Raw genomic sequence first — 144,179 nt, 5'->3', positions numbered from 1 at the left:
AATTAACACATTTTTCTCCAAAACTATAACACATGCAAGCTTGTCCTGTTTGGTGGAGATGATATTTAATAAAATAAGTAGAAATCCACTAAAAGTTTTGTTTGGTTATCTTGCAATCCCGAGATAATCGTCTCCATGCTCCAAATCCATTTTAAAGCCATTTTTAAGGCATTTCGCGCATACATGAAATGAACACATTTTTCTCCAAAACTATAACAGATGCAAGCTTGTCCTGTTTGGTGGAGATGATATTTAATAAAATAAGTAGAAATCCACTAAAAGTTTTGTTTGGTTATCTTGCAATCCCGAGATAATCGTCTCCTTGCTCCAAATCCATTTTAAAGCCATTTTTAAGGCATTTCGCGCATACATGAAATGAACACATTTTTCTCCAAAACTATAACAGATGCAAGCTTGTCCTGTTTGGTGGAGATGATATTTAATAAAATAAGTAGAAATCCACTAAAAGTTTTGTTTGGTTATCTTGCAATCCCGAGATAATCGTCTCCATGCTCCAAATCCATTTTAAAGCCATTTTTAAGGCATTTCGCGCATACATGAAATGAACACATTTTTCTCCAAAACTATAACAGATGCAAGCTTGTCCTGTTTGGTGGAGATGATATTTAATAAAATAAGTAGAAATCCACTAAAAGTTTTGTTTGGTTATCTTGCAATCCCGAGATAATCGTCTCCATGCTCCAAATCCATTTTAAAGCCATTTTTAAGGCATTTCGCGCATACATGAAATGAACACATTTTTCTCCAAAACTATAACAGATGCAAGCTTGTCCTGTTTGGTGGAGATGATATTTAATAAAATAAGTAGAAATCCACTAAAAGTTTTGTTTGGTTATCTTGCAATCCCGAGATAATCGTCTCCATGCTCCAAATCCATTTTAAAGCCATTTTTAAGGCATTTCGCGCATACATGAAATGAACACATTTTTCTCCAAAACTATAACAGATGCAAGCTTGTCCTGTTTGGTGGAGATAATATTTAATAAAATAAGTAGAAATCTACTAAAAGTTTCGTTTGTTTATATTGCCATCCTGAGATAATCGTCTCCATGCTCCAAATCCATTTTAAAGCCATTTTTAAGGCATTTTGCGCATACATGAAATGAACACATTTTTCTCCAAAACTATAACAGATGCAAGCTTGTCCTGTTTGGTGGAGATGATATTTAATAAAATAAGTAGAAATCCACTAAAAGTTTTGTTTGGTTATCTTGCAATCCCGAGATAATCGTCTCCATGCTCCAAATCCATTTTAAAGCCATTTTTAAGTCATTTCGCGCATACATGAAATGAACACATTTTTCTCCAAAACTATAACAGATGCAAGCTTGTCCTGTTTGGTGGAGATGATATTTAATAAAATAAGTAGAAATCCACTAAAAGTTTTGTTTGGTTATCTTGCAATCCCGAGATAATCGTCTCCATGCTCCAAATCCATTTTAAAGCCATTTTTAAGGCATTTCGCGCATACATGAAATGAACACATTTTTCTCCAAAACTATAACAGATGCAAGCTTGTCCTGTTTGGTGGAGATGATATTTAATAAAATAAGTAGAAATCCACTAAAAGTTTTGTTTGGTTATCTTGCAATCCCGAGATAATCGTCTCCATGCTCCAAATCCATTTTAAAGCCATTTTTAAGGCATTTCGCGCATACATGAAATGAACACATTTTTCTCCAAAACTATAACAGATGCAAGCTTGTCCTGTTTGGTGGAGATGATATTTAATAAAATAAGTAGAAATCCACTAAAAGTTTTGTTTGGTTATATTGCAATCCCGAGATAATCGTCTCCATGCTCCAAATCCATTTTAAAGCCATTTTTAAGGCATTTCGCGCATACATGAAATGAACACATTTTTCTCCAAAACTATAACAGATGCAAGCTTGTCCTGTTTGGTGGAGATGATATTTAATAAAATAAGTAGAAATCCACTAAAAGTTTTGTTTGGTTATCTTGCAATCCCGAGATAATCGTCTCCATGCTCCAAATCCATTTTAAAGCCATTTTTAAGGCATTTCGCGCATACATGAAATGAACACATTTTTCTCCAAAACTATAACAGATGCAAGCTTGTCCTGTTTGGTGGAGATGATATTTAATAAAATAAGTAGAAATCCACTAAAAGTTTTGTTTGGTTATCTTGCAATCCCGAGATAATCGTCTCCTTGCTCCAAATCCATTTTAAAGCCATTTTTAAGGCATTTCGCGCATACATGAAATGAACACATTTTTCTCCAAAACTATAACAGATGCAAGCTTGTCCTGTTTGGTGGAGATGATATTTAATAAAATAAGTAGAAATCCACTAAAAGTTTTGTTTGGTTATCTTGCAATCCCGAGATAATCGTCTCCATGCTCCAAATCCATTTAAAGCCATTTTTAAGGCATTTCGCGCATACATGAAATGAACACATTTTTCTCCAAAACTATAACAGATGCAAGCTTGTCCTGTTTGGTGGAGATGATATTTAATAAAATAAGTAGAAATCCACTAAAAGTTTTGTTTGGTTATCTTGCAATCCCGAGATAATCGTCTCCATGCTCCAAATCCATTTTAAAGCCATTTTTAAGGCATTTCGCGCATACATGAAATGAACACATTTTTCTCCAAAACTATAACAGATGCAAGCTTGTCCTGTTTGGTGGAGATGATATTTAATAAAATAAGTAGAAATCCACTAAAAGTTTTGTTTGGTTATCTTGCAATCCCGAGATAATCGTCTCCATGCTCCAAATCCATTTTAAAGCCATTTTTAAGGCATTTCGCGCATACATGAAATGAACACATTTTTCTCCAAAACTATAACAGATGCAAGCTTGTCCTGTTTGGTGGAGATGATATTTAATAAAATAAGTAGAAATCCACTAAAAGTTTTGTTTGGTTATCTTGCAATCCCGAGATAATCGTCTCCATGCTCCAAATCCATTTTAAAGCCATTTTTAAGGCATTTCGCGCATACATGAAATGAACACATTTTTCTCCAAAACTATAACAGATGCAAGCTTGTCCTGTTTGGTGGAGATGATATTTAATAAAATAAGTAGAAATCCACTAAAAGTTTTGTTTGGTTATCTTGCAATCCCGAGATAATCGTCTCCATGCTCCAAATCCATTTTAAAGCCATTTTTAAGGCATTTCGCGCATACATGAAATGAACACATTTTTCTCCAAAACTATAACAGATGCAAGCTTGTCCTGTTTGGTGGAGATATATTTAATAAAATAAGTAGAAATCTACTAAAAGTTTTCGTTTGGTTATATTGCAATCCCGAGATAATCGTCTCCATGCTCCAAATCCATTTTAAAGCCATTTTTAAGGCATTTCGCGCATACATGAAATGAACACATTTTTCTCCAAAACTATAACAGATGCAAGCTTGTCCTGTTTGGTGGAGATGATATTTAATAAAATAAGTAGAAATCCACTAAAAGTTTTGTTTGGTTATCTTGCAATCCCGAGATAATCGTCTCCATGCTCCAAATCCATTTTAAAGCCATTTTTAAGGCATTTCGCGCATACATGAAATGAACACATTTTTCTCCAAAACTATAACAGATGCAAGCTTGTCCTGTTTGGTGGAGATGATATTTAATAAAATAAGTAGAAATCCACTAAAAGTTTTGTTTGGTTATCTTGCAATCCCGAGATAATCGTCTCCATGCTCCAAATCCATTTTAAAGCCATTTTTAAGGCATTTCGCGCATACATGAAATGAACACATTTTTCTCCAAAACTATAACAGATGCAAGCTTGTCCTGTTTGGTGGAGATGATATTTAATAAAATAAGTAGAAATCCACTAAAAGTTTTGTTTGGTTATCTTGCAATCCCGAGATAATCGTCTCCATGCTCCAAATCCATTTTAAAGCCATTTTTAAGGCATTTCGCGCATACATGAAATGAACACATTTTTCTCCAAAACTATAAACAGATGCAAGCTTGTCCTGTTTGGTGGAGATGATATTTAATAAAATAAGTAGAAATCCACTAAAAGTTTTGTTTGGTTATCTTGCAATCCCGAGATAATCGTCTCCATGCTCCAAATCCATTTTAAAGCCATTTTTAAGGCATTTCGCGCATACATGAAATGAACACATTTTTCTCCAAAACTATAACAGATGCAAGCTTGTCCTGTTTGGTGGAGATGATATTTAATAAAATAAGTAGAAATCCACTAAAAGTTTTGTTTGGTTATCTTGCAATCCCGAGATAATCGTCTCCATGCTCCAAATCCATTTTAAAGCCATTTTTAAGGCATTTCGCGCATACATGAAATGAACACATTTTTCTCCAAAACTATAACAGATGCAAGCTTGTCCTGTTTGGTGGAGATGATATTTAATAAAATAAGTAGAAATCCACTAAAAGTTTTGTTTGGTTATCTTGCAATCCCGAGATAATCGTCTCCATGCTCCAAATCCATTTTAAAGCCATTTTTAAGGCATTTCGCGCATACATGAAATGAACACATTTTTCTCCAAAACTATAACAGATGCAAGCTTGTCCTGTTTGGTGGAGATGATATTTAATAAAATAAGTAGAAATCCACTAAAAGTTTTGTTTGGTTATCTTGCAATCCCGAGATAATCGTCTCCATGCTCCAAATCCATTTTAAAGCCATTTTAAGGCATTTCGCGCATACATGAAATGAACACATTTTTCTCCAAAACTATAACAGATGCAAGCTTGTCCTGTTTGGTGGAGATGATATTTAATAAAATAAGTAGAAATTCACTAAAAGTTTTGTTTGGTTATCTTGCAATCCCGAGATAATCGTCTCCATGCTCCAAATCCATTTTAAAGCCATTTTTAAGGCATTTCGCGCATACATGAAATGAACACATTTTTCTCCAAAACTATAACAGATGCAAGCTTGTCCTGTTTGGTGGAGATGATATTTAATAAAATAAGTAGAAATCCACTAAAAGTTTTGTTTGGTTATCTTGCAATCCCGAGATAATCGTCTCCATGCTCCAAATCCATTTTAAAGCCATTTTTAAGGCATTTCGCGCATACATGAAATGAACACATTTTTCTCCAAAACTATAACAGATGCAAGCTTGTCCTGTTTGGTGGAGATGATATTTAATAAAATAAGTAGAAATCCACTAAAAGTTTTGTTTGGTTATCTTGCAATCCCGAGATAATCGTCTCCATGCTCCAAATCCATTTTAAAGCCATTTTTAAGGCATTTCGCGCATACATGAAATGAACACATTTTTCACCAAAACTATAACAGATGCAAGCTTGTCCTGTTTGGTGGAGATGATATTTAATAAAATAAGTAGAAATCCACTAAAAGTTTTGTTTGGTTATCTTGCAATCCCGAGATAATCGTCTCCATGCTCCAAATCCATTTTAAAGCCATTTTTAAGGCATTTTGCGCATACATGAAATGAACACATTTTTCTCCAAAACTATAACAGATGCAAGCTTGTCCTGTTTGGTGGAGATGATATTTAATAAAATAAGTAGAAATCCACTAAAAGTTTTGTTTGGTTATCTTGCAATCCCGAGATAATCGTCTCCATGCTCCAAATCCATTTTAAAGCCATTTTTAAGGCATTTCGCGCATACATGAAATGAACACATTTTTCTCCAAAACTATAACAGATGCAAGCTTGTCCTGTTTGGTGGAGATGATATTTAATAAAATAAGTAGAAATCCACTAAAAGTTTTGTTTGGTTATCTTGCAATCCCGAGATAATCGTCTCCATGCTCCAAATCCATTTTAAAGCCATTTTTAAGGCATTTCGCGCATACATGAAATGAACACATTTTTCTCCAAAACTATAACAGATGCAAGCTTGTCCTGTTTGGTGGAGATGATATTTAATAAAATAAGTAGAAATCCACTAAAAGTTTTGTTTGGTTATCTTGCAATCCCGAGATAATCGTCTCCATGCTCCAAATCCATTTTAAAGCCATTTTTAAGGCATTTCGCGCATACATGAAATGAACACATTTTTCTCCAAAACTATAACAGATGCAAGCTTGTCCTGTTTGGTGGAGATGATATTTAATAAAATAAGTAGAAATCCACTAAAAGTTTTGTTTGGTTATATTGCAATCCCGAGATAATCGTCTCCATGCTCCAAATCCATTTTAAAGCCATTTTTAAGGCATTTCGCGCATACATGAAATGAACACATTTTTCTCCAAAACTATAACAGATGCAAGCTTGTCCTGTTTGGTGGAGATGATATTTAATAAAATAAGTAGAAATCCACTAAAAGTTTTGTTTGGTTATCTTGCAATCCCGAGATAATCGTCTCCATGCTCCAAATCCATTTTAAAGCCATTTTTAAGGCATTTCGCGCATACATGAAATGAACACATTTTTCTCCAAAACTATAACAGATGCAAGCTTGTCCTGTTTGGTGGAGATGATATTTAATAAAATAAGTAGAAATCCACTAAAAGTTTTGTTTGGTTATCTTGCAATCCCGAGATAATCGTCTCCATGCTCCAAATCCATTTTAAAGCCATTTTTAAGGCATTTCGCGCATACATGAAATGAACACATTTTTCTCCAAAACTATAACAGATGCAAGCTTGTCCTGTTTGGTGGAGATGATATTTAATAAAATAAGTAGAAATCCACTAAAAGTTTTGTTTGGTTATCTTGCAATCCCGAGATAATCGTCTCCATGCTCCAAATCCATTTTAAAGCCATTTTTAAGGCATTTCGCGCATACATGAAATGAACACATTTTTCTCCAAAACTATAACAGATGCAAGCTTGTCCTGTTTGGTGGAGATGATATTTAATAAAATAAGTAGAAATCCACTAAAAGTTTTGTTTGGTTATCTTGCAATCCCGAGATAATCGTCTCCATGCTCCAAATCCATTTTAAAGCCATTTTTAAGGCATTTCGCGCATACATGAAATGAACACATTTTTCTCCAAAACTATAACAGATGCAAGCTTGTCCTGTTTGGTGGAGATGATATTTAATAAAATAAGTAGAAATCCACTAAAAGTTTTGTTTGGTTATCTTGCAATCCCGAGATAATCGTCTCCATGCTCCAAATCCATTTTAAAGCCATTTTTAAGGCATTTCGCGCATACATGAAATGAACACATTTTTCTCCAAAACTATAACAGATGCAAGCTTGTCCTGTTTGGTGGAGATGATATTTAATAAAATAAGTAGAAATCCACTAAAAGTTTTGTTTGGTTATCTTGCAATCCCGAGATAATCGTCTCCATGCTCCAAATCCATTTTAAAGCCATTTTTAAGGCATTTCGCGCATACATGAAATGAACACATTTTTCTCCAAAACTATAACAGATGCAAGCTTGTCCTGTTTGGTGGAGATGATATTTAATAAAATAAGTAGAAATCCACTAAAAGTTTTGTTTGGTTATATTGCAATCCCGAGATAATCGTCTCCATGCTCCAAATCCATTTTAAAGCCATTTTTAAGGCATTTCGCGCATACATGAAATGAACACATTTTTCTCCAAAACTATAACAGATGCAAGCTTGTCCTGTTTGGTGGAGATGATATTTAATAAAATAAGTAGAAATCCACTAAAAGTTTTGTTTGGTTATCTTGCAATCCCGAGATAATCGTCTCCATGCTCCAAATCCATTTTAAAGCCATTTTTAAGGCATTTCGCGCATACATGAAATGAACACATTTTTCTCCAAAACTATAACAGATGCAAGCTTGTCCTGTTTGGTGGAGATGATATTTAATAAAATAAGTAGAAATCCACTAAAAGTTTTGTTTGGTTATCTTGCAATCCCGAGATAATCGTCTCCATGCTCCAAATCCATTTTAAAGCCATTTTTAAGGCATTTCGCGCATACATGAAATGAACACATTTTTCTCCAAAACTATAACAGATGCAAGCTTGTCCTGTTTGGTGGAGATGATATTTAATAAAATAAGTAGAAATCCACTAAAAGTTTTGTTTGGTTATCTTGCAATCCCGAGATAATCGTCTCCATGCTCCAAATCCATTTTAAAGCCATTTTTAAGGCATTTCGCGCATACATGAAATGAACACATTTTTCTCCAAAACTATAACAGATGCAAGCTTGTCCTGTTTGGTGGAGATGATATTTAATAAAATAAGTAGAAATCCACTAAAAGTTTTGTTTGGTTATCTTGCAATCCCGAGATAATCGTCTCCATGCTCCAAATCCATTTTAAAGCCATTTTTAAGGCATTTCGCGCATACATGAAATGAACACATTTTTCTCCAAAACTATAACAGATGCAAGCTTGTCCTGTTTGGTGGAGATAATATTTAATAAAATAAGTAGAAATCTACTAAAAGTTTCGTTTGTTTATATTGCCATCCTGAGATAATCGTCTCCATGCTCCAAATCCATTTTAAAGCCATTTTTAAGGCATTTTGCGCATACATGAAATGAACACATTTTTCTCCAAAACTATAACAGATGCAAGCTTGTCCTGTTTGGTGGAGATGATATTTAATAAAATAAGTAGAAATCCACTAAAAGTTTTGTTTGGTTATCTTGCAATCCCGAGATAATCGTCTCCATGCTCCAAATCCATTTTAAAGCCATTTTTAAGGCATTTCGCGCATACATGAAATGAACACATTTTTCTCCAAAACTATAACAGATGCAAGCTTGTCCTGTTTGGTGGAGATGATATTTAATAAAATAAGTAGAAATCCACTAAAAGTTTTGTTTGGTTATCTTGCAATCCCGAGATAATCGTCTCCATGCTCCAAATCCATTTTAAAGCCATTTTTAAGGCATTTCGCGCATACATGAAATGAACACATTTTTCTCCAAAACTATAACAGATGCAAGCTTGTCCTGTTTGGTGGAGATGATATTTAATAAAATAAGTAGAAATCCACTAAAAGTTTTGTTTGGTTATCTTGCAATCCCGAGATAATCGTCTCCATGCTCCAAATCCATTTTAAAGCCATTTTTAAGGCATTTCGCGCATACATGAAATGAACACATTTTTCTCCAAAACTATAACAGATGCAAGCTTGTCCTGTTTGGTGGAGATGATATTTAATAAAATAAGTAGAAATCCACTAAAAGTTTTGTTTGGTTATATTGCAATCCCGAGATAATCGTCTCCATGCTCCAAATCCATTTTAAAGCCATTTTTAAGGCATTTCGCGCATACATGAAATGAACACATTTTTCTCCAAAACTATAACAGATGCAAGCTTGTCCTGTTTGGTGGAGATGATATTTAATAAAATAAGTAGAAATCCACTAAAAGTTTTGTTTGGTTATCTGGCAATCCCGAGATAATCGTCTCCATGCTCCAAATCCATTTTAAAGCCATTTTTAAGGCATTTCGCGCATACATGAAATGAACACATTTTTCTCCAAAACTATAACAGATGCAAGCTTGTCCTGTTTGGTGGAGATGATATTTAATAAAATAAGTAGAAATCCACTAAAAGTTTTGTTTGGTTATCTTGCAATCCCGAGATAATCGTCTCCATGCTCCAAATCCATTTTAAAGCCATTTTTAAGGCATTTCGCGCATACATGAAATGAACACATTTTTCTCCAAAACTATAACAGATGCAAGCTTGTCCTGTTTGGTGGAGATGATATTTAATAAAATAAGTAGAAATCCACTAAAAGTTTTGTTTGGTTATCTTGCAATCCCGAGATAATCGTCTCCATGCTCCAAATCCATTTTAAAGCCATTTTTAAGGCATTTCGCGCATACATGAAATGAACACATTTTTCTCCAAAACTATAACAGATGCAAGCTTGTCCTGTTTGGTGGAGATGATATTTAATAAAATAAGTAGAAATCCACTAAAAGTTTTGTTTGGTTATCTTGCAATCCCGAGATAATCGTCTCCATGCTCCAAATCCATTTTAAAGCCATGTTTAAGGCATTTCGCGCATACATGAAATGAACACATTTTTCTCCAAAACTATAACAGATGCAAGCTTGTCCTGTTTGGTGGAGATGATATTTAATAAAATAAGTAGAAATCCACTAAAAGTTTTGTTTGGTTATCTTGCAATCCCGAGATAATCGTCTCCATGCTCCAAATCCATTTTAAAGCCATTTCAAAGGCATTTTGCGCATACATGAAATTAACACATTTTTCTCCAAAACTATAACACATGCAAGCTTGTCCTGTTTGGTGGAGATGATATTTAATAAAATAAGTAGAAATCCACTAAAAGTTTTGTTTGGTTATCTTGCAATCCCGAGATAATCGTCTCCATGCTCCAAATCCATTTTAAAGCCATTTTTAAGGCATTTCGCGCATACATGAAATGAACACATTTTTCTCCAAAACTATAACAGATGCAAGCTTGTCCTGTTTGGTGGAGATGATATTTAATAAAATAAGTAGAAATCCACTAAAAGTTTTGTTTGGTTATCTTGCAATCCCGAGATAATCGTCTCCATGCTCCAAATCCATTTTAAAGCCATTTTTAAGGCATTTCGCGCATACATGAAATGAACACATTTTTCTCCAAAACTATAACAGATGCAAGCTTGTCCTGTTTGGTGGAGATGATATTTAATAAAATAAGTAGAAATCCACTAAAAGTTTTGTTTGGTTATCTTGCAATCCCGAGATAATCGTCTCCATGCTCCAAATCCATTTTAAAGCCATTTTTAAGGCATTTCGCGCATACATGAAATGAACACATTTTTCTCCAAAACTATAACAGATGCAAGCTTGTCCTGTTTGGTGGAGATGATATTTAATAAAATAAGTAGAAATCCACTAAAAGTTTTGTTTGGTTATCTTGCAATCCCGAGATAATCGTCTCCATGCTCCAAATCCATTTTAAAGCCATTTCAAAGGCATTTTGCGCATACATGAAATGAACACATTTTTCTCCAAAACTATAAGACATGCAAGCTTGTCCTGTTTGGTGGAGATGATATTTAATAAAATAAGTAGAAATCCACTAAAAGTTTTGTTTGGTTATCTTGCAATCCCGAGATAATCGTCTCCATGCTCCAAATCCATTTTAAAGCCATTTTTAAGGCATTTCGCGCATACATGAAATGAACACATTTTTCTCCAAAACTATAACAGATGCAAGCTTGTCCTGTTTGGTGGAGATAATATTTAATAAAATAAGTAGAAATCTACTAAAAGTTTCGTTTGTTTATATTGCCATCCTGAGATAATCGTCTCCATGCTCCAAATCCATTTTAAAGCCATTTCAAAGGCATTTTGCGCATACATGAAATGAACACATTTTTCTCCAAAACTATAACACATGCAAGCTTGTCCTGTTTGGTGGAGATGATATTTAATAAAATAAGTAGAAATCCACTAAAAGTTTTGTTTGGTTATCTTGCAATCCCGAGATAATCGTCTCCATGCTCCAAATCCATTTTAAAGCCATTTTTAAGGCATTTCGCGCATACATGAAATGAACACATTTTTCTCCAAAACTATAACAGATGCAAGCTTGTCCTGTTTGGTGGAGATGATATTTAATAAAATAAGTAGAAATCCACTAAAAGTTTTGTTTGGTTATCTTGCAATCCCGAGATAATCGTCTCCATGCTCCAAATCCATTTTAAAGCCATTTTTAAGGCATTTCGCGCATACATGAAATGAACACATTTTTCTCCAAAACTATAACAGATGCAAGCTTGTCCTGTTTGGTGGAGATGATATTTAATAAAATAAGTAGAAATCCACTAAAAGTTTTGTTTGGTTATCTTGCAATCCTGAGATAATCGTCTCCATGCTCCAAATCCATTTTAAAGCCATTTTTAAGGGATTTCGCGCATACATGAAATGAACACATTTTTCTCCAAAACTATAACAGATGCAAGCTTGTCCTGTTTGGTGGAGATGATATTTAATAAAATAAGTAGAAATCCACTAAAAGTTTTGTTTGGTTATCTTGCAATCCCGAGATAATCGTCTCCATGCTCCAAATCCATTTTAAAGTCATTTTTAAGGCATTTCGCGCATACATGAAATGAACACATTTTTCCCCAAAACTATAACAGATGCAAGCTTGTCCTGTTTGGTGGAGATGATATTTAATAAAATAAGTAGAAATCCACTAAAAGTTTTGTTTGGTTATCTTGCAATCCCGAGATAATCGTCTCCATGCTCCAAATCCATTTTAAAGCCATTTCAAAGGCATTTTGCGCATACATGAAATGAACACATTTTTCTCCAAAACTATAACACATGCAAGCTTGTCCTGTTTGGTGGAGATGATATTTAATAAAATAAGTAGAAATCCACTAAAAGTTTTGTTTGGTTATCTTGCAATCCCGAGATAATCGTCTCCATGCTCCAAATCCATTTTTAAGCCATTTTTAAGGCATTTCGCGCATACATGAAATGAACACATTTTTCTCCAAAACTATAACAGATGCAAGCTTGTCCTGTTTGGTGGAGATGATATTTAATAAAATAAGTAGAAATCCACTAAAAGTTTTGTTTGGTTATCTTGCAATCCCGAGATAATCGTCTCCATGCTCCAAATCCATTTTAAAGCCATTTTTAAGGCATTTCGCGCATACATGAAATGAACACATTTTTCTCCAAAACTATAACAGATGCAAGCTTGTCCTGTTTGGTGGAGATGATATTTAATAAAATAAGTAGAAATCCACTAAAAGTTTTGTTTGGTTATCTTGCAATCCCGAGATAATCGTCTCCATGCTCCAAATCCATTTTAAAGCCATTTTTAAGGCATTTCGCGCATACATGAAATGAACACATTTTTCTCCAAAACTATAACAGATGCAAGCTTGTCCTGTTTGGTGGAGATGATATTTAATAAAATAAGTAGAAATCCACTAAAAGTTTTGTTTGGTTATATTGCAATCCCGAGACAATCGTCTCCATGCTCCAAATCCATTTTAAAGCCATTTTTAAGGCATTTCGCGCATACATGAAATGAACACATTTTTCTCCAAAACTATAACAGATGCAAGCTTGTCCTGTTTGGTGGAGATGATATTTAATAAAATAAGTAGAAATCCACTAAAAGTTTTGTTTGGTTATCTTGCAATCCCGAGATAATCGTCTCCATGCTCCAAATCCATTTTAAAGCCATTTTTAAGGCATTTCGCGCATACATGAAATGAACACATTTTTCTCCAAAACTATAACAGATGCAAGCTTGTCCTGTTTGGTGGAGATGATATTTAATAAAATAAGTAGAAATCCACTAAAAGTTTTGTTTGGTTATCTTGCAATCCCGAGATAATCGTCTCCATGCTCCAAATCCATTTTAAAGCCATTTTTAAGGCATTTCGCGCATACATGAAATGAACACATTTTTCTCCAAAACTATAACAGATGCAAGCTTGTCCTGTTTGGTGGAGATAATATTTAATAAAATAAGTAGAAATCTACTAAAAGTTTCGTTTGTTTATATTGCCATCCTGAGATAATCGTCTCCATGCTCCAAATCCATTTTAAAGCCATTTCAAAGGCATTTTGCGCATACATGAAATGAACACATTTTTCTCCAAAACTATAACACATGCAAGCTTGTCCTGTTTGGTGGAGATGATATTTAATAAAATAAGTAGAAATCCACTAAAAGTTTTGTTTGGTTATCTTGCAATCCCGAGATAATCGTCTCCATGCTCCAAATCCATTTTAAAGCCATTTTTAAGGCATTTCGCGCATACATGAAATGAACACATTTTTCTCCAAAACTATAACAGATGCAAGCTTGTCCTGTTTGGTGGAGATGATATTTAATAAAATAAGTAGAAATCCACTAAAAGTTTTGTTTGGTTATCTTGCAATCCCGAGATAATCGTCTCCATGCTCCAAATCCATTTTAAAGCCATTTTTAAGGCATTTCGCGCATACATGAAATGAACACATTTTTCTCCAAAACTATAACAGATGCAAGCTTGTCCTGTTTGGTGGAGATAATATTTAATAAAATAAGTAGAAATCTACTAAAAGTTTCGTTTGTTTATATTGCCATCCTGAGATAATCGTCTCCATGCTCCAAATCCATTTTAAAGCCATTTCAAAGGCATTTTGCGCATACATGAAATGAACACATTTTTCTCCAAAACTATAACACATGCAAGCTTGTCCTGTTTGGTGGAGATGATATTTAATAAAATAAGTAGAAATCCACTAAAAGTTTTGTTTGGTTATCTTGCAATCCCGAGATAATCGTCTCCATGCTCCAAATCCATTTTAAAGCCATTTTTAAGGCATTTCGCGCATAGATGAAATGAACACATTTTTCTCCAAAACTATAACAGATGCAAGCTTGTCCTGTTTGGTGGAGATGATATTTAATAAAATAAGTAGAAATCCACTAAAAGTTTTGTTTGGTTATCTTGCAATCCCGAGATAATCGTCTCCATGCTCCAAATCCATTTTAAAGCCATTTTTAAGGCATTTCGCGCATACATAAAATGAACACATTTTTCTCCAAAACTATAACAGATGCAAGCTTGTCCTGTTTGGTGGAGATGATATTTAATAAAATAAGTAGAAATCCACTAAAAGTTTTGTTTGGTTATCTTGCAATCCCGAGATAATCGTCTCCATGCTCCAAATCCATTTTAAAGCCATTTTTAAGGCATTTCGCGCATACATGAAATGAACACATTTTTCTCCAAAACTATAACAGATGCAAGCTTGTCCTGTTTGGTGGAGATGATATTTAATAAAATAAGTAGAAATCCACTAAAAGTTTTGTTTGGTTATCTTGCAATCCCGAGATAATCGTCTCCATGCTCCAAATCCATTTTAAAGCCATTTTAAGGCATTTCGCGCATACATGAAATGAACACATTTTTCTCCAAAACTATAACAGATGCAAGCTTGTCCTGTTTGGTGGAGATGATATTTAATAAAATAAGTAGAAATCCACTAAAAGTTTTGTTTGGTTATATTGCAATCCCGAGATAATCGTCTCCATGCTCCAAATCCATTTTAAAGCCATTTTTAAGGCATTTCGCGCATACATGAAATGAACACATTTTTCTCCAAAACTATAACAGATACAAGCTTGTCCTGTTTGGTGGAGATGATATTTAATAAAATAAGTAGAAATCCACTAAAAGTTTTGTTTGGTTATCTTGCAATCCCGAGATAATCGTCTCCATGCTCCAAATCCATTTTAAAGCCATTTTTAAGGCATTTCGCGCATACATGAAATGAACACATTTTTCTCCAAAACTATAACAGATGCAAGCTTGTCCTGTTTGGTGGAGATGATATTTAATAAAATAAGTAGAAATCCACTAAAAGTTTTGTTTGGTTATCTTGCAATCCCGAGATAATCGTCTCCATGCTCCAAATCCATTTTAAAGCCATTTTTAAGGCATTTCGCGCATACATGAAATGAACACATTTTTCTCCAAAACTATAACAGATGCAAGCTTGTCCTGTTTGGTGGAGATGATATTTAATAAAATAAGTAGAAATCCACTAAAAGTTTTGTTTGGTTATCTTGCAATCCCGAGATAATCGTCTCCATGCTCCAAATCCATTTTAAAGCCATTTTTAAGGCATTTCGCGCATACATGAAATGAACACATTTTTCTCCAAAACTATAACAGATGCAAGCTTTTCCTGTTTGGTGGAGATAATATTTAATAAAATAAGTAGAAATCTACTAAAAGTTTCGTTTGTTTATATTGCCATCCTGAGATAATCGTCTCCATGCTCCAAATCCATTTTAAAGCCATTTCAAAGGCATTTTGCGCATACATGAAATGAACACATTTTTCTCCAAAACTATAACACATGCAAGCTTGTCCTGTTTGGTGGAGATGATATTTAATAAAATAAGTAGAAATCCACTAAAAGTTTTGTTTGGTTATCTTGCAATCCCGAGATAATCGTCTCCATGCTCCAAATCCATTTTAAAGCCATTTTTAAGGCATTTCGCGCATAGATGAAATGAACACATTTTTCTCCAAAACTATAACAGATGCAAGCTTGTCCTGTTTGGTGGAGATGATATTTAATAAAATAAGTAGAAATCCACTAAAAGTTTTGTTTGGTTATCTTGCAATCCCGAGATAATCGTCTCCATGCTCCAAATCCATTTTAAAGCCATTTTTAAGGCATTTCGCGCATACATGAAATGAACACATTTTTCTCCAAAACTATAACAGATGCAAGCTTGTCCTGTTTGGTGGAGATAATATTTAATAAAATAAGTAGAAATCTACTAAAAGTTTCGTTTGTTTATATTGCCATCCTGAGATAATCGTCTCCATGCTCCAAATCCATTTTAAAGCCATTTCAAAGGCATTTTGCGCATACATGAAATGAACACATTTTTCTCCAAAACTATAACACATGCAAGCTTGTCCTGTTTGGTGGAGATGATATTTAATAAAATAAGTAGAAATCCACTAAAAGTTTTGTTTGGTTATCTTGCAATCCCGAGATAATCGTCTCCATGCTCCAAATCCATTTTAAAGCCATTTTTAAGGCATTTCGCGCATACATAAAATGAACACATTTTTCTCCAAAACTATAACAGATGCAAGCTTGTCCTGTTTGGTGGAGATGATATTTAATAAAATAAGTAGAAATCCACTAAAAGTTTTGTTTGGTTATCTTGCAATCCCGAGATAATCGTCTCCATGCTCCAAATCCATTTTAAAGCCATTTTTAAGGCATTTCGCGCATACATGAAATGAACACATTTTTCTCCAAAACTATAACAGATGCAAGCTTGTCCTGTTTGGTGGAGATGATATTTAATAAAATAAGTAGAAATCCACTAAAAGTTTTGTTTGGTTATCTTGCAATCCCGAGATAATCGTCTCCATGCTCCAAATCCATTTTAAAGCCATTTTAAGGCATTTCGCGCATACATGAAATGAACACATTTTTCTCCAAAACTATAACAGATGCAAGCTTGTCCTGTTTGGTGGAGATGATATTTAATAAAATAAGTAGAAATCCACTAAAAGTTTTGTTTGGTTATATTGCAATCCCGAGATAATCGTCTCCATGCTCCAAATCCATTTTAAAGCCATTTTTAAGGCATTTCGCGCATACATGAAATGAACACATTTTTCTCCAAAACTATAACAGATACAAGCTTGTCCTGTTTGGTGGAGATGATATTTAATAAAATAAGTAGAAATCCACTAAAAGTTTTGTTTGGTTATCTTGCAATCCCGAGATAATCGTCTCCATGCTCCAAATCCATTTTAAAGCCATTTTTAAGGCATTTCGCGCATACATGAAATGAACACATTTTTCTCCAAAACTATAACAGATGCAAGCTTGTCCTGTTTGGTGGAGATAATATTTAATAAAATAAGTAGAAATCTACTAAAAGTTTCGTTTGTTTATATTGCCATCCTGAGATAATCGTCTCCATGCTCCAAATCCATTTTAAAGCCATTTCAAAGGCATTTTGCGCATACATGAAATGAACACATTTTTCTCCAAAACTATAACACATGCAAGCTTGTCCTGTTTGGTGGAGATGATATTTAATAAAATAAGTAGAAATCCACTAAAAGTTTTGTTTGGTTATCTTGCAATCCCGAGATAATCGTCTCCATGCTCCAAATCCATTCTAAAGCCATTTTTAAGGCATTTCGCGCATACATGAAATGAACACATTTTTCTCCAAAACTATAACAGATGCAAGCTTGTCCTGTTTGGTGGAGATGATATTTAATAAAATAAGTAGAAATCCACTAAAAGTTTTGTTTGGTTATCTTGCAATCCCGAGATAATCGTCTCCATGCTCCAAATCCATTTTAAAGCCATTTTTAAGGCATTTCGCGCATACATGAAATGAACACATTTTTCTCCAAAACTATAACAGATGCAAGCTTGTCCTGTTTGGTGGAGATGATATTTAATAAAATAAGTAGAAATCCACTAAAAGTTTTGTTTGGTTATCTTGCAATCCCGAGATAATCGTCTCCATGCTCCAAATCCATTTTAAAGCCATTTTTAAGGCATTTCGCGCATACATGAAATGAACACATTTTTCTCCAAAACTATAACAGATGCAAGCTTGTCCTGTTTGGTGGAGATGATATTTAATAAAATAAGTAGAAATCCACTAAAAGTTTTGTTTGGTTATCTTGCAATCCCGAGATAATCGTCTCCATGCTCCAAATCCATTTTAAAGCCATTTTTAAGGCATTTCGCGCATACATGAAATGAACACATTTTTCTCCAAAACTATAACAGATGCAAGCTTGTCCTGTTTGGTGGAGATGATATTTAATAAAATAAGTAGAAATCCACTAAAAGTTTTGTTTGGTTATCTTGCAATCCCGAGATAATCGTCTCCATGCTCCAAATCCATTTTAAAGCCATTTTTAAGGCATTTCGCGCATACATGAAATGAACACATTTTTCTCCAAAACTATAACAGATACAAGCTTGTCCTGTTTGGTGGAGATGATATTTAATAAAATAAGTAGAAATCCACTAAAAGTTTTGTTTGGTTATCTTGCAATCCCGAGATAATCGTCTCCATGCTCCAAATCCATTTTAAAGCCATTTTTAAGGCATTTCGCGCATACATGAAATGAACACATTTTTCTCCAAAACTATAACAGATGCAAGCTTGTGCTGTTTGGTGGAGATGATATTTAATAAAATAAGTAGAAATCCACTAAAAGTTTTGTTTGGTTATATTGCAATCCCGAGATAATCGTCTCCATGCTCCAAATCCATTTTAAAGCCATTTTTAAGGCATTTCGCGCATACATGAAATGAACACATTTTTCTCCAAAACTATAACAGATACAAGCTTGTCCTGTTTGGTGGAGATGATATTTAATAAAATAAGTAGAAATCCACTAAAAGTTTTGTTTGGTTATCTTGCAATCCCGAGATAATCGTCTCCATGCTCCAAATCCATTTTAAAGCCATTTTTAAGGCATTTCGCGCATACATGAAATGAACACATTTTTCTCCAAAACTATAACAGATGCAAGCTTGTCCTGTTTGGTGGAGATAATATTTAATAAAATAAGTAGAAATCTACTAAAAGTTTCGTTTGTTTATATTGCCATTCTGAGATAATCGTCTCCATGCTCCAAATCCATTTTAAAGCCATTTCAAAGGCATTTTGCGCATACATGAAATGAACACATTTTTCTCCAAAACTATAACACATGCAAGCTTGTCCTGTTTGGTGGAGATGATATTTAATAAAATAAGTAGAAATCCACTAAAAGTTTTGTTTGGTTATCTTGCAATCCCGAGATAATCGTCTCCATGCTCCAAATCCATTTTAAAGCCATTTTTAAGGCATTTCGCGCATACATGAAATGAACACATTTTTCTCCAAAACTATAACAGATGCAAGCTTGTTCTGTTTGGTGGAGATGATATTTAATAAAATAAGTAGAAATCCACTAAACGTTTTGTTTGGTTATCTTGCAATCCCGAGATAATCGTCTCCATGCTCCAAATCCATTTTAAAGCCATTTTTAAGGCATTTCGCGCATACATGAAATGAACACATTTTTCTCCAAAACTATAACAGATGCAAGCTTGTCCTGTTTGGTGGAGATGATATTTAATAAAATAAGTAGAAATCCACTAAAAGTTTTGTTTGGTTATCTTGCAATCCCGAGATAATCGTCTCCATGCTCCAAATCCATTTTAAAGCCATTTTTAAGGCATTTCGTGCATACATGAAATGAACACATTTTTCTCCAAAACTATAACAGATGCAAGCTTGTCCTGTTTGGTGGAGATGATATTTAATAAAATAAGTAGAAATCCACTAAAAGTTTTGTTTGGTTATCTTGCAATCCCGAGATAATCGTCTCCATGCTCCAAATCCATTTTAAAGCCATTTTTAAGGCATTTCGCGCATACATGAAATGAACACATTTTTCTCCAAAACTATAACAGATGCAAGCTTGTCCTGTTTGGTGGAGATGATATTTAATAAAATAAGTAGAAATCCACTAAAATTTTGTTTGGTTATCTTGCAATCCCGAGATAATCGTCTCCATGCTCCAAATCCATTTTAAAGCCATTTTTAAGGCATTTCGCGCATACATGAAATGAACACATTTTTCTCCAAAACTATAACAGATGCAAGCTTGTCCTGTTTGGTGGAGATGATATTTAATAAAATAAGTAGAAATCCACTAAACGTTTTGTTTGGTTATCTTGCAATCCCGAGATAATCGTCTCCATGCTCCAAATCCATTTTAAAGCCATTTTTAAGGCATTTCGCGCATACATGAAATGAACACATTTTTCTCCAAAACTATAACAGATGCAAGCTTGTCCTGTTTGGTGGAGATGATATTTAATAAAATAAGTAGAAATCCACTAAAAGTTTCGTTTGTTTATATTGCAATCCCGAGATAATCGTCTCCATGCTCCAAATCCATTTTAAAGCCATTTTTAAGGCATTTCGCGCATACATGAAATGAACACATTTTTCTCCAAAACTATAACAGATGCAAGCTTGTCCTGTTTGGTGGAGATGATATTTAATAAAATAAGTAGAAATCCACTAAAAGTTTTGTTTGGTTATCTTGCAATCCCGAGATAATCGTCTCCATGCTCCAAATCCATTTTAAAGCCATTTTTAAGGCATTTCGCGCATACATGAAATGAACACATTTTTCTCCAAAACTATAACAGATGCAAGCTTGTCCTGTTTGGTGGAGATGATATTTAATAAAATAAGTAGAAATCCACTAAAAGTTTTGTTTGGTTATCTTGCAATCCCGAGATAATCGTCTCCATGCTCCAAATCCATTTTAAAGCCATTTTTAAGGCATTTCGCGCATACATGAAATGAACACATTTTTCTCCAAAACTATAACAGATGCAAGCTTGTCCTGTTTGGTGGAGATGATATTTAATAAAATAAGTAGAAATCCACTAAAAGTTTTGTTTGGTTATCTTGCAATCCCGAGATAATCGTCTCCATGCTCCAAATCCATTTTAAAGCCATTTTTAAGGCATTTCGCGCATACATGAAATGAACACATTTTTCTCCAAAACTATAACAGATGCAAGCTTGTGCTGTTTGGTGGAGATGATATTTAATAAAATAAGTAGAAATCCACTAAAAGTTTTGTTTGGTTATATTGCAATCCCGAGATAATCGTCTCCATGCTCCAAATCCATTTTAAAGCCATTTTTAAGGCATTTCGCGCATACATGAAATGAACACATTTTTCTCCAAAACTATAACAGATACAAGCTTGTCCTGTTTGGTGGAGATGATATTTAATAAAATAAGTAGAAATCCACTAAAAGTTTTGTTTGGTTATCTTGCAATCCCGAGATAATCGTCTCCATGCTCCAAATCCATTTTAAAGCCATTTTTAAGGCATTTCGCGCATACATGAAATGAACACATTTTTCTCCAAAACTATAACAGATGCAAGCTTGTCCTGTTTGGTGGAGATAATATTTAATAAAATAAGTAGAAATCTACTAAAAGTTTCGTTTGTTTATATTGCCATCCTGAGATAATCGTCTCCATGCTCCAAATCCATTTTAAAGCCATTTCAAAGGCATTTTGCGCATACATGAAATGAACACATTTTTCTCCAAAACTATAACACATGCAAGCTTGTCCTGTTTGGTGGAGATGATATTTAATAAAATAAGTAGAAATCCACTAAAAGTTTTGTTTGGTTATCTTGCAATCCCGAGATAATCGTCTCCATGCTCCAAATCCATTTTAAAGCCATTTTTAAGGCATTTCGCGCATACATGAAATGAACACATTTTTCTCCAAAACTATAACAGATGCAAGCTTGTTCTGTTTGGTGGAGATGATATTTAATAAAATAAGTAGAAATCCACTAAACGTTTTGTTTGGTTATCTTGCAATCCCGAGATAATCGTCTCCATGCTCCAAATCCATTTTAAAGCCATTTTTAAGGCATTTCGCGCATACATGAAATGAACACATTTTTCTCCAAAACTATAACAGATGCAAGCTTGTCCTGTTTGGTGGAGATGATATTTAATAAAATAAGTAGAAATCCACTAAAAGTTTTGTTTGGTTATCTTGCAATCCCGAGATAATCGTCTCCATGCTCCAAATCCATTTTAAAGCCATTTTTAAGGCATTTCGTGCATACATGAAATGAACACATTTTTCTCCAAAACTATAACAGATGCAAGCTTGTCCTGTTTGGTGGAGATGATATTTAATAAAATAAGTAGAAATCCACTAAAAGTTTTGTTTGGTTATCTTGCAATCCCGAGATAATCGTCTCCATGCTCCAAATCCATTTTAAAGCCATTTTTAAGGCATTTCGCGCATACATGAAATGAACACATTTTTCTCCAAAACTATAACAGATGCAAGCTTGTCCTGTTTGGTGGAGATGATATTTAATAAAATAAGTAGAAATCCACTAAAATTTTGTTTGGTTATCTTGCAATCCCGAGATAATCGTCTCCATGCTCCAAATCCATTTTAAAGCCATTTTTAAGGCATTTCGCGCATACATGAAATGAACACATTTTTCTCCAAAACTATAACAGATGCAAGCTTGTCCTGTTTGGTGGAGATGATATTTAATAAAATAAGTAGAAATCCACTAAACGTTTTGTTTGGTTATCTTGCAATCCCGAGATAATCGTCTCCATGCTCCAAATCCATTTTAAAGCCATTTTTAAGGCATTTCGCGCATACATGAAATGAACACATTTTTCTCCAAAACTATAACAGATGCAAGCTTGTCCTGTTTGGTGGAGATGATATTTAATAAAATAAGTAGAAATCCACTAAAAGTTTCGTTTGTTTATATTGCAATCCCGAGATAATCGTCTCCATGCTCCAAATCCATTTTAAAGCCATTTTTAAGGCATTTCGCGCATACATGAAATGAACACATTTTTCTCCAAAACTATAACAGATGCAAGCTTGTCCTGTTTGGTGGAGATGATATTTAATAAAATAAGTAGAAATCCACTAAAAGTTTCGTTTGTTTATATTGCCATCCTGAGATAATCGTCTCCATGCTCCAAATCCATTTTAAAGCCATTTCAAAGGCATTTTGCGCATACATGAAATGAACACATTTTTCTCCAAAACTATAACACATGCAAGCTTGTCCTGTTTGGTGGAGATGATATTTAATAAAATAAGTAGAAATCCACTAAAAGTTTTGTTTGGTTATCTTGCAATCCCGAGATAATCGTCTCCATGCTCCAAATCCATTTTAAAGCCATTTAATGTTATAGTTTTGGAGAAAATTGTGGTCATTTCATTTTTGCGCGAATGTGTTCAGATTCCTTTTATATTGCATTTGGCACATGGTGACGATTATCTCGAGAGTGCAAAGTAGCCAAATAAAACTTTTACTGGATTTCCACTTACTTTATCAAATCTCATCTCCACCACACAGGACAAGTTTGAATCTGTTATAGTTTTGGAGAAAATTGTGGTCATTTCATTTTTGCGCGAATGTGTTCAGATTCCTTTTATATTGCATTTGGCACATGGTGACGATTATCTCGAGAGTGCAAAGTAGTCAAATGAAACTTTTACTGGATTTCCACTTACTTTATAAAATCTCATCTCCACCACACAGGACAAGTTTGCGTCTGTTATAGTTTTGGAGAAAATTGTGGTCATTTCATTTTTGCGCGAATGTGTTCAGATTCCTTTTATATTGCATTCGGCACATGGTGACGATTATCTCGAGAGTGCAAAGTAGCCAAATGAAACTTTTACTGGATTTCCACTTACTTTATCAAATCTCATCTCCACCACACAGGACAAGTTTGAATCTGTTATAGTTTTGGAGAAAATTGTGGTCATTTCACTTTTGCGCGAATGTGTTCAGATTCCTTTTATATTGCATTTGGCACATGGTGACGATTATCTCGAGAGTGCAAAGTAGCCAAATGAAACTTTTACTGGATTTCCACTTACTTTATCAAATCTCATCTCCACCACACAGGACAAGTTTGCATCTTTTATAGTTTTGGAGAAAATTGTGGTCATTTCATTTTTGCGCGAATGTGTTCAGATTCCTTTTATATTGCATTTGGCACATGGTAACGATTATCTCGAGAGTGCAAAGTAGCCAAATGAAACTTTTACTGGATTTCCACTTACTTTATCAAATCTCATCTCCACCACACAGGACAAGTTTGCATCTGTTATAGTTTTGGAGAAAATTGTGGTCATTTCATTTTTGCGCGAATGTGTTCAGATTCCTTTTATATTGCATTTGGCACATGGTGACGATTATCTCGAGAGTGCAAAGTAGCCAAATTAAACTTTTACTGGATTTCCACTTACTTTATCAAATCTCATCTCCACCACACAGGACAAGTTTGCATCTGTTATAGTTTTGGAGAAAATTGTGGTCATTTCATTTTTGCGCGAATGTGTTCAGATTCCTTTTATATTGCATTTGGCACATGGTGACGATTATCTCAAGAGTGCAAAGTAGCCAAATTAAACTTTTACTGGATTTCCACTTACTTTGTCAAATCTCATCTCCACCACACAGGACAAGTTTGCATCTGTTATAGTTTTGGAGAAAATTGTGGTCATTTCATTTTTGCGCGAATGTGTTCAGATTCCTTTTATATTGCATTTGGCACATGGTGACGATTTTCTCGAGAGTGCAAAGTAGCCAAATGAAACTTTTACTGGATTTCCACTTACTTTATCAAATCTCATCTCCACCACACAGGACAAGTTTGCATCTGTTATAGTTTTGGAGAAAATTGTGGTCATTTCATTTTTGCGCGAATGTGTTCAGATTCCTTTTATATTGTATTTGGCACATGGTGACGATTATCTCGAGAGTGCAAAGTAGCCAAATGAAACTTTTACTGGATTTCCACTTACTTTATCAAATCTCATCTCCACCACACAGGACAAGTTTGCATCTGTTATAGTTTTGGAGAAAATTGTGGTCATTTCATTTTTGCGCGAATGTGTTCAGATTCCTTTTATATTGCATTTGGCACATGGTGACGATTATCTCGAGAGTGCAAAGTAGCCAAATTAAACTTTTACTGGATTTCCACTTACTTTGTCAAATCTCATCTCCACCACACAGGACAAGTTTGCATCTGTTATAGTTTTGGAGAAAATTGTGGTCATTTCATTTTTGCGCGAATGTGTTCAGATTCCTTTTATATTGCATTTGGCACATGGTGACAATTATCTCGAGAGTGCAAAGTAGCCAAATGAAACTTTTACTGGATTTCCACTTATTTTATCAAATCTCATCTCCACCACACAGGATAAGTTTGCATCTGTTATCGTTTTGGAGAAAATTGTGGTCATTTCATTTTTGCGCGAATGTGTTCAGATTCCTTTTATATTGCATTTGGCACATGGTGACGATTATCTCGAGAGTGCAAAGTAGCCAAATGAAACTTTTACTGGATTTCCACTTTATCAAATCTCATCTCCACCACACAGGACAAGTTTGCATCTGTTATAGTTTTGGAGAAAATTGTGGTCATTTCATTTTTGCGCGAATGTGTTCAGATTCCTTTTATATTGCATTTGGCACATGGTGACGATTATCTCGAGAGTGCAAAGTAGCCAAATAAAACTTTTACTGGATTTCCACTTACTTTATCAAATCTCATCTCCACCACACAGGACAAGTTTGAATCTGTTATAGTTTTGGAGAAAATTGTGGTCATTTCATTTTTGCGCGAATGTGTTCAGATTCCTTTTATATTGCATTTGGCACATGGTGACGATTATCTCGAGAGTGCAAAGTAGTCAAATGAAACTTTTACTGGATTTCCACTTACTTTATAAAATCTCATCTCCACCACACAGGACAAGTTTGCGTCTGTTATAGTTTTGGAGAAAATTGTGGTCATTTCATTTTTGCGCGAATGTGTTCAGATTCCTTTTATATTGCATTCGGCACATGGTGACGATTATCTCGAGAGTGCAAAGTAGCCAAATGAAACTTTTACTGGATTTCCACTTACTTTATCAAATCTCATCTCCACCACACAGGACAAGTTTGAATCTGTTATAGTTTTGGAGAAAATTGTGGTCATTTCACTTTTGCGCGAATGTGTTCAGATTCCTTTTATATTGCATTTGGCACATGGTGACGATTATCTCGAGAGTGCAAAGTAGCCAAATGAAACTTTTACTGGATTTCCACTTACTTTATCAAATCTCATCTCCACCACACAGGACAAGTTTGCATCTTTTATAGTTTTGGAGAAAATTGTGGTCATTTCATTTTTGCGCGAAGGTGTTCAGATTCCTTTTATATTGCATTTGGCACATGGTAACGATTATCTCGAGAGTGCAAAGTAGCCAAATGAAACTTTTACTGGATTTCCACTTACTTTATCAAATCTCATCTCCACCACACAGGACAAGTTTGCATCTGTTATAGTTTTGGAGAAAATTGTGGTCATTTCATTTTTGCGCGAATGTGTTCAGATTCCTTTTATATTGCATTTGGCACATGGTGACGATTATCTCGAGAGTGCAAAGTAGCCAAATTAAACTTTTACTGGATTTCCACTTACTTTATCAAATCTCATCTCCACCACACAGGACAAGTTTGCATCTGTTATAGTTTTGGAGAAAATTGTGGTCATTTCATTTTTGCGCGAATGTGTTCAGATTCCTTTTATATTGCATTTGGCACATGGTGACGATTATCTCGAGAGTGCAAAGTAGCCAAATGAAACTTTTACTGGATTTCCACTTTATCAAATCTCATCTCCACCACACAGGACAAGTTTGCATCTGTTATAGTTTTGGAGAAAATTGTGGTCATTTCATTTTTGCGCGAATGTGTTCAGATTCCTTTTATATTGCATTTGGCACATGGTGACGATTATCTCGAGAGTGCAAAGTAGCCAAATAAAACTTTTACTGGATTTCCACTTACTTTATCAAATCTCATCTCCACCACACAGGACAAGTTTGAATCTGTTATAGTTTTGGAGAAAATTGTGGTCATTTCATTTTTGCGCGAATGTGTTCAGATTCCTTTTATATTGCATTTGGCACATGGTGACGATTATCTCGAGAGTGCAAAGTAGCCAAATGAAACTTTTACTGGATTTCCACTTACTTTATCAAATCTCATCTCCACCACACAGGACAAGTTTGCATCTGTTATAGTTTTGGAGAAAATTGTGGTCATTTCATTTTTGCGCGAATGTGTTCAGATTCCTTTTATATTGCATTTGGCACATGGTGACGATTATCTCGAGAGTGCAAAGTAGCCAAATGAAACTTTTACTGGATTTCCACTTACTTTATCAAATCTCATCTCCACCACACAGGACAAGTTTGCATCTGTTATAGTTTTGGAGAAAATTGTGGTCATTTCATTTTTGCGCAAATGTGTTCAGATTCCTTTTATATTGCATTTGGCACATGGTGACGATTTTCTCGAGAGTACAAAGTAGCCAAATGAAACTTTTACTGGATTTCCACTTACTTTATCAAATCTCATCTCCACCACACAGGACAAGTTTGCATCTGTTATAGTTTTGGAGAAAATTGTGGTCATTTCATTTTTGCGCGAATGTGTTCAGATTCCTTTTATATTGTATTTGGCACATGGTGACGATTATCTCGAGAGTGCAAAGTAGCCAAATGAAACTTTTACTGGATTTCCACTTACTTTATCAAATCTCATCTCCACCACACAGGACAAGTTTGCATCTGTTATAGTTTTGGAGAAAATTGTGGTCATTTCATTTTTGCGCGAATGTGTTCAGATTCCTTTTATATTGCATTTGGCACATGGTGACGATTATCTCGAGAGTGCAAAGTAGCCAAATTAAACTTTTACTGGATTTCCACTTACTTTATCAAATCTCATCTCCACCACACAGGACAAGTTTGCATCTGTTATAGTTTTGGAGAAAATTGTGGTCATTTCATTTTTGCGCGAATGTGTTCAGATTCCTTTTATATTGCATTTGGCACATGGTGACGATTATCTCAAGAGTGCAAAGTAGCCAAATTAAACTTTTACTGGATTTCCACTTACTTTGTCAAATCTCATCTCCACCACACAGGACAAGTTTGCATCTGTTATAGTTTTGGAGAAAATTGTAGTCATTTCATTTTTGCGCGAATGTGTTCAGATTCCTTTTATATTGCATTTGGCACATGGTGACAATTATCTCGAGAGTGCAAAGTAGCCAAATGAAACTTTTACTGGATTTCCACTTATTTTATCAAATCTCATCTCCACCACACAGGATAAGTTTGCATCTGTTATCGTTTTGGAGAAAATTGTGGTCATTTCATTTTTGCGCGAATGTGTTCAGATTCCTTTTATATTGCATTTGGCACATGGTGACGATTATCTCGAGAGTGCAAAGTAGCCAAATGAAACTTTTACTGGATTTCCACTTTATCAAATCTCATCTCCACCACACAGGACAAGTTTGCATCTGTTATAGTTTTGGAGAAAATTGTGGTCATTTCATTTTTGCGCGAATGTGTTCAGATTCCTTTTATATTGCTTTTGGCACATGATGACGATTATCTCGAGAGTGCAAAGTAGCCAAATCAAACTTTTACTGGATTTCCACTTACTTTATCAAATCTCATCTCCACCACACAGGACAAGTTTGAATCTGTTATAGTTTTGGAGAAAATTGTGGTCATTTCATTTTTGCGCGAATGTGTTCAGATTCCTTTTATATTGCATTTGGCACATGGTGACGATTATCTCGAGAGTGCAAAGTAGCCAAATGAAACTTTTACTGGATTTCCACTTACTTTATCAAATCTCATCTCCACCACACAGGACAAGTTTGCATCTGTTATAGTTTTGGAGAAAATTGTGGTCATTTCATTTTTGCGCGAATGTGTTCAGATTCCTTTTATATTGTATTTGGCACATGGTGACGATTATCTCGAGAGTGCAAAGTAGCCAAATGAAACTTTTACTGGATTTCCACTTACTTTATCAAATCTCATCTCCACCACACAAGACAAGTTTGCATCTGTTATAGTTTTGGAGAAAATTGTGGTCATTTCATTTTTGCGCGAATGTGTTCAGATTCCTTTTATATTGCATTTGGCACATGGTGACGATTTTCTCGAGAGTGCAAAGTAGCCAAATGAAACTTTTACTGGATTTCCACTTACTTTGTCAAATCTCATCTCCACCACACAGGACAAGTTTGCATCTGTTATAGTTTTGGAGAAAATTGTGGTCATTTCATTTTTGCGCGAATGTGTTCAGATTCCTTTTATATTGCATTTGGCACATGGTGACGATTTTCTCGAGAGTGCAAAGTAGCCAAATGAAACTTTTACACGATTTCCACTTACTTTATCAAATCTCATTTCCACCACACAGGACAAGTTTGCATCTGTTATAGTTTTGGAGAAAATTGTGGTCATTTCATTTTTGCGCGAATGTGTTAAGATTCCTTTTATATTGCATTTGGCACATGGTGACGATTATCTCGAGAGTGCAATGTAGCCAAATGAAACTTTTACTGGATTTCCACTTACTTTATCAAATCTCATCCCCACCACACAGGACAAGTTTGCATCTGTTATAGTTTTGGAGAAAATTGTGGTCATTTCATTTTTGCGCGAATGTGTTCAGATTCCTTTTATATTGCATTTGGCACATGGTGACGAATATCTCATCTCCACCACACAGGACAAGTTTGCATCTGTTATAGTTTTGGAGAAAATTGTGGTCATTTCATTTTTGCGCGAATGTGTTCAGATTCCTTTTATATTGCATTTGGCACATGGTGACAATTATCTCGAGAGTGCAAAGTAGCCAAATGAAACTTTTACTGGATTTCCACTTATTTTATCAAATCTCATCTCCACCACACAGGATAAGTTTGCATCTGTTATAGTTTTGGAGAAAATTGTGGTCATTTCATTTTTGCGCGAATTTGTTCAGATTCCTTTTATATTGCATTTGGCACATGGTGACGATTTTCTCGAGAGTGCAAAGTAGCCAAATGAAACTTTTACTGGATTTCCACTTACTTTATCAAATCTCATCTCCACCACACAGGACAAGTTTGCATCTGTTATAGTTTTGGAGAAAATTGTGGTCATTTCATTTTTGCGCGAATGTGTTCAGATTCCTTTTATATTGCATTTGGCACATGGTGACGATTATCTCGAGTGTGCAAAGTAGCCAAATGAAACTTTTACTGGATTTCCACTTACTTTATCAAATCTCATCTCCACCACACAGGACAAGTTTGCATCTGTTATAGTTTTGGAGAAAATTGTGGTCATTTCATTTTTGCGCGAATGTGTTCAGATTCTGTTACGGGGGGCTGTCTGATAATAACCGAAAGGAGTATCAGACAGTCAGGGTCCACCGTGCAAAGACTTTGCTGCAGACTATGGCAGAGTGCAATACCTCTGTTAACTCACAGAAGGATATAATAAGTAAAGCAATTCCTCCCTTACTTGGAGGGTGTGTGGAATGATCTCTGTTAATAATCACAGAGACAAAGGCAATGTGTGCGAAATGGCACCTACCTAGGTCCGCTCTTCTAGTGATGCAAAAGAGACGAACAGCAGCGTAAGCCGCACAAAGCTCCTACCTGCGTTCGCTCCACTAGTGTGCGAGGACACGAACCCCTAGATATGGCACCTGCCTAGGTCCGCTCTTCTAGTGGTGCAAAAGAGACGAACAGCAGCGTAAGCCGCACAAAGCTCCTACCTCTGTTCGCTCCCCTAGTGTGCGAGGATACGAACAACTGCCAGACGCAGTATAAGGAACGTTACCCTAGCGGCAACGTCCACCTACGAGTAGAATCACAAGGCCCAGCCAGACCATGTGCCTCAGGCACCTGCCTATGTCCGCTCCCCTAAGAGGTAAGGATACGGACAGCAGCCGAAGCTATAAGGTATAAGAACGCTACCCTGCCGGTAGCGCTCACCTAGCATAGACAGAGGAATGCCTAGAGGAACGCGCACAGAGCGTCTACTCATATGCATGAACCAAGAGGACTGAGCACCATGCGGCGTGTGTCAGGGTCTTATATAGACTCTGTGCCTCATCCAAGATGGAGGACACCAGAGCCAATCCGCTGCCAGAACGACAGGAGTGACGTCATGCTGGCCTATCACCGAGCAAGATGTCACAAGCACATGACCAGCGACCAATCGGCATAGAAGGTGTCAGAGACATGTGACCTCGTGTCAGCGATGATGTCACCCGCACATGTGCAATGGCTCCAAGATTGGACTTAGTCTCCGGCGCTCGCACATGTGCAGTAGCAAGAAATCTGGACTTAGTCTCCAGCGCTCGCACATGTGCAGTAGCAAGAAATCTGGACTTAGTCTCCAGCGCTCGCACATGTGCAGTAGCAAGAAATCTGGACTTAGTCTCCAGCGCTCGCACATGTGCAGTAGCAAGAAATCTGGACATAGTCTCTAGTGCTCGCAGCAACCGTAACAGTACCTCCCCCTCAAGGGCCCCCCTCCCGGCGACGCAGGTAATCGGCAACTAAGTCGGGAGCATGGACAGCCTCCTCAGGCTCCCAAGAGCGATGTTCCGGGCCATAGCCCTCCCAATCTATCAAGAAGAACCTGCGCCCTCTAACCATCTTAGAACCAACTATGGCTCGTACCTCATAGCTAGAGCGAGAGGAATCAGAGGCAGGAGAGTGCACTTCACGAGCGTGAGGTAAAATAGCCGGCTTTAGCAGTGAGACATGGAATTTGTCATGAATCCTAAGATGGACAGGTAACTTCAATTGATAGACTACAGGATTTACCTGTCGAAGAACCTCATAAGGACCAAGGAAGCGAGGAGCAAATTTGACAGAGCTCACTCTAAGTCTCACGTGTTTTGCAGAGAGCCACACAAAGTCCCCTGGAGAAAAGACAGGAGCCGGGCGACGAAACCGATCGGACACCGTCTTCATACGGTCCTTAGCTGCTTGGATCGACTCTTGAGTCCGATCCCAAACCTCTCTGGCATTAGTTGCCCAGTCGGCCACAAGAGGAGGAGGTGCAGCAGCGGGAAACGGTACCGGTACCCTAGGGTGTTGCCCATTATTGAGTACGAACGGTGTCTGCCCAGTGGCCTCAGCCAGCGAATTGTTAAGGGCAAATTCTGCCCAGGGTAGGAGGGAGGACCAGTTATCGTGGTTCTCAGCAACAAAGTGTCGAAGGTATATAATCATAGATTGATTGGTACGTTCAACCAAACCATTAGTCTCCGGATGGTATGCCGAAGAGAGATTCAACTCAATTTGCAGAAGGCTACAAAGATCTCGCCAGAAACGGGAAGTAAATTGCGGGCCTCTATCACAAATGATACGATCTGGCATCCCGTGAAGCCTAAAGACATGCTTGAGGAATAGTTTGGCTAGTACCCTGGAAGATGGGATTCTCGATAACGGTACGAAATGAACCATCCGGGAGAAATGGTCCGTAATGACCCACACAAATCTATGTCCCTGTGAACATGGAAGATCACCCACAAAGTCCATGCCTACCACCTCCCATGGTCTATCTGGCACTGGTAAAGGATGCAAGAGCCCAGCCGGTCTCTGCCGTAATGGACGGTTGCGAGCACACGAGTAGCAGGAACCGACATATCTCTTGACATGGCTGGCTAAGTGTGGCCACCAATACCACCTCTCCAGTAACTCTCGTGTCCGCCTAATACCAAAATGCCCACCCACCTTTGAGGTGTGGGCCCATGACAGTATATCATTCTGTCGATCAGGCGGAACAAAGGTCTTGCCCGGTGGGATTTGGTCTAACGTCACAGGGGAGAGCGTATGAAAAACCCTGGAGGGAAGGATAAGACGAGGTTCGTCAATCTCTTCCTGGGTAGAAAGCATAGAGCGAGACAGGGCGTCTGCCTTGTTATTCTTACTCCCAGACAAATAGTTGATGGAGAAATGAAAGCGGGAGAAAAACAAGGACCAGCGGGCTTGGCGAGGATTCAGACGCTGAGCGGTTTGTAAGTACGTCAGATTCTTATGGTCTGTATAGACCTGGAAAGGATGTTTCGCTCCTTCCAGCAAGTGACGCCACTCCTCCAAGGCTAATCTCAAGGCGAGCAGTTCCCTATCCCCAATGGTATAGTTTCTCTCTGCCGGTGAAAAGGTTTTAGCAAAGAAGAAACACGGCCTTTTTCTACCTGCACCGTTCTTTTGATACAAGACCGCACCAGCACCCACTGAAGAGGCATCAACCTCTAAGAGGAAGGGCTTACTCTCATCGGGTCTTTGAAGAACGGGAGCAGTTGAAAAGTGTCTTTTTACTGCCTCAAAAGCCTGAGATGTCTCAGTAGACCAGGCTTTGGGATTAGCACCTTTCTTAGTCAAGGCCACCAAAGGGGCCACCAAAGTAGAAAAATGGGGTATGAACTGCCTGTAATAATTTATGAATCCCAAGAAGCGTTGCACCGCCTTCAAGGAATGAGGTTCGGACCATTGCAGGACAGCAGAGAGCTTCGCAGGATCCATAGCCAGACCCTCTTGTGAGATAATGTAACCCAAAAAAGGCAATGAGGACTGCTCGAATACACATTTCTCGAGTTTAGCAAACAATGAGTGCTCCCTTAAACGGGAAAGGACACGAACGACATCCTGACGATGAGTCTCCAGATCAGGAGAAAAAATCAGGATGTCGTCCAGATACACCACTACTGAGGATAACAGTAAATCCCTGAACACATCGTTTACGAAGTCCTGAAATACTGCGGGTGCATTACATAACCCAAAAGGCATGACGAGGTATTCATAGTGACCGTCTCGGGTGTTAAAAGCGGTCTTCCATTCGTCACCCTTTCGAATTCGTACCAAGTTATACGCACCCCGCAGATCCAACTTCGTAAAAACTTGAGCTCCTCTCAGTCTGTCAAAGAGCTCCGAAATTAAAGGTAATGGGTATTTGTTCTTTATTGTGATTGCGTTGAGACCCCTGTAATCTATGCAGGGACACAAATCACCCTCTTTCTTCCGAACAAAGAAAAACCCAGCTCCCGCGGGAGAGACAGACTTACGAATGAACCCCTTCTCTAAGCTCTCTCTTATATAGGTCGACATGGCCTCCGACTCAGGTATCGACAGGGGGTAAACCCTGCCTTTAGGTGGAACCGAACCTGGGATAAGGTCTATGGCACAGTCATACGGCCTATGGGGTGGAAGAACCTCAGCACCCTGTTTGGAGAACACGTCAGCGAAATCCAAATAGGGTGTAGGTATGGGAGAGAGATCAGTTGATGCAACCGCAACGACCTTAGGTGGTAAGGGAAGACATCGGGACTGACATTTCGAACCCCAACTAATAATGCTGTCAGACTCCCAGTCAATGTGAGGAGCATGAGTACGAAGCCATGGAAGACCCAGAAGGACGTCGTCTATACCCTCAGGCAAAACAAGAAAAGAAATCTCCTCTATGTGACCCTGAGACAGGGAAAGGCGCAAGGGAACTGTCCTCAATGTAATGGAGTCAGACAACATAGTTCCATTAACAACACGGACAGGAATAGGCGCCTCTAACATGATAGAGGGAATATTGTGTCCCTTTACAAATCCTGAGGACACAAAAATCCCGTCAGCTCCGGAATCCACAAAAGCCATAATAGGCCATGTATTCTCAGATAACGAGAGCTGACCTGGGATACAACACTTAGAGGGTGCAGAAGACGTCTCTAGTAACCCCCCTCTAATGGTTACTAGGCCAGGGAGTTTCCCTGACGACTAGGACACTTGTTGGCATAGTGCCCAGCCTGACGACATACGTAACATATAGGAGGACCAGACTTGCGTAGTCTGGAGAACGTATGACCTAACTCCATAGGAGTGGGAGATGTTTCAGATGCTGAGGAAGATGGTAGTGGACCCTCAACAACTGGAATAGCCCGATGCTTAGGGCGTGAGGAAGAGACCTCGAGTCTACGTTCCTTATGGCGTACATCGATCCTCGTTGCTACTGTGATCAAGTCCTCCAGAGAAGCAGGGACCTCACGAGTAGCAAGGGCATCCTTGACATAGCCTGCCAACCCTCTCCAGAAGATAGGAATCAACACCTTCTCTGGCCAATCTAGTTCTGCCACCAGAGTTCTAAAAGCAATGGCATAAGAACTAGTGGATAACGAACCCTGAGATAGATCTAACAGTCTCAGAGCCGCATCATGGGTAACCTGCGGACCCATGAATACCGCCTTAAGAGCATCAAGAAAGTCTTGATGTCTCAGAGTAACCACATCAGAGCGCTCCCATAGGGGAGTCGCCCATTCTAAGGCTTTGTCCTGAAGTAAGGAGATGATAAAGCCTACTCTGGACCTCTCCGTAGAGAAGCGAGAAGAGTTGACCTCTAGGTGTATCTGACACTGACTAATGAAACCACGACATGATCTGGCATCGCCAGAATATCTGTTTGGCAGAGCAAGTCGAGGATCATGTGCAGATGTCACCATGGTCTGAGGTTTATCCTCTATACTCTTGAGCCGTGATTCAAGTACTTGTATGTAACGGTGTAACTGCTGATATTCTGCCATAACTGCCAGACCCTTGGCTCAGCCCTAATGTTACGGGGGGCTGTCTGATAATAACCGAAAGGAGTATCAGACAGTCAGGGTCCACCGTGCAAAGACTTTGCTGCAGACTATGGCAGAGTGCAATACCTCTGTTAACTCACAGAAGGATATAATAAGTAAAGCAATTCCTCCCTTACTTGGAGGGTGTGTGGAATGATCTCTGTTAATAATCACAGAGACAAAGGCAATGTGTGCGAAATGGCACCTACCTAGGTCCGCTCTTCTAGTGATGCAAAAGAGACGAACAGCAGCGTAAGCCGCACAAAGCTCCTACCTGCGTTCGCTCCACTAGTGTGCGAGGACACGAACCCCTAGATATGGCACCTGCCTAGGTCCGCTCTTCTAGTGGTGCAAAAGAGACGAACAGCAGCGTAAGCCGCACAAAGCTCCTACCTCTGTTCGCTCCCCTAGTGTGCGAGGATACGAACAACTGCCAGACGCAGTATAAGGAACGTTACCCTAGCGGCAACGTCCACCTACGAGTAGAATCACAAGGCCCAGCCAGACCATGTGCCTCAGGCACCTGCCTATGTCCGCTCCCCTAAGAGGTAAGGATACGGACAGCAGCCGAAGCTATAAGGTATAAGAACGCTACCCTGCCGGTAGCGCTCACCTAGCATAGACAGAGGAATGCCTAGAGGAACGCGCACAGAGCGTCTACTCATATGCATGAACCAAGAGGACTGAGCACCATGCGGCGTGTGTCAGGGTCTTATATAGACTCTGTGCCTCATCCAAGATGGAGGACACCAGAGCCAATCCGCTGCCAGAACGACAGGAGTGACGTCATGCTGGCCTATCACCGAGCAAGATGTCACAAGCACATGACCAGCGACCAATCGGCATAGAAGGTGTCAGAGACATGTGACCTCGTGTCAGCGATGATGTCACCCGCACATGTGCAATGGCTCCAAGATTGGACTTAGTCTCCGGCGCTCGCACATGTGCAGTAGCAAGAAATCTGGACTTAGTCTCCAGCGCTCGCACATGTGCAGTAGCAAGAAATCTGGACTTAGTCTCCAGCGCTCGCACATGTGCAGTAGCAAGAAATCTGGACTTAGTCTCCAGCGCTCGCACATGTGCAGTAGCAAGAAATCTGGACATAGTCTCTAGTGCTCGCAGCAACCGTAACAGATTCCTTTTATATTGCATTTGGCACATGGTGACGATTATCTCGAGAGTGCAAAGTAGCCAAATGAAACTTTTACTGGATTTCCATTTACTTTATCAAATCTCATCTCCACCACACAGGACAAGTTTGCATCTGTTATAGTTTTGGAGAAAATTGTGGTCATTTCATTTTTGCGCGAATGTGTTCAGATTCCTTTTATATTGCATTTGGCACATGGTGACGATTATCTCGATTGTGCAAAGTAGCCAAATGAAACTGTTACTGGATTTCCACTTACTTTATCAAATCTCATCTCCACCACACAGGACAAGTTTGCATCTGTTATAGTTTTGGAGAAAATTGTGGTCATTTCATTTTTGCGCGAATGTGTTCAGATTCCTTTTATATTGCATTTGGCACATGGTGACGATTATCTCGAGAGTGCAAAGTAGCCAAATGAAACTTTTACTGGATTTCCACTTACTTTATCAAATCTCATCTCCACCACACAGGACAAGTTTGCATCTGTTATAGTTTTGGAGAAAATTGTGGTCATTTCATTTTTGCGCGAATGTGTTCAGATTCCTTTTATATTGCATTTTGCACATGGTGACGATTATCTCGAGAGTGCAAAGTAGCCAAATGAAACTTTTACTGTATTTCCACTTACTTTATCAAATCTCATCTCCACCACACAGAACAAGTTTGCATCTGTTATAGTTTTGGAGAAAATTGTGGTCATTTCATTTTTGCGCGAATGTGTTCAGATTCCTTTTATATTGCATTTGGCACATGGTGACGATTATCTCGAGAGTGCAAAGTAGCCAAATGAAACTTTTACTGGATTTCCACTTACTTTATCAAATCTCATCTCCACCACACAGGACAAGTTTGCATCTGTTATAGTTTTGGAGAAAATTGTGGTCATTTCATTTTTGCGCGAATGTGTTCAGATTCCTTTTATATTGCATTTGGCACATGGTGACGATTATCTCGAGAGTGCAAAGTAGCCAAATGAAACTTTTACTGGATTTCCACTTACTTTATCAAATCTCATCTCCACCACACAGGACAAGTTTCCATCTGTTATAGTTTTGGAGAAAATGGTGGTAATTTCATTTTTGCGCGAATGTGTTCAGATTCCTTTTATATTGCATTTTGCACATGGTGACGATTATCTCGAGAGTGCAAAGTAGCCAAATAAAACTTTTACTGGATTTCCACTTACTTTATCAAATCTCATCTCCACCACACAGAACAAGTTTGCATCTGTTATAGTTTTGGAGAAAATTGTGGTCATTTCATTTTTGCGCGAATGTGTTCAGATTCCTTTTATATTGCATTTGGCACATGGTGACGATTATCTCGAGAGTGCAAAGTAGCCAAATGAAACTTTTACTGGATTTCCACTTACTTTATCAAATCTCATCTCCACCACACAGGACAAGTTTGCATCTGTTATAGTTTTGGAGAAAATTGTGGTCATTTCATTTTTGCGCGAATGTGTTCAGATTCCTTTTATATTGCATTTGGCACATGGTGACGATTATCTCGAGAGTGCAAAGTAGCCAAATGAAACTTTTACTGGATTTCCACTTACTTTATCAAATCTCATCTCCACCACACAGGACAAGTTTGCATCTGTTATAGTTTTGGAGAAAATTGTGGTCATTTCATTTTTGCGCGAATGTGTTCAGATTCCTTTTATATTGCATTTGGCACATGGTGACGATTATCTCGAGAGTGCAAAGTAGCCAAATGAAACTTTTACTGGATTTCCACTTACTTTATCAAATCTCATTTCCACCACACAGGACAAGTTTGCATCTGTTATAGTTTTGGAGACAATTGTGGTCATTTCATTTTTGCGCGAATGTGTTCAGGTTCCTTTTTTATTGCATTTGGCACATGGTGACGATTATCTCGAGAGTGCAAAGTAGCCAAATGACACTTTTACTGGATTTCCACTTACTTTATCAAATCTCATCTCCACCACACAGGACAAGTTTGCATCTGTTATAGTTTTGGAGAAAATTGTGGTCATTTCATTTTTGCGCGAATGTGTTCAGATTCCTTTTATATTGCATTTGGCACATGGTGACGATTATCTCGAGAGTGCAAAGTAGCCAAATGAAACTTTTACTGGATTTCCACTTACTTTATCAAATCTCATTTCCACCACACAGGACAAGTTTGCATCTGTTATAGTTTTGGAGAAAATTGTGGTCATTTCATTTTTGCGCGAATATGTTCAGATTCCTTTTATATTGCATTTGGCACATGGTGACGATTATCTCGAGAGTGCAAAGTAGCCAAATGAAACTTTTACTGGATTTCCACTTACTTTATCAAATCTCATCTCCACCACACAGAACAAGTTTGCATCTGTTATAGTTTTGGAGAAAATTGTGGTCATTTCATTTTTGCGCGAATGTGTTCAGATTCCCTTTATATTGCATTTGGCACATGGTGACGATTATCTCGAGAGTGCAAAGTAGCCAAATGAAACTTTTACTGGATTTCCACTTACTTTATCAAATCTCATCTCCACCACACAGGACAAGTTTGCATCTGTTATAGTTTTGGAGAAAATGGTGGTAATTTCATTTTTGCGCGAATGTGTTCAGATTCCTTTTATAATGCATTTTGCACATGGTGACGATTATCTCGAGAGTGCAAAGTAGCCAAATGAAACTTTTACTGGATTTCCACTTACTTTATCAAATCTCATCTCCACCACACAGAACAAGTTTGCATCTGTTATAGTTTTGGAGAAAATTGTGGTCATTTCATTTTTGCGCGAATGTGTTCAGATTCCTTTTATATTGCATTTGGCACATGGTGACGATTATCTCGAGAGTGCAAAGTAGCCAAATGAAACTTTTACTGGATTTCCACTTACTTTATCAAATCTCATCTCCACCACACAGAACAAGTTTGCATCTGTTATAGTTTTGGAGAAAATTGTGGTCATTTCATTTTTGCGCGAATGTGTTCAGATTCCTTTTATATTGCATTTGGCACATGGTGACGATTATCTCGAGAGTGCAAGGTAGCCAAATGAAACTTTTACTGGATTTCCACTTACTTTATCAAATCTCATCTCCACCACACAGGACAAGTTTGCATCTATTATAGTTTTGGAGAAAATTGTGGTCATTTCATTTATGCGCGAATGTGTTCAGATTGCTATTATATTGCATTTGGCACATGGTGACGATTATCTCGAGAGTGCAAAGTAGCCAAATGAAACTTTTACTGGATTTCCACTTACTTTATCAAATCTCATCTCCACCACACAGGACAAGTTTGCATCTGTTATAGTTTTGGAGATAATTGTGGTCATTTCATTTATGCGCGAATGTGTTCAGATTGCTATTATATTGCATTTGGCACATGGTGACGATTATCTCGAGAGTGCAAAGTAGCCAAATGAAACTTTTACTGGATTTCCACTTACTTTATCAAATCTCATCTCCACCACACAGAACAAGTTTGCATCTGTTATAGTTTTGGAGAAAATTGTGGTCATTTCATTTTTGCGCGAATGTGTTCAGATTCCTTTTATATTGCATTTGGCACATGGTGACGATTATCTCGAGAGTGCAAAGTAGCCAAATGAAACTTTTACTGGATTTCCACTTACTTTATCAAATCTCATCTCCACCACACAGGACAAGTTTGCATCTGTTATAGTTTTGGAGAAAATTGTGGTCATTTCATTTTTGCGCGAATGTGTTCAGATTCCTTTTATATTGCATTTGGCACATGGTGACGATTATCTCGAGAGTGCAAAGTAGCCAAATGAAACTTTTACTGGATTTCCACTTACTTTATCAAATCTCATCTCCACCACACAGGACAAGTTTGCATCTGTTATAGTTTTGGAGAAAATTGTGGTCATTTCATTTTTGCGCGAATGTGTTCAGATTCCTTTTATATTGCATTTGGCACATGGTGACGATTATCTCGAGAGTGCAAAGTAGCCAAATAAAAATTTTACTGGATTTCCACTTACTTTATCAAATCTCATCTCCACCACACAGGACAAGTTTGCATCTGTTATAGTTTTGGAGAAAATTGTGGTCATTTCATTTTTGCGCGAATGTGTTCAGATTCCTTTTATATTGCATTTGGCACATGGTGACGATTATCTCGAGAGTGCAAAGTAGCCAAATGAAACTTTTACTGGATTTCCACTTACTTTATCAAATCTCATCTCCACCACACAGGACAAGTTTGCATCTATTATAGTTTTGGAGAAAATTGTGGTCATTTCATTTATGCGCGAATGTGTTCAGATTGCTATTATATTGCATTTGGCACATGGTGACGATTATCTCGAGAGTGCAAAGTAGCCAAATGAAACTTTTACTGGATTTCCACTTACTTTATCAAATCTCATCTCCACCACACAGGACAAGTTTGCATCTGTTATAGTTTTGGAGATAATTGTGGTCATTTCATTTATGCGCGAATGTGTTCAGATTGCTATTATATTGCATTTGGCACATGGTGACGATTATCTCGAGAGTGCAAAGTAGCCAAATGAAACTTTTACTGGATTTCCACTTACTTTATCAAATCTCATCTCCACCACACAGAACAAGTTTGCATCTGTTATAGTTTTGGAGAAAATTGTGGTCATTTCATTTTTGCGCGAATGTGTTCAGATTCCTTTTATATTGCATTTGGCACATGGTGACGATTATCTCGAGAGTGCAAAGTAGCCAAATGAAACTTTTACTGGATTTCCACTTACTTTATCAAATCTCATCTCCACCACACAGGACAAGTTTGCATCTGTTATAGTTTTGGAGAAAATTGTGGTCATTTCATTTTTGCGCGAATGTGTTCAGATTCCTTTTATATTGCATTTGGCACATGGTGACGATTATCTCGAGAGTGCAAAGTAGCCAAATGAAACTTTTACTGGATTTCCACTTACTTTATCAAATCTCATCTCCACCACACAGGACAAGTTTGCATCTGTTATAGTTTTGGAGAAAATTGTGGTCATTTCATTTTTGCGCGAATGTGTTCAGATTCCTTTTATATTGCATTTGGCACATGGTGACGATTATCTCGAGAGTGCAAAGTAGCCAAATAAAAATTTTACTGGATTTCCACTTACTTTATCAAATCTCATCTCCACCACACAGGACAAGTTTGCATCTGTTATAGTTTTGGAGAAAATTGTGGTCATTTCATTTTTGCGCGAATGTGTTCAGATTCCTTTTATATTGCATTTGGCACATGGTGACGATTATCTCGAGAGTGCAAAGTAGTTAAATGAAACTTTTACTGGATTTCCACTTACTTTATCAAATCTCATCTCCACCTCACAGGATAAGTTTGCATCTGTTATAGTTTTGGAGAAAATTGTGGTCATTTCATTTTTGCGCGAATGTGTTCAGATTCCTTTTATATTGCATTTGGCACATGGTGACGATTATCTCGAGAGTGCAAAGTAGCCAAATGAAACTTTTACTGGATTTCCACTTACTTTATCAAATCTCATTTCCACCACACAGGACAAGTTTGCATCTGTTATAGTTTTGGAGAAAATTGTGGTCATTTCATTTTTGCGCGAATGTGTTCAGATTCCTTTTATATTGCATTTTGCACATGGTGACGATTATCTCGAGAGTGCAAAGTAGCCAAATGAAACTTTTACTGGATTTCCACTTACTTTATCAAATCTCATCTCCACCACACAGAACAAGTTTGCATCTGTTATAGTTTTGGAGAAAATTGTGGTCATTTCATTTTTGCGCGAATGTGTTCAGATTCCTTTTATATTGCATTTGGCACATGGTGACGATTATCTCGAGAGTGCAAAGTAGCCAAATGAAACTTTTACTGGATTTCCACTTACTTTATCAAATCTCATCTCCACCACACAGGACAAGTTTGCATCTGTTATTGTTTTGGAGAAAATTGTGGTCATTTCATTTATGCGCGAATGTGTTCAGATTGCTATTATATTGCATTTGGCACATGGTGACGATTATCTCGAGAGTGCAAAGTAGCCAAATGAAACTTTTACTGGATTTCCACTTACTTTATCAAATCTCATCTCCACCACACAGGACAAGTTTGCATCTGTTATAGTTTTGGAGATAATTGTGGTCATTTCATTTATGCGCAAATGTGTTCAGATTGCTATTATATTGCATTTGGCACATGGTGACGATTATCTCGAGAGTGCAAAGTAGCCAAATGAAACTTTTACTGGATTTCCACTTTATCAAATCTCATCTCCACCACACAGAACAAGTTTGCATCTGTTATAGTTTTGGAGATAATTGTGGTCATTTCATTTATGCGCGAATGTGTTCAGATTGCTATTATATTGCATTTGGCACATGGTGACGATTATCTCGAGAGTGCAAAGTAGCCAAATGAAACTTTTACTGGATTTCCACTTACTTTATCAAATCTCATCTCCACCACACAGGACAAGTTTGCATCTGTTATAGTTTTGGAGAAAATTGTGGTCATTTCATTTTTGCGCGAATGTGTTCAGATTCCTTTTATATTGCATTTGGCACATGGTGACGATTATCTCGAGAGTGCAAAGTAGCCAAATGAAACTTTTACTGGATTTCCACTTACTTTATCAAATCTCATCTCCACCACACAGGACAAGTTTGCATCTGTTATAGTTTTGGAGAAAATTGTGGTCATTTCATTTTTGCGCGAATGTGTTCAGATTCCTTTTATATTGCATTTGGCACATGGTGACGATTATCTCGAGAGTGCAAAGTAGCCAAATGAAACTTTTACTGGATTTCCACTTACTTTATCAAATCTCATCTCCACCACACAGGACAAGTTTGCATCTGTTATAGTTTTGGAGAAAATTGTGGTCATTTCATTTTTGCGCGAATGTGTTCAGATTCCTTTTATATTGCATTTGGCACATGGTGACGATTATCTCGAGAGTGCAAAGTAGCCAAATCAAACTTTTACTGGATTTCCACTTACTTTATCAAATCTCATCTCCACCACACAGGACAAGTTTGCATCTGTTATAGTTTTGGAGAAAATTGTGGTCATTTCATTTTTGCGCGAATGTGTTCAGATTCCTTTTATATTGCATTTGGCACATGGTGACGATTATCTCGAGAGTGCAAAGTAGCCAAATGAAACTTTTACTGGATTTCCACTTACTTTATCAAATCTCATCTCCACCACACAGGACAAGTTTGCATCTGTTATAGTTTTGGAGAAAATTGTGGTCATTTCATTTTTGCGCGAATGTGTTCAGATTCCTTTTATATTGCATTTGGCACATGGTGACGATTATCTCGAGAGTGCAAAGTAGCCAAATGAAACTTTTACTGGATTTCCACTTACTTTATCAAATCTCATCTCCACCACACAGGACAAGTTTGCATCTGTTATAGTTTTGGAGAAAATTGTGGTCATTTCATTTTTGCGCGAATGTGTTCAGATTCCTTTTATATTGCATTTGGCACATGGTGACGATTATCTCGAGAGTGCAAAGTAGCCAAATGAAACTTTTACTGGATTTCCACTTACTTTATCAAATCTCATCTCCACCACACAGGACAAGTTTGCATCTGTTATAGTTTTGGAGAAAAGTGTGGTCATTTCATTTTTGCGCGAATGTGTTCAGATTCCTTTTATATTGCATTTGGCACATGGTGACGATTATCTCGAGAGTGCAAAGTAGCCAAATGAAACTTTTACTGGATTTCCACTTACTTTATCAAATCTCATCTCCACCACACAGGACAAGTTTGCATCTGTTATAGTTTTGGAGAAAATTGTGGTCATTTCATTTTTGCGCGAATGTGTTCAGATTCCTTTTATATTGCATTTGGCACATGGTGACGATTATCTCGAGAGTGCAAAGTAGCCAAATGAAACTTTTACTGGATTTCCACTTACTTTATCAAATCTCATCTCCACCACACAGGACAAGTTTGCATCTGTTATAGTTTTGGAGAAAATTGTGGTCTTTTCATTTTTGCGCGAATGTGTTCAGATTCCTTTTATATTGCATTTGGCACATGGTGACGATTATCTCGAGAGTGCAAAGTAGCCAAATGAAACTTTTACTGGATTTTCACTTACTTTATCAAATCTCATCTCCACCACACAGGACAAGTGTGCATCTGTTATAGTTTTGGAGAAAATTGTGGTCATTTCATTTTTGCGCGAATGTGTTCAGATTCCTTTTATATTGCATTTGGCACATGGTGACGATTATCTCGAGAGTGCAAAGTAGCCAAATAAAACTTTTACTGGATTTCCACTTACTTTATCAAATCTCATCTCCACCACACAGGACAAGTTTGCATCTGTTATAGTTTTGGAGTAAATTGTGGTCATTTCATTTTTGCGCGAATGTGTTCAGATTCCTTTTATATTGCATTTGGCACATGGTGACGATTATCTCGAGAGTGCAAAGTAGCCAAACGAAACTTTTACTGGATTTCCACTTACTTTATCAAATCTCATCTCCACCACACAGGACAAGTTTGCATCTGTTATAGTTTTGGAGAAAATTGTGGTCATTTCATTTTTGCGCGAATGTGTTCAGATTCCTTTTATATTGCATTTGGCACATGGTGACGATTATCTCGAGAGTGCAAAGTAGCCAAACGAAACTTTTACTGGATTTCCACTTACTTTATCAAATCTCATCTCCACCACACAGGACAAGTTTGCATCTGTTATAGTTTTGGAGAAAATTGTGGTCATTTCATTTTTGCGCGAATGTGTTCAGATTCCTTTTATATTGCATTTGGCACATGGTGACGATTATCTCGAGAGTGCAAAGTAGCCAAATGAAACTTTTACTGGATTTCCACTTACTTTATCAAATCTCATCTCCACCACACAGGACAAGTTTGCATCTGTTATAGTTTTGGAGAAAATTGTGGTCTTTTCATTTTTGCGCGAATGTGTTCAGATTCCTTTTATATTGCATTTGGCACATGGTGACGATTATCTCGAGAGTGCAAAGTAGCCAAATGAAACTTTTACTGGATTTCCACTTACTTTATCAAATCTCATCTCCACCACACAGGACAAGTGTGCATCTGTTATAGTTTTGGAGAAAATTGTGGTCATTTTATTTTTGCGCGAATGTGTTCAGATTCCTTTTATATTGCATTTGGCACATGGTGACGATTATCTCGAGAGTGCAAAGTAGCCAAATGAAACTTTTACTGGATTTCCACTTACTTTATCAAATCTCATCTCCACCACACAGGACAAGTTTGCATCTGTTATAGTTTTGGAGTAAATTGTGGTCATTTCATTTTTGCGCGAATGTGTTCAGATTCCTTTTATATTGCATTTGGCACATGGTGATGATTATCTCGAGAGTGCAAAGTAGCCAAATGAAACTTTTACTGGATTTCCACTTACTTTATCAAATCTCATCTCCACCACACAGGACAAGTTTGCATCTGTTATAGTTTTGGAGAAAATTGTGGTCATTTCATTTTTGCGCGAATGTGTTCAGATTCCTTTTATATTGCATTTGGCACATGGTGACGTTTATCTCGAGAGTGCAAAGTAGCCAAATGAAACTTTTACTGGATTTCCACTTACTTTATCAAATCTCATCTCCACCACACAGGACAAGTTTGCATCTGTTATAGTTTTGGAGAAAATTGTGGTCATTTCATTTTTGCGCGAATGTGTTCAGATTCCTTTTATATTGCATTTGGCACATGGTGACGATTATCTCGAGAGTGCAAAGTAGCCAAATGAAACTTTTACTGGATTTCCACTTACTTTATCAAATCTCATCTCCACCACACAGGACAAGTTTGCATCTGTTATAGTTTTGGAGAAAATTGTGGTCATTTCATTTTTGCGCGAATGTGTTCAGATTCCTTTTATATTGCATTTGGCACATGGTGACGTTTATCTCGAGAGTGCAAAGTAGCCAAATGAAACTTTTACTGGATTTCCACTTACTTTATCAAATCTCATCTCCACCACACAGGACAAGTTTGCATCTGTTATAGTTTTGGAGAAAATTGTGGTCATTTCATTTTTGCGCGAATGTGTTCAGATTCCTTTTATATTGCATTTGGCACATGGTGACGATTATCTCGAGAGTGCAAAGTAGCCAAATGAAACTTTTACTGGATTTCTACTTACTTTATTAAATCTCATCTCCACCACACAGGACAAGTTTGCATCTGTTATAGTTTTGGAGAAAATTGTGGTCATTTCATTTTTGCGCGAATGTGTTCAGATTCCTTTTATATTGCATTTGGCACATGGTGACGATTTTCTCGAGAGTGCAAAGTAGCCAAATGAAACTTTTACTGGATTTCCACTTACTTTATCAAATCTCATCTCCACCACACAGGACAAGTTTGCATCTGTTATAGTTTTGGAGAAAATTGTGGTAATTTCATTTTTGCGCGAATGTGTTCAGATTCCTTTTATATTGCATTTGGCACATGGTGACGATTATATCGAGAGTGCAAAGTAGCCAAATGAAACTTTTACTGGATTTCCACTTACTTTATCAAATCTCATCTCCACCACACAGGACAAGTTTGCATCTGTTATAGTTTTGGAGAAAATTGTGGTCATTTCATTTTTGCGCGAATGTGTTCAGATTCCTTTTATATTGCATTTGGCACATGGTGACGATTATCTCGAGAGTGCAAAGTAGCCAAATGAAACTTTTACTGGATTTCCACTTACTTTTTCAAATCTCATCTCCACCACACAGGACAAGTTTGCATCTGTTATAGTTTTGGAGAAAATTGTGGTCATTTCATTTTTGCACGAATGTGTTCATATTCCTTTTATATTGCATTTGGCACATGGTGACGATTATCTCGAGAGTGCAAAGTAGCCAAATGAAACTTTTACTGGATTTCCATTTACTTTATCAAATCTCATCTCCACCACACAGGACAAGTTTGCATCTGTTATAGTTTTGGAGAAAATTGTGGTCATTTCATTTTTGCGCGAATGTGTTCAGATTCCTTTTATATTGCATTTGGCACATGGTGACGATTATCTCGATTGTGCAAAGTAGCCAAATGAAACTGTTACTGGATTTCCACTTACTTTATCAAATCTCATCTCCACCACACAGGACAAGTTTGCATCTGTTATAGTTTTGGAGAAAATTGTGGTCATTTCATTTTTGCGCGAATGTGTTCAGATTCCTTTTATATTGCATTTGGCACATGGTGACGATTATCTCGAGAGTGCAAAGTAGCCAAATGAAACTTTTACTGGATTTCCACTTACTTTATCAAATCTCATCTCCACCACACAGGACAAGTTTGCATCTGTTATAGTTTTGGAGAAAATTGTGGTCATTTCATTTTTGCGCGAATGTGTTCAGATTCCTTTTATATTGCATTTGGCACATGGTGACGATTATCTCGAGAGTGCAAAGTAGCCAAATGAAACTTTTACTGGATTTCCACTTACTTTATCAAATCTCATCTCCACCACACAGGACAAGTTTGCATCTGTTATAGTTTTGGAGAAAATGGTGGTAATTTCATTTTTGCGCGAATGTGTTCAGATTCCTTTTATATTGCATTTTGCACATGGTGACGATTATCTCGAGAGTGCAAAGTAGCCAAATGAAACTTTTACTGGATTTCCACTTACTTTATCAAATCTCATCTCCACCACACAGAACAAGTTTGCATCTGTTATAGTTTTGGAGAAAATTGTGGTCATTTCATTTTTGCGCGAATGTGTTCAGATTCCTTTTATATAGCATTTGGCACATGGTGACGATTATCTCTAGAGTGCAAAGTAGCCAAATGAAACATTTACTGGATTTCCACTTACTTTATCAAATCTCATCTCCACCACACAGGACAAGTTTGCATCTGTTATAGTTTTGGAGAAAATTGTGGTCATTTCATTTTGCGCGAATGTGTTCAGATTCCTTTTATATTGCATTTGGCACATGGTGACGATTATCTCTAGAGTGCAAAGTAGCCAAATGAAACTTTTACTGGATTTCCACTTACTTTATCAAATCTCATCTCCACCACACAGGACAAGTTTGCATCTGTTATAGTTTTGGAGAAAATTGTGGTCATTTCATTTTTGCGCGAATGTGTTCAGATTCCTTTTATATTGCATTTGGCACATGGTGACGATTATCTCTAGAGTGCAAAGTAGCCAAATGAAACTTTTACTGGATTTCCACTTACTTTATCAAATCTCATCTCCACCACACAGGACAAGTTTGCATCTGTTATAGTTTTGGAGAAAATTGTGGTCATTTCATTTTTGCGCGAATGTGTTCAGAATCCTTTTATATTGCATTTGGCACATGGTGACGATTATCTCGAGAGTGCAAAGTAGCCAAATGAAACTTTTACTGGATTTCCACTTACTTTATCAAATCTCATCTCCACCACACAGAACAAGTTCGCATCTGTTATAGTTTTGGAGAAAATTGTGGTCATTTCATTTTTGCGCGAATGTGTTCAGATTCCTTTTATATTGCATTTGCCACATGGTGACGATTATCTCGAGAGTGCAAAGTAGCCAAATGAAACTTTTACTGGATTTCCACTTACTTTATCAAATCTCATCTCCACCACACAGGACAAGTTTGCATCTGTTATAGTTTTGGAGAAAATGGTGGTAATTTCATTTTTGCGCGAATGTGTTCAGATTCCTTTTATATTGCATTTTGCACATGGTGACGATTATCTCGAGAGTGCAAAGTAGCCAAATGAAACTTTTACTGGATTTCCACTTACTTTATCAAATCTCATCTCCACCACACAGAACAAGTTTGCATCTGTTATAGTTTTGGAGAAAATTGTGGTCATTTCATTTTTGCGCGAATGTGTTCAGATTCCTTTTATATTGCATTTGGCACATGGTGACGATTTTCTCGAGAGTGCAAAGTAGCCAAATGAAACTGTTACTAGATTTCAACTTACTTTATCAAATCTCATCTCCACCACACAGGACAAGTTTGCATCTGTTATAGTTTTGGAGAAAATTGTGGTCATTTCATTTTTGCGCGAATGTGTTCAGATTCCTTTTATATTGCATTTGGCACATGGTGACGATTATCTCGAGAGTGCAAAGTAGCCAAATGAAACTTTTACTGGATTTCCACTTACTTTATCAAATCTCATCTCCACCACACAGGACAAGTTTGCATCTGTTATAGTTTTGGAGAAAATTGTGGTCATTTCATTTTTGCGCGAATGTGTTCAGATTCCTTTTATATTGCATTTGGCACATGGTGACGATTATCTCGAGAGTGCAAAGTAGCCAAATGAAACTTTTACTGGATTTCTACTTACTTTATTAAATCTCATCTCCACCACACAGGACAAGTTTGCATCTGTTATAGTTTTGGAGAAAATTGTGGTCATTTCATTTTTGCGCGAATGTGTTCATATTCCTTTTATATTGCATTTGGCACATGGTGACGATTTTCTCCAGAGTGCAAAGTAGCCAAATGAAACTTTTACTGGATTTCCACTTACTTTATCAAATCTCATCTCCACCACACAGGACAAGTTTGCATCTGTTATAGTTTTGGAGAAAATTGTGGTAATTTCATTTTTGCGCGAATGTGTTCAGATTCCTTTTATATTGCATTTGGCACATGGTGACGATTATCTCGAGAGTGCAAAGTAGCCAAACGAAACTTTTACTGGATTTCCACTTACTTTATCAAATCTCATCTCCACCACACAGGACAAGTTTGCATCTGTTATAGTTTTGGAGAAAATTGTGGTCATTTCATTTTTGCGCGAATGTGTTCAGATTCCTTTTATATTGCATTTGGCACATGGTGACGATTATCTCGAGAGTGCAAAGTAGCCAAATGAAACTTTTACTGGATTTCCACTTACTTTATCAAATCTCATCTCCACCACACAGGACAAGTTTGCATCTGTTATAGTTTTGGAGAAAATTGTGGTCTTTTCATTTTTGCGCGAATGTGTTCAGATTCCTTTTATATTGCATTTGGCACATGGTGACGATTATCTCGAGAGTGCAAAGTAGCCAAATGAAACTTTTACTGGATTTCCACTTACTTTATCAAATCTCATCTCCACCACACAGGACAAGTGTGCATCTGTTATAGTTTTGGAGAAAATTGTGGTCATTTCATTTTTGCGCGAATGTGTTCAGATTCCTTTTATATTGCATTTGGCACATGGTGACGATTATCTCGAGAGTGCAAAGTAGCCAAATGAAACTTTTACTGGATTTCCACTTACTTTATCAAATCTCATCTCCACCACGCAGGACAAGTTTGCATCTGTTATAGTTTTGGAGTAAATTGTGGTCATTTCATTTTTGCGCGAATGTGTTCAGATTCCTTTTATATTGCATTTGGCACATGGTGATGATTATCTCGAGAGTGCAAAGTAGCCAAATGAAACTTTTACTGGATTTCCACTTACTTTATCAAATCTCATCTCCACCACACAGGACAAGTTTGCATCTGTTATAGTTTTGGAGAAAATTGTGGTCATTTCATTTTTGCGCGAATGTGTTCAGATTCCTTTTATATTGCATTTGGCACATGGTGACGTTTATCTCGAGAGTGCAAAGTAGCCAAATGAAACTTTTACTGGATTTCCACTTACTTTATCAAATCTCATCTCCACCACACAGGACAAGTTTGCATCTGTTATAGTTTTGGAGAAAATTGTGGTCATTTCATTTTTGCGCGAATGTGTTCAGATTCCTTTTATATTGCATTTGGCACATGGTGACGATTATCTCGAGAGTGCAAAGTAGCCAAATGAAACTTTTACTGGATTTCTACTTACTTTATTAAATCTCATCTCCACCACACAGGACAAGTTTGCATCTGTTATAGTTTTGGAGAAAATTGTGGTCATTTCATTTTTGCGCGAATGTGTTCAGATTCCTTTTATATTGCATTTGGCACATGGTGACGATTTTCTCGAGAGTGCAAAGTAGCCAAATGAAACTTTTACTGGATTTCCACTTACTTTATCAAATCTCATCTCCACCACACAGGACAAGTTTGCATCTGTTATAGTTTTGGAGAAAATTGTGGTAATTTCATTTTTGCGCGAATGTGTTCAGATTCCTTTTATATTGCATTTGGCACATGGTGACGATTATATCGAGAGTGCAAAGTAGCCAAATGAAACTTTTACTGGATTTCCACTTACTTTATCAAATCTCATCTCCACCACACAGGACAAGTTTGCATCTGTTATAGTTTTGGAGAAAATTGTGGTCATTTCATTTTTGCGCGAATGTGTTCAGATTCCTTTTATATTGCATTTGGCACATGGTGACGATTATCTCGAGAGTGCAAAGTAGCCAAATGAAACTTTTACTGGATTTCCACTTACTTTTTCAAATCTCATCTCCACCACACAGGACAAGTTTGCATCTGTTATAGTTTTGGAGAAAATTGTGGTCATTTCATTTTTGCACGAATGTGTTCATATTCCTTTTATATTGCATTTGGCACATGGTGACGATTATCTCGAGAGTGCAAAGTAGCCAAATGAAACTTTTACTGGATTTCCATTTACTTTATCAAATCTCATCTCCACCACACAGGACAAGTTTGCATCTGTTATAGTTTTGGAGAAAATTGTGGTCATTTCATTTTTGCGCGAATGTGTTCAGATTCCTTTTATATTGCATTTGGCACATGGTGACGATTATCTCGATTGTGCAAAGTAGCCAAATGAAACTGTTACTGGATTTCCACTTACTTTATCAAATCTCATCTCCACCACACAGGACAAGTTTGCATCTGTTATAGTTTTGGAGAAAATTGTGGTCATTTCATTTTTGCGCGAATGTGTTCAGATTCCTTTTATATTGCATTTGGCACATGGTGACGATTATCTCGAGAGTGCAAAGTAGCCAAATGAAACTTTTACTGGATTTCCACTTACTTTATCAAATCTCATCTCCACCACACAGGACAAGTTTGCATCTGTTATAGTTTTGGAGAAAATTGTGGTCATTTCATTTTTGCGCGAATGTGTTCAGATTCCTTTTATATTGCATTTGGCACATGGTGACGATTATCTCGAGAGTGCAAAGTAGCCAAATGAAACTTTTACTGGATTTCCACTTACTTTATCAAATCTCATCTCCACCACACAGGACAAGTTTGCATCTGTTATAGTTTTGGAGAAAATGGTGGTAATTTCATTTTTGCGCGAATGTGTTCAGATTCCTTTTATATTGCATTTTGCACATGGTGACGATTATCTCGAGAGTGCAAAGTAGCCAAATGAAACTTTTACTGGATTTCCACTTACTTTATCAAATCTCATCTCCACCACACAGAACAAGTTTGCATCTGTTATAGTTTTGGAGAAAATTGTGGTCATTTCATTTTTGCGCGAATGTGTTCAGATTCCTTTTATATAGCATTTGGCACATGGTGACGATTATCTCTAGAGTGCAAAGTAGCCAAATGAAACATTTACTGGATTTCCACTTACTTTATCAAATCTCATCTCCACCACACAGGACAAGTTTGCATCTGTTATAGTTTTGGAGAAAATTGTGGTCATTTCATTTTGCGCGAATGTGTTCAGATTCCTTTTATATTGCATTTGGCACATGGTGACGATTATCTCTAGAGTGCAAAGTAGCCAAATGAAACTTTTACTGGATTTCCACTTACTTTATCAAATCTCATCTCCACCACACAGGACAAGTTTGCATCTGTTATAGTTTTGGAGAAAATTGTGGTCATTTCATTTTTGCGCGAATGTGTTCAGATTCCTTTTATATTGCATTTGGCACATGGTGACGATTATCTCTAGAGTGCAAAGTAGCCAAATGAAACTTTTACTGGATTTCCACTTACTTTATCAAATCTCATCTCCACCACACAGGACAAGTTTGCATCTGTTATAGTTTTGGAGAAAATTGTGGTCATTTCATTTTTGCGCGAATGTGTTCAGAATCCTTTTATATTGCATTTGGCACATGGTGACGATTATCTCGAGAGTGCAAAGTAGCCAAATGAAACTTTTACTGGATTTCCACTTACTTTATCAAATCTCATCTCCACCACACAGAACAAGTTCGCATCTGTTATAGTTTTGGAGAAAATTGTGGTCATTTCATTTTTGCGCGAATGTGTTCAGATTCCTTTTATATTGCATTTGGCACATGGTGACGATTATCTCGAGAGTGCAAAGTAGCCAAATGAAACTTTTACTGGATTTCCACTTACTTTATCAAATCTCATCTCCACCACACAGGACAAGTTTGCATCTGTTATAGTTTTGGAGAAAATGGTGGTAATTTCATTTTTGCGCGAATGTGTTCAGATTCCTTTTATATTGCATTTTGCACATGGTGACGATTATCTCGAGAGTGCAAAGTAGCCAAATGAAACTTTTACTGGATTTCCACTTACTTTATCAAATCTCATCTCCACCACACAGAACAAGTTTGCATCTGTTATAGTTTTGGAGAAAATTGTGGTCATTTCATTTTTGCGCGAATGTGTTCAGATTCCTTTTATATTGCATTTGGCACATGGTGACGATTTTCTCGAGAGTGCAAAGTAGGCAAATGAAACTGTTACTAGATTTCAACTTACTTTATCAAATCTCATCTCCACCACACAGGACAAGTTTGCATCTGTTATAGTTTTGGAGAAAATTGTGGTCATTTCATTTTTGCGCGAATGTGTTCAGATTCCTTTTATATTGCATTTGGCACATGGTGACGATTATCTCGAGAGTGCAAAGTAGCCAAATGAAACTTTTACTGGATTTCCACTTACTTTATCAAATCTCATCTCCACCACACAGGACAAGTTTGCATCTGTTATAGTTTTGGAGAAAATTGTGGTCATTTCATTTTTGCGCGAATGTGTTCAGATTCCTTTTATATTGCATTTGGCACATGGTGACGATTATCTCGAGAGTGCAAAGTAGCCAAATGAAACTTTTACTGGATTTCTACTTACTTTATTAAATCTCATCTCCACCACACAGGACAAGTTTGCATCTGTTATAGTTTTGGAGAAAATTGTGGTCATTTCATTTTTGCGCGAATGTGTTCATATTCCTTTTATATTGCATTTGGCACATGGTGACGATTTTCTCGAGAGTGCAAAGTAGCCAAATGAAACTTTTACTGGATTTCCACTTACTTTATCAAATCTCATCTCCACCACACAGGACAAGTTTGCATCTGTTATAGTTTTGGAGAAAATTGTGGTAATTTCATTTTTGCGCGAATGTGTTCAGATTCCTTTTATATTGCATTTGGCACATGGTGACGATTATATCGAGAGTGCAAAGTAGCCAAATGAAACTTTTACTGGATTTCCACTTACTTTATCAAATCTCATCTCCACCACACAGGACAAGTTTGCATCTGTTATAGTTTTGGAGAAAATTGTGGTCATTTCATTTTTGCGCGAATGTGTTCAGATTCCTTTTATATTGCATTTGGCACATGGTGACGATTATCTCGAGAGTGCAAAGTAGCCAAATGAAACTTTTACTGGATTTCCACTTACTTTTTCAAATCTCATCTCCACCACACAGGACAAGTTTGCATCTGTTATAGTTTTGGAGAAAATTGTGGTCATTTCATTTTTGCGCGAATGTGTTCATATTCCTTTTATATTGCATTTGGCACATGGTGACGATTATCTCGAGAGTGCAAAGTAGCCAAATGAAACTTTTACTGGATTTCCATTTACTTTATCAAATCTCATCTCCACCACACAGGACAAGTTTGCATCTGTTATAGTTTTGGAGAAAATTGTGGTCATTTCATTTTTGCGCGAATGTGTTCAGATTCCTTTTATATTGCATTTGGCACATGGTGACGATTATCTCGATTGTGCAAAGTAGCCAAATGAAACTGTTACTGGATTTCCACTTACTTTATCAAATCTCATCTCCACCACACAGGACAAGTTTGCATCTGTTATAGTTTTGGAGAAAATTGTGGTCATTTCATTTTTGCGCGAATGTGTTCAGATTCCTTTTATATTGCATTTGGCACATGGTGACGATTATCTCGAGAGTGCAAAGTAGCCAAATGAAACTTTTACTGGATTTCCACTTACTTTATCAAATCTCATCTCCACCACACAGGACAAGTTTGCATCTGTTATAGTTTTGGAGAAAATTGTGGTCATTTCATTTTTGCGCGAATGTGTTCAGATTCCTTTTATATTGCATTTGGCACATGGTGACGATTATCTCGAGAGTGCAAAGTAGCCAAATGAAACTTTTACTGGATTTCCACTTACTTTATCAAATCTCATCTCCACCACACAGGACAAGTTTGCATCTGTTATAGTTTTGGAGAAAATGGTGGTAATTTCATTTTTGCGCGAATGTGTTCAAATTCCTTTTATATTGCATTTTGCACATGGTGACGATTATCTCGAGAGTGCAAAGTAGCCAAATGAAACTTTTACTGGATTTCCACTTACTTTATCAAATCTCATCTCCACCACACAGAACAAGTTTGCATCTGTTATAGTTTTGGAGAAAATTGTGGTCATTTCATTTTTGCGCTAATGTGTTCAGATTCCTTTTATATAGCATTTGGCACATGGTGACGATTATCTCTAGAGTGCAAAGTAGCCAAATGAAACATTTACTGGATTTCCACTTACTTTATCAAATCTCATCTCCACCACACAGGACAAGTTTGCATCTGTTATAGTTTTGGAGAAAATTGTGGTCATTTCATTTTGCGCGAATGTGTTCAGATTCCTTTTATATTGCATTTGGCACATGGTGACGATTATCTCTAGAGTGCAAAGTAGCCAAATGAAACTTTTACTGGATTTCCACTTACTTTATCAAATCTCATCTCCACCACACAGGACAAGTTTGCATCTGTTATAGTTTTGGAGAAAATTGTGGTCATTTCATTTTTGCGCGAATGTGTTCAGATTCCTTTTATATTGCATTTGGCACATGGTGACGATTATCTCGAGAGTGCAAAGTAGCCAAATGAAACTTTTACTGGATTTCCACTTACTTTATCAAATCTCATCTCCACCATACAGGACAAGTTTGCATCTGTTATAGTTTTGGAGAAAATGGTGGTAATTTCATTTTTGCGCGAATGTGTTCAGATTCCTTTTATATTGCATTTTGCACATGGTGACGATTATCTCGAGAGTGCAAAGTAGCCAAATGAAACTTTTACTGGATTTCCACTTACTTTATCAAATCTCATCTCCACCACACAGAACAAGTTTGCATCTGTTATAGTTTTGGAGAAAATTGTGGTCATTTCATTTTTGCGCGAATGTGCTCAGATTCCTTTTATATTGCATTTGGCACATGGTGACGATTATCTCGAGAGTGCAAAGTAGCCAAATGAAACTTTTACTGGATTTCCACTTACTTTATCAAATCTCATCTCCACCACACAGGACAAGTTTGCATCTGTTATAGTTTTGGAGAAAATTGTGGTCATTTCATTTTTGCGCGAATGTGTTCAGATTCCTTTTATATTGCATTTGGCACATGGTGATGATTATCTCGAGAGTGCAAAGTAGCCAAATGAAACTTTTACTGGATTTCCACTTACTTTATCAAATCTCATCTCCACCACACAGGACAAGTTTGCATCTGTTATAGTTTTGGAGAAAATTGTGGTCATTTAATTTTTGCGCGAATGTATTCAGATTCCTTTTATATTGCATTTGGCACATGGTGACGATTATCTCGAGAGTGCAAAGTAGCCAAATGAAACTTTTACTGGATTTCCACTTACTTTATCAAATCTCATTTCCACCACACAGGACAAGTTTGCATCTGTTATAGTTTTGGAGAAAATTGTGGTCATTTCATTTTTGCGCAAATGTGTTCAGATTCCTTTTATATTGCATTTGGCACATGGTGACGATTATCTCGAGAGTGCAAAGTAGCCAAATGAAACTTTTACTGGATTTCCACTTACTTTATCAAATCTCATCTCCACCACACAGGACAAGTTTGCATCTGTTTTAGTTTTGGAGAAAATTGTGGTCATTTCATTTTTGCGCGAATGTGTTCAGATTCCTTTAATAAGGCATTTGGCACATGGTGACGATTATCTCGAGAGTGCAAAGTAGCCAAATGAAACTTTTACTGGATTTCCACTTACTTTATCAAATCTCATCTCCACCACACAGGACAAGTTTGCATCTGTTATAGTTTTGGAGAAAATTGTGGTCATTTCATTTATGCGCGAATGTGTTCAGATTGCTATTATATTGCATTTGGCACATGGTGACGATTATCTCGAGAGTGCAAAGTAGCCAAATGAAACTTTTACTGGATTTCCACTTACTTTATCAAATCTCATCTCCACCACACAGGACAAGTTTGCATCTGTTATAGTTTTGGAGAAAATTGTGGTCATTTCATTTTGCGCGAATGTGTTCAGATTCCTTTTATATTGCATTTGGCACATGGTGACGATTATCTCTAGAGTGCAAAGTAGCCAAATGAAACTTTTACTGGATTTCCACTTACTTTATCAAATCTCATTTCCACCACACAGGACAAGTTTGCATCTGTTATAGTTTTGGAGAAAATTGTGGTCATTTCATTTTTGCGCGAATGTGTTCAGATTCCTTTTATATTGCATTTGGCACATGGTGACGATTATCTCTAGAGTGCAAAGTAGCCAAATGAAACATTTACTGGGTTTCCACTTACTTTATCAAATCTCATCTCCACCACACAGGACAAGTTTGCATCTGTTATAGTTTTGGAGAAAATTGTGGTCATTTCATTTTTGCGCGAATGTGTTCAGATTCCTTTTATATTGCATTTGGCACATGGTGACGATTATCTCGAGAGTGCAAAGTAGCCATATGAAACTTTTACTGGATTTCCACTTACTTTATCAAATCTCATCTCCACCACACAGGACAAGTTTGCATCTGTTATAGTTTTGGAGAAAATTGTGGTCATTTCATTTTTGCGCGAATGTGTTCAGATTCCTTTTATATTGCATTTGGCACATGGTGACGATTATCTCGAGAGTGCAAAGTAGCCAAATGAAACTTTTACTGGATTTCCACTTACTTTATCAAATCTCATCTCCACCACACAGGACAAGTTTGCATCTGTTATAGTTTTGGAGAAAATTGTGGTCATTTCATTTTTGCGCGAATGTGTTCAGATTCCTTTTATATTGCATTTGGCACATGGTGACGATTATCTCGAGAGTGCAAAGTAGCCAAATGAAACTGTTACTGGATTTCCACTTACTTTATCAAATCTCATCTCCACCACACAGGACAAGTTTGCATCTGTTATAGTTTTGGAGAAAATTGTGGTCATTTCATTTTTGCGCGAATGTGTTCAGATTCCTTTTATATTGCATTTGGCACATGGTGACGATTATCTCGAGAGTGCAAAGTAGCCAAATGAAACTTTTACTGGATTTTCACTTACTTTATCAAATCTCATCTCCACCACACAGGACAAGTTTGCATCTGTTATAGTTTTGGAGAAAATTGTGGTCATTTCATTTTTGCGCGAATGTGTTCAGATTCCTTTTATATTGCATTTGGCACATGGTGACGATTATCTCTAGAGTGCAAAGTAGCCAAATGAAACATTTACTGGGTTTCCACTTACTTTATCAAATCTCATCTCCACCACACAGGACAAGTTTGCATCTGTTATAGTTTTGGAGAAAATTGTGGTCATTTCATTTTGCGCGAATGTGTTCAGATTCCTTTTATATTGCATTTGGCACATGGTGACGATTATCTCTAGAGTGCAAAGTAGCCAAATGAAACTTTTACTGGATTTCCACTTACTTTATCAAATCTCATCTCCACCACACAGGACAAGTTTGCATCTGTTATAGTTTTGGAGAAAATTGTGGTCATTTCATTTTTGCGCGAATGTGTTCAGATTCCTTTTATATTGCATTTGGCACATGGTGACGATTATCTCGAGAGTGCAAAGTAGCCAAATGAAACTTTTACTGGATTTCCACTTACTTTATTAAATCTCATCTCCACCACACAGGACAAGTTTGCATCTGTTATAGTTTTGGAGAAAATTGTGGTCATTTCATTTTTGCGCGAATGTGTTCAGATTCCTTTTATATTGCATTTGGCACATGGTGACGATTATCTCGAGAGTGCAAAGTAGCCAAATGAAACTTTTACTGGATTTCCACTTACTTTATCAAATCTCATCTCCACCACACAGGACAAGTTTGCATCTGTTATAGTTTTGGAGAAAAGTGTGGTCATTTCATTTATGCGCGAATGTGTTCAGATTGCTATTATATTGCATTTGGCACATAATGACGATTATCTCGAGAGTGCAAAGTAGCCAAATGAAACTTTTACTGGATTTCCACTTACTTTATCAAATCTCATCTCCACCACACAGGACAAGTTTGCATCTGTTATAGTTTTGGAGAAAAGTGTGGTCATTTCATTTATGCGCGAATGTGTTCAGATTGCTATTATATTGCATTTGGCACATAATGACGATTATCTCGAGAGTGCAAAGTAGCCAAATGAAACTTTTACTGGATTTCCACTTACTTTATCAAATCTCATCTCCACCACACAGGACAAGTTTGCATCTGTTATAGTTTTGGAGATAATTGTGGTCATTTCAATTATGCGCGAATGTGTTCAGATTGCTATTATATTGCATTTGGTACATGGTGACGATTATCTCAAGAGTGCAAAGTAGCCAAATGAAACTTTTACTGGATTTCCACTTACTTTATCAAATCTCATCTCCACCACACATGACAAGTTTGCATCTGTTATAGTTTTGGAGAAAAGTGTGGTCATTTCATTTATGCGCGAATGTGTTCAGATTGCTATTATATTGCATTTGGCACATGGTGACGATTATCTCGAGAGTGCAAAGTAGCCAAATAAAACTTTTACTGGATTTTAACTTACTTTATCAAATCTCATCTTCACCACACAGGACAAGTTTGCATCTGTTATAGTTTTGGAGATAATTGTGGTCATTTCATTTATGCGCGAATGTGTTCAGATTGCTATTATATTGCATTTGGCACATGGTGACGATTATCTCGAGAGTGCAAAGTAGCCAAATGAAACTTTTACTGGATTTCCACTTACTTTATCAAATCTCATCTCCACCACACAGGACAAGTTTGCATCTGTTATAGTTTTGGAGAAAAGTGTGGTCATTTCATTTATGCGCGAATGTGTTCAGATTGCTATTATATTGCATTTGGCACATAATGACGATTATCTCGAGAGTGCAAAGTAGCCAAATGAAACTTTTACTGGATTTCCACTTTATCAAATCTCATCTCCACCACACAGGACAAGTTTGCATCTGTTATAGTTTTGGAGAAAAGTGTGGTCATTTCATTTATGCGCGAATGTGTTCAGATTGCTATTATATTGCATTTGGCACATAATGACGATTATCTCGAGAGTGCAAAGTAGCCAAATGAAACTTTTACTGGATTTCCACTTACTTTATCAAATCTCATCTCCACCACACAGGACAAGTTTGCATCTGTTATAGTTTTGGAGATAATTGTGGTCATTTCAATTATGCGCGAATGTGTTCAGATTGCTATTATATTGCATTTGGTACATGGTGACGATTATCTCAAGAGTGCAAAGTAGCCAAATGAAACTTTTACTGGATTTCCACTTACTTTATCAAATCTCATCTCCACCACACATGACAAGTTTGCATCTGTTATAGTTTTGGAGAAAAGTGTGGTCATTTCATTTATGCGCGAATGTGTTCAGATTGCTATTATATTGCATTTGGCACATGGTGACGATTATCTCGAGAGTGCAAAGTAGCCAAATAAAACTTTTACTGGATTTTAACTTACTTTATCAAATCTCATCTTCACCACACAGGACAAGTTTGCATCTGTTATAGTTTTGGAGAAAATTGTGGTCATTTCATTTATGCGCGAATGTGTTCAGATTGCTATTATATTGCATTTGGCACATGGTGACGATTATCTCGAGAGTGCAAAGTAGCCAAATGAAACTTTTACTGGATTTCCACTTACTTTATCAAATCTCATCGCCACCACACAGGACAAGTTTGCATCTGTTATAGTTTTGGAGAAAATTGTGGTCATTTCATTTATGCGCGAATGTGTTCAGATTGCTATTATATTGCATTTGGCACATGGTGATGATTATCTCGAGAGTGCAAAGTAGCCAAATGAAACTTTTACTGGATTTCCACTTACTTTATCAAATCTCATCTCCACCACACAGGACAAGTTTGCATCTGTTATAGTTTTGGAGAAAATTGTGGTCATTTCATTTTTGCGCGAATGTGTTCAGATTCCTTTAATAAGGCATTTGGCACATGGTGACGATTATCTCGAGAGTGCAAAGTAGCCAAATGAAACTTTTACTGGATTTCCACTTACTTTATCAAATCTCATCTCCACCACACAGGACAAGTTTGCATCTGTTATAGTTTTGGAGAAAATTGTGGTCATTTCATTTTTGCGCGAATGTGTTCAGATTCCTTTTATATTGCATTTGGCACATGGTGACGATTATCTCGAGAGTGCAAAGTAGCCAAATGAAACTTTTACTGGATTTCCACTTAATTTATCAAATCTCATCTCCACCACACAGGACAAGTTTGCATCTGTTATAGTTTTGGAGAAAATTGTGGTCATTTCATTTTTGCGTGAATGTGTTCAGATTCCTTTTATATTGCATTTGGCACATGGTGACGATTATCTCTAGAGTGCAAAGTAGCCAAATGAAACTTTTACTGGATTTCCACTTACTTTATCAAATCTCATCTCCACCACACAGGACAAGTTTGCATCTGTTATAGTTTTGGAGAAAATTGTGGTCATTTCATTTTTGCGCGAATGTGTTCAGATTCCTTTTATATTGCATTTGGCACATGGTGACGATTATCTCGAGAGTGCAAAGTAGCCAAATGAAACTGTTACTCGATTTTTACTTACTTTATCAAATCTCATCTCCACCACACAGGACAAGTTTGCATCTGTTATAGTTTTAGAGAAAATTGTGGTCATTTCATTTTTGCGCGAATGTGTTCATATTCCTTTTATATTGCATTTGGCACATGGTGACGATTATCTCGAGAGTGCAAAGTAGCCAAATGAAACTTTTACTGGATTTCCACTTACTTTATCAAATCTCATCTCCACCACACAGGACAAGTTTGCATCTGTTATAGTTTTGGAGAAAATTGTGGTCATTTCATTTTTGCGCGAATGTGTTCAGATTCCTTTTATATTGCATTTGGCACATGGTGACGATTATCTCGAGAGTGCAAAGTAGCCAAATGAAACTTTTACTGGATTTCCACTTACTTTATCAAATCTCATCTCCACCACACAGGACAAGTTTGCATCTGTTATAGTTTTGGAGAAAATTGTGGTCATTTCATTTTTGCGCGAATGTGTTCAGATTCCTTTTATATTGCATTTGGCACATGGTGACGATTATCTCGAGAGTGCAAAGTAGCCAAATGAAACTGTTACTCGATTTTTACTTACTTTATCAAATCTCATCTCCACCACACAGGACAAGTTTGCGTCTGTTATAGTTTTGGAGAAAATTGTGGTCATTTCATTTTTGCGCGAATGTGTTCAGATTCCTTTCTTATTGCATTTGGCACATGGTGACGATTATCTCGAGAGTGCAAAGTAGCCAAATAAAACTTTTACTGGATTTCCACTTACTTTATCAAATCTCATCTCCACCACACAGGACAAGTTTGCATCTGTTATAGTTTTGGAGAAAATTGTGGTCATTTCATTTTTGCGCGAATGTGTTCAGATTCCTTTTATATTGCATTTGGCACATGGTGACGATTATCTCGAGAGTGCAAAGTAGCCAAATGAAACTTTTACTAAATTTCCACTTACTTTATCAAATCTCATCTCCACCACACAGGACAAGTTTGCATCTGTTATAGTTTTGGAGAAAATTGTGGTCATTTCATTTTTGCGCGAATGTGTTCAGATTCCTTTTATATTGCATTTGGCACATGGTGACGATTATCTCGAGAGTGCAAAGTAGCCAAATGAAACTTTTACTGGATTTCCACTTACTTTATCAAATCTCATCTCCACCACACAGGACAAGTTTGCATCTGTTATAGTTTTGGAGAAAATTGTGGTCATTTCATTTATGCGCGAATGTGTTCAGATTGCTATTATATTGCATTTGGCACATGGTGACGATTATCTCGAGAGTGCAAAGTAGCCAAATGAAACTTTTACTGGATTTCCACTTACTTTATCAAATCTCATCTCCACCACACAGGACAAGTTTGCATCTGTTATAGTTTTGGAGAAAATTGTGGTCATTTCATTTTTGCGCGAATGTGTTCAGATTCCTTTAATAAGGCATTTGGCACATGGTGACGATTATCTCGAGAGTGCAAAGTAGCCAAATGAAACTTTTACTGGATTTCCACTTACTTTATCAAATCTCATCTCCACCACACAGGACAAGTTTGCATCTGTTATAGTTTTGGAGAAAATTGTGGTCATTTCATTTTTGCGCGAATGTGTAAAGATTCCTTTTATATTGCATTTGGCACATGGTGACGATTATCTCGAGAGTGCAAAGTAGCCAAATGAAACTTTTACTGGATTTCCACTTACTTTATCAAATCTCATCTCCACCACACAGGAGAAGTTTGCATCTGTTATAGTTTTGGAGAAAATTGTGGTCATTTCATTTTTGCGCGAATGTGTTCAGATTCCTTTTATATTGCATTTGGCACATGGTGACGATTATCTCTAGAGTGCAAAGTAGCCAAATGAAACTTTTACTGGATTTCCACTTACTTTATCAAATCTCATCTCCACCACACAGGACAAGTTTGCATCTGTTATAGTTTTGGAGAAAATTGTGGTCATTTCATTTTTGCGCGAATGTGTTCAGATTCCTTTTATATTGCATTTGGCACATGGTGACGATTATCTCGAGAGTGCAAAGTAGCCAAATGAAACTGTTACTCGATTTTTACTTACTTTATCAAATCTCATCTCCACCACACAGGACATGTTTGCATCTGTTATAGTTTTGGAGAAAATTGTGGTCATTTCATTTTTGCGCGAATGTGTTCAGATTCCTTTTATATTGCATTTGGCACATGGTGACGATTATCTCGAGAGTGCAAAGTAGCCAAATGAAACTTTTACTGGATTTCCACTTACTTTATCAAATCTCATCTCCACCACACAGGACAAGTTTGCATCTGTTATAGTTTTGGAGAAAATTGTGGTCATTTCATTTTTGCGCGAATGTGTTCAGATTCCTTTTATATTGCATTTGGCACATGGTGACGATTATCTCGAGAGTGCAAAGTAGCCAAATGAAACTTTTACTGGATTTCCACTTACTTTATCAAATCTCATCTCCACCACACAGGACAAGTTTGCATCTGTTATAGTTTTGGAGAAAATTGTGGTCATTTCATTTTTGCGCGAATGTGTTCAGATTCCTTTTATATTGCATTTGGCACATGGTGACGATTATCTAGAGAGTGCAAAGTAGCCAAATGAAACTTTTACTGGATTTCCACTTTATCAAATCTCATCTCCACCACACAGGACAAGTTTGAATCTGTTATAGTTTTGGAGAAAATTGTGGTCATTTCATTTTTGCGCGAATGTGTTCAGATTCCTTTTATATTGCATTTGGCACATGGTGACGATTATCTCAAGAGTGCAAAGTAGCCAAATGAAACTTTTACTGGATTTCCACTTACTTTATCAAATCTCATCTCCACCACACAGGACAAGTTTGCATCTGTTATAGTTTTGGAGAAAATTGTGGTCATTTCATTTTTGCGCGAATGTGTTCAGATTCCTTTTATATTGCATTTGGCACATGGTGACGATTATCTCGAGAGTGCAAAGTAGCCAAATGAAACTTTTACTGGATTTCCACTTACTTTATCAAATCTCATCTCCACCACACAGGACAAGTTTGCATCTGTTATAGTTTTGAAGAAAATTGTGGTCATTTCATTTTTGCGCGAATGTGTTCAGATTCCTTTTATATTGCATTTGGCACATGGTGACGATTATCTCGAGAGTGCAAAGTAGCCAAATGAAACTTTTACTGGATTTCCACTTACTTTATCAAATCTCATCTCCACCACACAGGACAAGTTTGCATCTGTTATAGTTTTGGAGAAAATTGTGGTCATTTCATTTTTGCGCGAATGTGTTAAGATTCCTTTTATGTTGCATTTGGCACATGGTGACGATTTTCTCGAGAGTGCAAAGTAGCCAAATGAAACCTTTACTGGATTTCCACTTACTTTATTAAATCTCATCTCCAACACACAGGACAAGTTTGCATCTGTTATAGTTTTGGAGAAAATTGTGGTCATTTCATTTTTGCGCGAATGTGTTCAGATTCCTTTTATATTGCATTTGGCACATGGTGACGATTATCTCGAGAGTGCAAAGTAGCCAAATGAAACTTTTACTGGATTTCCACTTACTTTATCAAATCTCATCTCCACCACACAGGACAAGTTTGCATCTGTTATAGTTTTGGAGAAAATTGTGGTCATTTCATTTTTGCGCGAATGTGTTCAGATTCCTTTTATATTGCATTTGGCACATGGTGACGATTATCTCGTGAGTGCAAAGTAGCCAAATGAAACTTTTACTGGATTTCCACTTACTTTATCAAATCTCATTTCCACCACACAGGACAAGTTTGCATCTGTTATAGTTTTGGAGAAAATTGTGGTCATTTCATTTTTGCGCGAATGTGTTCAGATTCCTTTTATATTGCATTTGGCACATGGTGACGATTATCTCGAGAGTGCAAAGTAGCCAAATGAAACTTTTACTGGATTTCCACTTACTTTATCAAATCTCATCTCCACCACACAGGACAAGTTTGCATCTGTTATAGTTTTGGAAAAAATTGTGGTCATTTCATTTTTGCGCGAATGTGTTCAGATTCCTTTTATATTGCATTTGGCACATGGTGACGATTATCTCTAGAGTGTAAAGTAGCCAAATGAAACTTTTACTGGATTTCCACTTACTTTATCAAATCTCATCTCCACCACACAGGACAAGTTTGCATCTGTTATAGTTTTGGAGAAAATTGTGGTCATTTCATTTTGCGCGAATGTGTTCAGATTCCTTTTATATTGCATTTGGCACATGGTGACGATTATCTCGAGAGTGCAAAGTAGCCAAATGAAACTTTTACTGGATTTCCACTTACTTTATCAAATCTCATCTCCACCACACAGGACAAGTTTGCATCTGTTATAGTTTTGAAGAAAATTGTGGTCATTTCATTTTTGCGCGAATGTGTTCAGATTCCTTTTATATTGCATTTGGCACATGGTGACGATTATCTCAGAGTGCAAAGTAGCCAAATGAAACTTTTACTGGATTTCCACTTACTTTATCAATTCTCATCTCCACCACACAGAACAAGTTTGCATCTGTTATAGTTTTGGAGAAAATTGTGGTCATTTCATTTTTGCGCGAATGTGTTCAGATTCCTTTTATATTGCATTTGGCACATGGTGACGATTATCTCGTGAGTGCAAAGTAGCCAAATGAAACTTTTACTGGATTTCCACTTACTTTATCAAATCTCATTTCCACCACACAGGACAAGTTTGCATCTGTTATAGTTTTGGAGAAAATTGTGGTCATTTCATTTTTGCGCGAATGTGTTCAGATTCCTTTTATATTGCATTTGGCACATGGTGACGATTATCTCGAGAGTGCAAAGTAGCCAAATGAAACTTTTACTGGATTTCCACTTACTTTATCAAATCTCATCTCCACCACACAGGACAAGTTTGCATCTGTTATAGTTTTGGAAAAAATTGTGGTCATTTCATTTTTGCGCGAATGTGTTCAGATTCCTTTTATATTGCATTTGGCACATGGTGACGATTATCTCTAGAGTGTAAAGTAGCCAAATGAAACTTTTACTGGATTTCCACTTACTTTATCAAATCTCATCTCCACCACACAGGACAAGTTTGCATCTGTTATAGTTTTGGAGAAAATTGTGGTCATTTCATTTTGCGCGAATGTGTTCAGATTCCTTTTATATTGCATTTGGCACATGGTGACGATTATCTCGAGAGTGCAAAGTAGCCAAATGAAACTTTTACTGGATTTCCACTTACTTTATCAAATCTCATCTCCACCACACAGGACAAGTTTGCATCTGTTATAGTTTTGAAGAAAATTGTGGTCATTTCATTTTTGCGCGAATGTGTTCAGATTCCTTTTATATTGCATTTGGCACATGGTGACGATTATCTCAGAGTGCAAAGTAGCCAAATGAAACTTTTACTGGATTTCCACTTACTTTATCAATTCTCATCTCCACCACACAGAACAAGTTTGCATCTGTTATAGTTTTGGAGAAAATTGTGGTCATTTCATTTTTGCGCGAATGTGTTCAGATTCCTTTTATATTGCATTTGGCACATGGTGACGATTATCTCAGAGTGCAAAGTAGCCAAATGAAACTTTTACTGGATTTCCACTTACTTTATCAAATCTCATCTCCACCACACAGGACAAGTTTGCATCTGTTATAGTTTTGAAGAAAATTGTGGTCATTTCATTTTTGCGCGAATGTGTTCAGATTCCTTTTATATTGCATTTGGCACATGGTGACGATTATCTCAGAGTGCAAAGTAGCCAAATGAAACTTTTACTGGATTTCCACTTACTTTATCAATTCTCATCTCCACCACACAGAACAAGTTTGCATCTGTTATAGTTTTGGAGAAATATGTGGTCATTTCATTTTTGCGCGAATGTGTTCAGATTCCTTTTATATTGCATTTGGCACATGGTGTCGATTATCTCGAGAGTGCAAAGTAGCCAAATAAACCTTTTACTGGATTTCCATTTACTTTATCAAATTTCATTTCCACCACACAGGACAAGTTTGCATCTGTTATAGTTTTGGAGAAAATTGTGGTCATTTCATTTTTGCGCGAATGTGTTCAGATTCCTTTTATATTGCATTTGGCACATGGTGACGATTATCTCGAGAGTGCAAAGTAGCCAAATGAAACTTTTACTGGATTTCCACTTACTTTTTCAAATCTCATCTCCACCACACAGGACAAGTTTGCATCTGTTATAGTTTTGGAAAAATTGTGGTCATTTCATTTTTGCGCGAATGTGTTCAGATTCCTTTTATATTGCATTTGGCACATGGTGACGATTATCTCTAGAGTGTAAAGTAGCCAAATGAAACTTTTACTGGATTTCCACTTACTTTATCAAATCTCATCTCCACCACACAGGACAAGTTTGCATCTGTTATAGTTTTGGAGAAAATTGTGGTCATTTCATTTTGCGCGAATGTGTTCAGATTCCTTTTATATTGCATTTGGCACATGGTGACGATTATCTCGAGAGTGCAAAGTAGCCAAATGAAACTTTTACTGGATTTCCACTTACTTTATCAAATCTCATCTCCACCACACAGGACAAGTTTGCATCTGTTATAGTTTTGAAGAAAATTGTGGTCATTTCATTTTTGCGCGAATGTGTTCAGATTCCTTTTATATTGCATTTGGCACATGGTGACGATTATCTCAGAGTGCAAAGTAGCCAAATGAAACTTTTACTGGATTTCCACTTACTTTATCAATTCTCATCTCCACCACACAGAACAAGTTTGCATCTGTTATAGTTTTGGAGAAAATTGTGGTCATTTCATTTTTGCGCGAATGTGTTCAGATTCCTTTTATATTGCATTTGGCACATGGTGACGATTATCTCGTGAGTGCAAAGTAGCCAAATGAAACTTTTACTGGATTTCCACTTACTTTATCAAATCTCATTTCCACCACACAGGACAAGTTTGCATCTGTTATAGTTTTGGAGAAAATTGTGGTCATTTCATTTTTGCGCGAATGTGTTCAGATTCCTTTTATATTGCATTTGGCACATGGTGACGATTATCTCGAGAGTGCAAAGTAGCCAAATGAAACTTTTACTGGATTTCCACTTACTTTATCAAATCTCATCTCCACCACACAGGACAAGTTTGCATCTGTTATAGTTTTGGAAAAAATTGTGGTCATTTCATTTTAGGGCGAATGTGTTCAGATTCCTTTTATATTGCATTTGGCACATGGTGACGATTATCTCTAGAGTGTAAAGTAGCCAAATGAAACTTTTACTGGATTTCCACCTACTTTATCAAATCTCATCTCCACCACACAGGACAAGTTTGCATCTGTTATAGTTTTGGAGAAAATTGTGGTCATTTCATTTTGCGCGAATGTGTTCAGATTCCTTTTATATTGCATTTGGCACATGGTGACGATTATCTCGAGAGTGCAAAGTAGCCAAATGAAACTTTTACTGGATTTCCACTTACTTTATCAAATCTCATCTCCACCACACAGGACAAGTTTGCATCTGTTATAGTTTTGAAGAAAATTGTGGTCATTTCATTTTTGCGCGAATGTGTTCAGATTCCTTTTATATTGCATTTGGCACATGGTGACGATTATCTCAGAGTGCAAAGTAGCCAAATGAAACTTTTACTGGATTTCCACTTACTTTATCAATTCTCATCTCCACCACACAGAACAAGTTTGCATCTGTTATAGTTTTGGAGAAAATTGTGGTCATTTCATTTTTGCGCGAATGTGTTCAGATTCCTTTTATATTGCATTTGGCACATGGTGACGATTATCTCAGAGTGCAAAGTAGCCAAATGAAACTTTTACTGGATTTCCACTTACTTTATCAAATCTCATCTCCACCACACAGGACAAGTTTGCATCTGTTATAGTTTTGAAGAAAATTGTGGTCATTTCATTTTTGCGCGAATGTGTTCAGATTCCTTTTATATTGCATTTGGCACATGGTGACGATTATCTCAGAGTGCAAAGTAGCCAAATGAAACTTTTACTGGATTTCCACTTACTTTATCAATTCTCATCTCCACCACACAGAACAAGTTTGCATCTGTTATAGTTTTGGAGAAATATGTGGTCATTTCATTTTTGCGCGAATGTGTTCAGATTCCTTTTATATTGCATTTGGCACATGGTGTCGATTATCTCGAGAGTGCAAAGTAGCCAAATAAACCTTTTACTGGATTTCCATTTACTTTATCAAATCTCATCTCCACCACACAGGACAAGTTTGCATCTGTTATAGTTTTGGAGAAAATTGTGGTCATTTCATTTTTGCGCGAATGTGTTAAGATTCCTTTTATGTTGCATTTGGCACATGGTGACGATTTTCTCGAGAGTGCAAAGTAGCCAAATGAAACCTTTACTGGATTTCCACTTACTTTATTAAATCTCATCTCCAACACACAGGACAAGTTTGCATCTGTTATAGTTTTGGAGAAAATTGTGGTCATTTCATTTTTGCGCGAATGTGTTCAGATTCCTTTTATATTGCATTTGGCACATGGTGACGATTATCTCGAGAGTGCAAAGTAGCCAAATGAAACTTTTACTGGATTTCCACTTACTTTATCAAATCTCATCTCCACCACACAGGACAAGTTTGCATCTGTTATAGTTTTGAAGAAAATTGTGGTCATTTCATTTTTGCGCGAATGTGTTCAGATTCCTTTTATATTGCATTTGGCACATGGTGACGATTATCTCGAGAGTGCAAAGTAGCCAAATGAAACTTTTACTGGATTCCCACTTACTTTATCAAATCTCATTTCCACCACACAGGACAAGTTTGCATCTGTTATAGTTTTGGAGAAAATTGTGGTCATTTCATTTTTGCGCGAATGTGTTCAGATTCCTTTTATATTGCATTTGGCACGTGGTGACGATTATCTCGAGAGTGCAAAGTAGCCAAATGAAACTTTTACTGGATTTCCACTTACTTTATCAAATCTCATCTCCACCACACAGGACAAGTTTGCATCTGTTATAGTTTTGGAGAAAATTGTGGTCATTTCATTTTGCGCGAATGTGTTCAGATTCCTTTTATATTGCATTTGGCACATGGTGACGATTATCTCGAGAGTGCAAAGTAGCCAAATGAAACTTTTACTGGATTTCCACTTACTTTATCAAATCTCATCTCCACCACACAGGACAAGTTTGCATCTGTTATAGTTTTGGAGAAAATTGTGGTCATTTCATTTTTGCGCGAATGTGTTCAGATTCCTTTTATATTGCATTTGGCACATGGTGACGATTATCTCGAGAGTGCAAAGTAGCCAAATGAAACTGTTACTGGATTTCCACTTACTTTATTAAATCTCATCTCCACCACACAGGACAAGTTTGCATCTGTTATAGTTTTGGAGAAAATTGTGGTCATTTCATTTTTGCGCGAATGTGTTCAGATTCCTTTTATATTGCATTTGGCACATGGTGACGATTTTCTCGAGAGTGCAAAGTAGCCAAATTAAACTTTTACTGGATTTCCACTTACTTTATCAAATCTCATCTCCACCACACAGGACAAGTTTGCATCTGTTATAGTTTTGGAGAAAATTGTGGTCATTTCATTTTTGCGCTAATGTGTTCAGATTCCTTTTATATTGCATTTGGCACATGGTGACGATTATCTCGAGAGTGCAAAGTAGCCAAATGAAACTGTTACTGGATTTCCACTTACTTTATTAAATCTCATCTCCACCACACAGGACAAGTTTGCATCTGTTATAGTTTTGGAGAAAATTGTGGTCATTTCATTTTTGCGCGAATGTGTTCAGATTCCTTTTATATTGCATTTGGCACATGGTGACGATTTTCTCGAGAGTGCAAAGTAGCCAAATGAAACTTTTACTGGATTTCCACTTACTTTATCAAATCTCATCTCCACCACACAGGACAAGTTTGCATCTGTTATAGTTTTGGAGAAAATTGTGGTCATTTCATTTTTGCGCGAATGTGTTCAGATTCCTTTTATATTGCATTTGGCACATTGTGACGATTATCTCGAGAGTGCAAAGTAGCCAAATGAAACTTTTACTGGATTTCCACTTACTTTATCAAATCTCATTTCCACCACACAGGACAAGTTTGCATCTGTTATTGTTTTGGAGAAAATTGTGGTCATTTCATTTTTGCGCGAATGTGTTCAGATTCCTTTTATATTGCATTTGGCACATGGTGACGATTATCTCGAGAGTGCAAAGTAGCCAAATGAAACTTTTACTGGATTTCCACTTACTTTATCAAATCTCATCTCCACCACACAGAACAAGTTTGCATCTGTTATAGTTTTGGAGAAAATTGTGGTCATTTAATTTTTGCGCGAATGTGTTCAGATTACTTTTATATTGCATTTGGCACATGGTGACGATTATCTCGAGAGTGCAAAGTAGCCAAATGAAACTTTTACTGGATTTCCACTTACTTTATCAAATCTCATTTCCACCACACAGGACAAGTTTGCATCTGTTATAGTTTTGGAGAAAATTGTGGTCATTTCATTTTTGCGCGAATGTGTTCAGATTCCTTTTATATTGCATTTGGCACATGGTGACGATTATCTCGAGAGTGCAAAGTAGCCAAATGAAACTTTTACTGGATTTCCACTTACTTTATCAAATCTCATTTCCACCACACAGGACAAGTTTTCATCTGTTATAGTTTTGGAGAAAATTGTGGTCATTTCATTTTGCGCGAATGTGTTCAGATTCCTTTTATATTGCATTTGGCACATGGTGACGATCATCTCGAGAGTGCAAAGTAGCCAAATGAAACTTTTACTGGATTTCCACTTACTTTATCAAATCTCATCTCCACCACACAGGACAAGTTTGCATCTGTTATAGTTTTGGAGAAAATTGTGGTCATTTAATTTTTGCGCGAATGTGTTCAGATTCCTTTTATATTGCATTTGGCACATGGTGACGATTATCTCGAGAGTGCAAAGTAGCCAAATGAAACTTTTACTGGATTTCCACTTACTTTATCAAATCTCATCTCCACCACACAGAACAAGTTTGCATCTGTTATAGTTTTGGAGAAAATTGTGGTCATTTCATTTTTGCGCGAATGTGTTCAGATTCCTTTTATATTGCATTTGGCACATGGTGACGATTATCTCGAGAGTGCAAAGTAGCCAAATGAAACTTTTACTGGATTTCCACTTACTTTATCAAATCTCATCTCCACCACACAGGACAAGTTTGCATCTGTTATAGTTTTGGAGAAAATTGTGGTCATTTCATTTTTGCGCGAATGTGTTCAGATTCCTTTTATATTGCATTTGTCACATGGTGACGATTATCTCGAGAGTGCAAAGTAGCCAAATGAAACTGTTACTGGATTTCCACTTACTTTATTAAATCTCATCTCCACCACACAGGACAAGTTTGCATCTGTTATAGTTTTGGAGAAAATTGTGGTCATTTCATTTTTGCGCGAATGGGTTCAGATTCCTTTTATATTGCATTTGGCACATGGTGACGATTTTCTCGAGAGTGCAAAGTAGCCAAATGAAACTTTTACTGGATTTCCACTTACTTTATCAAATCTCATCTCCACCACACAGGACAAGTTTGCATCTGTTATAGTTTTGGAGAAAATTGTGGTCATTTAATTTTTGCGCGAATGTGTTCAGATTCCTTTTATATTGCATTTGGCACATGGTGACAATTATCTCGAGAGTGCAAAGTAGCCAAATGAAATTTTTACTGGATTTCCACTTACTTTATCAAATCTCATCTCCACTACACAGGACAAGTTTGCATCTGTTATAGTTTTGGAGAAAATTGTGGTCATTTCATTTTTGCGCGAATGTGTTCAGATTCCTTTTATATTGCATTTGGCACATGGTGACGATTTTCTCGAGAGTGCAAAGTAGCCATATTAAACTTTTACTGGATTTCCACTTACTTTATCAAATCTCATCTCCACCACACAGGACAAGTTTGCATCTGTTATAGTTTTGGAGAAAATTGTGGTCATTTCATTTTTGCGCTAATGTGTTCAGATTCCTTTTATATTGCATTTGGCACATGGTGACGATTATCTCGAGAGTGCAAAGTAGCCAAATGAAACTGTTACTGGATTTCCACTTACTTTATTAAATCTCATCTCCACCACACAGGACAAGTTTGCATCTGTTATAGTTTTGGAGAAAATTGTGGTCATTTCATTTTTGCGCGAATGTGTTCAGATTCCTTTTATATTGCATTTGGCACATGGTGACGATTTTCTCGAGAGTGCAAAGTAGCCAAATTAAACTTTTACTGGATTTCCACTTACTTTATCAAATCTCATCTCCACCACACAGGACAAGTTTGCATCTGTTATAGTTTTGGAGAAAATTGTGGTCATTTCATTTTTGCGCGAATGTGTTCAGATTCCTTTTATATTGCATTTGGCACATTGTGACGATTATCTCGAGAGTGCAAAGTAGCCAATTGAAACTTTTACTGGATTTCCACTTACTTTATCAAATCTCATCTCCACCACACAGGACAAGTTTGAATCTGTTATAGTTTTGGAGAAAATTGTGGTCATTTCATTTTTGCGCGAATGTGTTCAGATTCCTTTTATATTGCATTTGGCACATGGTGACGATTTTCTCGAGAGTGCAAAGTAGCCAAATGAAACTTTTACTGGATTTCCACTTACTTTATCAAATCTCATCTCCACCACACAGGACAAGTTTGCATCTGTTATAGTTTTGGAGAAAATTGTGGTCATTTAATTTTTGCGCGAATGTGTTCAGATTCCTTTTATATTGCATTTGGCACATGGTGACGATTATCTCGAGAGTGCAAAGTAGCCAAATGAAACTTTTACTGGATTTCCACTTACTTTATCAAATCTCATCTCCACCACACAGAACAAGTTTGCATCTGTTATAGTTTTGGAGAAAATTGTGGTCATTTCATTTTTGCGCGAATGTGTTCAGATTCCTTTTATATTGCATTTGGCACATGGTGACGATTATCTCGAGAGTGCAAAGTAGCCAAATGAAACTTTTACTGGATTTCCACTTACTTTATCAAATCTCATCTCCACCACACAGGACAAGTTTGCATCTGTTATAGTTTTGGAGAAAATTGTGGTCATTTCATTTTTGCGCGAATGTGTTCAGATTCCTTTTATATTGCATTTGTCACATGGTGACGATTATCTCGAGAGTGCAAAGTAGCCAAATGAAACTGTTACTGGATTTCCACTTACTTTATTAAATCTCATCTCCACCACACAGGACAAGTTTGCATCTGTTATAGTTTTGGAGAAAATTGTGGTCATTTCATTTTTGCGCGAATGGGTTCAGATTCCTTTTATATTGCATTTGGCACATGGTGACGATTTTCTCGAGAGTGCAAAGTAGCCAAATGAAACTTTTACTGGATTTCCACTTACTTTATCAAATCTCATCTCCACCACACAGGACAAGTTTGCATCTGTTATAGTTTTGGAGAAAATTGTGGTCATTTAATTTTTGCGCGAATGTGTTCAGATTCCTTTTATATTGCATTTGGCACATGGTGACAATTATCTCGAGAGTGCAAAGTAGCCAAATGAAATTTTTACTGGATTTCCACTTACTTTATCAAATCTCATCTCCACTACACAGGACAAGTTTGCATCTGTTATAGTTTTGGAGAAAATTGTGGTCATTTCATTTTTGCGCGAATGTGTTCAGATTCCTTTTATATTGCATTTGGCACATGGTGACGATTTTCTCGAGAGTGCAAAGTAGCCATATTAAACTTTTACTGGATTTCCACTTACTTTATCAAATCTCATCTCCACCACACAGGACAAGTTTGCATCTGTTATAGTTTTGGAGAAAATTGTGGTCATTTCATTTTTGCGCTAATGTGTTCAGATTCCTTTTATATTGCATTTGGCACATGGTGACGATTATCTCGAGAGTGCAAAGTAGCCAAATGAAACTGTTACTGGATTTCCACTTACTTTATTAAATCTCATCTCCACCACACAGGACAAGTTTGCATCTGTTATAGTTTTGGAGAAAATTGTGGTCATTTCATTTTTGCGCGAATGTGTTCAGATTCCTTTTATATTGCATTTGGCACATGGTGACGATTTTCTCGAGAGTGCAAAGTAGCCAAATTAAACTTTTACTGGATTTCCACTTACTTTATCAAATCTCATCTCCACCACACAGGACAAGTTTGCATCTGTTATAGTTTTGGAGAAAATTGTGGTCATTTCATTTTTGCGCGAATGTGTTCAGATTCCTTTTATATTGCATTTGGCACATTGTGACGATTATCTCGAGAGTGCAAAGTAGCCAATTGAAACTTTTACTGGATTTCCACTTACTTTATCAAATCTCATCTCCACCACACAGGACAAGTTTGAATCTGTTATAGTTTTGGAGAAAATTGTGGTCATTTCATTTTTGCGCGAATGTGTTCAGATTCCTTTTATATTGCATTTGGCACATGGTGACGATTTTCTCGAGAGTGCAAAGTAGCCAAATGAAACTTTTACTGGATTTCCACTTACTTTATCAAATCTCATCTCCACCACACAGGACAAGTTTGCATCTGTTATAGTTTTGGAGAAAATTGTGGTCATTTCATTTTTGCGCGAATGTGTTCAGATTCCTTTTATATTGCATTTGGCACATTGTGACGATTATCTCGAGAGTGCAAAGTAGCCAAATGAAACTTTTACTGGATTTCCACTTACTTTATCAAATCTCATTTCCACCACACAGGACAAGTTTGCATCTGTTATTGTTTTGGAGAAAATTGTGGTCATTTCATTTTTGCGCGAATGTGTTCAGATTCCTTTTATATTGCATTTGGCACATGGTGACGATTATCTCGAGAGTGCAAAGTAGCCAAATGAAACTTTTACTGGATTTCCACTTACTTTATCAAATCTCATCTCCACCACACAGAACAAGTTTGCATCTGTTATAGTTTTGGAGAAAATTGTGGTCATTTAATTTTTGCGCGAATGTGTTCAGATTACTTTTATATTGCATTTGGCACATGGTGACGATTATCTCGAGAGTGCAAAGTAGCCAAATGAAACTTTTACTGGATTTCCACTTACTTTATCAAATCTCATTTCCACCACACAGGACAAGTTTGCATCTGTTATAGTTTTGGAGAAAATTGTGGTCATTTCATTTTTGCGCGAATGTGTTCAGATTCCTTTTATATTGCATTTGGCACATGGTGACGATTATCTCGAGAGTGCAAAGTAGCCAAATGAAACTTTTACTGGATTTCCACTTACTTTATCAAATCTCATTTCCACCACACAGGACAAGTTTTCATCTGTTATAGTTTTGGAGAAAATTGTGGTCATTTCATTTTGCGCGAATGTGTTCAGATTCCTTTTATATTGCATTTGGCACATGGTGACGATCATCTCGAGAGTGCAAAGTAGCCAAATGAAACTTTTACTGGATTTCCACTTACTTTATCAAATCTCATCTCCACCACACAGGACAAGTTTGCATCTGTTATAGTTTTGGAGAAAATTGTGGTCATTTCATTTTTGCGCGAATGTGTTCAGATTCCTTTTATATTGCATTTGGCACATGGTGACGATTATCTCGAGAGTGCAAAGTAGCCAAATGAAACTTTTACTGGATTTCCACTTACTTTATCAAATCTCATTTCCACCACACAGGACAAGTTTGCATCTGTTATAGTTTTGGAGAAAATTGTGGTCATTTCATTTTTGCGCGAATGTGTTCAGATTCCTTTTATATTGCATTTGGCACATGGTGACGATTATCTCGAGAGTGCAAAGTAGCCAAATGAAACTTTTACTGGATTTCCACTTACTTTATCAAATCTCATTTCCACCACACAGGACAAGTTTTCATCTGTTATAGTTTTGGAGAAAATTGTGGTCATTTCATTTTGCGCGAATGTGTTCAGATTCCTTTTATATTGCATTTGGCACATGGTGACGATCATCTCGAGAGTGCAAAGTAGCCAAATGAAACTTTTACTGGATTTCCACTTACTTTATCAAATCTCATCTCCACCACACAGGACAAGTTTGCATCTGTTATAGTTTTGGAGAAAATTGTGGTCATTTCATTTTTGCGCGAATGTGTTCAGATTCCTTTTATATTGCATTTGGAACATGGTGACGATTATCTCGAGAGTGCAAAGTAGCCAAATGAAACTTTTACTGTATTTCCACTTACTTTATCAAATCTCATCTCCACCACACAGAACAAGTTTGCATCTGTTATAGTTTTGGAGAAAATTGTGGTCATTTCATTTTTGCGCGAATGTGTTCAGATTCCTTTTATATTGCATTTGGCACATGGTGACGATTATCTCGAGAGTGCAAAGTAGCCAAATGAAACTTTTACTGGATTTCCACTTACTTTATCAAATCTCATCTCCACCACACAGGACAAGTTTGCATCTGTTATAGTTTTGGAGAAAATTGTGGTCATTTCATTTTTGCGCGAATGTGTTCAGATTCCTTTTATATTGCATTTGTCACATGGTGACGATTATCTCGAGAGTGCAAAGTAGCCAAATGAAACTGTTACTGGATTTCCACTTACTTTATTAAATCTCATCTCCACCACACAGGACAAGTTTGCATCTGTTATAGTTTTGGAGAAAATTGTGGTCATTTCATTTTTGCGCGAATGTGTTCAGATTCCTTTTATATTGCATTTGGCACATGGTGACGATTTTCTCGAGAGTGCAAAGTAGCCAAATGAAACTTTTACTGGATTTCCACTTACTTTATCAAATCTCATCTCCACCACACAGGACAAGTTTGCATCTGTTATAGTTTTGGAGAAAATTGTGGTCATTTAATTTTTGCGCGAATGTGTTCAGATTCCTTTTATATTGCATTTGGCACATGGTGACAATTATCTCGAGAGTGCAAAGTAGCCAAATGAAATTTTTACTGGATTTCCACTTACTTTATCAAATCTCATCTCCACTACACAGGACAAGTTTGCATCTGTTATAGTTTTGGAGAAAATTGTGGTCATTTCATTTTTGCGCGAATGTGTTCAGATTCCTTTTATATTGCATTTGGCACATGGTGACGATTATCTCGAGAGTGCAAAGTAGCCAAATGAAACTGTTACTGGATTTCCACTTACTTTATCAAATCTCATCTCCACCACACAGGACAAGTTTGCATCTGTTATAGTTTTAAAGAAAATTGTGGTCATTTCATTTTTGCGCGAATGTGTTCAGATTCCTTTTATATTGCATTTGGCACATGGTGACGATTATCTCGAGAGTGCAAAGTAGCCAAATGAAGCTTTTACTGGATTTCCACTTACTTTATCAAATCTCATCTCCACCACACAGGACAAGTTTGCATCTGTTATAGTTTTGGAGAAAATTGTGGTCATTTCATTTTTGCGCGAATGTGTTCAGATTCCTTTTATATTGCATTTGGCACATTGTGACGATTATCTCGAGAGTGCAAAGTAGCCAAATGAAACTTTTACTGGATTTCCACTTACTTTATCAAATCTCATCTCCACCTCACAGGATAAGTTTGCATCTGTTATAGTTTTGGAGAAAATTGTGGTCATTTCATTTTTGCGCGAATGTGTTCAGATTCCTTTTATATTGCATTTGGCACATGGTGACGATTATCTCGAAAGTGCAAAGTAGCCAAATGAAACTTTTACTGGATTTCCACTTACTTTATCAAATCTCATCTCCACCACACAGGACAAGTTTGCATCTGTTATAGTTTTGGAGAAAATTGTGGTCATTTCATTTTTGCGCGAATGTGTTCAGATTCCTTTTATATTGCATTTGGCACATGGTGACGATTATCTCGAGAGTGCAAAGTAGCCAAATGAAACTTTTACTGGATTTCCACTTACTTTATCAAATCTCATCTCCACCACACAGGACAAGTTTGCATCTGTTATAGTTTTGGAGAAAATTGTGGTCATTTCATTTTTGCGCGAATGTGTTCAGATTCCTTTTATATTGCATTTGGCACATTGTGACGATTATCTCGAGAGTGCAAAGTAGCCAATTGAAACTTTTACTGGATTTCCACTTACTTTATCAAATCTCATCTCCACCACACAGGACAAGTTTGAATCTGTTATAGTTTTGGAGAAAATTGTGGTCATTTCATTTTTGCGCGAATATGTTCAGATTCCTTTTATATTGCATTTGGCACATGGTGACGATTTTCTCGAGAGTGCAAAGTAGCCAAATGAAACTTTTACTGGATTTCCACTTACTTTATCAAATCTCATCTCCACCACACAGGACAAGTTTGCATCTGTTATAGTTTTGGAGAAAATTGTGGTCATTTCATTTTTGCGCGAATGTGTTCAGATTCCTTTTATATTGCATTTGGCACATGGTGACGATTATCTCGAGAGTGCAAAGTAGCCAAATGAAACTTTTACTGGATTTCCACTTACTTTATCAAATCTCATTTTCACCACACAGGACAAGTTTGCATCTGTTATAGTTTTGGAGAAAATTGTGGTCATTTCATTTTTGCGCGAATGTGTTCAGATTCCTTTTATATTGCATTTGGCACATGGTGACGATTATCTCGAGAGTGCAAAGTAGCCAAATGAAACTTTTACTGGATTTCCACTTACTTTATCAAATCTCATCTCCACCACACAGAACAAGTTTGCATCTGTTATAGTTTTGGAGAAAATTGTGGTCATTTAATTTTTGCGCGAATGTGTTCAGATTACTTTTATATTGCATTTGGCACATGGTGACGATTATCTCGAGAGTGCAAAGTAGCCAAATGAAACTTTTACTGGATTTCCACTTACTTTATCAAATCTCATTTCCACCACACAGGACAAGTTTGCATCTGTTATAGTTTTGGAGAAAATTGTGGTCATTTCATTTTTGCGCGAATGTGTTCAGATTCCTTTTATATTGCATTTGGCACATGGTGACGATTTTCTCGAGAGTGCAAAGTAGCCAAATGAAACTTTTACTGGATTTCCACTTACTTTATCAAATCTCATCTCCACCTCACAGGATAAGTTTGCATCTGTTATAGTTTTGGAGAAAATTGTGGTCATTTCATTTTTGCGCGAATGTGTTCAGATTCCTTTTATATTGCATTTGGCACATGGTGACGATTATCTCGAGAGTGCAAAGTAGCCAAATGAAACTGTTACTGGATTTCCACTTACTTTATCAAATCTCATCTCCACCACACAGGACAAGATTGCATCTGTTATAGTTTTAAAGAAAATTGTGGTCATTTCATTTTTGCGCGAATGTGTTCAGATTCCTTTTATATTGCATTTGGCACATGGTGACGATTATCTCGAGAGTGCAAAGTAGCCAAATGAAGCTTTTACTGGATTTCCACTTACTTTATCAAATCTCATCTCCACCACACAGGACAAGTTTGCATCTGTTATAGTTTTGGAGAAAATTGTGGTCATTTCATTTTTGCGCGAATGTGTTCAGATTCCTTTTATATTGCATTTGGCACATGGTGACGATTATCTCGAGAGTGCAAAGTAGCCAAATGAAACTTTTACTGGATTTCCACTTACTTTATCAAATCTCATTTCCACCACACAGGACAAGTTTTCATCTGTTATAGTTTTGGAGAAAATTGTGGTCATTTCATTTTGCGCGAATGTGTTCAGATTCCTTTTATATTGCATTTGGCACATGGTGACGATCATCTCGAGAGTGCAAAGTAGCCAAATGAAACTTTTACTGGATTTCCACTTACTTTATCAAATCTCATCTCCACCACACAGGACAAGTTTGCATCTGTTATAGTTTTGGAGAAAATTGTGGTCATTTCATTTTTGCGCGAATGTGTTCAGATTCCTTTTATATTGCATTTGGCACATGGTGACGATTTTCTCGAGAGTGCAAAGTAGCCAAATGAAACTTTTACTGGATTTCCACTTACTTTATCAAATCTCATCTCCACCACACAGGACAAGTTTGCATCTGTTATAGTTTTGGAGAAAATTGTGGTCATTTAATTTTTGCGCGAATGTGTTCAGATTCCTTTTATATTGCATTTGGCACATGGTGACAATTATCTCGAGAGTGCAAAGTAGCCAAATGAAATATTTACTGGATTTCCACTTCCTTTATCAAATCTCATCTCCACCACACAGGTCAAGTTTGCATCTGTTATAGTTTTGGAGAAAATTGTGGTCATTTCATTTTTGCGCGAATGTGTTCAGATTCCTTTTATATTGCATTTGGCACATGGTGACGATTATCTCGAGAGTGCAAAGTAGCCAAATGAAACTGTTACTGGATTTCCACTTACTTTATCAAATCTCATCTCCACCACACAGGACAAGTTTGCATCTGTTATAGTTTTAAAGAAAATTGTGGTCATTTCATTTTTGCGCGAATGTGTTCAGATTCCTTTTATATTGCATTTGGCACATGGTGACGATTATCTCGAGAGTGCAAAGTAGCCAAATGAAGCTTTTACTGGATTTCCACTTACTTTATCAAATCTCATCTCCACCACACAGGACAAGTTTGCATCTGTTATAGTTTTGGAGAAAATTGTGGTCATTTCATTTTTGCGCGAATGTGTTCAGATTCCTTTTATATTGCATTTGGCACATTGTGACGATTATCTCGAGAGTGCAAAGTAGCCAAATGAAACTTTTACTGGATTTCCACTTACTTTATCAAATCTCATCTCCACCTCACAGGATAAGTTTGCATCTGTTATAGTTTTGGAGAAAATTGTGGTCATTTCATTTTTGCGCGAATGTGTTCAGATTCCTTTTATATTGCATTTGGCACATGGTGACGATTATCTCGAGAGTGCAAAGTAGCCAAATGAAACTTTTACTGGATTTCCACTTACTTTATCAAATCTCATCTCCACCACACAGGACAAGTTTGCATCTGTTATAGTTTTGGAGAAAATTGTGGTCATTTCATTTTTGCGCGAATGTGTTCAGATTCCTTTTATATTGCATTTGGCACATGGTGACGATTATCTCGAGAGTGCAAAGTAGCCAAATGAAACTTTTACTGGATTTCCACTTACGTTATCAAATCTCATCTCCACCACACAGGACAAGTTTGCATCTGTTATAGTTTTGGAGAAAATTGTGGTCATTTCATTTTTGCGCGAATGTGTTCAGATTCCTTTTATATTGCATTTGGCACATTGTGACGATTATCTCGAGAGTGCAAAGTAGCCAATTGAAACTTTTACTGGATTTCCACTTACTTTATCAAATCTCATCTCCACCACACAGGACAAGTTTGAATCTGTTATAGTTTTGGAGAAAATTGTGGTCATTTCATTTTTGCGCGAATGTGTTCAGATTCCTTTTATATTGCATTTGGCACATGGTGACGATTTTCTCGAGAGTGCAAAGTAGCCAAATGAAACTTTTACTGGATTTCCACTTACTTTATCAAATCTCATCTCCACCACACAGGACAAGTTTGCATCTGTTATAGTTTTGGATAAAATTGTGGTCATTTCATTTTTGCGCGAATGTGTTCAGATTCCTTTTATATTGCATTTGGCACATGGTGACGATTATCTCGAGAGTGCAAAGTAGCCAAATGAAACTTTTACTGGATTTCCACTTACTTTATCAAATCTCATTTCCACCACACAGGACAAGTTTGCATCTGTTATAGTTTTGGAGAAAATTGTGGTCATTTCATTTTTGCGCGAATGTGTTCAGATTCCTTTTATATTGCATTTGGCACATGGTGACGATTATCTCGAGAGTGCAAAGTAGCCAAATGAAACTTTTACTGGATTTCCACTTACTTTATCAAATCTCATTTCCACCACACAGGACAAGTTTTCATCTGTTATAGTTTTGGAGAAAATTGTGGTCATTTCATTTTGCGCGAATGTGTTCAGATTCCTTTTATATTGCATTTGGCACATGGTGACGATCATCTCGAGAGTGCAAAGTAGCCAAATGAAACTTTTACTGGATTTCCACTTACTTTATCAAATCTCATCTCCACCACACAGGACAAGTTTGCATCTGTTATAGTTTTGGAGAAAATTGTGGTCATTTAATTTTTGCGCGAATGTGTTCAGATTCCTTTTATATTGCATTTGGCACATGGTGACGATTATCTCGAGAGTGCAAAGTAGCCAAATGAAACTTTTACTGTATTTCCACTTACTTTATCAAATCTCATCTCCACCACACAGAACAAGTTTGCATCTGTTATAGTTTTGGAGAAAATTGTGGTCATTTCATTTTTGCGCGAATGTGTTCAGATTCCTTTTATATTGCATTTGGCACATGGTGACGATTATCTCGAGAGTGCAAAGTAGCCAAATGAAACTTTTACTGGATTTCCACTTACTTTATCAAATCTCATCTCCACCACACAGGACAAGTTTGCATCTGTTATAGTTTTGGAGAAAATTGTGGTCATTTCATTTTTGCGCGAATGTGTTCAGATTCCTTTTATATTGCATTTGGCACATGGTGACGATTATCTCGAGAGTGCAAAGTAGCCAAATGAAACTGTTACTGGATTTCCACTTACTTTATTAAATCTCATCTCCACCACACAGGACAAGTTTGCATCTGTTATAGTTTTGGAGAAAATTGTGGTCATTTCATTTTTGCGCGAATGTGTTCAGATTCCTTTTATATTGCATTTGGCACATGGTGACGATTTTCTCGAGAGTGCAAAGTAGCCAAATGAAACTTTTACTGGATTTCCACTTACTTTATCAAATCTCATCTCCACCACACAGGACAAGTTTGCATCTGTTATAGTTTTGGAGAAAATTGTGGTCATTTAATTTGTGCGCGAATGTGTTCAGATTCCTTTTATATTGCATTTGGCACATGGTGACAATTATCTCGAGAGTGCAAAGTAGCCAAATGAAATTTTTACTGGATTTCCACTTACTTTATCAAATCTCATCTCCACCACACAGGACAAGTTTGCATCTGTTATAGTTTTGGAGAAAATTGTGGTCATTTCATTTTTGCGCGAATGTGTTCAGATTCCTTTTATATTGCATTTGGCACATGGTGACGATTATCTCGAGAGTGCAAAGTAGCCAAATGAAACTGTTACTGGATTTCCACTTACTTTATCAAATCTCATCTCCACCACACAGGACAAGTTTGCATCTGTTATAGTTTTAAAGAAAATTGTGGTCATTTCATTTTTGCGCGAATGTGTTCAGATTCCTTTTATATTGCATTTGGCACATGGTGACGATTATCTCGAGAGTGCAAAGTAGCCAAATGAAGCTTTTACTGGATTTCCACTTACTTTATCAAATCTCATCTCCACCACACAGGACAAGTTTGCATCTGTTATAGTTTTGGAGAAAATTGTGGTCATTTCATTTTTGCGCGAATGTGTTCAGATTCCTTTTATATTGCATTTGGCACATTGTGACGATTATCTCGAGAGTGCAAAGTAGCCAAATGAAACTTTTACTGGATTTCCACTTACTTTATCAAATCTCATCTCCACCACACAGGACAAGTTTGAATCTGTTATAGTTTTGGAGAAAATTATGGTCATTTCATTTTTGCGCGAATGTGTTCAGATTCCTTTTATATTGCATTTGGCACATGGTGACGATTATCTCGAGAGTGCAAAGTAGCCAAACGAAACTTTTAGTGGATTTCCACATATTTTATCAAATCTCATCTTCACCACAAGTTTGCATCTCTTAAGGTATGGAAAAAATTGTGGTAATTTCATTTATGCACGAAAGAGCTTCAACTTGGCTTTCAATTGCATTTGGTGCATGGTGACCATTATCTCGTGAGTGCAAAGTAGCCAAATGAAACTGTTACTGGATTTCCACTTACTTTATTAAATCTCATCTCCACCACACAGGACAAGTTTGCATCTGTTATAGTTTTGGAGAAAATTGTGGTCATTTCATTTTTGCGCGAATGGGTTCAGATTCCTTTTATATTGCATTTGGCACATGGTGACGATTTTCTCGAGAGTGCAAAGTAGCCAAATGAAACTTTTACTGGATTTCCACTTACTTTATCAAATCTCATCTCCACCACACAGGACAAGTTTGCATCTGTTATAGTTTTGGAGAAAATTGTGGTCATTTAATTTTTGCGCGAATGTGTTCAGATTCCTTTTATATTGCATTTGGCACATGGTGACAATTATCTCGAGAGTGCAAAGTAGCCAAATGAAATTTTTACTGGATTTCCACTTACTTTATCAAATCTCATCTCCACTACACAGGACAAGTTTGCATCTGTTATAGTTTTGGAGAAAATTGTGGTCATTTCATTTTTGCGCGAATGTGTTCAGATTCCTTTTATATTGCATTTGGCACATGGTGACGATTATCTCGAGAGTGCAAAGTAGCCAAATGAAACTTTTACTGGATTTCCACTTACTTTATCAAATCTCATCTCCACCACACAGGACAAGTTTGCATCTGTTATAGTTTTGGAGAAAATTGTGGTCATTTCATTTTTGCGCGAATGTGTTCAGATTCCTTTTATATTGCATTTGGCACATGGTGACGATTATCTCGAGAGTGCAAAGTAGCCAAATGAAACTGTTACTGGATTTCCACTTACTTTATTAAATCTCATCTCCACCACACAGGACAAGTTTGCATCTGTTATAGTTTTGGAGAAAATTGTGGTCATTTCATTTTTGCGCGAATGTGTTCAGATTCCTTTTATATTGCATTTGGCACATGGTGACAATTATCTCGAGAGTGCAAAGTAGCCAAATGAAATATTTACTGGATTTCCACTTCCTTTATCAAATCTCATCTCCACCACACAGGTCAAGTTTGCATCTGTTATAGTTTTGGAGAAAATTGTGGTCATTTCATTTTTGCGCGAATGTGTTCAGATTCCTTTTATATTGCATTTGGCACATGGTGACGATTATCTCGAGAGTGCAAAGTAGCCAAATGAAACTGTTACTGGATTTCCACTTACTTTATCAAATCTCATCTCCACCACACAGGACAAGTTTGCATCTGTTATAGTTTTAAAGAAAATTGTGGTCATTTCATTTTTGCGCGAATGTGTTCAGATTCCTTTTATATTGCATTTGGCACATGGTGACGATTATCTCGAGAGTGCAAAGTAGCCAAATGAAGCTTTTACTGGATTTCCACTTACTTTATCAAATCTCATCTCCACCACACAGGACAAGTTTGCATCTGTTATAGTTTTGGAGAAAATTGTGGTCATTTCATTTTTGCGCGAATGTGTTCAGATTCCTTTTATATTGCATTTGGCACATTGTGACGATTATCTCGAGAGTGCAAAGTAGCCAAATGAAACTTTTACTGGATTTCCACTTACTTTATCAAATCTCATCTCCACCTCACAGGATAAGTTTGCATCTGTTATAGTTTTGGAGAAAATTGTGGTCATTTCATTTTTGCGCGAATGTGTTCAGATTCCTTTTATATTGCATTTGGCACATGGTGACGATTATCTCGAGAGTGCAAAGTAGCCAAATGAAACTTTTACTGGATTTCCACTTACTTTATCAAATCTCATCTCCACCACACAGGACAAGTTTGCATCTGTTATAGTTTTGGAGAAAATTGTGGTCATTTCATTTTTGCGCGAATGTGTTCAGATTCCTTTTATATTGCATTTGGCACATGGTGACGATTATCTCGAGAGTGCAAAGTAGCCAAATGAAACTTTTACTGGATTTCCACTTACTTTATCAAATCTCATCTCCACCACATAGGACAAGTTTGCATCTGTTATAGTTTTGGAGAAAATTGTGGTCATTTCATTTTTGCGCGAATGTGTTCAGATTCCTTTTATATTGCATTTGGCACATTGTGACGATTATCTCGAGAGTGCAAAGTAGCCAATTGAAACTTTTACTGGATTTCCACTTACTTTATCAAATCTCATCTCCACCACACAGGACAAGTTTGAATCTGTTATAGTTTTGGAGAAAATTGTGGTCATTTCATTTTTGCGCGAATGTGTTCAGATTCCTTTTATATTGCATTTGGCACATGGTGACGATTTTCTCGAGAGTGCAAAGTAGCCAAATGAAACTTTTACTGGATTTCCACTTACTTTATCAAATCTCATCTCCACCACACAGGACAAGTTTGCATCTGTTATAGTTTTGGATAAAATTGTGGTCATTTCATTTTTGCGTTAATGTGTTCAGATTCCTTTTATATTGCATTTGGCACATGGTGACGATTATCTCGAGAGTGCAAAGTAGCCAAATGAAACTTTTACTGGATTTCCACTTACTTTATCAAATCTCATTTCCACCACACAGGACAAGTTTGCATCTGTTATAGTTTTGGAGAAAATTGTGGTCATTTCATTTTTGCGCGAATGTGTTCAGATTCCTTTTATATTGCATTTGGCACATGGTGACGATTATCTCGAGAGTGCAAAGTAGCCAAATGAAACTTTTACTGGATTTCCACTTACTTTATCAAATCTCATTTCCACCACACAGGACAAGTTTTCATCTGTTATAGTTTTGGAGAAAATTGTGGTCATTTCATTTTGCGCGAATGTGTTCAGATTCCTTTTATATTGCATTTGGCACATGGTGACGATCATCTCGAGAGTGCAAAGTAGCCAAATGAAACTTTTACTGGATTTCCACTTACTTTATCAAATCTCATCTCCACCACACAGGACAAGTTTGCATCTGTTATAGTTTTGGAGAAAATTGTGGTCATTTAATTTTTGCGCGAATGTGTTCAGATTCCTTTTATATTGCATTTGGCACATGGTGACGATTATCTCGAGAGTGCAAAGTAGCCAAATGAAACTTTTACTGTATTTCCACTTACTTTATCAAATCTCATCTCCACCACACAGAACAAGTTTGCATCTGTTATAGTTTTGGAGAAAATTGTGGTCATTTCATTTTTGCGCGAATGTGTTCAGATTCCTTTTATATTGCATTTGGCACATGGTGACGATTATCTCGAGAGTGCAAAGTAGCCAAATGAAACTTTTACTGGATTTCCACTTACTTTATCAAATCTCATCTCCACCACACAGGACAAGTTTGCATCTGTTATAGTTTTGGAGAAAATTGTGGTCATTTCATTTTTGCGCGAATGTGTTCAGATTCCTTTTATATTGCATTTGGCACATGGTGACGATTATCTCGAGAGTGCAAAGTAGCCAAATGAAACTGTTACTGGATTTCCACTTACTTTATTAAATCTCATCTCCACCACACAGGACAAGTTTGCATCTGTTATAGTTTTGGAGAAAATTGTGGTCATTTCATTTTTGCGCGAATGTGTTCAGATTCCTTTTATATTGCATTTGGCACATGGTGACGATTTTCTCGAGAGTGCAAAGTAGCCAAATGAAACTTTTACTGGATTTCCACTTACTTTATCAAATCTCATCTCCACCACACAGGACAAGTTTGCATCTGTTATAGTTTTGGAGAAAATTGTGGTCATTTAATTTTTGCGCGAATGTGTTCAGATTCCTTTTATATTGCATTTGGCACATGGTGACAATTATCTCGAGAGTGCAAAGTAGCCAAATGAAATTTTTACTGGATTTCCACTTACTTTATCAAATCTCATCTCCACCACACAGGACAAGTTTGCATCTGTTATAGTTTTGGAGAAAATTGTGGTCATTTCATTTTTGCGCGAATGTGTTCAGATTCCTTTTATATTGCATTTGGCACATGGTGACGATTATCTCGAGAGTGCAAAGTAGCCAAATGAAACTGTTACTGGATTTCCACTTACTTTATCAAATCTCATCTCCACCACACAGGACAAGTTTGCATCTGTTATAGTTTTAAAGAAAATTGTGGTCATTTCATTTTTGCGCGAATGTGTTCAGATTCCTTTTATATTGCATTTGGCACATGGTGACGATTATCTCGAGAGTGCAAAGTAGCCAAATGAAGCTTTTACTGGATTTCCACTTACTTTATCAAATCTCATCTCCACCACACAGGACAAGTTTGCATCTGTTATAGTTTTGGAGAAAATTGTGGTCATTTCATTTTTGCGCGAATGTGTTCAGATTCCTTTTATATTGCATTTGGCACATTGTGACGATTATCTCGAGAGTGCAAAGTAGCCAAATGAAACTTTTACTGGATTTCCACTTACTTTATCAAATCTCATCTCCACCACACAGGACAAGTTTGAATCTGTTATAGTTTTGGAGAAAATTATGGTCATTTCATTTTTGCGCGAATGTGTTCAGATTCCTTTTATATTGCATTTGGCACATGGTGACGATTATCTCGAGAGTGCAAAGTAGCCAAACGAAACTTTTAGTGGATTTCCACATATTTTATCAAATCTCATCTTCACCACAAGTTTGCATCTCTTAAGGTATGGAAAAAATTGTGGTAATTTCATTTATGCACGAAAGAGCTTCAACTTGGCTTTCAATTGCATTTGGTGCATGGTGACCATTATCTCGTGAGTGCAAAGTAGCCAAATGAAACTGTTACTGGATTTCCACTTACTTTATTAAATCTCATCTCCACCACACAGGACAAGTTTGCATCTGTTATAGTTTTGGAGAAAATTGTGGTCATTTCATTTTTGCGCGAATGGGTTCAGATTCCTTTTATATTGCATTTGGCACATGGTGACGATTTTCTCGAGAGTGCAAAGTAGCCAAATGAAACTTTTACTGGATTTCCACTTACTTTATCAAATCTCATCTCCACCACACAGGACAAGTTTGCATCTGTTATAGTTTTGGAGAAAATTGTGGTCATTTAATTTTTGCGCGAATGTGTTCAGATTCCTTTTATATTGCATTTGGCACATGGTGACAATTATCTCGAGAGTGCAAAGTAGCCAAATGAAATTTTTACTGGATTTCCACTTACTTTATCAAATCTCATCTCCACTACACAGGACAAGTTTGCATCTGTTATAGTTTTGGAGAAAATTGTGGTCATTTCATTTTTGCGCGAATGTGTTCAGATTCCTTTTATATTGCATTTGGCACATGGTGACGATTTTCTCGAGAGTGCAAAGTAGCCAAATTAAACTTTTACTGGATTTCCACTTACTTTATCAAATCTCATCTCCACCACACAGGACAAGTTTGCATCTGTTATAGTTTTGGAGAAAATTGTGGTCATTTCATTTTTGCGCTAATGTGTTCAGATTCCTTTTATATTGCATTTGGCACATGGTGACGATTATCTCGAGAGTGCAAAGTAGCCAAATGAAACTGTTACTGGATTTCCACTTACTTTATTAAATCTCATCTCCACCACACAGGACAAGTTTGCATCTGTTATAGTTTTGGAGAAAATTGTGATCATTTCATTTTTGCGCGAATGTGTTCAGATTCCTTTTATATTGCATTTGGCACATGGTGACGATTTTCTCGAGAGTGCAAAGTAGCCAAATTAAACTTTTACTGGATTTCCACTTACTTTATCAAATCTCATCTCCACCACACAGGACAAGTTTGCATCTGTTATAGTTTTGGAGAAAATTGTGGTCATTTCATTTTTGCGCGAATGTGTTCAGATTCCTTTTATATTGCATTTGGCACATTGTGACGATTATCTCGAGAGTGCAAAGTAGCCAATTGAAACTTTTACTGGATTTCCACTTACTTTATCAAATCTCATCTCCACCACACAGGACAAGTTTGAATCTGTTATAGTTTTGGAGAAAATTGTGGTCATTTCATTTTTGCGCGAATGTGTTCAGATTCCTTTTATATTGCATTTGGCACATGGTGACGATTTTCTCGAGAGTGCAAAGTAGCCAAATGAAACTTTTACTGGATTTCCACTTACTTTATCAAATCTCATCTCCACCACACAGGACAAGTTTGCATCTGTTATAGTTTTGGAGAAAATTGTGGTCATTTCATTTTTGCGCGAATGTGTTCAGATTCCTTTTATATTGCATTTGGCACATTGTGACGATTATCTCGAGAGTGCAAAGTAGCCAAATGAAACTTTTACTGGATTTCCACTTACTTTATCAAATCTCATTTCCACCACACAGGACAAGTTTGCATCTGTTATTGTTTTGGAGAAAATTGTGGTCATTTCATTTTTGCGCGAATGTGTTCAGATTCCTTTTATATTGCATTTGGCACATGGTGACGATTATCTCGAGAGTGCAAAGTAGCCAAATGAAACTTTTACTGGATTTCCACTTACTTTATCAAATCTCATCTCCACCACACAGAACAAGTTTGCATCTGTTATAGTTTTGGAGAAAATTGTGGTCATTTAATTTTTGCGCGAATGTGTTCAGATTACTTTTATATTGCATTTGGCACATGGTGACGATTATCTCGAGAGTGCAAAGTAGCCAAATGAAACTTTTACTGGATTTCCACTTACTTTATCAAATCTCATTTCCACCACACAGGACAAGTTTGCATCTGTTATAGTTTTGGAGAAAATTGTGGTCATTTCATTTTTGCGCGAATGTGTTCAGATTCCTTTTATATTGCATTTGGTACATGGTGACGATTATCTCGAGAGTGCAAAGTAGCCAAATTAAACTTTTACTGGATTTCCACTTACTTTATCAAATCTCATTTCCACCACACAGGACAAGTTTTCATCTGTTATAGTTTTGGAGAAAATTGTGGTCATTTCATTTTGCGCGAATGTGTTCAGATTCCTTTTATATTGCATTTGGCACATGGTGACGATCATCTCGAGAGTGCAAAGTAGCCAAATGAAACTTTTACTGGATTTCCACTTACTTTATCAAATCTCATCTCCACCACACAGGACAAGTTTGCATCTGTTATTGTTTTGGAGAAAATTGTGGTCATTTAATTTTTGCGCGAATGTGTTCAGATTCCTTTTATATTGCATTTGGCACATGGTGACGATTATCTCGAGAGTGCAAAGTAGCCAAATGAAACTTTTACTGTATTTCCACTTACTTTATCAAATCTCATCTCCACCACACAGAACAAGTTTGCATCTGTTATAGTTTTGGAGAAAATTGTGGTCATTTCATTTTTGCGCGAATGTGTTCAGATTCCTTTTATATTGCATTTGGCACATGGTGACGATTATCTCGAGAGTGCAAAGTAGCCAAATGAAACTTTTACTGGATTTCCACTTACTTTATCAAATCTCATCTCCACCACACAGGACAAGTTTGCATTAGTGATGAGCGAGCATGCTTGTCACTACTCGGTACTCGCACGAGTATCACTGTACTCGGGCTGCTCGGCGGGGACCGAGTAATCTCGCGATACTCGTGCTTTACTCGTGGTCTTCATTTCTGCATGTTGGCGCTCTTTTGAGAGCCAGCCCTCATGCAGGGATTGGCTGGCAGACCACTGCAATGCCACAGCCCTGTTAGTTGTGGAATTGCAGTGATTGGCCGGCCTGCACAGCGTCACCGAGCCTTTATATCGGCCGGCGCGCTGTGCTCTGCTCACAGCTATTCTGACAGTGAGTGTAGGGAGAGTGTCGCTGATTCAGGGAAAGCTTTGCGGCCCTTTATAGCTTTTTCAGTTGCAGGGCTGCAAACAGTGTGACCAAAAGTCCTTCTCAGGACTATTCTAGTTGTATACAGGCAGGCAGGGTATAGCCAGGTCGGAGTACAGTAGCAGAGTCCTTCTCAGGACTATTGTTGCTATATACAGGCAGGGTATAGCCAGGTCTGAATACAGGCTAGTGACCAAAAGAGTCCTTGTCAGGACTATTGTAGCAGTATACAGGCAGGCAGGCAGGCAGGGTAGTGGTGACCGTATACCAGCCTTCATATCTGGGGCTGGTGTACACAGTGTAAAACAGTCCAGATAGTGTCTGACTTGTCTGTACTGTAATTGTCGCTCCCCAAAAAAACCTGTTAGTAGGTTATTATTGCGTCCGTGCTTGGTTTTTAAAACCGCACGTGTGTGCCTGTTGGTGGCAGCGTACAGGTGCACTGGTGTGCGTTTACCAAACTATTATATAACGCACAAGTGTAGTGTATAATACACGTCAGTCAGCAGTGGCTGATAGTGTCAGAGTTCTTAATTTTTGCTCCTAAAACCTGTGTTAGGTTATTATTGCGTCCGTGCTTGGTTTTTAAAACCGCACGTGTGTGCCTGTTGGTGGCAGCGTACAGGTGCACTGGTGTGCGTTTACCAAACTATTATATAACGCACAAGTGTAGTGTATAATACACGTCAGTCAGCAGTGGCTGATAGTGTCAGAGTTCTTAATTTTTGCTCCTAAAACCTGTGTTAGGTTATTATTGCGTCCGTGCTTGGTTTTTAAAACCGCACGTGTGTGCCTGTTGGTGGCAGCGTACAGGTGCACTGGTGTGCGTTTACCAAACTATTATATAACGCACAAGTGTAGTGTATAATACACGTCAGTCAGCAGTGGCTGATAGTGTCAGAGTTCTTAATTTTTGCTCCTAAAACCTGTGTTAGGTTATTATTGCGTCCGTGCTTGGTTTTTAAAACCGCACGTGTGTGCCTGTTGGTGGCAGCGTACAGGTGCACTGGTGTGCGTTTACCAAACTATTATATAACGCACAAGTGTAGTGTATAATACACGTCAGTCAGCAGTGGCTGATAGTGTCAGAGTTCTTAATTTTTGCTCCTAAAACCTGTGTTAGGTTATTATTGCGTCCGTGCTTGGTTTTTAAAACCGCACGTGTGTGCCTGTTGGTGGCAGCGTACAGGTGCACTGGTGTGCAATTTCCAGAAACTTTGATATAACGCACAAGTAGTGAATATACACGTCAGTCAGCAGTGGCTGATAGTGTCAGAGTTCTTAATTTTTGCTCCTAAAACCTGTGTTAGGTTATTATTGCGTCCGTGCTTGGTTTTTAAAACCGCACGTGTGTGCCTGTTGGTGGCAGCGTACAGGTGCACTGGTGTGCGTTTACCAAACTATTATATAACGCACAAGTGTAGTGTATAATACACGTCAGTCAGCAGTGGCTGATAGTGTCAGAGTTCTTAATTTTTGCTCCTAAAACCTGTGTTAGGTTATTATTGCGTCCGTGCTTGGTTTTTAAAACCGCACGTGTGTGCCTGTTGGTGGCAGCGTACAGGTGCACTGGTGTGCAATTTCCAGAAACTTTGATATAACGCACAAGTAGTGAATATACACGTCAGTCAGCAGTGGCTGATAGTGTCAGAGTTCTTAATTTTTGCTCCTAAAACCTGTGTTAGGTTATTATTGCGTCCGTGCTTGGTTTTTAAAACCGCACGTGTGTGCCTGTTGGTGGCAGCGTACAGGTGCACTGGTGTGCAATTTCCAGAAACTTTGATATAACGCACAAGTAGTGAATATACACGTCAGCAGTGCACAGCATTGCAAAATGCGCAAGGGCATTGGCAAGGAACAAGGAAGTGGACGTGATGGTGGTGCAGGCAGAGGCCGAGGTCGTGGGCAAGCTCTAATTTCGCCACAACAAAGGGCCACATCTAGTCGCTCGCACGTCCTGTCCCAAATTCTTGGGGACCGCAGCAGTACACCGCTCTTGAACCAAGACCAGTGTCAACAGGTTGTTAGTTGGATAGCGGATAATGCTTCCAGTCAGATTGGCACCACCACAAACACTCTGTCTTCCACACGGTCAAGTGTCAGTAGCCGTGATACTGCACCGCACATTTCTGAACCTGATCCTCCTTCCTACCACCAGGCTGAGTACACGTCCTCCTCGGACATTAATGATCCCACACTTGGACACTCGGAAGAGCTGTTCACGTTTCCATTCACACATTCTGGCCTCTCGCCAGCTCATATTGAAGTGGGTCATGAGGAGATCGTCTGTACAGATAGCCAAATATTTGAGCAGCCACGTTCTCACGAAGTTGGCAACGTGTCTCAACAAGTGGTGGACGATGATGAGACACAATTGTCAGCAAGTCAGGAGGAGGAGCAGGGTGCGGAAGAGGAAGACGACGTGGTGGATGATCCAGTAACTGACCCAACCTGGCAGGAGGATATGCAGAGCGAGGACAGCAGTGCACAGGGGGAGGGAGGCGTAGCATCACAACAGGCAGTAAGAAGCAGGGTGGTGGTCCCAGGCAGAAGTCAGGCAACCGTTCCCCGTAACAACACGACGACACAAGGTGCCTGTACAAATGTTAGGTCTTCACGAGTCTGGCAGTTTTTTAAGTTGGATCCAGATGATTCAAAAAAGGCCATTTGCAACACCTGCCGTGCCAGCATCAGCAGGGGTACCAAAACTAGCAGCCTGACCACCACCAGCATGATCAGGCACATGTCAGCCAAGCACCCGACTTTGTGGGAAGTACAACAGAGTCGAGGAGCAGTGCTTGCTGATGTCACTGCTACGTCTTCGCTGGTTGTGCATGCGAGCCAATCCTCTGTCCATGCTGCCTGCGAACAAGCCTCCTCCACTCCTGCACCTGCAGTTGCCTACGCAGAAAGAACACCATCATCAAGCACGTCCTTGTCCCAGCGCAGCGTTCAGTTATCCATTCAGCAAACCTTTGAACGCAGGCGCAAATACACTGCCAACACCCCACATGCCACAGTTCTAAATGCTAACATTTCGCGACTGCTTGCGCTGGAAATGTTGCCTTTTAGGCTGGTGGAGACAGAAGCATTCCGTGACCTGATGGCGGCAGCTGTCCCACGTTACTCGGTCCCCAGCCGCCACTATTTCTCCCGGTGTGCCGTCCCCGCGTTGCATAACCACGTGTCACAAAACATCACACGTGCCCTGAACAACGCTGTTTCACCCAAAGTCCACCTAACCACAGACACGTGGACAAGTGCTTGTGGGCAAGGCCGCTACATCTCGTTGACGGCACACTGGGTTAATATTGTGGAAGCTGGGACCCAGTCTGAGCGAGGGACGGAACACGTCCTTCCCACACCAAGGTTTGCAGGCCCTACCTCAGTCAGTGTTTCACCCACACTCTACAGCTCCGGAATGTCATGCTCTTCAGCCTCCTCCTCCTCCTGCGCATCCTCATCCACTGTGCCCTCCACACCAGTCACAAGCTGGAAGCACTGCAGCACTGCCTCGGCGAAGCGGCAACAGGCTGTGCTGAAGCTAATCTGCATAGGTGACAAACCCCACAATGCAGAAGAGCTGTGGACAGCTCTGAAACAGCAGGCAGATCACTGGCTCACACCTCTGAACCTAAAGCCAGGAAAGGTCGTTTGTGACAATGGCCGGAACCTGGTGGCGGCTTTGAGGCGAGGCCAGCTGACACATGTTCCATGCGTGGCCCATGTGCTCAACCTCGTGGTTCAGCGGTTTATAAAGTCATACCCAGAGCTGTCTGATCTGCTGGTAAAAGTTCGCCGCCTGTCTGCACATTTTCGAAAGTCACCTACTGCTTCAGCCGGCCTTGCCGGCTTTCAGCGCCGTTTGCATCTTCCGGCTCACAGACTGGTGTGTGATGTCCCCACGCGTTGGAATTCAACTCTGCACATGTTGGTCAGGATATGTGAGCAGAAGAGGGCAGTTGTTGAGTACCTGCATCACCTAAGCCGTCGGGAAATGGGTCAAACTCCACACATAACACCTGAGGAGTGGAGATGGATGTCAGACCTATGTACCATCCTCCAAAACTTTGAGGACTCCACCAAGATGGTGAGTGGTGATGACGCCATTATTAGCGTCACCATACCGCTACTCTGCCTTCTAAAACGGTCCCTTTTGAAAAACAAACATGATGCATTGCAGGCGGAGCGCGATGAGTTGCAGCAAGAAACAGTAGTGGGTGTGGGTGATAACACACAGCCCAGCCTCGTCTCATCACAACGTGCAGTGGAGGACTATGACGAGGAGGAGGATGAAGACATGGAGCAACTCTCCGGCCAAATTGAGGATATGACATGCACACCAGTCATATCCTCGATTCAGCGTGGCTGGCCAGAGGACAGGGTAGATGAGGAGGAGGAGGAGGAGGAGGAGGAGGAGGACAGCATGTTCAGTCATCTTGTTGGTCAGGCTACTGAAGTCCTGGCTGTTAAGAGTCTGGCGCACATGGCTGACTTTATGGTAAGCTGCCTGTCTCGTGACCCTCGCGTTAAGAACATCTTGGCCGACAATCATTACTGGTTGGTAACACTGTTAGACCCACGCTACAAGGAGAACTTTTTGTCTCTTATTCCCGTGGATGAGAGGTCAACCAAAATGCAGCAGTTTCGGAAGGCCATACTCACGGAAGTAGGCAAAGCATTCCCCTCACAAAACGCTAGCGGCATAGGTCAGGAATCAGTGGACAACCGAGGCGTACAGCCGAGAGAGGCACAAGTCCAATCCGCCAGAGGTAGGGGAACAGTCTTTAAGATGTGGGACAGTTTTCTCAGCCCCTCACGTACCACAGCCCCTGAGGTGCGGGGTAGTGCCACAAGAAATCCTAAGTTTGCCCAGATGCTGAAGGAGTACCTTGCAGATCGAACAACTGTACTCCGACATTCCTCTGTGCCTTACAATTATTGGGTATCCAAGCTGGACACGTGGCATGAATTGGCTCTCTACGCCTTGGAAGTCCTGGCCTGCCCTGCTGCTAGCGTTTTGTCAGAGCGTGTTTTTAGTGCCGCAGGTGGAATCATTACAGATAAACGCACCCGCCTGTCAACTGAAAATGCTGACAGGCTGACTCTGATAAAGATGAACAAGGGTTGGATTGGGCCAGACTTCACCACACCACCAGCAAATGAGAGCGGAATTTAAAGTTTGCCATGTACCTCCACTCACCCATGGGTACACTTCTCGACTTTGGATAATCGCTGGACTGCTCCTCCTTCTCCTCATGCGCCATCATGATGACCGTTACAATAGTTAGGTCTTTGTTTCAGGTATACCCCCAGTGGTAAATTTTTTCGCCCATTCTTTGCAGAATGGACATTACAACGACAGGAGACCCGCTCCTTTGCAATGGGAACAATGTTTTGAGGCCCTCATGCACGTCTCTACCCAGGGACAACGTGTAGCCTCCCAATTTTTGGCTGCCCTGCCTAAGGGCTATACTGAAATACACCCACTTCCTTAAAATGGACACTTAATGTTTTGAGGCCCTCATGCACGTCTCTACCCAGGGACAATGTGGAGCCTCCCAATTTTTGGCTGCCCTGGCAAAGGGCTATACTGAAATAGACCCACTTCCTTACAATGGGCACTTCAGGTTTAAAGGCCATCATGCACGTCTCTACCCAGGGACAATGTGGAGCCTCCCAATTTTTGGCTGCCCTGCCTAAGGGCTATACTATAATACACCCACTTCCTGACAATGGACACTTAATGTTTTGAGGCCCTCATGCACGTCTCTACCCAGGGACAATGTGGAGCCTCCCAATTTTTGGCTGCCCTGGCAAAGGGCTATACTGAAATAGACCCACTTCCTTACAATGGGCACTTCAGGTTTAAAGGCCATCATGCACGTCTCTACCCAGGGACAATGTGGAGCCTCCCAATTTTTGGCTGCCCTGCCTAAGGGCTATACTATAATACACCCACTTCCTGACAATGGACACTTAATGTTTTGAGGCCCTCATGCACGTCTCTACCCAGGGACAATGTGGAGCCTCCCAATTTTTGGCTGCCCTGGCAAAGGGCTATACTGAAATAGACCCACTTCCTTACAATGGGCACTTCAGGTTTAAAGGCCATCATGCACGTCTCTACCCAGGGACAATGTGGAGCCTCCCAATTTTTGGCTGCCCTGGCAAAGGGCTATACTGAAATAGACCCACTTCCTTACAATGGGCACTTCAGGTTTAAAGGCCATCATGCACGTCTCTACCCAGGGACAATGTGGAGCCTCCCAATTTTTGGCTGCCCTGCCTAAGGGCTATACTGAAATACACCCACTTCCTTAAAATGGACACTTAATGTTTTGAGGCCCTCATGCACGTCTCTACCCAGGGACAATGTGGAGCCTCCCAATTTTTGGCTGCCCTGCCTAAGGGCTATACTATAATACACCCACTTCCTGACAATGGACACTTAATGTTTTGAGGCCCTCATGCACGTCTCTACCCAGGGACAATGTGGAGCCTCCCAATTTTTGGCTGCCCTGGCAAAGGGCTATACTGAAATAGACCCACTTCCTTACAATGGGCACTTCAGGTTTAAAGGCCATCATGCACGTCTCTACCCAGGGACAATGTGGAGCCTCCCAATTTTTGGCTGCCCTGCCTAAGGGCTATACTATAATACACCCACTTCCTGACAATGGACACTTAATGTTTTGAGGCCCTCATGCACGTCTCTACCCAGGGACAATGTGGAGCCTCCCAATTTTTGGCTGCCCTGGCAAAGGGCTATACTGAAATAGACCCACTTCCTTACAATGGGCACTTCAGGTTTAAAGGCCATCATGCACGTCTCTACCCAGGGACAATGTGGAGCCTCCCAATTTTTGGCTGCCCTGGCAAAGGGCTATACTGAAATAGACCCACTTCCTTACAATGGGCACTTCAGGTTTAAAGGCCATCATGCACGTCTCTACCCAGGGACAATGTGGAGCCTCCCAATTTTTGGCTGCCCTGCCTAAGGGCTATACTATAATACACCCACTTCCTGACAATGGACACTTAATGTTTTGAGGCCCTCATGCACGTCTCTACCCAGGGACAATGTGGAGCCTCCCAATTTTTGGCTGCCCTGGCAAAGGGCTATACTGAAATAGACCCACTTCCTTACAATGGGCACTTCAGGTTTAAAGGCCATCATGCACGTCTCTACCCAGGGACAATGTGGAGCCTCCCAATTTTTGGCTGCCCTGCCTAAGGGCTATACTGAAATACACCCACTTCCTTAAAATGGACACTTAATGTTTTGAGGCCCTCATGCACGTCTCTACCCAGGGACAATGTGGAGCCTCCCAATTTTTGGCTGCCCTGCCTAAGGGCTATACTATAATACACCCACTTCCTGACAATGGACACTTAATGTTTTGAGGCCCTCATGCACGTCTGTATGCAGGGGCATTGGTGAACCTCACAATTTAGGACTGCCCTGGCAAAGGAAAATACTACAAAGACTCACTTCCTCAAAATGGGCACATTAGACTCAAGAGGCCTTCATGTACGTCTCTTCTCAGGGACATCGGAGTGCCACACAATGTTTTCACGTAAAATCTTTCATGTATTGATCTCAAAAAGTAACATACACCAGCTCTATCTCACTATTGGGTATGTGCCCTTAACATTTCCGCCATGAAAAATCATTTTGGGGTCATTTTGGAAGGTTTTCTGGTGAGTCCGTAAAAATGGCGTAAAACGCGGACAAAATTGTTCACAGCTGTGACTTTTGAGTGATAAATGCTTCAAGGGGTCTTCCCCATGCTGTTGCCATGTCATTTGAGCACTCTTCTGAGACTTTTGTGACATTTTTAGGGTTTCTCCATGCTGCCGGGAGGTCATTTCACAAAAATACTCGGGTCTCCCATAGGATAACATTGGGCTCGTTGCTCGGGCCGAGTACACGAGTATCTTGGGAGGCTCGGCCCGAGCTTCGAGCACCCGAGCTTTTTAGTACTCGCTCATCACTAGTTTGCATCTGTTATAGTTTTGGAGAAAATTGTGGTCATTTCATTTTTGCGCGAATGTGTTCAGATTCCTTTTATATTGCATTTGTCACATGGTGACGATTATCTCGAGAGTGCAAAGTAGCCAAATGAAACTGTTACTGGATTTCCACTTACTTTATTAAATCTCATCTCCACCACACAGGACAAGTTTGCATCTGTTATAGTTTTGGAGAAAATTGTGGTCATTTCATTTTTGCGCGAATGTGTTCAGATTCCTTTTATATTGCATTTGGCACATGGTGACGATTTTCTCGAGAGTGCAAAGTAGCCAAATGAAACTTTTACTGGATTTCCACTTACTTTATCAAATCTCATCTCCACCACACAGGACAAGTTTGCATCTGTTATAGTTTTGGAGAAAATTGTGGTCATTTAATTTTTGCGCGAATGTGTTCAGATTCCTTTTATATTGCATTTGGCACATGGTGACAATTATCTCGAGAGTGCAAAGTAGCCAAATGAAATTTTTACTGGATTTCCACTTACTTTATCAAATCTCATCTCCACTACACAGGACAAGTTTGCATCTGTTATAGTTTTGGAGAAAATTGTGGTCATTTCATTTTTGCGCGAATGTGTTCAGATTCCTTTTATATTGCATTTGGCACATGGTGACGATTATCTCGAGAGTGCAAAGTAGCCAAATGAAACTGTTACTGGATTTCCACTTACTTTATCAAATCTCATCTCCACCACACAGGACAAGTTTGCATCTGTTATAGTTTTAAAGAAAATTGTGGTCATTTCATTTTTGCGCGAATGTGTTCAGATTCCTTTTATATTGCATTTGGCACATGGTGACGATTATCTCGAAAGTGCAAAGTAGCCAAATGAAACTTTTACTGGATTTCCACTTACTTTATCAAATCTCATCTCCACCACACAGGACAAGTTTGCATCTGTTATAGTTTTGGAGAAAATTGTGGTCATTTCATTTTTGCGCGAATGTGTTCAGATTCCTTTTATATTGCATTTGGCACATGGTGACGATTATCTCGAGAGTGCAAAGTAGCCAAATGAAACTTTTACTGGATTTCCACTTACTTTATCAAATCTCATCTCCACCACACAGGACAAGTTTGCATCTGTTATAGTTTTGGAGAAAATTGTGGTCATTTCATTTTTGCGCGAATGTGTTCAGATTCCTTTTATATTGCATTTGGCACATTGTGACGATTATCTCGAGAGTGCAAAGTAGCCAATTGAAACTTTTACTGGATTTCCACTTACTTTATCAAATCTCATCTCCACCACACAGGACAAGTTTGAATCTGTTATAGTTTTGGAGAAAATTGTGGTCATTTCATTTTTGCGCGAATATGTTCAGATTCCTTTTATATTGCATTTGGCACATGGTGACGATTTTCTCGAGAGTGCAAAGTAGCCAAATGAAACTTTTACTGGATTTCCACTTACTTTATCAAATCTCATCTCCACCACACAGGACAAGTTTGCATCTGTTATAGTTTTGGAGAAAATTGTGGTCATTTCATTTTTGCGCGAATGTGTTCAGATTCCTTTTATATTGCATTTGGCACATGGTGACGATTATCTCGAGAGTGCAAAGTAGCCAAATGAAACTTTTACTGGATTTCCACTTACTTTATCAAATCTCATTTCCACCACACAGGACAAGTTTGCATCTGTTATAGTTTTGGAGAAAATTGTGGTCATTTCATTTTTGCGCGAATGTGTTCAGATTCCTTTTATATTGCATTTGGCACATGGTGACGATTATCTCGAGAGTGCAAAGTAGCCAAATGAAACTTTTACTGGATTTCCACTTACTTTATCAAATCTCATCTCCACCACACAGAACAAGTTTGCATCTGTTATAGTTTTGGAGAAAATTGTGGTCATTTAATTTTTGCGCGAATGTGTTCAGATTACTTTTATATTGCATTTGGCACATGGTGACGATTATCTCGAGAGTGCAAAGTAGCCAAATGAAACTTTTACTGGATTTCCACTTACTTTATCAAATCTCATTTCCACCACACAGGACAAGTTTGCATCTGTTATAGTTTTGGAGAAAATTGTGGTCATTTCATTTTTGCGCGAATGTGTTCAGATTCCTTTTATATTGCATTTGGCACATGGTGACGATCATCTCGAGAGTGCAAAGTAGCCAAATGAAACTTTTACTGGATTTCCACTTACTTTATCAAATCTCATCTCCACCACACAGGACAAGTTTGCATCTGTTATAGTTTTGGAGAAAATTGTGGTCATTTCATTTTTGCGCGAATGTGTTCAGATTCCTTTTATATTGCATTTGGCACATGGTGACGATTTTCTCGAGAGTGCAAAGTAGCCAAATGAAACTTTTACTGGATTTCCACTTACTTTATCAAATCTCATCTCCACCACACAGGACAAGTTTGCATCTGTTATAGTTTTGGAGAAAATTGTGGTCATTTAATTTTTGCGCGAATGTGTTCAGATTCCTTTTATATTGCATTTGGCACATGGTGACAATTATCTCGAGAGTGCAAAGTAGCCAAATGAAATATTTACTGGATTTCCACTTCCTTTATCAAATCTCATCTCCACCACACAGGACAAGTTTGCATCTGTTATAGTTTTGGAGAAAATTGTGGTCATTTCATTTTTGCGCGAATGTGTTCAGATTCCTTTTATATTGCATTTGGCACATGGTGACGATTATCTCGAGAGTGCAAAGTAGCCAAATGAAACTGTTACTGGATTTCCACTTACTTTATCAAATCTCATCTCCACCACACAGGACAAGATTGCATCTGTTATAGTTTTAAAGAAAATTGTGGTCATTTCATTTTTGCGCGAATGTGTTCAGATTCCTTTTATATTGCATTTGGCACATGGTGACGATTATCTCGAGAGTGCAAAGTAGCCAAATGAAGCTTTTACTGGATTTCCACTTACTTTATCAAATCTCATCTCCACCACACAGGACAAGTTTGCATCTGTTATAGTTTTGGAGAAAATTGTGGTCATTTCATTTTTGCGCGAATGTGTTCAGATTCCTTTTATATTGCATTTGGCACATTGTGACGATTATCTCGAGAGTGCAAAGTAGCCAAATGAAACTTTTACTGGATTTCCACTTACTTTATCAAATCTCATCTCCACCTCACAGGATAAGTTTGCATCTGTTATAGTTTTGGAGAAAATTGTGGTCATTTCATTTTTGCGCGAATGTGTTCAGATTCCTTTTATATTGCATTTGGCACATGGTGACGATTATCTCGAGAGTGCAAAGTAGCCAAATGAAACTTTTACTGGATTTCCACTTACTTTATCAAATCTCATCTCCACCACACAGAACAAGTTTGCATCTGTTATAGTTTTGGAGAAAATTGTGGTCATTTAATTTTTGCGCGAATGTGTTCAGATTACTTTTATATTGCATTTGGCACATGGTGACGATTATCTCGAGAGTGCAAAGTAGCCAAATGAAACTTTTACTGGATTTCCACTTACTTTATCAAATCTCATCTCCACCTCACAGGATAAGTTTGCATCTGTTATAGTTTTGGAGAAAATTGTGGTCATTTCATTTTTGCGCGAATGTGTTCAGATTCCTTTTATATTGCATTTGGCACATGGTGACGATTATCTCGAAAGTGCAAAGTAGCCAAATGAAACTTTTACTGGATTTCCACTTACTTTATCAAATCTCATCTCCACCACACAGGACAAGTTTGCATCTGTTATAGTTTTGGAGAAAATTGTGGTCATTTCATTTTTGCGCGAATGTGTTCAGATTCCTTTTATATTGCATTTGGCACATGGTGACGATTATCTCGAGAGTGCAAAGTAGCCAAATGAAACTTTTACTGGATTTCCACTTACTTTATCAAATCTCATCTCCACCACACAGGACAAGTTTGCATCTGTTATAGTTTTGGAGAAAATTGTGGTCATTTCATTTTTGCGCGAATGTGTTCAGATTCCTTTTATATTGCATTTGGCACATTGTGACGATTATCTCGAGAGTGCAAAGTAGCCAATTGAAACTTTTACTGGATTTCCACTTACTTTATCAAATCTCATCTCCACCACACAGGACAAGTTTGAATCTGTTATAGTTTTGGAGAAAATTGTGGTCATTTCATTTTTGCGCGAATATGTTCAGATTCCTTTTATATTGCATTTGGCACATGGTGACGATTTTCTCGAGAGTGCAAAGTAGCCAAATGAAACTTTTACTGGATTTCCACTTACTTTATCAAATCTCATCTCCACCACACAGGACAAGTTTGCATCTGTTATAGTTTTGGAGAAAATTGTGGTCATTTCATTTTTGCGCGAATGTGTTCAGATTCCTTTTATATTGCATTTGGCACATGGTGACGATTATCTCGAGAGTGCAAAGTAGCCAAATGAAACTTTTACTGGATTTCCACTTACTTTATCAAATCTCATTTCCACCACACAGGACAAGTTTGCATCTGTTATAGTTTTGGAGAAAATTGTGGTCATTTCATTTTTGCGCGAATGTGTTCAGATTCCTTTTATATTGCATTTGGCACATGGTGACGATTATCTCGAGAGTGCAAAGTAGCCAAATGAAACTTTTACTGGATTTCCACTTACTTTATCAAATCTCATCTCCACCACACAGAACAAGTTTGCATCTGTTATAGTTTTGGAGAAAATTGTGGTCATTTAATTTTTGCGCGAATGTGTTCAGATTACTTTTATATTGCATTTGGCACATGGTGACGATTATCTCGAGAGTGCAAAGTAGCCAAATGAAACTTTTACTGGATTTCCACTTACTTTATCAAATCTCATTTCCACCACACAGGACAAGTTTGCATCTGTTATAGTTTTGGAGAAAATTGTGGTCATTTCATTTTTGCGCGAATGTGTTCAGATTCCTTTTATATTGCATTTGGCACATGGTGACGATCATCTCGAGAGTGCAAAGTAGCCAAATGAAACTTTTACTGGATTTCCACTTACTTTATCAAATCTCATCTCCACCACACAGGACAAGTTTGCATCTGTTATAGTTTTGGAGAAAATTGTGGTCATTTCATTTTTGCGCGAATGTGTTCAGATTCCTTTTATATTGCATTTGGCACATGGTGACGATTTTCTCGAGAGTGCAAAGTAGCCAAATGAAACTTTTACTGGATTTCCACTTACTTTATCAAATCTCATCTCCACCACACAGGACAAGTTTGCATCTGTTATAGTTTTGGAGAAAATTGTGGTCATTTAATTTTTGCGCGAATGTGTTCAGATTCCTTTTATATTGCATTTGGCACATGGTGACAATTATCTCGAGAGTGCAAAGTAGCCAAATGAAATATTTACTGGATTTCCACTTCCTTTATCAAATCTCATCTCCACCACACAGGACAAGTTTGCATCTGTTATAGTTTTGGAGAAAATTGTGGTCATTTCATTTTTGCGCGAATGTGTTCAGATTCCTTTTATATTGCATTTGGCACATGGTGACGATTATCTCGAGAGTGCAAAGTAGCCAAATGAAACTGTTACTGGATTTCCACTTACTTTATCAAATCTCATCTCCACCACACAGGACAAGATTGCATCTGTTATAGTTTTAAAGAAAATTGTGGTCATTTCATTTTTGCGCGAATGTGTTCAGATTCCTTTTATATTGCATTTGGCACATGGTGACGATTATCTCGAGAGTGCAAAGTAGCCAAATGAAGCTTTTACTGGATTTCCACTTACTTTATCGATTCTCATCTCCACCACACAGGACAAGTTTGTATCTGTTATAGTTTTGGAGAAAATTGTGGTCATTTCATTTTTGCGCGAATGTGTTCAGATTCCTTTTATATTGCATTTGGCACATTGTGACGATTATCTCGAGAGTGCAAAGTAGCCAAATGAAACTTTTACTGGATTTCCACTTACTTTATCAAATCTCATCTCCACCTCACAGGATAAGTTTGCATCTGTTATAGTTTTGGAGAAAATTGTGGTCATTTCATTTTTGCGCGAATGTGTTCAGATTCCTTTTATATTGCATTTGGCACATGGTGACGATTATCTCGAGAGTGCAAAGTAGCCAAATGAAACTTTTACTGGATTTCCACTTACTTTATCAAATCTCATCTCCACCACACAGAACAAGTTTGCATCTGTTATAGTTTTGGAGAAAATTGTGGTCATTTAATTTTTGCGCGAATGTGTTCAGATTACTTTTATATTGCATTTGGCACATGGTGACGATTATCTCGAGAGTGCAAAGTAGCCAAATGAAACTTTTACTGGATTTCCACTTACTTTATCAAATCTCATTTCCACCACACAGGACAAGTTTGCATCTGTTATAGTTTTGGAGAAAATTGTGGTCATTTCATTTTTGCGCGAATGTGTTCAGATTCCTTTTATATTGCATTTGGCACATGGTGACGATTATCTCGAGAGTGCAAAGTAGCCAAATGAAACTTTTACTGGATTTCCACTTACTTTATCAAATCTCATTTCCACCACACAGGACAAGTTTTCATCTGTTATAGTTTTGGAGAAAATTGTGGTCATTTCATTTTGCGCGAATGTGTTCAGATTCCTTTTATATTGCATTTGGCACATGGTGACGATCATCTCGAGAGTGCAAAGTAGCCAAATGAAACTTTTACTGGATTTCCACTTACTTTATCAAATCTCATCTCCACCACACAGGACAAGTTTGCATCTGTTATAGTTTTGGAGAAAATTGTGGTCATTTAATTTTTGCGCGAATGTGTTCAGATTCCTTTTATATTGCATTTGGCACATGGTGACAATTATCTCGAGAGTGCAAAGTAGCCAAATGAAATATTTACTGGATTTCCACTTCCTTTATCAAATCTCATCTCCACCACACAGGACAAGTTTGCATCTGTTATAGTTTTGGAGAAAATTGTGGTCATTTCATTTTTGCGCGAATGTGTTCAGATTCCTTTTATATTGCATTTGGCACATGGTGACGATTATCTCGAGAGTGCAAAGTAGCCAAATGAAACTGTTACTGGATTTCCACTTACTTTATCAAATCTCATCTCCACCACACAGGACAAGTTTGCATCTGTTATAGTTTTAAAGAAAATTGTGGTCATTTCATTTTTGCGCGAATGTGTTCAGATTCCTTTTATATTGCATTTGGCACATGGTGACGATTATCTCGAGAGTGCAAAGTAGCCAAATGAAGCTTTTACTGGATTTCCACTTACTTTATCAAATCTCATCTCCACCACACAGGACAAGTTTGCATCTGTTATAGTTTTGGAGAAAATTGTGGTCATTTCATTTTTGCGCGAATGTGTTCAGATTCCTTTTATATTGCATTTGGCACATTGTGACGATTATCTCGAGAGTGCAAAGTAGCCAAATGAAACTTTTACTGGATTTCCACTTACTTTATCAAATCTCATCTCCACCTCACAGGATAAGTTTGCATCTGTTATAGTTTTGGAGAAAATTGTGGTCATTTCATTTTTGCGCGAATGTGTTCAGATTCCTTTTATATTGCATTTGGCACATGGTGACGATTATCTCGAGAGTGCAAAGTAGCCAAATGAAACTTTTACTGGATTTCCACTTACTTTATCAAATCTCATCTCCACCACACAGGACAAGTTTGCATCTGTTATAGTTTTGGAGAAAATTGTGGTCATTTCATTTTTGCGCGAATGTGTTCAGATTCCTTTTATATTGCATTTGGCACATGGTGACGATTATCTCGAGAGTGCAAAGTAGCCAAATGAAACTTTTACTGGATTTCCACTTACTTTATCAAATCTCATCTCCACCACACAGGACAAGTTTGCATCTGTTATAGTTTTGGAGAAAATTGTGGTCATTTCATTTTTGCGCGAATGTGTTCAGATTCCTTTTATATTGCATTTGGCACATTTTGACGATTATCTCGAGAGTGCAAAGTAGCCAATTGAAACTTTTACTGGATTTCCACTTACTTTATCAAATCTCATCTCCACCACACAGGACAAGTTTGAATCTGTTATAGTTTTGGAGAAAATTGTGGTCATTTCATTTTTGCGCGAATGTGTTCAGATTCCTTTTATATTGCATTTGGCACATGGTGACGATTTTCTCGAGAGTGCAAAGTAGCCAAATGAAACTTTTACTGGATTTCCACTTACTTTATCAAATCTCATCTCCACCACACAGGACAAGTTTGCATCTGTTATAGTTTTGGATAAAATTGTGGTCATTTCATTTTTGCGCGAATGTGTTCAGATTCCTTTTATATTGCATTTGGCACATGGTGACGATTATCTCGAGAGTGCAAAGTAGCCAAATGAAACTTTTACTGGATTTCCACTTACTTTATCAAATCTCATTTCCACCACACAGGACAAGTTTTCATCTGTTATAGTTTTGGAGAAAATTGTGGTCATTTCATTTTGCGCGAATGTGTTCAGATTCCTTTTATATTGCATTTGGCACATGGTGACGATCATCTCGAGAGTGCAAAGTAGCCAAATGAAACTTTTACTGGATTTCCACTTACTTTATCAAATCTCATCTCCACCACACAGGACAAGTTTGCATCTGTTATAGTTTTGGAGAAAATTGTGGTCATTTAATTTTTGCGCGAATGTGTTCAGATTCCTTTTATATTGTATTTGGCACATGGTGACGATTATCTCGAGAGTGCAAAGTAGCCAAATGAAACTTTTACTGTATTTCCACTTACTTTATCAAATCTCATCTCCACCACACAGAACAAGTTTGCATCTGTTATAGTTTTGGAGAAAATTGTGGTCATTTCATTTTTGCGCGAATGTGTTCAGATTCCTTTTATATTGCATTTGGCACATGGTGACGATTATCTCGAGAGTGCAAAGTAGCCAAATGAAACTTTTACTGGATTTCCACTTACTTTATCAAATCTCATCTCCACCACACAGGACAAGTTTGCATCTGTTATAGTTTTGGAGAAAATTGTGGTCATTTCATTTTTGCGCGAATGTGTTCAGATTCCTTTTATATTGCATTTGGCACATGGTGACGATTATCTCGAGAGTGCAAAGTAGCCAAATGAAACTGTTACTGGATTTCCACTTACTTTATTAAATCTCATCTCCACCACACAGGACAAGTTTGCATCTGTTATAGTTTTGGAGAAAATTGTGGTCATTTCATTTTTGCGCGAATGTGTTCAGATTCCTTTTATATTGCATTTGGCACATGGTGACGATTTTCTCGAGAGTGCAAAGTAGCCAAATGAAACTTTTACTGGATTTCCACTTACTTTATCAAATCTCATCTCCACCACACAGGACAAGTTTGCATCTGTTATAGTTTTGGAGAAAATTGTGGTCATTTAATTTTTGCGCGAATGTGTTCAGATTCCTTTTATATTGCATTTGGCACATGGTGACAATTATCTCGAGAGTGCAAAGTAGCCAAATGAAATTTTTACTGGATTTCCACTTACTTTATCAAATCTCATCTCCACCACACAGGACAAGTTTGCATCTGTTATAGTTTTGGAGAAAATTGTGGTCATTTCATTTTTGCGCGAATGTGTTCAGATTCCTTTTATATTGCATTTGGCACATGGTGACGATTATCTCGAGAGTGCAAAGTAGCCAAATGAAACTGTTACTGGATTTCCACTTACTTTATCAAATCTCATCTCCACCACACAGGACAAGTTTGCATCTGTTATAGTTTTAAAGAAAATTGTGGTCATTTCATTTTTGCGCGAATGTGTTCAGATTCCTTTTATATTGCATTTGGCACATGGTGACGATTATCTCGAGAGTGCAAAGTAGCCAAATGAAGCTTTTACTGGATTTCCACTTACTTTATCAAATCTCATCTCCACCACACAGGACAAGTTTGCATCTGTTATAGTTTTGGAGAAAATTGTGGTCATTTCATTTTTGCGCGAATGTGTTCAGATTCCTTTTATATTGCATTTGGCACATTGTGACGATTATCTCGAGAGTGCAAAGTAGCCAAATGAAACTTTTACTGGATTTCCACTTACTTTATCAAATCTCATCTCCACCACACAGGACAAGTTTGAATCTGTTATAGTTTTGGAGAAAATTGTGGTCATTTCATTTTTGCGCGAATGTGTTCAGATTCCTTTTATATTGCATTTGGCACATGGTGACGATTATCTCGAGAGTGCAAAGTAGCCAAACGAAACTTTTAGTGGATTTCCACATATTTTATCAAATCTCATCTTCACCACAAGTTTGCATCTCTTAAGGTATGGAAAAAATTGTGGTAATTTCATTTATGCACGAAAGAGCTTCAACTTGGCTTTCAATTGCATTTGGTGCATGGTGACCATTATCTCGTGAGTGCAAAGTAGCCAAATGAAACTTTTACTGGATTTCCACTTATTTTATCAAATCTCATCTCCACCTCACAGGACAAGTTTGCATCTGTTATAGTTTTGGAGTAAATTGTGATCATTTCATTTATGCGCATAGGAGTTTCAACTTGGCTTTTAATTGCATATGGTACATGGTGACGATTATCTCGAGAGTGCAAAGTAGCCAAACAAAACTTTTACAGGATTTCCACTTATTTTATCAAATCTCATCTCCACCACACAGGACAAGTTTGCATCTGTTATAGTTTTGGAGAAAATTGTGATCATTTAATTTATGCGCGAAAGAGCTTCAACTTGGCTTTCAATTGCATTTGGTGCATGGTGACGATTATCTCGAGAGTGCAAAGTAGCCAAATAAACTTTTACAGGATTTCCAGTTATTTTATTAATTCTCATCTCCACCACACAGGACAAGTTTGCATTTGTTATAGTTTTGGAGAAAATTGTGATCATTTCATTTATACGCGAAGAAGATTCAACTTGGCTTTCAATTGCATTTAAGCATGGTGACGATTATCTCGAGAGTGCAAAGGAGCCAAACGAAACTTTTAGTGGATTTCCACATATTTTATCAAATCTCATCTTCACCACAAGTTTGCATCTCTTAAGGTATGGAAAAAATTGTGGTAATTTCATTTATGCGCGAAAGAATTTCAACTTGGCTTTCAATTGCATTTGGTGCATGGTGACGATTATCTCGAGAGTGTGAAGCAGCCAAACGAAACTTTTAGTGGATTTCCACTTATTTTATCTAATCTCATCTACACTATACAGGACAAGTTTGCATCTGTTATAGTTTTGGAGAAAATTGTGGTTATTTCATTTGTGTGCGAAATGTCTTCAAATTGGCTTTAAATTGCATTTGGCGCATGGTGACGATTACCTCGAGAGTACAAAGTAGCCAAATGAGAATATTACAGGATTTCCACTTATTTTATCAAATCTCATCTCCACCACACAGGAAAAGTTTACATCTGTTATAGTTTTGGAGGAAATTGTGGTCATTTCATTTATGCGCGAAATGTCTTCAAATTTGCTTTAAATTTCATTTGACGCATAGTGACGATTATCTCGAGAGGGCAAAGTACCCAAATGAAACTTTTACTGGATTTCCACTTATTTGATGAAATCTCATCTCCACCACACAGGACAAGTTTGCATCTGTTATAGTTTTGGAGAAAATTGTGGTCATTTCATTTATGCGCGAAATGTCTTCAAATTGGCTTTAAATTGCATTTGGCGCATGGTGACGATTATCTCGAGAGTGCAAAGAACCCAAATGAAACTTTTACTGGATTTCCACTTATTTGATGAAATTTAATCTCCACCACACAGGACAAGTTTGCTTCTGTTATAGTTTTGGAGAAAATGGTCATCATTTCATTTATGCGCGAAAGAGCTTCAACTTGGCTTTCAATTGCATTTAAGCATGGTGAAGATTATCCCGAGAATGCAAAGTAGCCAAACGAAACTTTTAGTGGATTTCCACTTATTTTATCAAATATCATCTCCCCCACACAGAAGATTGCATCTGTTATAGTTTTGGAGAAAATTGTGGTCATTTCATTTATTCGCGAAAAGTCTTCAAATTGGTTTTAAATTCCATTTGACGCATAGTGACGATTATCTCGAGAGTGCAAAGTAGCCAAATGAAACTTTTACTGGACTTCCACTTATTTTAGCAAATCTCATCTCCACCACACAGGACAAGTTTGCATCTATTAAAGTTTTGGAGAAAATTGTGGTCATTTCATTTATGCGTGAAATGTCTTCAAATTAGCTTTAAATTGCATTTGGCGCATGGTGACGATTATCTCAAGAGTGCAAAGTAGCCAAATGAAAATTTTACAGGATTTCCACTCATTTTATCAAATCTCATCTCACCACACAGGACAGGTTTGCATCTGTTATAGTTTTGGAGAAAATTTTGATCATTTTATTTATGCGCGTAAGAGATTCAACTTGGCTTTCAATTACATTTAAACATGGTGATGATTATCTCGAGAGTGCAAAGTAGCCAAACGAAACTTTTAGAGGATTTCCACATATTTTATCAAATCTCATCTTCACCACACAGAACAAGTTTGCATCTCTTAAGGTATAGAAAAAATTGTGGTCATTTCATTTATGCGCGAAATGTCTTCAAATTGGCTTTAATTTGCATTTGGCACATAATGACTATTATCTCGAGAGTGCAAAGTAGCCAAATAAAACTTTTACAGGATTTCCACTTATTTTATCAAATCTCATCACCACACAGGACAAGTTTGCATCTGTTATAGATTTGGAGAAATTGTGGTCATTTTATTTATGCGCGAAATGTTTTCAAATTGGCTTTAAATTGCATTTGGCGCATGGTGACGATTATCTCGAGAGTGCAAAGTAGCCAAATGAAACTTTTACTGGACTTCCACTTATTTTAGCAAATCTCATCTCCACCACACAGGACAAGTTTGCATCTATTAAAGTTTTGGAGAAAATTGTGTTCATTTCATTTATGCGCGAAATGTCTTCAAATTAGCTTTAAATTGCATTTGGCGCATGGTGACGATTGTCTCGAGAGTGCAAAGTAGCCAAATGAAAGTTTTACAGGATTTCCACTCATTTTATCAAATCTCATCTCCACCACACAGGACAGGTTTGCATCTGTTATAGTTTTGGAGAAAATTTTGATCATTTCATTTATGCGCGTAAGAGATTCAACTTGGCTTTCAATTACATTTAAACATGGTGATGATTATCTCGAGAGTGCAAAGTAGCCAAACGAAACTTTTAGTGGATTTCCACATATTTTATCAAATCTCATCTTCACCACACAGAACAAGTTTGCATCTCTTAAGGTATAGAAAAAATTGTGGTCATTTCATTTATGCGCGAAATGTCTTCAAATTGGCTTTAATTTGCATTTGGCACATAATGACTATTATCTTGAGAGTGCAAAGTAGCCAAATAAAACTTTTACAGGATTTCCACTTATTTTATCAAATCTCATCTCCACCACACAGGACAAGTTTGCATCTGTTATAGATTTGGAGAAATTGTGGTCATTTTATTTATGCGCAAAATGTTTTCAAATTGGCTTTAAATTGCATTTGGCGCATGGTGACGATTATCTCGAGAGTGCAAAGTAGCCAAATGAAACTTTTACTGGAATTCCACTTATTTTATCAAATTTCATCTCCACCATACAGAAGTTTGCATCTGTTATAGTTTTGGAGAAAATTGTGGTCATTTCATTTATGTGCGAAAGAGCTTCAACTTGGCTTTCAATTGCATTTGGTACATGGTGACCATTATCTCGTGAGTGCAAAGTAGCCAAATGAAACTTTTACAGGATTTCCACTTATTTTATGAAATCTCATCTCCACCACACAGGACAAGTTTACAGCTGTTATAGTTTTGGAGAAAATTTTGGTCTTTTCATTTATGCGCGAAATGTCTTCAAATTGGCTTTAAATCGCATTTGGCGCATGGTGACGATTATCTCGAGAGTGCAAAGTACCCAAATGAAACTTTTACTGGATTTCCACTTATTTGATCAAATCTCATCTCCACCACACAAGACAAGTTTGCATCTGTTATAGTTTTGGAGAAAATTGTGATCATTTCATTTATGTTCGAAAGAGCTTCAACTTGGCTTTCAATTGCATTTAAGCATGGTGACGATTATCTCGAGAGTGCAAAGTAGCCAAACGATTTTTTTGTGGATTTCCACCTATTTTATTAAATCTCATCTCCACCACACAGGACAAGTTTGCATCTGTTATAGTTTTGAAGAAAATTGTGGTTATTTTATATATGTGTGAAATGTCTTCAAATTGGTTTTAAATTGCATTTGGCGAATGGTGATGATTATCTTGAGAGTGCAAAGTAGCCAAATGAAACTTTTACTGGACTTCCACTTATTTTACCAAATCTCAACTCCACCACACAGGACAAGTTTGCATCTGTTATAGTTTTGGAGAAAATTGTGATCATTTAATTTGTGCGCGAAAGAGCTTAAACTTGGCTTTCAATTGCATTTGGTGCATGGTGACGATTATCTCGAGAGTGCAAAGTAGCCAAATAAAACTTTTACAGGATTTCCAGTTATTTTATTAAATCTCATCTCCACCACACAGGACAAGTTTGCATCTGTTATAGTTTTGGAGAAAATTGTGATCATTTCATTTATACGCGAAGAAGATTCAACTTGGATTTCAATTGCATTTAAGCATGGTGACGATTATCTCGAGAGTGCAAAGTAGCCAAACGAAACTTTTAGTGGATTTCCACATATTTTATCAAATCTCATCTTGACTACAAGTTTGCATCTCTTAAGGTATGGAAAAAATTGTGGTAATTTCATTTATGCGCGAAAGAGCTTCAACTTGGCTTTCAATTGCATTTGGTGCATGGTGACGATTATCTCGAGAGTGTGAAGCAGCCAAACGAAACTTTTAGTGGATTCCCACTTATTTTATCAAATCTCATCTCCACCACAGAGGACAAGTTTGCACATGTTAAAGTTTTGGAGAAAATTGTGGTCATTTCATTTATGCGTGAAATGTCTTCATATTGTCTTTAAATTGCTTTTGGCGCATGGTGTCGATTATCTCGAGAGTGCAAAGTAGCCAAATGAAACTTTTACTGGAATTCCACTTATTTTATCAAATTTCATCTCCACCACACAGAAGTTTGCATCTGTTATAGTTTTGGAGAAAATTGTGGTCATTTCATTTATGTGCGAAAGAGCTTCAACATGGCTTTCAATTGCATTTGGTACATGGTGACCATTATCTCGTGAGTGCAAAGTAGCCAAATGAAACTTTTACTGGATTTCCACTTATTTTATCAAATCTCATCTCCACCTCACAGGACAAGTTTGCATCTGTTATAGTTTTGGAGTAAATTGTGATCATTTCATTTATGCGCATAGGAGTTTCAACTTGGCTTTTAATTGCATATGGTACATGGTGACGATTATCTCGAGAGTGCAAAGTAGCCAAACAAAACTTTTACAGGATTTCCACTTATTTTATCAAATCTCATCTCCACCACACAGGACAAGTTTGCATCTGTTATAGTTTTGGTGAAAATTGTGGTCATTTCATTTATGCGCGAAATGTCTTTAAATTAGCTTTAAAATGCATTTGGCGCATGGAGACGATTATCTCGGGAGTGCAGAGTAGCCAAATGAAACCTTTACAGGATTTCCACTTATTTTATCAAATCTCATCTCCACCACACAGGACAAGTTTGCATCTGTTATAGTTTTGGAGAAAATTGTGGTCATTTTATTTATGTGTGAAATGTCTTCAAATTGGTTTTAAATTGCATTTGGCGAATGGTGATGATTATCTCGAGAGTGCAAAGTAGCCAAATGAAACTTTTACTGGACTTCCACTTATTTTACCAATACTCATCTCCACCACACAGGACAAGTTTGCATCTGTTATAGTTTTGGAGAAAATTGTGATCATTTCATTTATGCGCGAAAGAGCTTCAACTTGGCTTTCAATTGCATTTGGTGCATGGTGACAAATATCTCGAGAGTGCAAAGTAGCCAAATAAAACTTTTACAGGATTTCCAGTTATTTTATTAAATCTCATCTCCACCACACAGGACAAGTTTGAATCTGTTATAGTTTTGGAGAAAATTGTGATCATTTCTTTTCTACGCGAAGAAGATTCAACTTGGCTTTCAATTGCATTTAAGCATGGTGACGATTATCTCGAGAGTGCAAAGTAGCCAAACGAAACTTTTAGTGGATTTCCACATATTTTATCAAATCTCATCTTCACCACAAGTTTGCATCTCTTAAGGTATGGAAAAAATTGTGGTAATTTCATTTATGCGCGAAAGAGCTTCAACTTGGCTTTCAATTGCATTTGGTGCATGGTGACGATTATCTCGAGAGTGTGAACCAGCCAAACGAAACTTTTAGTGGATTTCCACTTATTTTTTCAAATCTCATCTCCACCACACAGGACAAGTTTGCACATGTTAAAGTTTTGGAGAAAATTGTGGTCATTTCATTTATGCGCGAAATGTCTTCAAATTAGCTTTAAATTGCATTTGGCGCATGGTGACGATTATCTCGAGAGTGCAAAGTAGCCAAATGAAAATTTTACAGGATTTCCACTCATTTTATCAAATCTCATCTCACCACACAGGACAGGTTTGCATCTGTTATAGTTTTGGAGAAAATTTTGATCATTTTATTTATGCGCGTAAGAGATTCAACTTGGCTTTCAATTACATTTAAACATGGTGATGATTATCTCGAGAGTGCAAAGTAGCCAAACGAAACTTTTAGAGGATTTCCACATATTTTATCAAATCTCATCTTCACCACACAGAACAAGTTTGCATCTCTTAAGGTATAGAAAAAATTGTGGTCATTTCATTTATGCGCGAAATGTCTTCAAATTGGCTTTAATTTGCATTTGGCACATAATGACTATTATCTCGAGAGTGCAAAGTAGCCAAATAAAACTTTTACAGGATTTCCACTTATTTTATCAAATCTCATCACCACACAGGACAAGTTTGCATCTGTTATAGATTTGGAGAAATTGTGGTCATTTTATTTATGCGCGAAATGTTTTCAAATTGGCTTTAAATTGCATTTGGCGCATGGTGACGATTATCTCGAGAGTGCAAAGTAGCCAAATGAAACTTTTACTGGACATCCACTTATTTTAGCAAATCTCATCTCCACCACACAGGACAAGTTTGCATCTATTAAAGTTTTGGAGAAAATTGTGTTCATTTCATTTATGCGCGAAATGTCTTCAAATTAGCTTTAAATTGCATTTGGCGCATGGTGACGATTATCTCGAGAGTGCAAAGTAGCCAAATGAAAGTTTTACAGGATTTCCACTCATTTTATCAAATCTCATCTCCACCACACAGGACAGGTTTGCATCTGTTATAGTTTTGGAGAAAATTTTGATCATTTCATTTATGCGCGTAAGAGATTCAACTTGGCTTTCAATTACATTTAAACATGGTGATGATGATCTCGAGAGTGCAAAGTAGCCAAACGAAACTTTTAGTGGATTTCCACATATTTTATCAAATCTCATCTTCACCACACAGAACAAGTTTGCATCTCTTAAGGTATAGAAAAAATTGTGGTCATTTCATTTATGCGCGAAATGTCTTCAAATTGGCTTTAATTTGCATTTGGCACATAATGACTATTATCTTGAGAGTGCAAAGTAGCCAAATAAAACTTTTACAGGATTTCCACTTATTTTATCAAATCTCATCTCCACCACACAGGACAAGTTTGCATCTGTTATAGATTTGGAGAAATTGTGGTCATTTTATTTATGCGCAAAATGTTTTCAAATTGGCTTTAAATTGCATTTGGCGCATGGTGACGATTATCTCGAGAGTGCAAAGTAGACAAATGAAACTTTTACTGGAATTCCACTTATTTTATCAAATTTCATCTCCACCATACAGAAGTTTGCATCTGTTATAGTTTTGGAGAAAATTGTGGTCATTTCATTTATGTGCGAAAGAGCTTCAACTTGGCTTTCAATTGCATTTGGTACATGGTGACCATTATCCCGTGAGTGCAAAGTAGCCAAATGAAACTTTTACAGGATTTCCACTTATTTTATCAAATCTCATCTCCACCACACAGGACAAGTTTACAGCTGTTATAGTTTTGGAGAAAATTTTGGTCTTTTCATTTATGCGCGAAATGTCTTCAAATTGGCTTTAAATCGCATTTGGCGCATGGTGACGATTATCTCGAGAGTGCAAAGTACCCAAATGAAACTTTTACTGGATTTCCACTTATTTGATCAAATCTCATCTCCACCACACAAGACAAGTTTGCATCTGTTATAGTTTTGGAGAAAATTGTGATCATTTCATTTATGTTCGAAAGAGCTTCAACTTGGCTTTCAATTGCATTTAAGCATGGTGACGATTATCTCGAGAGTGCAAAGTAGCCAAACGATTTTTTTGTGGATTTCCACCTATTTTATTAAATCTCATCTCCACCACACAGGACAAGTTTGCATCTGTTATAGTTTTGAAGAAAATTGTGGTTATTTTATTTATGTGTGAAATGTCTTCAAATTGGTTTTAAATTGCATTTGGCGAATGGTGATGATTATCTTGAGAGTGCAAAGTAGCCAAATGAAACTTTTACTGGACTTCCACTTATTTTACCAAATCTCATCTCCACCACACAGGACAAGTTTGCATCTGTTATAGTTTTGGAGAAAATTGTGATCATTTAATTTGTGCGCGAAAGAGCTTAAACTTGGCTTTCAATTGCATTTGGTGCATGGTGACGATTATCTCGAGAGTGCAAAGTAGCCAAATAAAACTTTTACAGGATTTCCAGTTATTTTATTAAATCTCATCTCCACCACACAGGACAAGTTTGCATCTGTTATAGTTTTGGAGAAAATTGTGATCATTTCATTTATACGCGAAGAAGATTCAACTTGGATTTCAATTGCATTTAAGCATGGTGACGATTATCTCGAGAGTGCAAAGTAGCCAAACGAAACTTTTAGTGGATTTCCACATATTTTATCAAATCTCATCTTCACTACAAGTTTGCATCTCTTAAGGTATGGAAAAAATTGTGGTAATTTCATTTATGCGCGAAAGAGCTTCAACTTGGCTTTCAATTGCATTTGGTGCATGGTGACGATTATCTCGAGAGTGTGAAGCAGCCAAACGAAACTTTTAGTGGATTTCCACTTATTTTATCAAATCTCATCTCCACCACAAAGGACAAGTTTGCACATGTTAAAGTTTTGGAGAAAATTGTGGTCATTTCATTTATGCGTGAAATGTCTTCATATTGTCTTTAAATTGCTTTTGGCGCATGGTGTCGATTATCTCGAGAGTGCAAAGTAGCCAAATGAAATTTTACTGGAATTCCACTTATTTTATCAAATTTCATCTCCACCACACAGAAGTTTGCATCTGTTATAGTTTTGGAGAAAATTGTGGTCATTTCATTTATGTGCGAAAGAGCTTCAACATGGCTTTCAATTGCATTTGGTGCATGGTGACTATTATCTCGTGGGTGCAAAGTAGCCAAATGAAACTTTTACTGGATTTCCACTTATTTTATCAAATCTCATCTCCACCTCACAGGATAAGTTTGCATCTGTTATAGTTTTGGAGTAAATTGTGATCATTTCATTTATGCGCATAGGAGTTTCAACTTGGCTTTTAATTGCATATGGTACATGGTGACGATTATCTCGAGAGTGCAACGTAGCCAAACAAAACTTTTACAGGATTTCCACTTATTTTATCAAATCTCATCTCCACCACACAGGACAAGTTTGCATCTGTTATAGTTTTGGAGAAAATTGTGATCATTTCATTTATGCGCGAAAGAGCTTCAACTTGGCTTTCAATTGCATTTGGTGCATGGTGACGATTATCTCGAGAGTGCAAAGTAGCCAAATAAAACTTTTACAGGATTTCCAGTTATTTTATTAATTCTCATCTCCACCACACAGGACAAGTTTGCATCTGTTATAGTTTTGGAGAAAATTGTGATCATTTCATTTATACGCGAAGAAGATTCAACTTGGCTTTCAATTGCATTTAAGCATGGTGACAATTATCTCGAGAGTGCAAAGTAGCCAAACGAAACTTTTAGTGGATTTCCACATATTTTATCAAATCTCATCTTCACCACAAGTTTGCATCTCTTAAGGTATGGAAAAAATTGTGGTAATTTCATTTATGCGCGAAAGAGCTTCAACTTGGCTTTCAATTGCATTTGGTGCATGGTGACGATTATCTCGAGAGTGTGAAGCAGCCAAACGAAACTTTTAGTGGATTTCCACTTATTTTATCAAATCTCATCTCCACCACACAGGACAAGTTTGCACATGTTAAAGTTTTGGAGAAAATTGTGGTCATTTCATTTATGCGTGAAATGTCTTCAAATTGGCTTTAAATTGCTTTTGGCGCATGGTGTCGATTATCTCGAGAGTGCAAAGTAGCCAAATGAAACTTTTACTGGAATTCCACTTATTTTATCAAATTTCATCTCCACCACACAGAAGTTTGCATCTGTTATAGTTTTGGAGAAAATTGTGGTCATTTCATTTATGTGCGAAAGAGCTTCAACATGGCTTTCAATTGCATTTGGTACATGGTGACCATTATCTCGTGAGTGCAAAGTAGCCAAATGAAACTTTTACTGGATTTCCACTTATTTTATCAAATCTCATCTCCACCTCACAGGACAAGTTTGCATCTGTTATAGTTTTGGAGTAAATTGTGATCATTTCATTTATGCGCATAGGAGTTTCAACTTGGCTTTTAATTGCATATGGTACATGGTGACGATTATCTCGAGAGTGCAAAGTAGCCAAACAAAACTTTTACAGGATTTCCACTTATTTTATCAAATCTCATCTCCACCACACAGGACAAGTTTGCATCTGTTATAGTTTTGGTGAAAATTGTGGTCATTTCATTTATGCGCGAAATGTCTTTAAATTAGCTTTAAAATGCATTTGGCGCATGGAGACGATTATCTCGGGAGTGCAGAGTAGCCAAATGAAACCTTTACAGGATTTCCACTTATTTTATCAAATCTCATCTCCACCACACAGGACAAGTTTGCATCTGTTATAGTTTTGGAGAAAATTGTGGTCATTTTATTTATGTGTGAAATGTCTTCAAATTGGTTTTAAATTACATTTGGCGAATGGTGATGATTATCTCGAGAGTGCAAAGTAGCCAAATGAAACTTTTACTGGACTTCCACTTATTTTACCAAATCTCATCTCCACCACACAGGACAAGTTTGCATCTGTTATAGTTTTGGAGAAAATTGTGATCATTTTATTTATGCGCGAAAGAGCTTCAACTTGGCTTTCAATTGCATTTGGTGCATGGTGACAAATATCTCGAGAGTGCAAAGTAGCCAAATAAAACTTTTACAGGATTTCCAGTTATTTTATTAAATCTCATCTCCACCACACAGGACAAGTTTGAATCTGTTATAGTTTTGGAGAAAATTGTGATCATTTCTTTTCTACGTGAAGAAGATTCAACTTGGCTTTCAATTGCATTTAAGCATGGTGACGATTATCTCGAGAGTGCAAAGTAGCCAAACGAAACTTTTAGTGGATTTCCACATATTTTATCAAATCTCATCTTCACCACAAGTTTGCATCTCTTAAGGTATGGAAAAAATTGTGGTAATTTCATTTATGCGCGAAAGAGCTTCAACTTGGCTTTCAATTGCATTTGGTGCATGGTGACGATTATCTCGAGAGTGTGAACCAGCCAAACGAAACTTTTAGTGGATTTCCACTTATTTTTTCAAATCTCATCTCCACCACACAGGACAAGTTTGCACATGTTAAAGTTTTGGAGAAAATTGTGGTCATTTCATTTATGCGCGAAATGTCTTCAAATTGGCTTTAAATTGCTTTTGGCGCATAGTGTCGATTATCTCGAGAGTGCAAAGTAGCCAAATGAAACTTTTACTGGAATTCCACTTATTTTATCAAATTTCATCTCCACCACACAGAAGAAGTTTGCATCTGTTATAGTTTTGGAGAAAATTGTGGTCATTTCATTTATGTGCGAAAGAGCTTCAACATGGCTTTCAATTGCATTTGGTACATGGTGACCATTATCTCGTGAGTGCAAAGTAGCCAAATGAAACTTTTACTGGATTTCCACTTATTTTATCAAATCTCATCTCCACCTCACAGGACAAGTTTGCATCTGTTATAGTTTTGGAGTAAATTGTGATCATTTCATTTATGCGCATAGGAGTTTCAACTTGGCTTTTAATTGCATTTGGTGCATGGTGACGATTATCTCGAGAGTGCAAAGTAGCCAAACAAAACTTTTACAGGATTTCCACTTATTTTATCAAATCTCATCTCCACCACACAGGACAAGTTTGCATCTGTTATAGTTTTGGTGAAAATTGTGGTCATTTCATTTATGCGCGAAATGTCTTTAAATTAGCTTTAAATTGCATTTGGCGCATGGAGATGATTATCTCGGGAGTGCAGAGTAGCCAAATGAAACCTTTACAGGATTTCCACTTATTTTATCAAATCTCATCTCCACCACACAGGACAAGTTTGCATCTGTTATAGTTTTGGAGAAAATTGTGGTCATTTAATTTATGTGCGAAAGAGTTTCAACTTGGCTTTCAATTGCATTTGGTGCATGGTGACGATTATCTCGTGAGTGCAACGTAGCCAAATGAAACTTTTACTGGATTTCCACTTAATTTATCAAATCTTATCTCCACCACACAGGACAAGTTTGCATCTCTTATAGTTTTGGAGAAAATTGTGGTCATTTCATTTTTGCGTGAAATGTCTTCAAATTGGTTTTAAATTCCATTTGCACTCTCGAGATAATTGTCACCATGCACCAAAGTAGCCAAATGAAACTTTTACTGGACTTCCACTTATTTTATCAAATCTCATCTTCACCACACAGGACAAGTTAGCATCTGTTATAGTTTTGGAGAAAATTGTGATCATTTCATTTATGCGCAAATGTCTTCAAATTGGCTTTAAATTGCATTTGGCGCATGGTGACGATTATCTCGAGAGTGCAAATTAGCCAAATGAAACTTTTACAGTGTCTTCTTTCCCCGCTGATTCCGCCAAGCCCATTCCCTTGGCTGTGGTTTCGCTACATAGTAGTTAGGGACAGTGGGAATCTCTTTCATCCATTCATGCGCGTCACTAATTAGATGACGAGGCATTTGGCTACCTTAAGAGAGTCATAGTTACTCCCGCCATTTACCCGCGCTTCATTGAATTTCTTCACTTTGACATTCAGAGCACTGGGCAGAAATCACATCGCGTCAACACCCGTCTTGGGCCTTCGCGATGCTTTGTTTTAATTAAACAGTCGGATTCCCCTGGTCCGCACCAGTTCTAAGTCAGCTGCTAGGCGCCGGCCGAGGCGTGGCGCCATCCAGCCCGGCTCCCCCGCGCCCGCCGGGGGTGAACCCGGCGGGACGGGAAGGGGGTGGCGGAGAGTCGCCCGCTGCAGCCAGGGCGATCCACGGGAAGGGCCAGGCGCGCGTCCAGAGTCGCTGCCGCCCGCCTGCCCGGCCTACCCATCCCCGCTTGACCCCCCGCGCGCGGGCCCTCGCGGGCCCGGCGCGGACGGGGAGCGGGCGGCTGAGGGCAGGCCGGAGGTCGCGCGGAGGTAGCGGATGGCGGCACCTCATCCAGCCGCGGCGCGCACCCAGCCCCGCTTCGCGCCCCGGCCCGACCGGCCCAGCCCTTAGAGCCAATCCTTATCCTGAAGTTACAGATCTGACTTGCCGACTTCCCTTACCTACATTGTTCCAACATGCCAGAGGCAGTTCACCTTGGAGACCTGCTGCGGATATGGGTACGGCCTGGGGTGAGATTTACACCAACTCCCCCGGATTTTCAAGGGCCAGCGAGAGCTCACCGGGTGCCGCCGGAACCGCGACGCTTTCCAAGGCTCGGGCCCCTCTCTCGGGGCGAACCCGTTCCAGGGCGCCCTGCCTTTCACAAAGAAAAGAGAACTTTCCCCGGGGCTCCCGCCACCCACCCTGGTTAAGGGGGGAGGGGGAAGGCGGCGGGGCGCCCGTCTCCGCCGCTCCGGATTCGGGGATCTGAACCCGACTCCCTTTCGATAGGCCGAGGGCGATGGAGGCCATTGCCCGTCCCTTCGGAATAGCGCTCGCCCATCGCTTAGGACTGACTGACCCATGTTCAACTGCTATTCACATGGAACCCTTCTCCACTTCGGCCTTCAAAGTTCTCATTTGAATATTTGCTATTACCACCAAGATCTGCACCCGCGGCGGCTCCGTCCGGGCCCTCGCCCGGGACTTCAGCGCTCACCGCGGCGGCCCTCCTACTCGTCTAGCCCCCGTGGGCGTCGACTGCCGGCGATGGCCGGGTATGGGCCCGACGCTCCAGCGCCATCCATTTTCAGGTCTAGTTGATTCAGCAGGTGAGTTGTTACACACTCCTTAGCGGATTCCGACTTCCATGGCCACCGTCCTGCTGTCTATATCAATCAACACCTTTTCTGGGGTCTGATGAGCGTCGGCATCGGGCGCCTTAACTCGGCATTCGGTTCATCCCGCAGAGCCAGTTCTGCTTACCAAAAGTGGCCTACTGGGCGCGCGCATTCCACGCCCGGCTCCAGGCCAGCGAGCCGGGCTTCTTACCCATTTAAAGTTTGAGAATAGGTTAAGATCGTTTCGGCACCAAGACCTCTAATCATTCGCTTTACCGGATAAAACTGGGTCTCTGGAGCGCACCAGCTATCCTGAGGGAAACTTCGGAGGAAACCAGCTACAAGATGGTTCGATTAGTCTTTCGGCCCTATTCCCAGGTCAGATGACCGATTTGCACGTCAGGACCACTGCGGACCTCCACCAGAGTTTCCTCTGGCTTCGTCCTGCCCGCCGGTGGTGCGCCCGCCGTAGTAAACCCGGGATCCCACCTCGGCCGGGGCGCCCCGGCCTTCACCTTCATTGCGCACAGGGTTTCGCGTCGAGCCGATTGACAGCCGCGCCGGCAGCGGGGGGCCCCCTTCAACCGTCGCCGAACCCCGCTTCCCACCGCGGGACCCCCGCCTCCGACCGACGGCTGCCCCCGAGAGGGAGACGCACTGGCTGGGCGATGGGGGGACGGGGAGGACGGAGCAGTTCCGGAAAAGGTCGCGGAGGCGGTCGTCTCCCTCGTCCCCGGGCGACTGCTGCTGCCGAGAGGGGGATGTAACGCCGGGAGGGCATGAGCCCCGCGCCCGAGAGCGCGGGCGCAACCACCTGGCCAGCTTCCGCCCCCGTGGCCTTCACAGCCGGCCCGGAGCCAGTCGCGGCGCACCGCCGCGGAGGAAATGCACCCTGCGGGGGCCGGAGCCGCCAGGACCGCGTCCGCCCTCTGCACCCACGGCTGGCGGCGCTCACCCCGCCCCCCAAGAGGGGTACGGGGGAAGGCGGCCCGCCGGGCGAGCCGGGGTGGGAAGTAGCGCGGGAACCCGAGATGTCCGACCAGAGCCCGCCTGGCTGAATCCTCTGGGCGGACCGCACGGACCCCACCCGTTTACCTCTTAGCGGTTTCACGCCCTCTTGAACTCTCTCTTCAAAGGTCTTTTCAACTTTCCCTCACAACAAAAGAGAGGGGTGTTTGATACTGCGCCAAAGGATCACAGGAACAGATGTTTAGATTAATGCATCTTTATTTCATCCAGGTCTACGCGTTTCCGGAGCCACTGCCCCCTTCCTCAGGACCGTCAGGAAAGACAAAACATCAAATCCCAACATCAAGAGATTTGATGTTTTGTCTTTCCTGACGGTCCTGAGGAAGGGGGCAGTGGCTCCGGAAACGCATAGACCTGGATGAAATAAAGATGCATTAATCTAAACATCTGTTCCTGTGATCCTTTAACAGAAGACAATAGAAGTTGGTGTTTGATGCCGCGCCAAAGGATCACTAGTTCAGATAGTCAGACCAATGTCACTTTATTTTCATCCAGGTCTACGCGTTTCAGGAGCACCTGCTCCCTTCCTCAGGACCGTCAGTATACAAATAACATCAAATCTCATTCAAGTAAATGCACAAGCAGAAGATTGTTCAGGTGAGTTGCAGAATGCAGAAGCTCAGAATCACATAAGCAGGCATAAACGTCCAAGGTAAAGCAAATGTCTCTATGAATAGGTCAGAGTCTTTCTTACTTCAAATGGAAGTGTTGGTAGCAATGCAGGTGGGTACCTGGGTGGAGATGAGCTCCAGGAATCTGAGGCACAGGAATCAGGAAATGTTGACAGGTAGCAGAGAAGCCCCTAGCAGAGCAAGAACCGGCTGGGAAGTAGTCAGTCCTAATAGCGTCAGGAAGCTTGAATACAGACAGGCTGCAAACAGGATTTAGAAGCCCTAAATTAGCTGCGCCATCCCCCGCCTCGCGGGGAGCGCCGGCAGGGCGGAAGTCGGGTTCCCTCCTCCACCCCCGAAGCGGTGGGTAGGAGACGAACCGCGAGCTTCCGGCCCTGCGGCTCCTTGGTGGAGGGTGTCGCGGGGCGAGACAGCTCGGGGGCCGCTCGCTCTCTCTCGTTAATGATCCTTCCGAAGGTTCACCTACGGAAACCTTGTTGCGACTTTTACTTCTTCTAGATAGTCAAATTCGATCGTCTTCTTGGCTCTCCGCCAGGGTCTTGGCGGACCCCGGCGGGGCCGATCCAAGGACCTCACTAAACCATCCAATCGGTAGTAGCGACGGGCGGTGTGTACAAAGGGCAGGGACTTAATCAACGCGAGCTTATGACCCGCACTTACTGGGAATTCCTCGTTCACGGGGAAGAATTGCAATCCCCCATCCCCATCACGAACGGGGTTCAGCGGGTTACCCGCACATGTCGGCGAAGGGTAGACACACGCTGGTCCGTTCAGTGTAGTGCGCGTGCAGCTCCGGACATCTAAGGGCATCACAGACCTGTTATTGCTCGATCTCGCGTCGCTATGCACCACTTGTCCCTCTAAGAAGCTGGACGCGGACCGCGGGGGGTCGCGTAGCTAGTTAGCATGCCGGAGTCTCGTTCGTTATCGGAATTAACCAGACAAATCGCTCCACCAACTAAGAACGATCATGCACCACCACCCACAGAATCGAGAAAGAGCTTTCAATCTGTCAATCCTTTCCGTGTCCGGGCCTGGTGAGGTTTCCCGTGTTGAGTCAAATTTAGCCGCAGGCTCCACTCCTGGTGGTGCCCTTCCGTCAATTCCTTTAAGTTTCAGCTTTGCAACCATACTCCCCCTGGAACCCAAAGACTTTGGTTTCCCGGACGCTGCTCGGCTGGTCATGGGAATAACGCCGCCGGATCGCCAGTTGGCATCATTTATGGTCGGAACTACGACGGTATCTGATCGTCTTCGAACCTCCGACTTTCGTTCTTGATTAATGAAAACATTCTTGGCAAATACTTTCACTTTGGTTCATCTTGCGCCGGTCCAAGAATTTAACCTCTAGCGGCGCAATACGGATGCCCCCGGCCATCCCTCTTATTCATGGCCCCAGTTCCGACAACCAACAAAATAGAACCGGAGTCCTATTCCATTATTCCTAGCTGGAGTATTCAGGCGTGGCTGCCTGGTTTGAAAACTCTAATATTTTCAAAGTAAACGCTTCGGGCCCCCGGGACACTCAGTCAAGAGCATCAGGGAGGCGCCCCAAGGCAAAGGAGCTGGGACTGGCGGTAGCACGCCTCACTGCGGACTGCCAGCTCGATCCCAAGATCCAACTATGAGCTTTTTAACTGCAGCAGTTTTAGTGTACGCTACTGGAGCTGGAAGTCTTTTATTAAATAAAAAGTAGATATATACAATAATAAAAATAAAACCATATTTACATATTTACATTGCAGCCCGTACACGGTAACAAAAACATCACAACCATTCAAAACACAGTTCTACTGCCCTTACTACCATACCCACCATATACAATATATACAATATTTACAATAACAAATATATACATATAAAGCATAAAAGGAAATAACACAACTTGGCAATTTTTTTTTTTCCACAGACACAAAAACACACAATTAAAACCCTACAATAACATTTCTAACTATCCCACCACCATCCGGCTGCCCAGCTCCCAAGTTCCAAGGAAAAGTGCATCCGAGCTTGAGGGGATCCCCCAAAGTTCTCCCCAGACTGGAAGACCGAGCCGGGCCTCTGGTCCTTATGAACACCCCCTCCCCCCTCCCCCCATAAAATAAACCCCCGCCCAAACCCTTACTACACCACTACACTTTTCACCCGACAATCTGAAAGACAAAGAAACAAACATTAGTACACAATATCAAAACAAAAACCATAAGACTCAAGAACCGTGTCTGCAAACCCTTCTCACAGTTCAAGTTTTAATAAAACAAAAACCTAGGGTGAGAAAGTTAGCCCATCACCAGGAGAGGAGAAGGAAAAAGGGGAAGGAAATAGGGAAGGGAGGGAAGGAATAGAATTGGAAGGGAAGGATACTGAAGTCCTAACGGTCAGTGCACCCGGAATGACAAGCCCCTCCACAGGCGAGAGGCCCTCAATGCACCAGACCGCTCAAACTCCAGGGAGCGTACCTTTGCCAGGTCACCAAGAATGTTACTCACCACATCTTCTACTTGGAGGATTTTGCTACCCGTCGAAACTAAGGATCGTGCATTCCATGTGAAGTACCTAATCACTATACTAACTAGGAACAAAGTGGTCAGATCCCTTCCACCCTGTTCTCTGAATGCACCATAGGCCCACTCGGCATAGGAAAGACTGGCCAGCCGAGGCCAACCCATGGAGATCCCTACCCGTTTGTAAACCTCTATATTAAAAGGACAATGAAGCAGGAAGTGGTCCATACTTTCCAGTATGCCCACACAAGTCTCACGAGGACAATCTCTGTCATCGGAGTTCCTGTACTTCAAATTGTCCCTCACATATAGCTTACCCAGGAAGCAACGCCAAGCCAAGTCCCAAAACTTCTCGGGGATCCTCTTGGAATTCAATAGACCCAGCCCTGCCTCCAGATCCCAGCTCGGGCAATCCCTGAGGACCAGAGGGGCCCGGAAATGAGTAGATAAGATCCTCTCGTCGAGTAATCTCCTCGACAGAGTCCTCACCTCCCACACCCCCAGACCCCACCGGCGGATGACCTTCAGAACCGGGGTAACATAAGCCGGGAGATGTCCGTGAGGCACGAAAAGGTCCTTCACACGCCCACCAGTCTCCCACTCCTGGAAGAAAGGCCAAAACCACCCCCCACAGGACGATACCCACGGAGGAGCCCTCTCTTTCCAGAGGTTTGCAATATTCAGCTTTAAAAAGGTATCCACCAGAAATACCACGGGGTTGACCATATTCAACCCCCCAGTCTCCTCGCACGGTAAGTAACCTCCCGCTTGACTAGGTTCAACCTGTTTCCCCATAACAGCTGGAAAAACAGGCTATAAACCCTCATCCAGAGAGGTTCTGGCAAAATGCAAATACTGCCCAAATAAAGCAACACAGGGAGCAAGTAGGTTTTGCACAGGGCAACCCTTTCCCTCAGGGTCAAAGTTAAACCCTTCCAGTGGTCCACTCTCTGAGCAGCAATCTGAAGTCTGACATCCCAATTTCGCGTCGGGTAATCACCCTGGCCGAATTCCACGCCTAGAATCTTGGCATATTCCTGGGGCTCCGGTAGAGTGTCCGGGAGACTAAAATCAGGCTCTCCTTCACCCAGCCAGAGACTCTCACATTTATCCTGATTGATCCTGGACCCGAAACCTTCGAGTAGCGCTCCACTTCCGACAACACCACCTCTGCCTCCTCTTGCAAAGAGACAAAGGTGGTGACATCATCCGCGTAGGCCACTGCCTTCAGCGTGGTCTCCCGTGGGCAAGGATCACCCATCTGAACCCCCCTCAAATGCCCACAATCTATCCTTCGGATGAAGGGGTCGATTGCAAAATCATAGAGCAGTGGGCTCAGCGGGCAACCCTGGCGTACACCAGAACCCACCACAAAAGGCCGTCCAACCCAACCATTCACCAACGGGAAAGTCTCTGCCCCTTGATACAATGTTTGTAGCCAGCTAACAAACCCACCCGGCAGACCATATCTCAAGAGAGTGGACCAGAGAGACTCATGATCAACCTGGTCAAAAGCTTTAGCTTGATCCAAGGACAGTAAATACCCATTCCAAAGACCCACCCTGCCCTGCTGCATGGCCTCCAGGACACCCAGAACAGCGCTAAAAGCGCCTCGACCAGGAACAGTGCAGTGCTGGGACTCCGAAAGGAGCTCTGGTGGAAATTTCACCAACCTAGTGAAAAGCACTTTTGCCAAAATCTTTCTATCCACATTGAGGAGTGATATGGGCCTCCAATTCTCAATGTGCGATGGATATTTATCTTTTGACAGAAGAATCAAAGCTGATCTCCTCATTGATTTTGGAAGCACGCCCAAGGAAAGGCATGCGTTAAAAGCCCTCGTCAATAAGGGGACTAAAGAGTCCTTAAAGATCTTATAAAAGTCGGATGTTAAGCCATCCGGACCTGGCGATTTCTTGGGCCGAAGCCCATCAATGGCCAGTCTCACTTCCTCTTCCCTGATATCCTCTGTCAAAGCACCAAGCGAGGGGTCTACCCCTGGCATGGGGATGGTCTCAGCCAGGAAAGCCGAAATCCCCTCTCGGTCAGGCTCCCTCCTCCCCAAGAGGTGAGAGTAGAAAGCTCCGACGACTTCCAAGATCTCTGACTTGGACCGTACCAGAGATCCTGTACTATCTCTTAGACCCACAATCAGTTTACCATTCACTGATATCTTACAGTTTTTGTAGGGGTCAGGCGAGCGGAATTTCCCGAAATCCCTCTCAAAAACCAAAAATATGTGCCTATCATACTGACACCTCTTGAGCAAGGCCTTGACCCTGGAGATTTCCTCACAGTCACCCCCAGCCGAGACTAAGGTCTCGAGTTTCCTCCTCAGGCTATGATACAGGCGATCCCTGTTCAAGCTTCTGAGGTTGGCAAGCTGTCGGAAGAACCTCACCACCAGATATTTAAACATCTCCCACCACTCTGACTCAGTGCTACAAAGGCCCAATAACGGTACTTGGCTCTGAAGAAATTCCTCAAAAGACTGTCTCACAGTTGCTTCCTCCAGGAGTGATGAATTTAATTTCCACATGCCTCTTCCCATCCGAGGGGTCTCTGCAACATTCAGAGAAAAACATATAAGACAGTGATCAGAGAATTCCACTTCCACAACCGATAACGGTGAGAAAATGGCTTCCTCCTTTAAATAGAACCTATCTATCCTACTCCTACACTGACTTCCCCTAAAATAGGTGAACCCCGAGTGGCCTGGATCAGTCCTGATGTGGACATCAACCAGGCGAGCCTCACTAGCTACACTATTTAACGTCATGCTGTCGTATGCCAGCCGGTCTTTGGAACCTCCTCTATCTCGGGGCCTTGTGATAGCATTAAAATCCCCTCCAAAGACCACCTGCCAGCTACAAAACAGAAACGGTTTGATCCTTATAAAGAGTCTTTTCCGATCCCACTTGGTTTGGGGACCGTAGATGTTGATGAGCCGAAGCTCTTGACCCTTTATAAGCACATCTAAAATCAGACACCGTCCCATTTCGAGCTCAATAATCCGTCGGCATGTGACTTCTGCGATCTTAAAAAGGATCGCCACCCCGCTATACGGCTCGGCCGCAAGAGACCAGTAGGGACTATGGGTCCACTTCTGCCATGTTTTCTTCAAGGCTGACTGGTCAGTCAACCTGGTCTCCTGCAAAAACAAAATGTTGGCATCAAACCGGACGAGAAAATCAAAGGCCGTAAATCTAGCCGCATCTGACTTAATGCTGGCAACATTAATGGTTGCCAGCGTCAACGGGGTGAGTGCCGACATCAAGGATTATGAAGCTCGACAGCCAACTTTTTCCCACCCTCACCCCCACCACCAGACTGTGTGAGGAGGCCATTCGCTTCAAGCACACTGATACATCCATACACCTATCACTCAATTTGTCTGGCGGTTTCGGGGCGATCCCAAGATCCAACTACGAGCTTTTTAACTGCAGCAGCTTTAGTGTACGCTACTGGAGCTGGATGTCTTTTATTAAATAAAAAGTAGATATATACAATAACAAAAATAAAACCATATTTACATATTTACATTTCAGCCCGTACCCAGTAACAAAAACATCACAACCATCCAAAACACAGTTCTACTGCCCTTACTACCATACCCACCATATACAATATATACAATATTTACAATAACAAATATATACATATAAAGCATAAAAGGAAATAACACAACTTGGCAAAAAAAAATTTTTTCCACAGACACAAAAACACAATTAAAACCCTACAATAGGATTTCTAACTATCCCACCACCATCCGGCTGCCCAGCTCCCAAGTTCCAAGGAAAAGTGCATCCGAGCTTGAGGGGATCCCCCAAAGTTCTCCCCAGACTGGGTTACCGAGCCGGGCCTCTGGTCCTTATGAACACCCCCTCCCCCCTCCCCCCATAAAATAACCCCCCGCTCAAACCCTTACTACACCACTACACTTTTCACCCGACAATCTGAAAGACAAAGAAACAAACATTAGTACACAATATCAAAACAAAAACCATAAGACTCAAGAACCGTGTCTGCAAACCCTTCTCACAGTTCAAGTTTTAATAAAACAAAAACCTAGGGTGAGAAAGTTAGCCCATCACCAGGAGAGGAGAAGGAAAAAGGGGAAGGAAATAGGTAAGGGAGGGAAGGAATAGAATTGGAAGGGAAGGATACTGAAGTCCTAACGGTCAGTGCACCCGGAATGAGAAGCCCCTCCACAGGCGAGAGGCCCTCGATGCACCAGACCGCTCAAACTCCAGGGAGCGTACCTTTGCCAGGTCACCAAGAATGTTACTCACCACGTCTTCTACTTGGAGGATTTTGCTACCCGTCGAAACTAAGGATCGTGCATTCCATGTGAAGTACCTAATCACTATACTAACTAGGAACAAAGTGGTCAGATCCCTTCCACCCTGTTCTCTGAATGCACCATAGGCCCACTCGGCATAGGAAAGACTGGCCAGCCGAGGCCAACCCATGGAAATCCTTACCCATTTGTAAACCTCTATATTAAAGGGACAATGAAGCCGGAAGTGGTCCATACTTTCCAGTATGCCCACACAAGTCTCACGAGGACAATCTCTGTCATCGGAGTTACTGTACTTCAAATTGTCCCTCACATATAGCTTACCCAGGAAGCAACGCCAAGCCAAGTCCCAAAACTTCTCGGGGATCCTCTTGGAATTCAATAGACCCAGCCTTGCCTCCAGATCTCAGCTCGGGCAATCCCTGAGGACCAGAGGGGCCCGGAAATGAGTAGATAAGATCCTCTCGTCGAGTAATCTCCTCGACAGAGTCCTCACCTCCCACACCCCCAGACCCCACCGGCGGATGACCTTCAGAACCGGGGTAACATAAGCCGGGAGATGTCCGTGAGGCACGAAAAGGTCCTTCACACGCCCACCAGTCTCCCATTCCTGAAAGAAAGGCCAAAACCACCCCCCACAGGACGATACCCACGGAGGAGCCCTCTCTTTCCAGAGGTTTGCAATATTCAGCTTTAAAAAGGTATCCACCAGAAATACCACAGGGTTAACCATATTCAACCCCCCTAGTCTCCTCGTACGGTAAGTAACCTCCCGCTTGACTAGGTTCAACCTGTTTCCCCATAACAGCTGGATAAACAGGCTATAAACCCTCATCCAGAGAGGTTCTGGCAAAATGCAAATACTGCCCAAATAAAGCAACACAGGGAGCAAGTAGGTTTTGCACAGGGCAACCCTTTCCCTCAGGGTCAAAGTTAAACCCTTCCAGTGGTCCACTCTCTGAGCGGCAATCTGAAGTCTGACATCCCAATTTCGCGTCGGGTAATCACCCTGGCCGAATTCCACGCCTAGAATCTTGGCATATTCCTGGGGCTCCGGTAGAGTGTCCGGGAGACTAAAATCAGGCTCTCCTTCACCCAGCCAGAGACTCTCACATTTATCCTGATTGATCCTGGACCCGGAAACCTCCGAGTAGCACTCCACTTCCGACAACACCACCTCTGCCTCCTCTTGCGAAGAGACAAAGGTGGTGACATCATCCGTGTAGGCCACTGCCTTTAGCGCGGTCTCCCGTGGGCCAGGATCACCCATCCGAACCCGCCTCAAATGCCCACAATCTATCCTTCGGATGAAGGGGTCGATTGCAAAATCATAGAGCAGTGGGCTCAGCGGGCAACCCTGGCGTACACCAGAACCCACCACAAAAGGCCGTCCAACCCAACCATTCACCAACGGGAAAGTCTCTGCCCCTTGATACAATGTTTGTAGCCAGCTAACAAACCCACCCGGCAGACCATATCTCAAGAGAGTGGACCAGAGATACTCATGATCAACCCGGTCAAAAGCTTTAGCTTGATCCAAGGACAGTAAATACCCATTCCAAAGACCCATCCTGCCCTGCTCCACGGCCTCCCGGACACCCAGAACAGCGCTAAAAGCGCCTCAACCAGGAACAGTGCAGTGCTGGGACTCCGAAAGGAGCTCTGGTGGAAATTTCACCAACCTAGTGAAAAGCACTTTTGCCAAAATCTTTCTATCCACATTGAGGAGTGATATGGGCCTCCAATTCTCAATGTGCGATGGATATTTATCTTTTGAGAGAAGAATCAAAGCTGATCTCCTCATTGATTTTGGAAGCATGCCCAAGGAAAGGCATGTGTTAAAAGCCCTCGTCAATAAGGGGACTAAAGAGTCCTTAAAGATCTTATAAAAGTCGGATGTTAAGCCATCCGGACCTGGCGATTTCTTGGGCCGAAGCCCATCAATGGCCAGTCTCACTTCCTCTTCCCTGATATCCTCTGTCAAAGCGCCAAGCGAGGGGTCTACCCCTGGTATGGGGATGGTCTCAGCCAGGAAAGCCGAAATCCCCTCTCGGTCAGGCTCCCTCCTCCCCAAGAGGTGAGAGTAGAAAGCTCCGACGACTTCCAAGATCTCTGACTTGGACCGTACCAGAGATCCTGTACTATCCCTTAGACCCACAATCAGTTTACTATTCACTGATATCTTACAGTTTTTGTAGGGGTCAGGCGAGCGGAATTTCCCGAAATTCCTCTCAAAAACCAAAAATATGTGCCTATTATACTGACACCTCTTGAGCAAGGCCTTGACCCTGGAGATTTCCTCACGGTCACCCCCAGCCGAGACTAAGGTCTCGAGTTTCCTCCTCAGGCTATGATACAGGCGATCCCTGTTCAAGCTTCTGAGGTTGGCAAGCTGTCGGAAGAACCTCGCCACCCGATATTTAAACATCTCCCACCACTCTGAATCAGTGCTACAAAGGCCCAATAACGGTACTTGGCTCTGAAGAAATTCCTCAAAAGACTGTCTCACAGTTGCTTCCTCCAGGAGTGATGAATTTAATTTCTACATGCCTCTTCCCATCCGAGGGGTCTCTGCAACATTCAGAGAAAAACATATAAGACAGTGATCAGAGAATTCCACTTCCACAACCGATAACGGTGAGAAAATGGCTTCCTCCTTTAAATAAAACCTATCTATCCTACTCCTACACTGACTGCCCCTAATATAGGTGAACCCCGAGTGGCCTGGATCAGTCCTGATGTGGACATCAACCAGGCGAGCCTCACTAGCTACACTATTTAACGTCATGCTGTCGTATGCCAGCCGGTCTTTGGAACCTCCTCTATCTCGGGGCCTTGTGATAGCATTAAAGTCCCCTCCAAAGACCACCTGCTGGCTACAAAACAGAAACGGTTTGATCCTTATAAAGAGTCTTTTCCAATCCCACTTGGTTTGGGGACCGTAGATGTTGATGAGCCGAAGCTCTTGACCCTTCATAAGCACATCTAAAATCAGACACCGTCCCATTTCGAGCTCAATAATCCGTCGGCATGTGACCTCTGCAATCTTAAAAAGGATCGCCACCCCGCTATACGGCTCGGCCGCAAGAGACCAGTAGGAGGGACCATGGGTCAACCCCTGCCATGCTTTCTTCAAGGCTGACTGGTTAGTCAACCTGGTCTCCTACAAAATCAAAATGTCGACATTAAACCGGCCGAGAAAATCAAAGGCCGTAAATCTAGCCGCATCTGACTTAATGCTGGCAACATTAATGGTTGCCAGCGTCAACGGGGTGAGTGCCGCCATCAAGGATTATGAAGCTCGACAGCCAACTTTTTCCCACCCCCACCACCACCCTCCTCCTCACTGTGTGAGGAGGCCATTCGCTTCAAGCACACTGATACATCCATACACCTATCACTCAATTTGTCTGGCGGTTTCGGGGCGATCCCCCCCTCTAGGGAGAGATCTCCCAGAGGTGGGGACCCATCATTCCCCAAGGCCCCTACATCCTTGTCCGCAGCCCCCGGCACCTCACCCTCTTCTTCCCCACTGGAGCAGGGAGGGATGTTCTCATCCAGGGTTTGGTACTGGTTGGAGAGGACCACCAGAGGCGAGGTAATAGAACTTTCCTTTTGTTTTCTGGACTGGGTAGATGACTCACCAGGAGGGTTCTCCAGGATAGATGTTCCGGAGGGGTCCCACTCCAAAGAAGGAGTCTTAGACCCCCTCCTCCTGTTCCCCCTCCTGGCTTTACTCTTTTTACCCTTCTTTTTACGATGTTGCTGTTGCCATGCCTTCGCCCCCTCTCCCTGTTCTTCCTCAGAAGAGGAAGGCGAGGCATTGGCGTCCTCCTCTTTTCTAATCCTTCTCTCCTCCTCATCCAGCTCATTGCCCAGATCCTCAGCCACAGGGGCCCCCGAGGAAGAGGGCAAGGTCATCACACCCCGCTCCCTCTCCCTCCGGCGCTGTTCCGCTCGCCTCACTCTTGAGGGGGGCACACGCTTTTCCTTCCTTGGACCAGTGCTCTGCTCACCTCTGCTAGTACCCTCTGCCGCGGGCTCCTCGGCACCCTGCGAAGCCGCGGTCTTACAAAGGACCACATTGGCGAACGAGCGTGAGCACCGGCTGAATGGATGTCCCAGATCCCCACATAGGTTACACATAGGTTACACCGAATGGCCCGACACGTGGCGGCAAGATGACCAAGCCCCCCACACAAGGCACATTTCTGTGCCTTGCAGCCTGTGCTGAAATGGGAGGGGCTACCGCACTTGTGGCAGACCTTCGGCTGCCCCCAGTAGTGGATCAGGATCCGATCCCTCCCCAGGAACATTGAGGGAGGGATGTGGGTAACAGAGTTTCCTGAAACCTTTAACTTTACCTTAAAGGTCCAGCCTCCAGTCCCGAAACCAAAACGGTCACGAATCTTCTCAGGGACCTGGACCACCTCCCCGTAGCGGCTGATCCAGGTCATGAGATCAACACAAGACAGTAACCCATTTGCTGTAATGACCGTTACTGTCTTCACCATGTTCTGCCGAGAGACCAGCTCATACCGAGACCAGAAGAGTTCCATGCCCTCTGGTCTCATGAAACTGGCCGCAAAATCAAGAGTACCAACAGGTTGGATGAAGGCAGCTAGATCCTGGCCCCTGAAGCCCATTTTCGCTAGGAGCTAAGCAATTTTGTCCCGGCAATTCCAGGGACAGGCTTCACCGCTCATGTTGGACCAGCAAAAACGGACCACATTCTTCCTGGCACCATGACCCCCTGCTGTTGGAAGAGACCACTCAATGGGTCCCTCCCGCTCTCTATCTTGGAAAGCAGCCAGCCCGTGTCATTTTGTCCAAAACGACAGGTCTACCACCTCATCCCCTACTTGCATAGTCTCCTCTCCTCTCAGGGCGCTCAGGAGACGATGTTGCAAGTCACCTGCCTCGAAACTGTCATACAAAACCTCAGCCACCCTCCGTCCACTCTCCCCAACAGCAGCAGCTTGAGCATACGTACCGGCTCTTGAGGAGCCAGCTGCCGCCACTGGGTCGGCAGCAGAACCCACAACAGACTCTCCCCCCTTCTTTCTCTCCTCTTGCACCCTCATTCTCTCCTTCCTCACTTTCTCTCTCCTCTGCCTCTTTCTCCCTCCTTTCACGCTTTGCACTCTCAAACGCTGCTTCAGCCAACAAAGCTTCATTCAACTCTCCAGGCGTCCTCTCATCCACAACCCCCGATACATGTCCAGAAACCACACCTACCGGGTCGGGCTCGACTTCCAGCTCCTCCATTTCAATATTATTAATATTTTGGACCTCCCCACTGACCGACCCCACCCCCCCTCCCCTCATACCCAACTCTGCCAGGGCACAAGGAGAGGTAAGCGACGCGAAGTCCTCCATGTTGGAGAGGTCCGGAGCAGGGGTTTCAACAGGGCTCATTGTCCCCTGCGTCCTCCCCCGCTCCCCATCAGACGCATGCCCTCTGCCCCCTGCGGGACCACAGGGCACACAGCTCCTTGGGCTAGCTCAAGAGGTGGCGGCCTCCAAATCTGACATTGAGGTATATCGGAAGCCCACCACCTCCCTCATACAGTTAAACTTATGCTTTTTCTTGATCTTTCCTTCTTCCGGCACCTCATCTCCAAAACAGAAATGTGAAAATTCCATAGGGGACTCGAGGTGCCGGATTGCCTGCAGTAGCCCATCCCCCTCTGAGGAGGAGGATGAGCTGAAAGAGTCCGAATCCTCTCCATGTATCCTTCTTCTCACCTCTTGTCCAGGCCACATGGAGGTATGACCTGTACCTGATCTTCCGGGGCTGCTGGTGCAGGCAGGAGAGTGTCTGTCCTCACCAGGCTCTCTGTCCCCAGGGCTCCTGTTCGGCCTCCAGGCCCCTGAACCGCCTTTTGGGCTCCACCGTGTCACTGGCTCTCCCTGCTCTTGACTAGGGGAAGCCTGCCCATTCCCAGCAGCACCTCCTGCAATCCTGGCTGTGCTGCTGGGCCTTGCTCCCCCATCACCGGTCCCTGCAGGAGGCATGGCACCAGTGGCTGGAGCCATGCGGTTAGCTGGTCTTCCCTCCACTTCTTGGACGCCCCCAACCTTCACCAACGCCACCTCCGGCACCGCACCTTCCCGTGACGCCACGTCCGGTGACGTCACTTCCGGTCGCGGTACCTGCGCCGCCACCCGCGACCTCACTTCCGGCGCCGTCACTTCCGGTAGCGGCACTTCCGGCCGCGGGAGCGCCACGTGGAGGGGTGCCGCCATACTGCCGCTGGAAGCGGCACTACCCAGCTCTGCCAAGGTCAGGTTACCTCCCCTCCCAGGACTCCCCAGCCTCTGCGTCGACACAGGGAGCGGGGCCCCCTCCGGTAATAGAGCCAAAACAGGCCCCACACCAGAAGGCCCCGGAGGCCCGGACACCGCACCTCTGACTCCCGGCTTCACTACCCCCTTCATGGCTGCGAAGCGGTTGTCGTTACGCAGTTTCTCCGCGAAGGGACCCAAATTCCTAAGGATCCCCTCGCGGAAACCGACGACCGCCTCTAGTTCCGCCCGGAGACGTTTGATGGTCGCCCTGTGGTCCTCCTGGTTACTCTTAGGTCCGTGGTCCCGGGTGAACCTGGCGTTCATCAACCTCTCCTGCAATTCACTTACCTGCCTCCCCAAGTTCTCGTATTCAAGGAACATATGCCGGATTCGCCGGGCATATGTTCTCGTGTCTTCCTGGGGTTTTAAGACCCCCCACTCCTCTACTTCACTAGTGACTCCCTGTCCGGGAGTCACCAGGCTTTGGTCCTGGCTCCGGTCCTCATTCCGGTCATCGCGGCTCTGGGCCTGATCCTGCTCCCGACTCTCCCTCTGGCTGGCCTCCTGGGTCCCGGGTCTTGGGGCTGAGGTCCCCTCCGACCCTGGGTCTCTGGTCACTGGCCTCCGTATCCTGGCCGATCTCCTTACCGGCTCCTCCAGTCTCTGTTCCCCACCCCCCGCAGGTGGCAACCGGGAGGTGGGGGCCCAGGGCTCCATGTTGCCCCGAGCACGCCGCCTCTCCCCTGGGGAAGGGAGAGGCAGCAAGGGTGGCTGAGCTCTGGAGGAGCAGAGCAAACCTCCAGACGTCCTCTCCCCACAGACTCCAGCAGCAACTGACAAGCTCCTCCTCTTCCTCCCAAGGCTGCTGGAGCCAGGCTTGCCCTCCAATAGATCCTCGTTAAAGAATTTAAAGTGTACTCATTCCAATTACAGAGCCTCGAAAGAGTCCTGTATTGTTATTTTCCGTCACTACCTCACCGGGTCGGGAGTGGGTAATTTGCGCGCCTGCTGCCTTCCTTGGATGTGGTAGCCGTTTCTCAGGCTCCCTCTCCGGATTCGAACCCTGATTCTCCGTTACCCGTGGTCACCATGATAGGCACAGAAAGTACCATCAAAAGTTGATAGGGCAGACACCCGAATGGATTGTCACCGTCTCGGTGACGTGCGATTGGCCCGAGGTTATCCAGAGTCGCAACGCTTACGGGGAGAGCGCGGCAAGGGGGAGGCGGCGGAGGACCGTCCCGACGCCGCGCCCAGGACCCCGGATTAAATTTGGTCTGATAAATGCACGCATCCCTGGCGGTCAGTGCTCGTTTGCACGTATTAGCTCTAGAATTACCACAGTCAGCGGTTTGGAGCGATCAAAGGAACCATAACTGATTTAATGAGCCATTCACAGTTTCACTGTACCGTCCGTGTGTACTTACACGTGCATGGCTTAATCTTTGAGACAAGCATATGCTACTGGCAGGATCAACCAGGTAGCCCGTCGGCGACCGCGTGACGCTCCAGCGAAGAGGGGTGGACGCGTCGAGGTCGGGGAGACGGCGGAGAGAGAGAGACCGAGAGAGGGGGACACGCGGGGGAAGCTGCACCCGGAGAATGCGCCGCGGCGGGCGGAAGGGGGTCAGCGAGGAAGACGCGAGGTCGGCGCGGCGGGAGGCCGCCACTCGGCAGAGGGAGGGCACCGCGGAAGGGAGCTCATACGGAAAAGGCACGCGGACGACCGGAAGCCCCCCGGGCAGAACGCGAAGGCGAGGAGACTGGCCTAGGGGGGACGCAACGGGCAGTACCCCGACAAGAGCCCGCCACTCCCGGGGCGACCGCCCGAGGGGGGCCGCTTGGGGAACGGGACAGGGGCCGAGGCGATGGGGGCCTGGTGCAGCTCCTCCGTCTGGCTTAGTCCCACCTCCGCGCGAGCGAGGGGTCATCGGTCCACAGGCAGGCCTGGAGCGGAAGGGTGTCCGGAAGCCACCCCGGCAAGACACGGAAGCGAGGAGACTGGCCGCCGGGGTCGCCACGGGCCGCGCCCACCCGCTGAGAGACCCGCCGCTCCCAAGCGACCCCACAGAGGGGGCCGCCGGGGGTTGGGGGGCGTCCGAGGTGGTGGGCGAGCCTGGTGCGGCTCCTCCGTCCGGCTTAGTCTCGCCTCCGCCGCGGGGGTCCTCGACCCGAGCGGCGGAAGGGCGCGGGGTCGACGGGAGAGGGGGCTGGCTTTTGGGGTCCACCGCGGCTCCGGCGCGACTGGGAAGACTCGGAGGTCTCCCCGGATGCTTGGCCTGGCCGTGTCGGCGTCGCCCTACCGGCTTAGTCCTCCACCCGCTCACGCGCCCGTACCGCTACGGACTTTTTTTCTGCTTTTCTTTTCGCCTCCCATGGCTTTTGCGGCGGTGGGCCCAGCTGCCGACGGGACGGGGAAGGGGGGAGCGGAGCGCGTGGGGGGCCCCCTTTTTTTTACTTCCACCCTCGGTTTCTCACCCTCTCTCCCTTTTCGGCCAGGTTCTCCGTCGGGACCCTCGGTTCCCTTCTCATTCTCTACTCTCGCGCTTCTCCCCCTTCTCCGAGCTGCCTGCCAAAGGTGTACGCGGGCCCTTTGGGGACGCCCCCACACACCCTTTGCTCGCGAGGGACCCGCGCCGCACCATCAGCACCTCCGTCGTCTCCTTCCCGTAGGGGGTAGGGGCTCGGGACAGACCGGAGGTAAGAAAAAGGAAAAGGGATAGCCCGGCGGCGCAGTGGAAACGCCAACCGCCGCCGCTTTCCCGCTGGGAAGCTCTCGCGAGAAAAAAAGGCCACCCTCGCAGAAGATCTTTGTGCTTCCCGGCACGGTGAGCGATTTGGACGACGCGACCCCCGCCGGTAGACGGCCGGGAAGTCGCGGGGTAGGTCCCCGCCGTTCGCCCGTGCGGGTCGACGGACCGCTTTTTCGACGCTCGGGTCGTTTCAAACTCGCCACCGCGAGGCCGTCCGCCTCCTCGGGAGGGGGCGGCCAGCGCGTTCGCGCCACCGTAAGGAAGGTGAAACCCCGGGGTGTGGGGGATGAAGGGGCCGCTCGCCTTTGACCGGCGTGGGCTCCAGAGCCCGGGCCGAGCGAGTGGCGCCACCTGCCCGCACGGGAGCGCTTCGCCAAATCGATCGGAAGTGGACGACGCAG

The sequence above is a fragment of the Anomaloglossus baeobatrachus genome, chromosome 11 (genome assembly GCF_048569485.1).
Source record: "Anomaloglossus baeobatrachus isolate aAnoBae1 chromosome 11, aAnoBae1.hap1, whole genome shotgun sequence".
NCBI lineage: Eukaryota > Metazoa > Chordata > Amphibia > Anura > Aromobatidae > Anomaloglossus > Anomaloglossus baeobatrachus.
Note: the sequence above shows the minus strand (reverse complement) of the source record.